Source organism: Rana temporaria, chromosome 9 (assembly GCF_905171775.1).
Source record: "Rana temporaria chromosome 9, aRanTem1.1, whole genome shotgun sequence".
In the NCBI taxonomy this organism is placed as follows: domain Eukaryota; kingdom Metazoa; phylum Chordata; class Amphibia; order Anura; family Ranidae; genus Rana; species Rana temporaria.
Window position 1 is genome coordinate 82,100,886 of NC_053497.1, and position 108,027 is coordinate 82,208,912.

Sequence of the window (108,027 nt, forward strand, 5' to 3'; positions counted from 1 at the left end):
TGAAGACCCCTGATGTAGGGTGTGAGGACCCCAGATGTAGGTGCGAGGACCCCTGATGTAGGGTGCGAGGAGCCCGGATGTGGGGTGCGAAGACTCCGGATGTAGGTGTGAGGACCTCTGATGTAGGTGTGAGGATCCCTGATGTGGGGTGCGAGGACCCGGATGTAGGTGCGAGGACCCCTGATGTGGGGTGCGAGGACCCCGGATGTGGGGTGTGAGGACCCCTGATGTAGGGTGCAAGGACCCCAGATGTAGGTGCGAGGACCCCTGATGTAGGGTGCGAGGAGCCCGGATGTGGGGTGCGAAGACTCCGGATGTAGGTGTGAGGACCTCTGATGTAGGTGTGAGGATCCCTGATGTGGGGTGCGAGGACCGCGGATGTGGGGTGTGAGGACCCCTGATGTAGGGTGCGAGGATCCCGGATGTAGGTGCGAGGACCCCGGATGTAGGTGCGAGAACCCCTGATGTAGGGTGTGAGGACCCCGGATGTGGGGTGCGAGGACCCCTGATGTATGGTGCAAGGTCCCCGGATGTAGGTGCGAGGACCCCTGATGTATGGTGCGAGGACCCCGGATGTAGGGTGCGAGGACCCCTGATGTAGGGTGCGAGGACCCCTGATGTAGGGTGCAAGGACCCCGGATGTAGGTGCGAGGACCTCTGATGTAGGGTGTGAGAACCCCGGATATGGGGTGCGACTCGGGACCCCTGAGTCAGGCTAGGACAGGTCTTATTGAAGCCAGTGTCACAGTGAAGTTGTCTCTCTTTGGGGACACACTTTGTGGGATTATGGTAGGTATTTATCCTGTATGAGAAGACATCGGAGGCTGGCCAGGGGAAGAACGCAGCTACACGGTCAGCGATCACTGAAAACCCTCCGAGTCTAAAAATAACTCTGCCATCGCCTCGGAAAACCTCTCCCTCTCCGTATCCCCTGACATCCGGGGGAACTACAATTCCCACAATGCAATGCCCGGCGAGCCCGCTCTCAGCCAATCCAAAGTGCGGCCTGACCGAAGCCTCGCCCTTGTTGCCGTCACGTGAGGCGGCCCGGGTCCTCCCTCCCTTGGATAGAGGTGAGCTGTGGATTCAGAACTTCCTGTCAGGCTCATCGGCCCCGGAGGCGGATCTGACCCGCACAGGTAGGCAGCACAGAGCGGGGATGACGGGGTGTGTCCAGGCCTGGGACAGGTCGGGGTGGTGTGGTGATGGTGGTGTGAGGTGGCACGTTGCCCACTGATAACCGTCCGGTCTGTGGGGAGTGCCCGGCTGTCAGTGCTGGGGGTGGGGGGCAGGTCATATTTCTGGTGTCCTCCTGCACCTGTCCTTATGTGGCAGTGAGGGGAGGCTGGGTGGGCGCTGGGTCCATGGAAGTGCCTCATCTCTGTGTACTCCTCACATGTCGCTCCTCGTTCCCTCCTATTATTATTATTTCTGGGAGGTGTAGTGATTGGTCTCTGTCCTCCATATGATGAGACATGGAGGCTACTCTCCTGGAACATCTTATAGAAGATTGGCTGAGGACCTGTCACTCCAATGTTACCCAAATCTCCAATCACATAAGATCAATATGTCCTGCAATATCCAATCCCCAGTGATCCCCGACATCTCCCGGCTTCACAGTCTGGATTGGCCGAAACAACATAACATGTACACAGGTGTTCATTCATCCTGGTACCAAGACATGCGCACACTACACTGTGTTTCCTTATTTCCCTATTATAGCAGTGATTTCTGGCAGTCTCGCCATGTGGCGTCCCGTGCCAGCAGCCTCCGCCCATGTGGCGCCCCGTGCCTGCTGCCCCGTGCCCATGTGGTGCCCGCCACCCCGTGCCCATGTGGCGCCCGGTGCCCACCGCCCCATGCCGTGCCCCGTGCCCATGTGGCGCCCCGTGCCCATGTGGCGCCCCTAGCCCGCAGCCTCCGCCCATGTGGCATCCCGTGCCCGCAGCCTCCACCCATGTGCCGCCCCGTGCCCATGTGGCGTCCCGTGCCCATGTGGCGTCCCGTGCCCGCAGCCTCCGCCCATGTGGCGTCCCGTGCCCGCAGCCTCCGCCCATGTGGCGTCCCGTGCCCGCAGCCTCCGCCCATGTGGCGTCCCGTGCCCGCAGCCTCCGCCCATGTGGCGTCCCGTGCCCGCAGCCTCCGCCCATGTGGCGCACCGTGCCCGCTGCCCCGCGCCCGTCGCCCCGTGCCCATGTGGCGCCCCGTGCCCGCAGCCCCGTGCCCATGTGGCGCCCCGTGCCTGCAGCCTCTGCCCATGTGGCGCCCCGTGCCTGCAGCCTCTGCCCATGTGGCGCCCCGTGCCTGCAGCCTCTGCCCATGTGGCGTCCCGTGCCTGCAGCCTCTGCCCATGTGGCGTCCCGTGCCCGCAACATCCGCCCATGTGGCGTCCCGTGCCCGCCGCCTCGTGCCCGCAGCCTCCGCCCATGTGGAGTCCCATGCCCGCAGCCTCCGCCCGTGTGGCGTCCTGTGCCCATGTGCCGCCCTGTGCCCACAGCCTCCGCCCATGTGCCGCCCCATGCCCATGTGCCATCCCAAGCCCATGTGTCATCCCGTGCCCGCAGCCTCCGCCCATCTGCCACCCCGTGCCCGCATCCCTTATTATAGGCTTACCTGTAGGTAAAAATCACAAAGCAGACTTTACTATCGCTCTAAGCTTTGACAATAAACCTGAAAGCTGTGTCTGTTTATCAATAAACATTCTTCTTGCTCGTAAGTTGGAGTGCAAAGTTCTGTTTTAAGGGCTCGTTTATATCGGTGGTTGGAGGGCGGTAAAATCTCTTTAGTTCAGACACATTTTTATGGCCCCCTCAATCACTGGTGCTTTAGCTGCAGAGGCAGCAGCCAGGAGTGTAAATGTGCCACAGCCACGGCAGGAATTCTACCCACTGTTGTATTTAGCGGAAACTACTAGCTGCCAAACATGTCCCATTCAAATAAATGCAGCGTGGTAGTCTGGCATTCAGGGGATTAAAGCAGGTGGTGAGGAGGCAATACAACATCTCACCGCCTGTCAAATGCTCTCTGAAGAGTAATCCCAATGCAGGTCACTCTTTAGAGAGTAATGCAGGTGTAAATGTGGCCACAAAGTGATGTTTCAGTGCATGCTTTGTTTTTCTCCCTGCTTTCTGAGCCTGCTGGTTCCGTACATAGGTATGAACTTCTTGTGATGGAGTGACAACGCTAACCCACCTTCTGGAATCAGAGCAGCGTTGTCACTCTCACGTCTCCAGTGCCTGCAAGGACTACAGTGTGACATGCTGGTGTGATTAATGGAGTTCTAAGGTCTCAGTTTACACTTTATTATATGTCGTTAGCAGTGATAACAATAGTTCTATCTGACAATCCAATATGATGAAAAATCTCCTTTCATGTTCTGCATTCTTCCTGTCTGCTGGCCATCAACTTTCTACAACCTCCTATATTCTTTGCTTGCTTTTCTTCTGCTGTCCCAGAGTACATTGCTGCCTGCAAGCTTGAGGTGGTCAGCAAGCAGTAATGTACCTCTGTTGCAGAAAAGAAAAAGCTTTCTTTGTCTTGTAGGACATGTCTTGCCTCCAACTTGGTTAGAAAACCCCTTGGGCCCCTTTCACGCGGGCTCTTCCATTGATGGAATACGCTTGCTCAGAGGGAGATCGCTCTGCTGATCCCCGTTGAGCAGGCGGATGACAGGTATGCCTTCGCTCCATTGTGCAGAGTGGAGACGTGTCAAATCGGCTGCGTTTTCCGGCAATGGCACCGTCCTAATCGGTGCGACAAAGCATCTGCGGCTCTGCACTGATTTCAAAAAGTCATTTCTGTACTACTTTTTGCGATTTCAGCCCGCGATTTACATTGACATCTGTGTAGAAACCGCACAGATATCTCTGTAATTGCAGCCAAAATCGAGACTGACAATCGGTAGTAAAATCGTGTGAGTTCAGCTGAACTCGCACAGCTTCATTCCCGCAGTCCAGTGTGAACCTGAGCTAAGGCTTATTTGGAGCATCCCCTTCAACAACAGTGTCATTTTAAGTGAGATACTCCTAAAAGGACATCACATCTAAGGGCCGGTTCAGCCAGTGCAAATCACATGCGATGTCCATGCGGTGCGATTTCAGCCATACAGATAGTATGGCTGAAATTGCATTCGGACTAGACTCGCACAGGACCCCTTTTTTTTTTTTTTTTTTTTTTTTTTTTTTTGGATCGCATGGATGTTCACACATATGCGATCGGATTCATGTCTGAACTGACAGTTCGCAGTGCGACATGCAAGCTGAAATGGGGGTGTAACTAACAATGTATTGACACTCCCCAGCAGTTTGCATATGGCAGTGTGAACTGCCGTGCGAGTCTGGTGTGATGTGGGATTTTCAGGGTTCCCGCATCGCACTAGTGTGAACCCAGCCTAAAAGAATGCAGACTTTGACACTTCCCTGATTGGAGCCCTGCAAGTGCAGCAGCTGATTGATAGTTCTGGAACCACTCCCATACAGATTCACTTAGCACATGGACACAAACAAACCGTTATTCCTTCAGAATAATAAAAGGTAGGAATTTGTATCAAAGTTTGTTTAACCACTTGCCGACCGCGCTATAGCAAAAATACTGCTACAGCGCAGTCGAGTTGTTTTGACACGACGTCCCTGGGACGTCCTCGTGCACTTCCTCGTTTGCGCGTCCCCTGAAACGCGCTCGCGGAAGTGTCCGTGCTCGCCGGGTCCAGGGGACCCGACGCAACATGGATCACAGTGAAGAGCCAATGATAGCGGCTCTTCACCACCTGATCGCTCCCTCCAATGAGGGAGCAGAGAAAAGTAAACAAAAAAAAAAAGGTCATCCTGAGGTCTTCTCTTCTCTCCTCACACCGATACAGCGTGTGAGGAGAGAAGTGATTTTTAAAGTGAGTGCCATCTACATTGTGCCCAGCAGTGCCACTACACTACCCAACAGTGCCCCTACAGTCCCCATCTGTGCCACCAGTGCCTCTACAGTCCCCACCAGTGCCACTACAATCCCCACCAGTGCCACTTCAGTGCCCATTGGTGCTGCTAGTGTCTGTCAGTGCCGCACCAGTGCCACTACAGTACTCATCAGTGCCGCCAGTGCTCCATCAGTGCCACTACCGTGCCCAGTGCCACTACAGTGCTAATATCCCAATTTTTTTTTTTTTTACCAAAAATATGTAGCAGTATACATTTTAGGCCAAATTTATGAGAAAAAATTGCTTTTTTGCAAAATGTTATGATAGAAATGAAGAAAAATTATTTTTTTTTACAAAATTTTCGTTCTTTTTTCATTTATAGCGAAAAAAATTAAAACCGCAGAGGTGATCAGATACCACCAAAAGAAATCTCTATTTGTGGGAAAAAAAAGACAAAAATTTAATTTGGTTACAGTGTTGTATGACTGAGTTATTGTCATTCAAAATGTGAAAGCACCGAAAGCTGAAAATTGGTCTGGTCAGGAAGGGTGTTTAAGTGCCCAGTGGTCAAGTGTTTAAAATCCCTTTAATGTAGAACAATGGATATAAAAAGTCTACACACCCTTGTTAAAAAGTCAGGTTTCTGTTTTTTCTACCTTTTTTTGAATTTGACCTATAAACACTGCAACTCAATTGAAAAACAAACGAATCTTATGAAAAAATTAAATTAACCACTTCTATACAGGGCACTTATACACCTTCCCACCCAGACCAATTCTTAGCTTTCAGCGCTGCTGCACTTTGAATGACAATTGCACGGTCATGCTACACTGTACCCAAACTAAATGTTTATAATTTTGTTCCCACAAATAGAGCTTTCTTTTGGTGGTATTTGATCACCTCTGGGATTTTTATTTTCTGCAAAAAAAATAGGGCTGTTACTGATTAAAATTTTCGTGTTCGATTAATCGTTTAAAAAAAAAAAAAATAATCGACCAATTTCGATTGATTTATAATGCACATACAGATCAAACTACATTTTGCTGATCTCCTTGCATTGCAACTCTGCATTAGTCCGTGGTAAATGTGGTATACACTATATCCAATCACCCGACACTAGTTAGTTTCCACAATCTATGACTTAACTTCACAGTTCACACAAATACGTTTTAAATTCAAACTGTAGCACCGACATAAGTAATTTTTTCTTATTAACCACTTAAGCCCCGGACCAAAATGCTGCCTAAAGACCCAAGGGGTTTTTACAGTTCGGGACTGCGTCGCTTTAACAGACAATTGCTCGGTCGTGCGACGTGGCTCCCAAACAAAATTGGCGTCTTTTTTTTCCCCACAAATAGAGCTTTCTTTTGGTGGTATTTGATCACCTCTGCGGTTTTTATTTTTTGCGCTATAAACAAAAATAGAGCGACAATTTTGAAAAAAAATGCTATATTTTTTACTTTTTGCTATAATAAATATCCCCCAAAAACATATATAACATATTTTTTTTCCTCAGTTTAGGCCGATACGTATTCTTCTACCTATTTTTGTTAAAAAAAATCGCAATAATCGTTTATCGGTTGGTTTGCGCAAAATTTATAGTGTTTACAAAATAGGGGATAGTTTTTTTTTTTTTTTTTTTTTTTTTTTTTTTTTTACTACTAATGGCGGCGATCAGCGTTTTTTTTTTTTTTTTCGTGACTGCGACATTATGGCGGACACTTCGGACAATTTTGACACATTTTTGGGACAATTGTCATTTTCACAGCAAAAAATGCATTTAAATTGCATTGTTTATTGTGAAAATGACAGTTTGCAGTTTGGGAGTTAACCACAGGGGGCGCTGTAGGAGTTAGGGTTTACTTTGTGTGTGTTTCTAGTGTAGGGGGGTGTGGCTGTAGGAATGACGTCATCGATCGTGTCTCCCCTATAAAGGGAATGACGCGATCGATGCGCCGACACAGTGAAGCACGGGGAAGCCGTGTTTACACACGGCTCTCCCCGTTCTTCAGCTCCGGGGAGCGATCGCGACAGCGCGGCTAAAAACAAATAGCCGCGCCGTCGTCCCGGATCGCTCCTGAAGCCACGGGGACCGCCGCATGTGCGGGGGGGGGGGGGTCCCGATCGGACCCCCGACCCACGTCAAGCAGGGCACATATATATACGTGCATGTGCCTGCCTGTGCCATTCTGCTGACGTATATATGTACATGCGGCGGTCCTTAAGTGGTTAAACTTTAAGAAAAATGTAGAAAGTTAGTTTAACTTTAATTATAAAATGTATCTAGTATATTGACTGTCAGTCACTTTTTATAGTAGGCATCACTTTAGCCAGTCACGCAGACATACCAGATTGTTTACATTTTCTGGAAGCAGACATGATCGCATTTTATTGACATTATACCCTGAAGAACTGAACAGTCTTTCGCACGGAACAGATGTTGCCGATACACAAAACTGCTTAGGACAGGAAAACAATGGTTATTTTTGCCCCCTTCCCCTGATGCATCCTCCTGCTCCACAGATGGACCTCAATCCAATGGGTGCAGTTTGCTCGCATCCAGCAGGGTAAGTCTCACTGTCCAGGCTGTCCGGTGACGTCAAGAATTTTGATCGATCAAAAAAATTAAAGATTAATCAAGGAATTAATCCTTAATTTCCCCAGCCCTAAAAATAAAAAAATGACTGAAAATGTAGAAAAAAATTAAGTTTTTTTGTTTTGTTTTTGTTTCAGTTATAAAACATTGTAAATAAGTATGTTTTTTCCTTCACTGACGGGCACTGATAAGGCGGCACTGATGGGCACCGATGTGGTGGCATTGATGGGCACTAATATGCGGCACAGATAGGCGGTATGGATGGGCACGGATAGGTGGCACTTATGTATGTGTTGTACTAATGGATGCCAATCAGTGCCCACAATGGGCATTACTGATTGGCAGGCATTATTGTTTGGCACTGATTGGCATCCATTAGTACAACAATAATGCCTGCCAATTAGTAATGCCCATTGTGGGCACTGATTGGCATCCATTATTTGTGATTGTCATCCCTGGTGGTCTAGGGTGGCATACCTGTGGTGGGCATCCCTGGTGGTCTAGTGGCATTCCTGGTGGTTCAGTCTGACACCCTGCAACAACGATCGCGCAGCGGCTCAATATCCTGAGGATGTCATATGACGTCCACTTAGGCCTCGTACAGACGAGGGGATCTCCGCTGGAAACGGTCCGCCGGACCGTTTCCAGCGGAGATTCCTCCTCCGGATTTTGATCCGATGGCTTGTACACACCATCGGATCAAAATCCGCGCGGAATACATCCGCGGTGACGTGTCGCGCCGCGACAATGACGTGCGCGACGCTGGAAGGTAAGTACTTCCACGCATGCGTCGAATCATTACGACGCATGCGAGGGAGGGGAGCGGACGGATTGATCCGGTGAGTCTGTACAGACGACCGGATCAATCCGCTGGACTGGATTCAAGCGGATAGATTTCTTAGCATGCTAAGAAATTTTTATCCGCTTGAAATCCGTCGGCTGGATTTTTATCCGCCGATAAATGTCCGCTAGGCCGTACACACGACCAGATCTATCTGCTGGAACTGATCAGCTGATCAATCCCAGCGGATAGATCCGGTCGTGTGTACGAGGCCCTAGGATATTGAAACCACTTTGCTGGCGTCTTTTTGCATATGGCGGGCGGCAAGTGGTTAATAATGTGGTTGCATAAGTGTACACACCCTTTTATAACTGGGGATGTAGCGGTGTTGAGAATTTAAGCAATTGCATTCAAACTCATGCGGATTTTTCACGTCGTTGAAGCCCACACACGACCATTTTTTTTACAACCCGAAAAACGAAAACGTTAACGTCGTGAAAAAATAGAGCATGTTCGAAAAAAAATTTGCTCGTTTTTCAGAACTCAGAAAAAAAAAAATGCTCTGAAGCCCACACACAATAGTTTTTAATGACATTAAATTGGTCAAATGGTTTCACTGCGAATATCGTGTGTATTTTTCCCACAATAGAATGAACATTGTGCCTATTTAATAGTACATCATAGAACTGCTCAGTTGAACGGGATTAAAGTAAAACCCAAAGGTTAATATTTCTTGCTGTTTTCAAACAGAGCATAAAGCAACGATAGGAAAGCTATGCAGACCGCGCTACATGTGTGGCTTTTATTGAACTCGTAAGCGGCTGTATTAATATGCAGAATCTTTCCTGTGAAGGTGTAGCCTGATATTTTTCTAATGCTCTGAGAAGAAAACATGAAATGATCTGCTTTTTCCACTTCCTTGCATCTTTGTACTAGATTCATTGGTTCATGAAAATGACTGTTGTTTGTTAGTGTTGCCAGGCAACCGCACTATATATTTCTATTTCAACAATCTGTGACTGTTTTTCACCTGAGTGAATCGGCTCTCTGTTTTTAAACTCTTCAAGTACCGGCACATTTTTGTACTGGGATGATATTGGAACACTGAGCAGCGATGAATGTCTTTGCCAAGTATTTCCCAGACAGAATCCAAATATATTATAATTATTTTATGATGTTATGTACACAGTTGTTGGTTTGGGTGCTCGCCTTGTGGGCCCATTGGGGCTGGACAACTGAAATACATTTTTACCTATATTTATGTGTTCAGCATTTCCATGATTATACAGGTGATACTCCAAAAATTTGAATCATTTATTTCACTAATGTAACTTAAAAGGTGAAACTAATTTATGAGAGACTCATTACATGCAAAGCAAGATAGTTCAAGCCGTGATTTGTCATAATTGTGATGATTATGGCTTACAGATCATGAAAACCCCAAATCCACAACCTCAGAAAATTAGAATATTACATGCGATCAATAAAACAATGATTGTACATAGAACAATATCAGACCTCTGAAAAGTATAAGCATGCATATACCTCAGTACTTGGTTTGGGCCCCTTTTGCAGCAATTACTGCCTCAATGTGGCGTGGCATGGAAGCGATCAGCCTGTGGCACTGCTGAGGTGTTATGGAAGACCAGAATGCTTCAATAGCGGCCTTCAGCTCTTCTGCATTGTTCGGCCTCATGTCTCTCATCTTTCTCTTGGCAATGTCCCATAGATTCTCTATGGGGTTCAGGTCAGACTAGTTTGCTGGCCAATCAAGCACAGTAATCCCACGGTCATTGAACCAGGTTTTGGTGCTTTTGGCAGTGTGGGCAGGTGCCAAGTCCTGCTGGAAAGTGAAGTCAGCATCCCCATAGAGCTCGTCTGCGGAAGGAAGCATGAAGTGCTCCAAAATCTCCTGGTAGATGGCTGCGGTGACCCCGGACTTAATGAAGCACAGTGGACCAACACCAGCAGATGACATGGCTCCCCAAATCATCACAGACTGCTGAAACTTCACACTGGACTTCAAGCATCCTCCAGTGTGTGCCCCTCCATTCTTCCTCCATACTCTGGGTCCTTGGTTTCCAACTGAGGTCAGAAAAGAGGACTTTGGACCACTGAGCACTAGGGTTGTCCCGATACCACTTTTTTAGGACTGAATACAAGTACCGATACTTTTTTTTTATGTACTCGCCGATACCGAATACCAATACTTTTTTTTTTTTTTTTAAATGTCCCCCCAAACATATTGCAGCCATGTCCCCCCACATGCAGCCCTGTCCCCTGTACCTAAATGATGCCGCCGCGTTAAATCACCGCGCAGGTAACATTACAGTCAGCTTTCGTTTGAATAGCTGTTTTCCCCGCCACGCATAGACACTCCCCCTTGCTCGGGATTGGATGGATCTGTCCAATTGCGAGCAAGGGGGAGTGTCTCTATACACAGCGCGGCAGGGAAAACAGCTTATTCAGAGACACTCCCCCTTGCTCGCAATTGGACAGATCCGTTCAATCCCGAGCAAGGGGGAGTGTCTATGCGTGGCGGGGAAAACAGCTATTCAAACGAAAGCTGACTCCAATGTTCCCCGCGCGGTGATTAATGCGGCGGCGGCTTTGCGATATACGACGGCGGGGGGGGGGCAAGTATTCTATTTAGGCATCGGGGGTATTTGCGGGAGTACAAGTACTCCCGAAAATACTCGGTATCAGTACCGATGCCGATACTGGTATCGGTATCGGGACAACCCTACTGAGCACCAGACCAGGTCTGCTTTTCTTTAGCCCAGGTAAGACGCTTCTGATTTTTGTTGTTCCGGAGTGGCTTGACAAGAGGAATACGACATTTGAAGCCCATGTCCAGGATCCGTCTGTGTGTGGTGGCTCTTGATGCACCGACTCCAGCCTCAGTCCACTCCTTGTGAAAGTCCCCAACACTTTTGAAGGCCTTTTGCTGACAATCCTCTCCAAGCTGCGGTCATCCCTGCTGCTTGTGCACCTTTTTCTTCCACAGTTTTCCCTTCCACATAACTTTTTATCAATGTGCTTTGATACAGCACTTTGGGAACATCCAACTTCTTTTGCAATTACCTTTTTTGAGGCTTTTCCTCCTTATGGAGGGTGTCGGTGATGGTTTTCTGCACAACTGTCAGGTCAGCAGTCTTTCCCATGATTGTGATTCCTACTGAACCAGACTAAGAGACCATTTAAAGCAGGGTTTGACAAATTTGCTTGGAATCTAGGAGCCAGCTAAAAAAGTTAGGAGCCAGAAAACGTGCCCCGTCCCGCCAAGCTCGCGCACAGAAGCGAACACATACGTGAGTAGCGCCCGCATATGTAAACGGTATTTAAACCACACATGTGATATATCGCCGCAATAATTCTAGCTCTAGACCTCCTCTGTAACTCAAAACATGCATCTTGTAGAATTTTTTAAACGTTGCCTATGGAGATTTTAAAGGGTAAAAGTTTGTCGGCATTCCACGAGCATGACATGTTGGGTATCAATTTACTCGGCGTAACATTATCTTTCACAATATAAAAAAAATTGGGATAACTTTACTGTTGTCTTATTTTTTTTATTTTTCCCCAAGAAAGTGCGCTTGTAAGACCGCTGCGCAAATATGGTGTGACAAAGTATTGCAATGACCGCCATATTATTCTCTAGGGTGTTAGAATAAAAAAATATACATAATGTTTGGGGGTTCTAATTGGAGGGAAGGAGATGGCATTGAAAACAGTAAAAAAAACACACATTAGAACTGCTGTTTTACTTGTAATGCCAACGGCCACCACCAGATGGCGCCAGGTCACAGAAGCAAGCTTGGGCCTTCACAAGGCTGCAAAGCTGCGGCCTAAATTACCGGCCGTCGCGGGCCAGCGACGGTGGGGGCGCACGGAGACGCAGGATCCTGTGCCTCCGTGCACCAGGTCACAATTTCTTGACGCAATTGCGACCCGGCGCCCGGAATTTTGTCGAGCCCTGATTTAAAGGCTCATGAACCCTTTGCAGGTGTTATGGCTTAATTAGCTGATTAGAGTGGGACACTTTGAGCCTAGACTATTGCACCTTTTCTGAGATTGTGGATTTGGGGTTTTCATGAGCTGTAAGCTATAATCATCACAATTATGACAAATCACGGCTTAAACTATCTCATATATTAGTTTCACCTTTTTAATAAGTCGCATTAGTGAAATAAATGTATCACCCGTATCTCAAATTGAGATATATATATATATATATATATATATCAAATACAACATAAGAGACTTTCTTTTCACGCATAATGGTTGCCTTAAGCTCCTGAAGAAGCGTTTGGCACGTAACACGTAGAGCGAGCTACACTTCAAGCACTCTGGAGTAAATCCAACCGTATACATCAAATATTTTTCCTATGTAGTGCACCAAGTTGATGTTAGATTGGTGATTATGCACTTTACAGACCGTTAATTCAGCATGAATGTTAAGCTCAACTGTTTGTGTAAATGTTTAGTATGTATTAAAGACAGGGCTTTTTTTCTGGGGGAACTCAGTTCCACCACCTTTGGCTCAGACCCTTTGGTGCCTGCTCACCACAATCACTTGTTAACACAGAAGTCTGGTTTCTGTGTTTGCAAGTGACAGCTCTGCAGTCTGTGTGTAACCCCCTGAACTCTGCACTCTGTATGTAATGTAATTCTGGTATTTAATGCCCCTTTAAGACCCTTCTACTGTTTTTGAAATCTGAACGGGTCGTGGTTGAGTTCCTGCACCTATTTTCTGAGAAAAAAAGCTCTGATTAAAGATATATATATTTTTTTACTTTCAATAGTGTACTGGTGTGCCTAAAAAGTCCAAGTTCAATGTTCTATCTATTTCCAAATAAATAGGACGCAGCACATGCACTATTTGTTTGTATCCACAGTACCGCAGTTTCAGTAAACCTTTCTGAATAATGTTCCTCACCGTAAAATTGCAAAAGACTTTAGATAAAATTTGAAGGGATTCCCTCACTTCCTGTTTTGGCTTTGGTAGAGGAAATAAAGGGAAATGTCCCAAATGTGATGCAGATGGCAAAAAAAGGACAGGGGTATAACCCTCCCCCAACAAAATGGCTATAGTGCTCTGCATTAAAGGGGAGTTCGATTTTATTATATATTTTTTTATTTTATTCATACTTGCCTAGGTTAATGCATCATCGGTCCCCTGCCAGCTAGAAGACTGAGAACCAAGTGGTCAGTCACCGATATCTGATCTGTGTTCGACCCCCCCTCTCCCCCCTCTCCCGTGCACACTGGAGCGCTGGGCTGTGGAGGGAGCGGCTTGCGCAGAGGCTGAGCCAGCTGCCATCCAGAGTTGTTGGCGGATCCTGACTGTGTCACGTTCTTTCCACAGCCTGGACTGGCTCTGTGATGTCAGCAGGCAGTGGGCTTCAGCCCACTGTCTGAAAACTGGTCACAGGAGTGCAGAAAAAAATTACACTCCTGTGATCCACAGGAGAAGTACAGACAAACAAGCTTTAACTGTACTTCTCCTTTTTAAGTAAAAAAAAAACAAAACGTTTTTTTGCATCTGCTCCCCCTCAGCCACTCCCCAAATACTTACCTGGCTCCTCTTTTGATCAAGCGCTGTCAGAGCAGCATCGCTATGGGGCAGACACAGAAGTGGAGCCAAGAGTGCCAGTGGGGTGGCCCCCAGAAGTGGAAGTTATGGCTGCTCTGTGCAATACCATTGCACAGAGCAGGCAAGTATACCATGTTTATTAATTTAATGGAGAAATAAAAAAAAGAAGCTGAACCTTTTTAATGGGGTACCCAGAATGCCTGAAAGTGCTGCTCAATGCTGACATCTTGGGTCAAAAATCCAAAGAACAGTTAGCAAAAGTGATTGGAAAGAATTGGCTAGATTACTTCTGGTTCTATTTTGCAGCATGGGTTAAGTTTATAAACTCCGTTCTGGTGACAGGGTCTCTATGCTAAAACTCGCTGCCATAAAAGACATCCCAGATTATTTTTCTTTCATGATACTGAAGTGTCAGTTGAACTAATCGTTTTTTTAGTGTGCGATGGTATATACCGTATATACTCAAGTATAAGCTGAGTTTTTCAGCACTTTTTTTTTTTTTGTGCTGAAAATGCCCCCCTCGGCTTATACTCGAGTCGCCCTTTTGCGCCTCATCTCCTGGAATTCAGGGACCCGGCCGGCCGTAGGTCCTCTGGACCCCAAACTTGGCACACATGTAGCCCCACCCTTCCTCTATGTGTGCAAAGCTTGTTGTCCGGGGGACCTACGGCCTGTGAGCACCAATTTTTCAAAGCCAGGCACCCCTTCCATAGACTCCCATGTTAAATGGTAATTTCTCCGGGGACTTTGGGGATCCGGTACCGGCCGGTCGTAGGTCCCCTGGACCCAGAACTTGGCACACACGTAGCCCCATTTCTCCTCTATAAGTGTGCAAAGTTTGTTGTCTGGGGGACCTATGGCTGGGGAGCACCAATTTTTCAAAGCCGGGCACCCCTTCTATAGAATCCCATGTTAAACGACAGTCTAGTCATGGGCACAGTGAGGCATGCACATGAACACACAGTGAGGCATGCACATGGACACCCTAGGCTTATACTCGATCCAATACGTTTTACCTTTTTTATTTTATTTTTTGTGGTAAAATTAGGTGCCTCGGCTTATACTCGAGTATATTTGGTATGTTGTTTAATGAGAAGATGCAGGAACAGGAAACTAGTGTTAATAGAGTTATGTGGGAGCTGCTGTTGTAAAGCTCTCCGGTGGTTATGTCTTATTCCATGTCATATATTTATTTTAATTTTTTTTTCTAAAGTTTACAAGCAAACATTACCAAGCTTTATGCCCAAACCCATCTCCCTTCCAGAGCGCATCTCGGAAATTTTTTCTCTTGTTTTAGTACTGTGTGACATCATCAGGCTTGTAAAATATTCCTAGAAGCAGATACTGTAAGCTTAGTTTGTTTTGACGCAGGCACACCCCAGAACTGCATCTCCCAAGAGCCTTTTCCTTACAGAATGTGTGTGTGTGTGTGTGTGAGAGATGGGTAGGGCTGGGAAAAAAATTGATTTGATTTAAAAATCGAGTTGGTAGGTCAAATCGATTCATATTTAAAAAAAAATAGATTTATTTATTTTTTTCTCCAGGACCAGCGCTGACACCCTGCGGACTAGGCCGAAGCCGCGGCCTCGCCTAAAAACTCCTGCCCGCAGCTCCACAGGACCGGCGCTGACAGTCCTGAGGAGCTGCGGGCATGAGTTTTTAGGCGAGGCTGCGGCTTCGGCCTAGTCCGATTTGCCCGGACGCTGTGGACTAGACCGAAGCACTGGCCTTGCCTAAAAACTCATGCCCGCAGCTCCTCAGGACTGGTGCAGTGTCCATGAAAAAAAAAAACTTGATTTAAATCGTAAATCTTTTATGAAAAAAACTTTTTTTTAGGGGGAAAAAAACACCCAGCTCTAGTGACTGGCTCTTGGGATTGAAGCAGCAGCATGCTATATAGATAATTTTCTGTACTTGCAGTTTTCAGAGGAACTAAACCTAGGAGAATTGTATATGCACTGCAGAGATACAGAATGTGTATTACAATGCTAATCCTATTCTAAAACCAAATATTTTACTGCAGAAGTTCTGTTAAGGTAGTGAAACTTTTTTTGTACTTCCGTTTACCTTAGTTTCACTAATGTACTTGTGTGTTTGTTTGTCTATTAAGTATAGGCTTAAAGCGTATGTTAACCCCAACAAAAAAAAAAAAACGTAAACCTTTAACCACTGGCTGTCATCTGACGTCCTGGGTTTTCAGTGGCGATATCTGTGGCTATAGGCATCATTCATTTGATTTCCTTCACCGTAAGAACAATCATGGTGGCTGTACAGCTGCTTGATCATTCTTGCAGGCAGCGGGAGGGGGAACACGTGTCTCCCGGGTCGCCCGTGCAATCGCCGAACCAGAGAAGGAATCCACCGCCATAGAGATTTCCGAGCGACAGATGGTCCCTGGCAATCTCTGTCTCTGAGGCCCAGCGCGACGTTGTGACGTCTCGCCCGTGCCGGCAAAAGTACACAAAGTCGTGGACTCGGCAGGAAAGGCTGGGATTGTGTTTGTTTTTTAACCCTCCACCTTTCCTGCCTAGAGGAGAGATGTGGGGTCTAATAGACTCCACATCTCTTCATAAAGAGGACCTGTCACGCACCATTCTTATTACAAGGGATGTTTACATTCCTTGTAATAGGAACAAAAGTGATCAAAATTTTTATTTTTAAAGAGACAGTGTAAAAATGTAAATAATAAAAAATGCACACTCCTCCCCACAAACTCGCTTGCAGAAGAGACCGCATAAGTAAGGCGCGCCCGCATATGTAAACAACTTTCAAACCACACATGTGAGGTATCGCCACGAATGTTGGCGTGCAATAGGAGACAGCGCTGATAGTGTATACATGTTAGAGTGGCTTAACCACTTGCCGACCGCCTGCTGTCATTATACGTTGGCTGTTTGAAGAGGAATATCGTTGTTATGGCTGCAGCTAGCTGCCATAAACCCTGGTATCCTCTTCTTCAGCAGGCGATCGGCTTTCAGATAAAAGTTGTATCTGTGGTGGATTCGCCACAATATCGCTTTTATCGGTGGCGGGAGAGGGGGCCTCCCTCCCGCCGCGCGCAGATGTCCTCTGCTGCTTACCGGTGCTGCCGGGGCGATTTGCATCCTTCTCCGTCTGTGGAGCTGAGTGAGGGGAAGATGGCTCCATACCATTGCAGGGCAGAAGCAACTTTTTTTGTAATTTTGAGATCTAAGCTCTTTTTTGACCCCCGGATCTCATATTTAGGAGGTCCTGTCATGCTTCTTTTCTATTACAAGGGATGTGATGGGAATAAGTGACCCAATTTTTTTTTTTTTTTTAAAGACCGTGTCAAAATAAAAAATTCTAAGTAAAAGTTTGCGCGCGGGAGCAAACACGTGTGAGTAACGCCCGCTTATATGAAAACGGTGTTAAAACCACACATGTGAGGTATCTCTGCAATCATTCGCGCGAGAGCAATAATTCTAGCCCTCCTCTAACTCAAAACATGCAACCTGTATAATTTATTTAAACGTCACCTATGGGAGGGTAAAGGTTTGTCTCCATTCCACAAGCCTGCGCAATTTTGAAGCATGACATGTTGAGTATCAATTTACTCGGCGTAACATCTTTCACAATATAAAAAACTTTAAGTGTGTTTGTAAGACCGCTGTGCAAATACGATGTGACAAAGTATTGCACCAACCGCCATTTTATTTTCTAGGGTATTGGAACCCCCAAATATTATTATTATTATTATTATTATTATTATTATTATAAAAAAAAAAAAATATATATATATATATATATATATATATATATAGTATTTTCCGGCGTATAAGACGACTTTCTAACCCCTTAAAATCTTCTTAAAAGTCGGGGGTCGTCTTATACGCCGGTAACCTAACAACTTTTCAAAAGCCGCGCCTCCGACGTCTTCTGTTCCGTCATAGGCGGAAACAATCGGCTTCCCAGGAGGCACTGTGTTCAGTGTCCGCCTATCACGGAGGGCCTCTCGTCCTGTGTTTAGTGTCCACTGAACACAGTGCCTCCTGGGAAGCTGAATGTTCCGCCTATGACGGAACAGAAGACGTCGGAGGCGCGGCTTTTGAAAAATCGTACGGCCGCGATTCTGGTAAGGTAAGATGTTAGGTTACACGGCCGCGATTCGCATGGGATAAGGTAAGGGCACGGTCTGGTCATGTAATGGGGCACGGTCTGGTCATGTAATGGGGCACGGTCTGGTCATGGACTACATGTCCCATGAGGCATTGCTCCTAACACTTTCACATTCACAAATTCTCAGGCACTTACTGACATGGATGGATGGTGTACTGAGCTGTATGTGTGCTGCACTGTATTTCCTGATATGTAAACAAATAATGCATTCTATATGCAGGCCAACTAATCAACTGGCCGATTAATCGATTATGAAAATAGTTGACAACTATTTTCATAATCGATTAGTTGTTTCAGCCCTAGTTGTTCGATTTATTTATTTTTTCCTTTTTACAGGTCAAAAAGGGCTTTGGTAGGTTGGCTAAGCTGACTCTGATATAAAAAATCTGATTTTATTTACTAGTCCGCTGCGTCCGGCCTCGCGGCGTTTTAACAGGATCGTGGCAGATAGCCTCTCCGGGGTGTGCAGGGAAGAAGTCAATCTGCCACGATCCTGGGAAAAGGCCGCGAGGCCGGACGCAGCGCAATAGGTCAGAGCCGCGGCCTCGCCTAAAAAACTCCTGCCGGCAGCTCCTCAGGACCGGAGCTAGAGTCCTCCTGCTACAGGGTGCGGACCCTCACAACTGACCCTCCTGTGTCCCTCCCATCCTGATAGCCTCTCCGGGGTGTGCAGGGAAGAAGTTAATCAGGATGGGAGGGACACAGGAGGGTCAGTTGTGAGGGTCCGCACCCTGTAGCAGGAGGACTCTAGCTCCGGTCCTGAGGAGCTGCGGGCAGGAATTTTTTAGGCGAGGCCGTGGCTTTGGCCTAGTCCGCGATGGCCAGCCTCGTGCCCCTTTACCGGGATTGCGGCTGACTGACTTCTCCCCTGCACACCCCGGAGAGGCTATCAGGATGGGAGGCACACAGGAGGGTCGTTTGTGAGGGGCTGCAGCCGGTAATAGGATTCTTGGCGCCGATACTGGTGGGAAAAAAAAATCGATTTATTGAAAATATTAATTGATTTGACCTACCAACTCAATTTTTTTAAATTAAATCGATTTTTTTTTTCCTGCTGTACTCTGATATATGCCCTTTTATGTGATATATTTTTCAAAAGCAGACCATGCACATGTGGCTAACCTACAGTGTTTCTACCCACCGCTCATGTACCGCATGCTGTCGCTATGTGCATTGTACCGAATGTCTAGGGATCAATTATTATTTTTTTGTATAGTTTACCACCCTTTTTTAAAAAGAATTGGCTTCCCAAATCAACATGCTTGAATGCATGAAAATGGCAAAAAAGTTTTGTCTCGAGTTGGGCTTTTTCTTCTGGAGAGTACTCTGGTGCTTGCCTGAGGCTTCATTTCCACTGGCGTTTTTACAGCCACTTGTGTTGGCCTTTTTTACAGCTTAAAAACGCCTGTCCATGTTTATTTTGTAAAAAAAAAAAAAAAAAAAGAAAAGAAATGTTTGAGCTGGAGCTCAAAAACGCAGCGGTAACGTTTTTGAGCGTTTTTGTGCGTTTTTAAGCGCTTTTGAGCGTTTTTTAACGTCTGGCGTTTTTACAGCTCTACTCTGGAGCTTCAGAACGCCCTGGTCCTGCGTTTTTTTTTTTACAGCTCAAAAACGCCTATGTGGGCATGATGCCATAGAATAACATGGACAGGCGTTTTTAAGCTGTAAAAAACGCTCAGAAAAGTGGCTGTAAAAACGTCAGTGGAAATGAAGCCTTAATGTGGCAAAGATCTCTTCTGGTTTGGCAATTCATAACTTGGAAGCAGTCCCAGGCAGGGCCTGTGTTGTCAGATTTTGTTTGCATCAAACGGATTTTAAAATCCTACACCGATTTGAGAATGCAAAAGCCGCTTGACGCAAGTCAGGAGGCCAACTGCAAGTCTAATGCACCTGTCGTTGACTTCTGAAGAAGATCTCAGATGTGTTTTATATTGATGCCATTGATGAAACCCATGGTCCATGATTACCGCAGGCCCCCTACTATGGCTTTTCTTTGATCATGCGATATTCTAAAATGATAATTTTTGTATCTTGCTGCAGTCTCATGTAATTTTTTAAGCAGAGTTCCACCCAAAAGCGGAACTTCCACTTTAAGTACTTCTTACTCCCTTACAGAACACATGCAATTTTTGGGGGGGGGGGGGGAGCGAGTACCTGGTTTTGACAGGTACCCAGCTCCCACTTCTGCTCTGGTCTGCCTAGTCGACTCCTCCTCTCCTGCTAGGCCCCTCCCTCCCTGCAATCTTCTGAGACAGATCACAGGTCCCACAAGATTGCACAGCCATTCACGACACGCAGGGTGCACCCAGCTGTGAAGCTGAAAGCTGTCAGTCAGGTGCCCGCATCCCTGGACTGTGGTACAGGTGAGTGTGTTTTATTAAAGGGTTACTATAGCAAAAAATGTTTTTGCTTTAAAATTACAAACCTGTTATAATTGCCTCCACTGCGCAGTTCATTTTGCACAGAGTGGCCCCGATCCACGTCTTCTGGGTCCCTCGGCGGCTGTCTCTGGTCCTCCCCGCAAGAACTCACCACAGTCATGCGAGGGCGCTCGCATGGTGGTGAGTACTTGCGGACGCGCTCCCGCAATACAGTGAGCGCCCATAGCCACTCACTGTATCACTTGGCCCCGCCCCTCAGCGCGCTGCGTCACTGGATGTGATTGACAGCAGCGCCAGCCAATGGCTGCGCTGCTCTCAATCCATTCGCTCTAGCCAAGGCGGCCAGGCTGAGCGGCGAAGAGGATTTTGGGACCGAGCGCGGGACTTTCGTGGGGTCAAGTAAGTAAAACTGGTGCTCGGGGGGGGGGGGGGGGGGGGGCGACGCCATCAGATGTTTTTTCACCTTAATGCATAGTTTGAATTAACCACTTCACCACTGGGCACTTAAACCCACTTAAAGCGGAGTTCCGGCCACAATTTCACTTTTTAAATATAAATACCCCTGTAATACACAAGCTTAATGTATTCTAGTAAAGTTAGTCTGTAAACTAAGGTCCGTTTTGTCAGGTTGTTACAGCATTTAGACACTTTATAAAATAAAGCACCCCCCCCCCCCCATGATTAGGGCATGCCGCCTCTTATGGCTCAGGAGGGGGGGGCGCTCGCCCGTCCCCACCCCCCTTTCCTGACCAGCCTCGGATAAGCCCCGTTTTTTCAGCGTAGGGGGGTTCCCCTTGAAATCCATACTGGACCTAAGGACCCTGATATGCTCCTAGAGGGGGAACCCATGCCGTTTTTTTTATTTAAAATTTGGCATGGAGTTTCCCCTCCTGGAGGCGACTTCAAGTCGTGTTGTGGGTCGCGTTGTGATTTATACTCAAGTCGTGTTCAAGTTGCCTCCCAAAGTCGCGCTGAAAGTCATGTTGCCCCTGTGTGAACCGGCTCTTATTTGTCTATAAATCTTTCTAAGTTGTCCAACATTTCTGCATTTCACAATATAGAACATAGCAAACACCTGTGTAACCTGTTTTTACGCAACTGAGCTGGCTGCGTTTTCTCTTTAGCAACAACAATGCGTCACCATGTCCAGTTGTAGTTTTCTTCTTCATTGCTAGTCTGAAATGGGGCAATTCATTTTGATTGTATTAAATACCGGTATACAGAATTTCTCCTACTTCCAACTAGATGAGCAAGTAAACCCGTTTTAAAAATAAACTTTCTAATTTTGATATGTTTTTCTGCAATGTTCCCCAAGAAGCGTTGACTGAAGTCTCCTTAGTGCTCTGGTTTGACTTGGTGACATTTAACTTTAGTACATTGTAATCCAGTAAAAGATCCATTCTTCACTCTCCTCACTACTGTACTGTAGTATTTGAAATAAAATCCTCTGCAGACGGGGTTGTTAAGTAGTTCTGTTTATTGGAAGATTTCCTTCTCATTCCCAAGTGATACCTGACTGTCAGCAACATTTCTCTAGAATACTCATCAGTAAGGAATTGTCTGGTGTACAGTGTCTTCCCATCAAGTCTAAATCCTTTTTCTTTTCTTTTCTCTCACCTAAAGATTCCTGATCATGGCCTCCTCCTCGGTTCCAAGGTTCACTTCAAACTCCTTGGAAACTGCCTCGATCCGAAGGGTAAGTCTTAACTCGCAGTTAATGTTTACATCCGAATGTCTTAGAGCACTCTCTCTTGCAGAATGTGAGCTATGCAGAGGTTAGTAGAAGGATTACACAAAGCTTTGAAATATTCAACACCAAGACTACATATTGTATGTAGCAATGAGCTATCGCACTCACTAATAGTGGCATGGATTGTTTGGTTGGCCCAAGATGTGTTAATCGGAAACTATTTTACAGTATAATTGGGGGCATTGGTGTGTTTTTTTTTTTTTTTTTTATTTATTCGGATTTTGGGTTGTGAGGGAGTAAATCCATGGTCATGTTTTTATTGCTGCCTGTGTGCCTATTAGATCGCTCCCTCTAATCGATCAGACCAGAAATGACAGGGAAAATGGTGGTCCGACCAAAATTTCAAGCTGCCACCAGAACAGCAATAGAGGGAACATTTTGCAATGACACGTGTTCGCATGATAACTGTTTAAGAGGGACTTTGCCTCAAATTGAAAAAAACATCCTCTGGTATCCTGGTAAAGTGCATTAAAGTGGAGGTTCACCCGGAAATTTTAATTTTTAACATTAGATTGATGCTCATTTTGTCAAAGGGAATCGGGTAGTTTTTTTTAAAATCGAAGCTGTACTTACCGTTTTAGAGAGCGATCTTCTCCGACACTTCCAGGTATGGGCTGCGGGACTGGGCGTTCCTATTTGATTGACAGTCTTCCGACAGGCTTCCGACGGTCGCATCTATCGCGTTACGATTTTCCGAAAGTAGCCGAACGTCGGTGCGCAGGCGCCGTATAGAGCCGCACCGACGTTCGGCTTCTTTCGGCTACTCGTGACGCGGTAGATGCGCATGTCGGAAGCCTGTCGGAACAATGTCAATCAAATAGGAACGCCCAGTCCCGAAGACCATACCCGGAAGCGGCGGAGAAGATCGCTCTCTAAAACGGTAAGTACTGCTTAGATTTAAAAAAAACTACCCAATTCCCCTTGACAAAATGAGCCTCAATCTAAGGTAAAAAAATAATTCCGGGTGAACTCCCGCTTTAAGTGTAGGTTCACACTGACTGCAGGTAAGAAATCTGAACTCGCACGATTCCAAACTGGCAATGCAGTCTGACTTTGGGGGGTGCGAGTTGCTGCACAGACAGATGTCTATTCAAGTCGCCCCTGAAGTACAGGGACTACTTTTTGGCAATCAGCGCAGTGCAGCGCCGCAAAGTCGGCGTCGCACAGATTCGGGCGGTGCTATTGCTGGCAATAGCCACCGACTTGGCACGATGTGAACGTGGGCTAAACCCTATACATGACATATCTAAAGATGTAAAAGTAAAACATCTGCTTATGATTGCAAACACAATTTGACCCCATTCATATCTCAACTCAAAGCTCCAAAATGCTGGAGGAGAAAACAATTATTCTCTACAGAGAAGGTTCAAGTCTCCTGAAGCCAAACCCCTAAAGCTTAGAGTTCTGGAGCTTTTTTATTTTTTTGTAGCTTGAATCGGGCTGATTGGTGCGTTTTTGTTCCCTAGAAATGCATGGAAACGCTTAATTGAGTGTTTTAGCATGTTTTGTTGTAATTAAATAAAAAAAAAAATAATATAAATAATAAAATTACCCTAACACCAACCCCAACTTAAATATTATCGCCTAATCTTAACCCCTTATCCTAAGAGCCCATTCACACAGGTCCGACTTTGGATCCGATTCCAAGTAGCCCCAAGTCGCTTCAAGTCTCGCTGCATGAAGAAATCAATGTAAGTGAATGGAGTCGTCTTAATGCACACTACTGCAGTCGCTCCGACTTCAAAAAAGGTTCCTGTACTACTTCAATCCGACTTTTAGGCGATTTGTACCCTATTGATTTCAATGGAAGTCGCCTCCAAGTCGGATCCCTGTTTATAGTGAGGCAACTTTACAGGAAGTCGCCCCAGTGTTAACCGGCTCTAAGACAAACCCTTCCCTCCCACAGAGCTGGTATTTGGTATGAATCATGAGGGGGAACTCCACGGCAAATTTTAAATAAACCGGCATGGGTTCCCCCTCCAAGAGCATACCAGGCCCTTATTAAAGGGGGGCCCTGGATTCTGATAAGCCCCCGCTCGCAGACCCCGACAACCAACGGCCAGGGATGTCGGGAAGAGGCCCTTGTCCCCATCAACATGGGGACAAGGTGCTTTGGGGTGGGGGGGCCTCCCTGCCCCAAAGCACCTACCTCTCATGTTGAGGGCATGCGGCCTGGTACGATTTAGGAGGGGGCGCTCGCTCGTCCCCACCCCCTTTCCTGACCGGCCGAGCTGCGTGCTCAGATAAGGGTCTGGTATGGATTTTGGGGGGGAACCCATGCCGGTTTTTTATTTAAAATTTGGCATGAAGTTCCCCCTCCTGAAGGCGACTTCAAGTCGCGCTGTAAATCATGCTCAAGTTGTGTCAAAGTCGCGCTAAAAGTCGTGTTGCCCCTTTGTGAACCGGCTCTTAACCTAACACCTAATCCAGGGGTCTCCAAACTTTACAAAGGGCCACTTTATTGCCCTTCAGACTTTGGGAGGGCCGGATTGGGGCCAGTAAGATGGCCTCAGGGTTGGTGGTCAATAGGAAGAGTAGTATTCCCCCTATTAGGAGGAATAGTATCCCATCATTGGTATCGGAGGATAAAATAGTGCCTTATGTCAGTGGGAGGAATTGTGCCCCAAGGGCCGGATAAAGGCTAGCAAAGGGCCACATCTGGCCCTCAGGCCGCATTTTGGAGACCTCTGCCCTAATCTAACAAAATAAATGCATAATAATAGTAAAAAATAAATAGATTAACCCCTAACCATAACGTTAAACCCCTTACAAAAAATGTATGAATAATAAATAAAAGTGAAAGTCTCCAGTATTGTGTTAGTAATGTTCCATTGTGTTGTGTGTTTTTTTTTTTTTTGTTATTTGTTTTTAACTTTGGCTTCATAATACAGACTGTGTTATCATACAAACGTGTATCTAAATCCTATGACATGCTAGTGATAGTGCTGCTGATGGTAACTTGCCAGTGTCTGGCCAAAAACAAACCACTTGCATTTTTCTTTTGATGCTGTCCCTGGCAAGTAGAGCCCAGCAATAGGGTTGCTAGTGTGTCGTAGGCCTTTACACACATCTGCCATTCCATCTACCTGTTTAAAATACGTTTTTTTTTTTTTTTTTTTTTTTTACATTTATGCACCAGCCAAAAGATGGTTTAAACCAAGAGCCCAATGACGAAATCCCCCTTCTGCCTGGAGAAGCACTTGTGACAGGTGAGTTTGTACAAAAAGGCCATGTATGCATTGAGTTTAGTCTCCTCCTAGAAATATGAAAACTTAGCTGTTTGTTATATAATAAGTTGCTGTGCTTTTCTTGTAATTCAGTCCAGCCTAGGCTACTTGTCTGTATTTTTGTCCAGCCAAGAAAGCATCCTAACAAGATTGTAGGGCAATAATCTATTTTACCGGAGTAGTTGGCATCCTTGGTTAGCATTCAGTTTCACATGACATTTGTAATTGTTTAGTAGCTTTAAACTAACCTAAGTTGGTATACATATTTTTTTTTTTGTAGATAAGGCAATGTAATTGCATACTGCTTACTAATTACAAATGTCACTTTTAGCGGAGTATGCAATTGTACTGTAGTTTTTGTCTTGCAATCTTCTTCTGCAGTCAGTTCATTTTATTGAGGCTACATTGGCCAGGCACTGATGGAAATGTGGCAGGTTCAGCGGGGACCACATGAATTTCGATCAGTGTGTTTACATCCCTGCTCGACAGAAGCAGTGCTTATTTGGTCGGCGAAAATATTTTCTTCTACTAAATTAACACTATTTCAGTTGATTTTGAAATGCAACTAAAATGGCATTTTAATCAAGGCTATGACTAAATCAACATTTTACATCAAAATTATTACTGCGCTACCCTAAAAAATAAGTAGGAAGCATCTATTAAGTGGCTGAAAGAAATTAACAATAACGAATAGTTTAGAGTGTGGTGTTTTTTTTTTTTTTTTTATATATATATATTTTAAAGTTGCACTTTTGTTTTGTCAAAAAGCATTATGTTTATGAAACTTTGGTTTTATTTATGACCTTGTATATCTCGCAGGCTAAATCTGTGTCTAGTGCATGTTCAAACCCTATACCATAAATGACATGTTATTCGATTTTTTACGCCAGGAAATTATTATGGGTTTGGCAATTCTAGAGAAATTCTTAAATAATGCATTACAATTTAACTAAACCCATTCGATTTTAGTAGACTAAAATGTACTAGAGATTTTAGTAGACTAAAATACAATAAAACGGCATTTTAGTCAAAAGACTATGACTAAAACTTAATAGAACTAAACACTGAACTGAAGTTACATGGTTACATATTGCATATAGTAGGTGAGGTTGAAAAAAGACGCAAGTCCATCAAGTTCACCTACTATATGTAACCACTTGCCGACCAGCCGCCGTCGTTATACGGCAGAAGCTCGGCATGATCCCATGAACCTTCGTAGCTGTACATCGGTCTATGCGCGTGCCCGCTGCATGGGGGGTGCCAATGCTCGTGACCGACGGTCGCAATGACCGTCGGCCATGAGAGGCAGAATGTGTGTGTGTGTGTGTGTGTGTGTGTGTGTGTTTGTATAAAATATATATATATATATATATATACACACATCCCTGTTCTGTTCTGTTCAGTGAGGAAAGACAGATTGTGAGTTCCTATTAGCTAGGAACTACGATCTGTCATTTCCTCTAGGTCAGTCCCACCCCCCCCCTACAGGTAGAAACACATGAGGGAACACGGTTAACCCGTAATAAGATACGAAAAAAGAGATAACCGCTCAGGGAAACCAGAGAGCCGAACCATGGGTGCAGGCAATGCAATGATAATGCAAGCTTGAGGAAAGAAAGGCTAGGACAGCCGCACTCCAAAAAAATCCTGGTTTATTAAAAATTGGTCACAAAACAACATGCCACGGCCAAAAAACAGAAAAAGCTGACGTTTCGCACTATAACTCAGTGCTTATTCATAGCTAAAGACAGGGGATTGTTGTATAAAGTTTAATTTACATATGGTGTTACTTTGATGTTCTGTCACTGGAAGAAGCATGTTCGCGATGTACCTTCTGCATCATTGGTTTAAACCAAATCCATAATTGCCTCTGATGTACTGTGTTTTTCTTTTTTTAACAGATAAAGAAGTCATTTACATGTGTCCCTTTAATGGTCCAGTAAAAGGGAGGCTATTTGTCACAAACTATAAACTGTACTTCAAAGGTGAGGAGCCGGTAAGTTAAAACCACCATTGCCAACCACCATACAACCATGCTGCAACATCTTGCATTTGTTGTGTTATTTTTTTCTTCTTCTTCCTTCCCTTTTTTTTTGTGTTGATTTGGCAGGCAACCATTCCCTTCAAAGCCATAATACAAGAACTACACTATTCTTCATTTGGGACAAATGTGTTGTGTAATCACTTTTGTGGCTTTCTAGGCACATCCAAGTATTGAAGGTCACAAAATGCTTACCTTTGGCTACATAGTTAGTCAGGTTGAAAAAAGACACATGTCCATCCAGTTCAACCATAAAAAAAAAAGAAAAAAAAATATCGTACAATCCAATATACCCAATTCTATACTCAGTTGATCCAGAGGAAGGCAAGAAACCCCAGCAGAGCATGATCCAATTTGCTACAGCAAACTCTATAAATGTTAGTACTCAGTTATATTATGTACATTTAGGAACAAATCCAGACCTTTCTTAAAGCAATCTACTAAGCTGTTCAGAACCACCTCTGGAGGGAGTCATTTTCACAGCTCTTACTGTGAAGAAACCTTTCCGTATTTGGTTAAATTGATGGGTACACAATTGCTGTGTATAGCATAAGGAAATGTGGTGGGAAACTGTTTACCCAGCTTACTTTTGTTATGCCCTGTACACACGATCGGTTCATCCGATGAAAACGGACCGATGGATTTTTTCATCAGATATCCGATGAAGCTGACTTTCATCAGTCATGCCTACACACCATAAGTTAAAAAAACGTTTGTGTCAGAACGCGGTGATGTAAAACACGACGTGCTGAGAAAAATGAAGTTCAATGCTTCCGAGCATGCGTCGACTTGATTCTGAGCATGCGTTGATTTTTAACCAATGGAATTCCCCACAGACGATCGTTTTTTCTATCGTTTACATTTACCATCAGATAATTTTAAAACAGGTTCTACGTTTTTTCACCGATTGGGGGGGGCAACGATGGGGCCCACACACGATTGGTTCGTCTGATGAAAACAGTCCATCGGACTGTTTTCATCAGATGAACCGTTCGTGTGTACGCAGCATACGAGATTTACCTTTCTGTAATTTATTTTAATTGAAGCTATGCAAATAATTCTAAAATTACAGCAAAGTGCTCTCTGACATTCTTCTTGTCCATAATATTGGTTACAAAAAATATATATATATTTTTTCCACAAAAAATATACTAATACTGTCTTGGTGTAAACTGGGTATCTAGGTTTTTTTATTTTTTTATTATTTATTTTTTGGCATCCATGCCTTAGTGCAAACCGCCTTTTTAAGCAATATTATTTTGTTTTTCTGTTGCTCACCTGGGTATTCTACCAATAAGGGCACTTCAAGTTGCAGGCTGACAATGCAGGGCCGTTGCTTCACAATTGGCTGCAGCTTTATCAACCTGGCCTGTGTTTTCCTTCAGCTGACTATCTGATAGACCTGACACACATGGCAGGTTGACATTGCTGCACTGATTAAAGGGGTTGTAAAGGTTCGTCTTTTATTTTCTAAATTGGTTCCTTTAAGCTAGTGTTTCTCAATTCCAGGCCTCAGGCTCCCCCAACAGGTCAGGTTTTCAGGATTTCCATTATTTTGCACAGGTGATTTGATCAGTTTCACTGCCTTAGTAATCACCACAGCCTTTTTATCTGAGGGAAATCCTGAAAACCTGACCTGTTGGGGGGGCCCGAGGACTGGAATTGAGAAACACTGCTTTAAGCTAATGCATTGTTGGTTCACTTACCTTTTCCTTCGATTTCCCTTCTAAATGTTTTTTTTTCTTTGTTTGAATTTCTCACTTCCTGTTTCTCCTCAGTAAGCTTTCCACCATCCAAGCGGTGGAAAGTCATTTAGAACAGCTTACTGACCGCATTACTGAGGAAGAACAGGAAGTGAGAAATTCAGACGAAGAAAACAAATATTTAGAAGGGAAATTGAAGGAAAAGGTAAGTGAACCAACAATGCACTAGCCTAAAGGAACCTGTTTAGAAAATAAAAAATGAACCTTTACAACCCCTTTAAGCACAGGGGCTTGGCATCACCAATCTGCAACAGGAGGTGCCATTCCTGGCCAGATCTTCAGGTAAAAAGTTTGCAACAGGTCAGTTATTTGTTTAAAAAACTCCAGTGAAACGTAGCACCAAACAAACCAAGTAGATACATTTTTAAAGTATACGTACACCCTAAATTTAAGTCAGTTGACTGAAAAATATGTATCTGAGACCTTATAAGTAGTAACTAGTTGGAACTTCCAATATTTGCAACAACGACAACCAAATACCTATTGTAGTTGCTGATCAGACCTGCATAATGGTAAGCAGGTCAATAAATGGCGTTTCTTACAATGATCCTTCAAACATTGCAAGGTGTCCAGGCCCTGAGGTGGCAATTGGCCCTTCTCCACTATATTGCCCGGATGGGATAAGGTGTTTGTTTTGTTATGTGCAAACATAGCATATTGTACTTTTTACTATGCAACCAACACGCCCCATCTGTCCATTTAATGCATTACTAAACCTTCCTATCCTTTTTAGCCAAGGAAGCTGCCATCTTGGCCTCTGTTTGTTTCTTTTGCAATTGTCATGGTGGTGCACATGTAATCATTTGACACCAGCCATTTGATGGTTCGACCGTTTGAGAGCCCAAGCAAATGTGACAGTTGGCATTCCTGCCATTCCAGAAATATACCAGTTGTTTTTAAACCATAAAGTTGATGGGTTTAGTTTTGGCTTTAACAAGTTTCCGATACTCATGTGAAACTTTTGAAAAGTATTGAGCAAGCCGAAGACTGGTAGATAGAACATTAGACCCCTTTCACACTGGGGCGTTTTTCTGGCGCTTTTGGGCTAAAAATAGCGCTTGCAAAGTGCCTCAAAAAGTGAAGATGCGCAATGTTATATGGAGTATTTATGAAACTAGTATAGCTGTCTTTACTGTGAGGGTGACCTTTTATGGAGAATAAAATTATTTTGCAATATACAGTGCATGATATACAACTATGTGTTCTGACTAGTTTCTTATCACTGTAAAGAAAATCTCTCAATTGTGATGTTTCAGATATTGGTGATATGTGACCCAGGTTGATGCTTTCCAAATTATTAAGAGTTAAATGGGTTGTAAAGGTTTGTTTTTTATTTTCTTAATAGGTTCCTTTAAGCCAATGCATTGTTGGTTCACTTACCTTTTCCTTCGCTTTCCCTTCTAAATGTTTTTTTCTTTGTTTTCTTTGTCCGAATTTCTCACTTCCTGTTCCTCCTCAGTAAGCTGTTCTGGCTGACTAAACCCCAGCCAGAACAGCTCGGATGATGGTGGCAAGTTTACTGAGGAGAAACGGGAAGTAAGAAATTCAGACAAAGGGAAAAAAAAACATTTAGAAGGGAAATCAAAGGAAAAGGTAAGTGAACCAACAATGCACTAGCTTAACCTCTTGACCACCGCCCCATGTCAAAGACATCCTCTTTTTAAAGATGGATATCTCGGTAACGGCAGCAGCTGCTGCCACAACCGAGATATCCATCTCTTCAGTGGGCGGTCCTGTACACCATAACGGCGGTCTCCATGGCGGATTCGCCGTTATCGGTGGCGGGAGAGGGCCCTCCCGCCGCTCACCCGTGCCCTCCGCCGCTTACCGGAGCCGCCGGTAGCGGCGGAGGCGATCGGGTCCGTTCGGCAGCTGACTGGGGTTGCGAGTGAGGGAAAAATGTCCTTCAGCCGTCCCCATAGCTCCGCTCTGCTGGGCGGAAGTGACGTCAAAACGTCAGTCCCACCCAGCGTCTTAAAGAAACATTTTTTTTTTTTTTTGTCATTTGAAAAAATGACAGTTTCAATTTTTTTTTCTTTTTTTTTTCTTTTTTTTTGCATTTAAGTCTAAATATAATATCTGGTGTCTTTTTGACCCCAGATCTCATATTTAAGAGTCACAAAATATTCCAACTGCACACCTTCCAGGAAAATGGCCAATAAGTAGAAGGGTGCTGAAACGATCACCAGCTGGGAACCGGAAAGCAAATCATGTACACATAGTCGCCAGCACACCAAGGATCATTTAAAAAACGTCCAAAAATTTTATGCATAATAGCGATCCAAAAAGCAACGTTTCGAGGTCACGCAGGACCTCTTCGTCAGGCAAAGACGAAGAGGTCCTGCGTGACCTCGAAACGTTGCTTTTTGGATCGCTATTATGCATTAAATTTTTGGACGTTTTTTAAATGATCCTTGGTGTGCTGGCTCATATTTAAGAGGACCTGTCATGCTTTTTTCTATTACAAGGGATGTTTACATTCCCTGTAATAGGAATAAAAGTGATAAATTTTTTTTTTTTCAGTGTAAAAAATTATTAACTAAATAAAAATAAATAAGAAAACAAAAAAAAAAAATGTTTAAAGCGCCCCGTCCCGACGAGCTCGCGCACAGAAGCGAACACATACGCGAGTAGCGCCCGCATATGAAAACTGTGTTCAAACCACACAAGTGAGGTATCGCCACGATCGTTAGAGCGAGAGCAATAATTCTAGCCTTATACCTCCTCTGTAACTCAAAAAATGCAACCTGTAGAATTTTTTAAACGTCGCCTATCGAGATTTTTAAGGGTAAAAGTTTGACGTCATGCCACGAGCGGGCGCAATTTTTAAGCGTGACATGTTGGGTATCATTTTACTCGGCGTAACATTATCTTTCACAATATATAAAAAAATTGGGCAACATTTATTGTTTTGTTTTTTAATTAAAAAAAGTGTTTTTTTTTTCCCCAAAAAAATTGCGCTTGTAAGACCGCTGCACAAATACGGTGTGACAAAAAGTATTGCAATGATTGCCATTTTATTCTCTAGGGTGTTAGAAAAAAATATATATAATGTTTGGGGGTTTTAAGTAATTTTCTAGCAAAAAAAAAACAGTTTTAGTCTCGTAAACACCGAATCTGAAAAACAAGCCCGGTGGGAAAGAGGTTAAAGGAACCTATTTAGAAAATAAAAAACAAACCTTTACAACCCCTTTAATCGTCTGATAGAGATGGTAGATTTTATTCATGTTGTCTCTCTTTTCATATAGGAGCCATTAATAGCATTTGAAGTACCCCTTGGTGTCATAGCAAGGATTGAGAAGATGGGCGGTGCCACAAGCAGAGGAGAAAATGCCTATGGTCTAGATATAACCTGCAAAGTAAGTACATTATGCTGTGTAAATTCTGTGTTTGAAGCCCAACTCCAGGTTTCTGTCCCCAATTAAAAATAGTTTGTATGGGCCAAGTGGATCCAAACAACAATTGCTTTCTCTTGCCGATGTGCCTGCTGTTGGCACTGTTTAAACTGTGTAGAGCTGTGTTCTGGCAGCTGGACACGGACTTCTGTCTCGTTCTGGAACAAAATTAAGTCGGCTTGAGCACAGCCATCCACAGAAAGCTTTGTATTTTCTGAATGAATATAAGGATTCCTTATTGACGGAGGTAGACAGATGGCTGGATGACAGAGGAAAGCTTCCTGTGAATGGCTGAAGGCAGGTACACGCGGACTGGTTCAAGAGAAACCGGCCGACATTCCTATCCTGTTTCTTATCCTAATTACATAAGGGATTTTTACCTTGATGCAAAGAATGCTTTTAGAACCACTTTAAAGTGGAGTTCCACCCATAAATATAACATTACATCAGTAGTTTTAAAAAAAAATCATTAGTCCTTTACGAATTTTTTTATTTTTTTTTAGATGCCTTCAAAGTGTTGTTGCTAGGCAGAATAGTTCATCTTCCCACTTCCTGCACCTAGGTGCGTAATGCTTCCCAACCTACACCGTACAGACTCCTGGGAATGTAGTGGGTGTAACTTTCCAGGAGTCTGTGCACTCCCCAGTCTCAAAGAATCATGTGACTTGGACAGCACAGGTGCTGAAACCTGATCTGACACTGCTTGTGCAGCACTGAGCATGTGCAAGATTTGCAAGGCTGAAATCCAGGAAGTCATACAGTCTGGCTTCATGATGCCCACACTTAAGATGGCCCCAGTCAATTTCTATTTTATAAAGTGTCTAAATGCTGTAACAACCTAACAAAACGGACCTTAGTTTACAGACTAACTTTACTAGAATACATTAAGCTTGTGTATTACAGGGGTATTTATATTTAAAAAGTGAAATTGTGGCTGGAACTCCGCTTTAACTGTGTTAATAAAAATAGATTGTGTAGCACCAGAGGCGATTCAGTTCGCATGTGCTGCGCTATATAAGTTTTTCACTCACTCACTCACTCACTCATAATGATTTTCAGTTCATGCTAAAATAAACGTGGTGTGGCAGCTTAAAAAGTGCTGTATTCTGAAGCCTTACCTTTTTAATGTTATCCGTATAAATATACCAGGGTATTTCCATGTGTTTTTGTTTCTGTGCTATTTTAAGGCTTCTGCATCTTTTCCCCCCAAATCTAGGACATGAGGAACCTGCGTTTTGCTCTGAAACAGGAAACGCATAGCAGAAAACAGATATTTGAGGATCTAACGAGACATGCCTTTCCCCTGTCACACAGCTTGGTATGTACATTAATTCTTAAACCACAATTACGTTTCCGATGAATTTTCTGCCCGTTTCTGTGAATGCCATTTTTTTCAGTTACTTTGAAAGTACTTTGCATATATGTGTTTTGATTAAGAATTTCATTACCTTTTTCAGCTTGACAAAATATGCTATTTTATTATTCTGACAAGCCGTGTACATTAAAAATAAAATAACCTTTCATTGTTATCATTTTAACAATTTATATATGAATGTTGTCAATTATAAAAAACAAAAACAAAAAAAAAAAAAAATTTGGTTGAATTTTAGCGTTTTCAATACAAAAATATAAAACTCAATTGAATGAAGAAAGAAAGGGGTAGTATAAACAAACATCTCCGTTAAGGGCATAAATGGTCTCAGTACAACAATTTAACCACTTAAGACCCGGACCAAAATGCAGCTAAAGGACCTTGCCCCTTTTTGCGATTCGGCACTGCGTCGCTTTAACTGACAATTGTGCGGTGGTGCGACGTGGCTCCCAAACAAAATTGGCGTCCTTTTTTTCCCACAAATAGAGCTTTCTTTTGGTGGTATTTGATCACCTCTGCGGTTTTTATTTTTTGCGCTATAAACAAAAATAGAGCGACAATTTTGAAAAAAATGCAATATTGCTATAATAAAATATCCCCCAAAAATATATATAAAAAAATTGTTATCCTCAGTTTAGGCCTATATGTATTCTCCTACCTATTTTTAGTAAAACAAAATCACAATAAGCGTTTATTGGTTGGTTTGTGCAAAATTTATAGCGTTTACAAAATAGGGAATAGTTTTATTGCATTTTTATTAATAATTTTTTTTTTTTTTTACTACTAATGGCGGTGATCAGCGATTTTTTTTTTTTTTTTTTTTTTTCGTGACTGCGACATTATGGCGGACACTTCGGACAATTTTGACACATTTTTGGGACCATTGTCATTTTCACAGCAAAAAATGCATTTAAAATGCATTGTTTATTGTGAAAATGACAATTGCAATTTGGGAGTTAACCACAGGGGGCGCTGAAGGGGTTATGTGTGACCTGAAGTGTGTTTACAACTGTAGGGGGGTGTGGCTGTTGGTGTGATGTCATCGATTGTGTCCCCCTATAAAAGGGATGACACGATCGATGCTGCCGCCACTGTGAAGAACGGGGAAGCCGTGTTTACACACGGCTCTCCCCGTTCTTCAGCTCCGTGGACCGATCGCGGGACTCCATCGGCGATCCGGTCCGCGAGTCTCCCGGTCACAGAGCTTCGGACCGGGTCGGGGGAGCGCGCCCGTGACCCACGGCTGGGTACTAGTACAGGACGTACCTGTACGTACATGTGCCCAGCCGTGCCATTCTGCCGACGTATATGTGCAGGAGGCGGTCCTTAAGTGGTTAAACACCATATCTGGTGGGATAGTATTAACTAGATCACAACACTGCACAGCCCAGGAACGCAATATCGGAAGTGCAGTAGTAATAGATTTTTTTTTGTCAGACATGCCATATGCATGTGCAGTCATAGATGGACTGCGTAGCCTGCTGTTCCGGAGAGAAAGGGGAAAAAAAATGGGGAGGAAGAAAGGAAAAGTGAGAGAATAAAATGAGGGGGGAGAGAGATGTAGAGCAAAGTTCCCAATGGGCTTTTCTCTCCTGGGCTCCAAGTGCACATGGTATACAGAGTGGGGGAAGGGTCTCATAGAATCAGGGTGGGTCCATTCATCGATGCCAAGGATCCCATGTCGCCGATTTGTATATCTAGTCAATCCCTCAATCTAGCCGACATGGACTCCATGACCTCCACATCCTTGATCCTGGCATAAGTTTTTTTTTATTCTACCATTACATTCGGCATCGTAGCGCGAGCTACAGTATGCCGGTCTTACATTTTTTATCCCCGTACTCACTGTGCTATGGATCATTGAAGATTCCGGGGAATGGGCGTTCCTATGGTGAGAGAAGGTGATTGACGGCCGGCCCTGGCACGTCACGCTCCTCCGGAAATAGCCGAAATAGGCTTGGCTCTTCACGGCGCCTGCGCATAGCCTGTGCGCAGGCGCCGTGAAGAGCCGAGACCTACTCCGGCTGTCTTCGGGGAGCGTGACGTGCCAGAGCCGGCCGTCAATCATCCTCCCTCTCCATAGGCACGCCCATTCCCCGCGGGAGTCGGAAACTTCAATGATCGATAGCACAGTGAGTACGGGGATTAAAAATTTAAGACCGGCATACCGTAGCTCGCGCTACGATGCCGAATGTAATGGTATAATGATGTTAAGGAGGGTGAACCACCGCTTTAAATATACCCTCTGCAGCCATGGAAGGAGATTTCTGGGAGGTTGTTTACCGGATGTTTTAGAAGTGCCATCTATTTGTCTGCAAAGTTGTCACAGAATTTAAAGTAGAATTTTAAGCATCGCCTGAATTAAGTTTTCTGTAACAAGCATTTTCTATCTGGTGATGTTGGGGTTGCTGGGGATGCAATGGTTTTCCTTTTGCATTAGAGGGAATTGTGAATTTTGTGATTGGTGTTAGTAGCCACATAATATTTAAAAGGAAGTTTTCACAATAAACGTAAAGCAGAAATCGAGCCAAAAATAATAATAAAAAAATAAAATGAATAGCCCCTTTAAAAGATGAAATGGAAAAACTGGCTTTTGCTGCAAAATTTCATCTTCCAGAGATCTCTCCCACAATCTTCTTCTTCTTTTTTTTTTTTTTATCTCTTTTTTTGAATATAAAGTACATACAGTATTTCAATCACAGTCGAAATAGCCTGTACCGGCCCAATTTATACAAAAATACTTAATTTTCCGGTTTTAAGAAAACCCATCCCTAAACCTACCCCCCCTCTACTCTCCGACCAACCATCTTGTGTCGTGTCTCCTTTTACCTATCGTCCTTCAAACAATCTTCTTTTTTTCTGTCCAGAAGATGTCCTCAATCTGATCCAACCTACTTCCTCTGAGCCCAGATCATCATGGACCTGCCCCAGCCTGTGAGAGGTGGAGCAGCATGGTGATGAGCTTATCTCTGTCACCTTGTTTTCTCTTCCTATCGGCATGGTTTTTGTCAGCACGTTAAAGAGGAAGTAAACCCTGATGGGTTTACTTCCTCTGTTTCCCTGCAAAGGTAAAGCATAATGGGCTGCTATGCATCACATTATGTGTCACTTACCTGCAGGAGAAGGCTGCAATGTCCTGTCTTCCTTGCTAGTAGCGAGCAGCCATTCTTCACCCCTCTTTTTCCGGCGTCCACGAACTCCAGCTCTGTGACTGGCCAGAGTAGCGTGACATCCCTCCTGCCCCTACACTTACGGTATGACCCCATTCATAAAACGGCACGCTCAGTGTGCCTGTGTCGTGCGCCGTAGTCATTGGTGCAGAGTTTTTTGCAAATATCTCCTAAACTGTGTAGGTTAAGGAGATATTACAAGTACCTACAGGTAAGCCTTAATCTAGGCTTACCTGTAGGTGAAAGTTCTACCCGAGAGTTTACAACCACTTTAACTTATTACCTCTTTTTTTTTTACTGCTGCTTCCGCTCTCTATAGCCCTGAAAGACTGAAAGAGACTGATACCAGGTCAAACTTGGGTACTTGCACCACTGCTTTAAAGTGGAGGTTCACCCGATTTTAACAACTTTAGCCTAACTAATAGTCCCCTGGATGTCTACTACTAGTCCGCAGTTAAAAAAAAATCTTATATTCCTCTCCTGAAGCAGGCACTTCCTGGTTATAGGTGTGCGGGACTGGGCGTGTCGCAATTGCTGCAACGAATTGTGGGATTGACCACGAGGGATCAATAGGGAAGAACTATTGTGCTGGTCACAGCGGGGCGTGTCCTTTTCAGGACACCGCCGGCCATTGTTATAGCAACTGTACAGTGTTGACGGCGCAGCTCGCCGTCACACTGCGCATCGCGGGATAGAGCGGTGAATGCTGGGACATCAGCATTCACCACATCCCGGAAGGAAATAGAGGAGGGCTTCAGAGTGCCCACAATTAAGATGGCAATGTCCATCTTAGAATTTAAATTATCCTTTTCTGGCAAACGAAAATCCTGGCGGCTGCAACTATGGGACTAGTGAGTACAAGATGACCTATGTTAACAGCGTTTGAATTGTATTGAAAAAAAAAAAAAAAAAGTTTTTCCTTGGAACCCCCGCTTTAACTTGTAACTTTTAGATCTGCTTAGAGTTCAGCTTTAAATCCAGGCAATCATAATTGTACAATTATGGAAGCAAGCCTGTCTCTCAGCAACAGCTTCTTTCTGAAAGACTGATTGTGTTTGTGTCATTCCACATGGCTCTTCCAAGGGTGCACAGGCTCCTCATTTTACCATCTCCAGGTAACTCAGAGACCATCATCCAAGCTTATGTTCTCAAGGATCAAGTTCCATAGTTTCCTGTCAATGGACACCCTTTTAGACCTGGGAGTGCTTCTTCAGCTTTTCAAAAAAGAGCAACTGTTTCCCAAATTTGCAAGGCTGCTTGATCATCTATTTGCATGTTCTGTTAGGACCACTTTAGGCGCAAGGTCCTTCAGGTGGCTTTTTAAATTTTGCAGGCAGTCCCTTGTCTTCTGTTGGCATTTGTTTGCCCCCACCCCTCAGTGGCACTGCTTCTGGATGTCCTGAAGGTAAAAGATTTGGTTTCTCCTCCATGGAGGATAGAAAGAGAAAAAGATGTGTTTACTTGCAGTAGAATCTGTTTTCTTTGAGTCTTTTTAGGAACATTGGTCCCAGTCCTTTTTGTTTATCATCCTGCTCTTAATACTTATTTGTTAAACAACAAAGGCATGCTAAATGCTTGCTGTCTAAAAAAGAAAATGTATATCTATCCTATCCAATCATAAACTTTCCAGGAAGCTATTGTGCTTTCAGTCCATGTGAAATGAGAGCAGTTCAGGTGTAGAGTACCTTTGTTTGACCTGCACTGCTATTTATAGTTCCAACAATAATGACACATCCATCTAATACATACGACTGTCTCCAATATCCCAATTCATTATTTAGAAGTAGTATATATAAACAAAACATGTTGAAAACTGGATATAAGGATATTGAATTTCTTGGTCTTCTGATCACAGGTTATTTTTATTTATTTTTTGTGTGCCACTCCTTACATTCACAGACCTATCTGGAGGTCATTGATGTTGATTTTATTAATCTTTTGTAAAGCATACTTTTATATGCAGTTAAGTGTTACTAAACCCAGGACCCTTCATTCACTATATCTGGTCTCCCACAATACACAGAACACGGAAATGCAAATATTTTAGTCAATATAAACTGCTAAATACCTGTAACGGTCACCACTGTTTACGACCTTCCATCCCATCCAAGACAGCTTATCGACACTCCAACCAACAGGCAGACCCGATCCATTCCATAAGAATTCCCTCAATAACGAGACTGACAAGCTCTGTTACTGCGTCAAAATATGAACTGAACTTTTAATGGTTTCTTCTCAGCTTTTTATGCCGTACAAGGCATGAAAGGAACAATCAACTCCCCACCCACACATCACACAGTGGGGGGCTTCAATCACATTCTTTAAACTAATTACTAAACATTCTAGACATCTCGGCGCCGGGCTATAATTATCATGATCTAATCACTGCACATTCCTTCATTAACAGAACTCAAACAAAACACCATCACACAATGATCTCTTCAATCCACATCCCTAGGCAGACGTTCCGTCTCCGCATACAGCTTGACACCTATTCACACCTCTGAGCATCAATAGGCATTAGACAGTGTTATCACACAATTAAAGGCCTTTCAAGAGCCAGCCTTATTTAACATGTTAACAGTCTTCACAGAGAGATGAGTCATATAATATTCTTTGCAGGCATTAAGGAATATACTGTAGATCACTGTCCACGCCAAAACAATCCAACATGTGTCCCCCATCTCCTGGCTCAATCTGTGCCCAAAAGTCACTCCTGTTACAATACCTTTTTCTCATCAGCAGTATATAGCAGTCTTGTGACTTCTATCAGTCTCCAGCCAAGCACTCGTAGCTTGTAGGAGGAAGATTTCTGACTGACCTATGAGACTGCAAGACCCCTGACCCTCTGTCTGAACAGTGCTGTTAGGAGAGTGCATGTGATCAGCACAGGGCCAAAGTAAAAACCTCTCTAGCAATACACACCAAACTGAGCATGTGCAGCCTGACTCCTTAGACTCTGTTAACATTATTAGAAGTCAGTGGAAGAAGGGGAGGATCAGAGAAGATGGGATCAAACAGCCTTTTTACGCAATGCAGATTAACCACTTGGGTTCCACAGTGAGTATAACAAGCATGCTTTACTGCATACAGACTGATTTTACTGTTGTGGGTTTAGTAACACTTTAACTGCAGCAGCAGCGGCACCTCATCAGTCGGCTTCCATCAGACTAATGATTTTGGGTATGAATGACCATATCTGATTACTAGTGTTGTTTACTACACTTTACAGCATTGTTTTTTGTCTTTTGATACTAGGCTATTATGGTCTTGTGCCTTTTTTTTATTTATTTATTTTTATTATTTCTAGATTTGTTTTATTTATTGTTTTAATTGATGTGTATTTGTAGTATTTACTATATGTAAAACCTTTTGTTTAACCATTAAATAAAGGGTTCAATCCATCACAGAGAACATGTCAGGTAGAAGCTGTTTGCATGTGTTTTTATTATTTTAAGAAAAAAAAATGTAAGCTTTACATTCATTTTAAGCTTGGGTAGAACTCCTATATGGTTTTAGAATGCAGAATTGTTTGAGTGCAAAACTCTAAGGTCAAAGAAAAATAATAGATGAACTTCTTTTGGCATTAGTAATAACAACAGTCATGGCACAATAGCATTTTATTTGTCTGAGCCAGCCTGTAACATAGTTTAATGTGAAACCATAGTTTCATGCATTAAAAAATAAAACGATAAAGGTAGCCCAATTTCTTTTGTTACATAGTAGGCGAGGTTAAAAAAAAAAGACCAGTCCAACCTAGGTGTGTGATTTTTATGTCAGTATTGCATTGTATATCCCTGTATGTTGTGGTCGTTTAGATGCTTATCTAATAGTTTTTTTAAACTATTGATGCTCCCCGCTGAAACCAGTCTGTGGAAGAGAATTCCACATCCTTACTGCTCTTGCAGTAAAGAACCCTCTGCGCAGTTTAAGGTTAAACCGATTATTCTTAGAATTTTGCTGAATGCCCACGTGTCTTAATTTTTTTGGGGCGGAAACGTTTGATCCCTATTGTGGGAGCCCCAGTATAACATTTGTAAATTGAAATCATATACCCCTCTCAAGTGTCTTATCTCCAGAAAGAACAATTTCAGTGCTTGTAACCTTTCCTCATAACCAAGGTCCTCCAGTCTCTTTTGTTTCTTGCCCTTCTCTGGACTCTCTCCAGTTCCAGCACATCCTTCCTTCCTGAGGACTGGTGCCCAGAACTGGACAGCACACTCCAGGTGTGGCCGGACCAGAATCTTGAAGAGTAGGAGAACTATTGTTTTATCTCTGGCGTTAATCCCCTTTTAAATTAATGCCAATATTCTGTTTGCTTTGCTTGCAGCAGCTTAGCCTGTCATATACTAGGACCCCAGGTCCTTTTCCATCCTAGATTCTCCCAGAGGTCCCCCCCCCCCCCCCCCCCAGTAATCTGACCACCAGATCCGTGATGTGCCAAACCCGAGCACCTGTTAAATATACAGTTCGGCGCTTTAGGTCTTTGTGACAGATTACCCTCTATGTCCTAAGAATTGAGTCCCCTACCACCAGAATCTGTCTTTCCTTTCTCTTTGGCTTTACTCCCACCCTCACTGAAGGAGTTATTCTCCTGGCAGTTAGGGGAGTCACTTAGCTCCAGCAGTGCTGGTCCCTCACTGGTTTCACCAATGTCACTTAACAGGGCATACTTATTGGGATGTTTCAGCCCAGGACCGGCCTCCCTGACTCTTTTCCATCTATCCTTCCTTTCCATCTACTCTGATGCCTGCCCCTTTTTATCACCACCTGCCTTTGTGCTGGCACGATCCCAACTCTCTTTTTAGTATGGAGGGACTTCTCAATCCTGACAGTTGCTTCCCTAGATTCAGAACCTGGGCTTCCAGGGAAACAATGTGCTTACATTTCGCATAGCAGTATTCGTCCTTGATCGGATGATCGAGGAACGCATACATGCCGCAAGATGTACACCGAGTCACATCTCCACACCCACTGGGCATTGTACCTACTAATTTAATAGGGATTGGTGGTTATACCCTGTCTAAATTAACTAACTAGCTTCCTGACACTAATACTCAACAATACACAGGTACAGGCATACCCCACTTTTAAGTACACAATGGGACCAGAGCATGTATGTAAAACGAAAATGTACTTAAAGTGAAACAATACCTTTTTTCACTTCTAGGGTGTAGTAGGGGGTCAGGGGCTGTATTTGGGGTGTCAGGAGCTGTAGTTGAGGTCTCAGGGGCTGTAGTGGGGGTGTCAGGGGCACACTGGAACAGGGCGGGCTATGCTCTTGAAGCTTCAGCTCCTTCTACTGCGGCTGCAAAATGTCTGTACAGTACTTGTAAGGCACTTTACATACACTCAGGGGTATGTCCTTACTCGCGAGTGTATATAAAGTGAGTGTACTTAAAGCGGGGTATGCCTGTACTCGCAGCACAGAATTGCCTTTACAGCCCCCTCAATACAAACAACACTAACGGGTACAAACAATACACACGCACTACTCGGACGCTTGCAATACATAGGTACTCTCAATACTTAGGTACTCAAAATACACTTGTCAGGTTTTGTAATTTGTGTGTCTGTCACCCTGCACAGCCCCCATTGTAATCTGACACTAGCTGTCAGTAACCTTCAGTCCCACTTCTCCAATCGGCCTCTTACACTGTCTCATTGTGAGACATCTATTACATTGTGTAATGTGAAAGATGATGTTGCGCCGAGTAAATGGATGTCCAACATGTTACGCTTTAAAATTGCACACGCTTGTGGAATGGCGCCAAACTTTGGTACTTAAAAATCTCCAAAGGCGACACTTTATAACAGGCGGTCTAGCGCTAGAATTGTTGCTTTAGCGCACGCGGCAATGCCTCACATGTGTGATTTGAATGGCTTTTACATATGTGGGTGGGACTTGCGTGTGCATACACTTGGGGGCTGGGGTGCTTTACATCCTTCTTTTTTTTTTTTTTTTTTTTTTTATCACTTTTATTCCTATTACAAGGAAAGGTCCTCTTTTTGGAGAGATGTGTGGTCTATAAGACTTACTACTTAAAACTTAATACTACTTAAAACTAAACGCCACCCAAAAAGGGAAGCTCTGCTGGTCTGTCTTCCACCCTCCCCCCACGCGCGCTTCCGCTGACACATTTGGCACCTTTTGGGCAAGCCTGAGCCTTAAGTTCGGCCCCCTTCAATGATGTTCTTGTATTCAAAATCTATAATGGTGAAGAACTGGCGATCCACTTCCCAGAATACCTTATTGGTTCTTTGGCTTAATGAGCAGCCTTAGTTCAGGGTGGTTGGAAGGAGCAGGACAGCCCTTGACTTTTGCAGAAAGTCAAGCTTTATCAGAGTGCTCTGAGCCTGTAGGGCCCAGTTTATTAAAACGCATAAAAGATGCATGCAAAGAAATTGATGTGCTGAGCAGTTTACATTCTTTTTACGTTTTACACATGCCTTTGAAATTGAAACACAGTAAACTACACAAATGTGTATTTTATTTTCAATCAATTTATTTTTAGGAATTTTTAACTACTTTTAATAAATAGGCTGGTTTTCATCAGACCGCAAATGGCGCCTTTCCCAACCTCACTGTTTTACCTACTGTTTGGTCTCTTGATGCTGTTTTTGACATGCCAGCCATAATGGATTTCTCTGCTTTTGTTCTTGCACTCCTGATTTTTATTTTTTTTGGTCCCAGTTGTACTATGAACCTCATATAAAAATCAAGTTGCATAACAACATTCCAGTAGACTATTTATAACATTGGTGTCTTTACTGCTTTGTGCCAAGAAGCTGCAGTCACTATACATCAGTAATGTGTCCAGCTAAATAAACATTTCTTCCTCTTCCAGCAGGTTTGCTCTGATGAACTGTGCTGCATTTTGATGCGTATAACCTTGTCCTGCATCTTCTCAGTTGACCAAGACAAATGGCTTTTCTGTTTCAGTTCAGCCCGCTATTCCATTATATCCTGACTGCTGTTTTTACAGTTCACTTTCTGGAAATGTTCTTGCGTGTATTTTTTTTTTTTTTTTTTTTTTTCCCCTTGCCTGATTTTTTTTTTTCTGTTATTAATATTTGCAAACGGTTAATTTTTTTTTCTCCCTCACTAATGGGCACTGATGGGCACTGCTGCACTGATAATTGGGACACTGTTAGTGCAGATTTTTATTTTTTACACTAACCAGTTACTTTACTAGCTCTTTCCCAATGCTATGACATGGTTGTAGATGGTTTGGATTTTTTTTTTGGTCTGTAATCAAATTTTCTGAGATGCATGAATTCGGGGTTTTCACTAGCTGTAAGCATTAATCAACATTAAAAGAATCTATCGCTCCGTATGTAATGAATCTATATAATATGAGAATTAAAGATAAATGTGATCTGACGCAAACGACAATGACATGTCTCCATCCCTAGGTATATGTATAAAAATGGAGAAACTAGATAATGGGACTTTACATGAGGTGTGTCATTGTGAATGATAATGCATTAACTGAGAATAATGAAAATAATAAAAGGTAATGATTATTATGATGATAATATTAATGAATATAGTTTATTATCGAACACACATGGAGAATTCCGTAACCTTCACAACCATGCTGTCTCAATAAACCATGATACAGTGGAACCTCGGATTGCAAGTAACGAGGTTAATGAGCGTTTCGCTATACAAGCAATTATTTTAAAAAAATCCTGACTTTTTGCAAGTGTTTCGCAAAATGAGCAGGATTTAAGCCTCTGCAGTGTGCTTACTGCATTTGGCCTGAGGTGCGGGGGCGCCAGAGCCGTTCAGAAATACTTTGTTTCCGAATGCAGCTGAACGGTCTACAAGTATTTTCCGAGTCTTTCCGGTGCCCCCCCACCTCTGGCCAGATGTAGTATTGCATGCCATAGAGGTCAGTGTGGAACAAATTATTTTCGTTTCCATTGACTTCTATGGGGAAACTCGCTTTGATATGCGAGTGCTTTGGATTACAAGCATTCTCCTGGAACGGATAATGCCCGTAATCCAAGGTTCCACTGTATTATGTAATCAGAAAAACTAACATATGAAAGATAATAGTAATAATAATAAAGTATATAAGACGGGTGATCAATAAACATAATATAATGAAAGAAAAAATATATAGAATAAATACATGTATTATAATATAAACATGATTAGCAAAATAAATTTATAGGTTACTCGTACATCAAAATGTCAAACTATATAAGCAAGTACATAATAAAAATGCATTATTTAAAATCGAGCTCGTCTCGGCACCCTAGGTTGGAAACTATACGAGTTTCGTGGCAATTGCAGCCACTCATCAGTAATATGGTGCAAGATCTGGCTGTAAGAATGGGTAAATACATTGTCTGTTAAAGGGGTAAATCCTAAGGAAATGCAACTGATCTATTACTTACAAGTGGGCTCGCAGGTAGTGCTCAACTTGTAACTGGGAAATTACCAGGGTCTGAGATAATATGTTGAGGTGGGCATACCCTTACCACAGGGAACGGCCATGGGGCATGCCAAGTCACCACTACACAGTCCATGATGATCACGTTCATTGTTATGTAGAAAAGAGTATGTGAATGGATGAAGACTTCAAAAATGAATCAGAAATAGTGCATCTTCAGAGAGCTTCAGCTATGTGTTCCCACAAGAGGGTTAATATAAATATAAGAGTTAGTAAAACAAGAAGTTGATGAGTGAGTAAAACAAGAAGTGCAAAAACTTGGGTAAAGGTATTAAATTGCAATCAAGTAGGAATGCTCAAATTACCATTAAAACGTTTCCATTATATGTGAACAGAGCCATTGTTTGACCCCCAATTACCTAAGGGTGTGTGAGCGTGAAAATTGGCGTAAATTAAGTCCCTTCCTGGTGATGGGGACATGGAAAGTGGTCTATTGGCTAGCCCAGGCTGATATATTCTCGGTTCTGGGTGGGTCCCCGCCAATGTCATGCCTATACTTCCATGCAGCAAAGGGGGAGGCATGGAAGGTGGATCCACACCCACCCCAACTGCGGTGTAAGATGGAGGAAGACCGTGCTTGCACCCCGGCATCAATTGAGTGCGGTGTGTCTACATGTCGCCAATGTGCAAAGGTGAAACCCCGCCCCCACTGCCATGGCTGAGATGAGGTGGGGAACTGCTGCACATCGCAACCCTGGAAGTCAAACATGCAAACCCACTCCCCAGAAGCTGGGCAAGTTAGGAAAGTGATCAGGGAGGAAGGGGGCACCTTAATCAGACCAAGTGGATCTCTACTGGTGAGAGTGGATAAAAGCAATAAGCTAGAGATGTATGCGCTGTGAATTAAAGATGTGACCTGACACAACCAACAATGACATATCTCCATCCCTAAGTATATGTATAAAGATTAGAGAAACTAGATAATGGGACTTAAGCTCATAAGTTTACATACCCTGGCAGAATTTGTTTTTTTTGGCCATTTTTCAGAGAATATGAATGAAAACGCAAAAACATTTTTCACTCATGGTTAGGGTTTGGCTGAAGCCATTTATTATCAATCAACTGTGTTTTTACTCTTTTTAAATGATATTGACAACAGACATTATGCCGATCAAAAGTTTACATACCCCAGTTCTTAATACCATGTATTGCCCCCTTTAACATTAATGACAGCTTGAAGTCTTGTGTGGTATTTGTGGATGGTAAAACTGCCCATTCCTCTTGGCAAAAAGCTTGTGGCTCAATATTATTAAGGTCAGGAGACTGAAATGGCCACTCCAGAACCTTCATTTTATTCTGCTGAAGCCAATGACAGGTTGACTTGGCCTTGTGTTTTTGGATTATTATCATGTTGGAATGTCAACGTACGTCCCATGGGCAGCTTCCTGGCTGATAAATGCAAATGTTCCTCCAGTATTTTTTAAAACATACTGCATTCATTTTGCCATCCATTTTGACCAAATTTCCTGTGCCTTTGTAGCTCGCACATCCCCAAAGCATCAGTAATCCACTTCTGTGTTTCACAGGAGGAATGGTGTACCTTTCATCATAGACCTTGTTGACTCAAATGACCCAAATGTAGCTTTTTATAGTTGTGCTCAATAAGCTCAATTTTGGTCTATTCACTCCAAATGACTTTGTGCCAGAAGGTTATATATATATATATATATATATATATATATATATATATATATATATATATATATATATATATATATATATATATATATATATATATATATATATATATATATATATATATATATATATAATTTTGCACACACTTGGGGGCACACCTCTGCACAGGTCATTTCAACTTCATGGAAACTTTAATTGGCCACCACACAACACTTGGTAAGGTGATGGTGGGTCCTGTGACTGTGTATATATATGGGGGGGGGGGGTCAGAGGAGAGCAGAACACATGCCGTGAGTGCTGTCAGCCGATTCCAGGGTGCGGAAAGAGGCTGCAGGGGGCGATGTTTAGACACCTGAGATATTACGCACGAGGGGACAATGAACGTTATGAGTTTCACAATGTGTCACCCTGCCCCCCTGTCCGGGAACAGCTGCATACAAGGACAACTCTTCCACAGCCTTAATTGGGCACCATGACGTCCCTTTGCCTACCCCTGTCCCACCTCCTTTGCAATTGGATGAGGACGCTCTCCTCCCGCCCCCTTCCCCATCCAATGAGAGGATGACAGACACCTGACGTGACCCTGCACGGCTCCGGCTATCCCCTGTTCTCGCTCTCCTTTCCCAGTGATAGACTGAGCGGTACCACTCTCCCGGACCATGGGGGTCTTCTTCCAGTAGTTAATGTTTAGTACCCCCCTCCTTCTGCTCTCAGAATGGCACGGACAGGCACATCCACGTACCTGTACGTCCTCTGCTAGACGTGGGTGGGGGGTCCGATCGGGACCCCCCCCGGTACATGCGGAGGTCGGGTCCGCTCGGGGAGCGATCCGGGACGACGGCGCGGCTATTTGTTTTTAGCCGCGCCGTCGCGATCGCTCCCCGGAGCTGAAGAACGGGGAGAGCCGTGTGTAAACACGGCTTCCCCGTGCTTCACTGTGTCGGCGCATCGATCACGTCATTCCCTTTATAGGGAAGACACGATCGATGACGTCATTCCTACAGCCACACCCCCCTACACTAGTAAACACACACAAAGTAAACCCTAACTCCTACAGCGCCCCCTGTGGTTAACTCCCAAACTGCAACTGTCATTTTCACAATAAACAATGCAATTTAAATGCATTTTTTGCTGTGAAAATGACAATTGTCCCAAAAATGTGTCAAAATTGTCCGAAGTGTCCACCATAATGTCGCAGTCACGAAAAAAATCGCTGATCGCCGCCATTAGTAGTAAAAAAAATAAAAATGCAAAAAAACTATCCCCTATTTTGTAAACGCTATAAATTTTGAGCAAACCAACCGATAAACGATTATTGCGATTTTTTTTTTTTTACCAAAAATAGGTAGAAGAATACGTATCGGCCTAAACTGAGGAAAAAAATATTTTTTAGATATGTTTTTGGGGGATATTTATTACAGCAAAAAGTAAAAAATATTGCATTTTTTTCAAAATTGTCGCTCTATTTTTGTTTATAGCGCAAAAAATAAAAACCGCAGAGGTGATCAAATACCACCAAAAGAAAGCTCTATTTGTGGGGAAAAAAGGACGCCAATTTTGTTTGGGAGCCACGTCGCACGACCGCGCAATTGTCTGTTAAAGCGACGCAGTCCCGAACTGTAACAACCCCTTGGGTCTTTAGGCAGCAATATGGTCCGGGGCTTAAGTGGTTAAGGTATGCATCTTCAAATTATAACTAAAAGCCTTAAATTATCATCTTAAAAAATTGAATGGTTCCCCTAAGGGGTTTTTAGCAGCTGAATATTTTTCAATCAATATGTTGTAGAGTTTGATAAATTCTTTTATAAACACAATCATATTAAAAAAATGGAAATGGAGTTAAAATATGAGCTCTGGCTACAGATATATACAAACATGTTTCATTGCATCTGTCAAATTTCACACAATACACATGTCAGAAATGATTGCATTACAAAAGTAGTGTCCACATGAACACACTGACGCATTTCGACTTGAAGTCGTAGTCTTCAGGGGATTTTGTTCTGTAGAGAGACATCAAAGAATACCTATATGTTTAATGCCTCATGGTTTGCAAGCATCTATAAGTATATTGTATCATAATGAGGTTAGAATTACCACTCCGGAAATGGACTGTATCCTATAGCCAGGCTTTGCTTAAAAAAAAGTCTGGCTATAGAATACAGTTTTATTTCCTAAATGGTATTTCTAACCTCATTATGATGCAATATATTCATAGATGCTTGCAAACTATAATGCATTAAACATATGGGTATTCTTTGATATGTCTCTCTAGAGATCAAATACCCTGAAGAAGACTATTAGCTGGATTCAGGTAGGGGCGCGCATCTTTGTGGCGGCGTAGCGTATCGTATTTACACTACGCCGCCGTAAGTTAGATAGGCAAGTACTGTATTCACAAAGTACTTGCCTCCTAACTTACGGCGGCGTAGCGTAAATGTGGCCGGCGTAAGCGCGCCTAATTCAAATGAGGATGGGGGGGCGTGTTTTATCTTAATTACTCGTGACCCGACCTGATTGACGTTTTTTTACGAACGGAGCATGCGCCGTCCGTGTACATATCCCAGTGTGCATTGCGCCAAAGTACGCCGCAAGGACGTATTGGTTTCGACATGGACGTAAATTACGTCCAGCCCTACTCACGGACGTCTTACACAAACGACGTAATCATTTTCAAATTTCGATGCGGGAACGACGGCCATACTTAACATTGACTAGTCCAGCTATTTGATGGAATAACTTTACGCCTGAAAATGCCTTACGTAAACGGCGTATCTTTACTGCGACGGGCGCAAGTGAATAGGCATATCTAGTGATTTACATATTCTACGCCGAACTCAATGGCAGCGCCACCTAGCGGCCAGCCTAAGTATTGCACCCTAAGATACGACGGCGCAGGCTGTCGTATCTTAGCTAGGTTTAAGTGTATCTCATTTTGAGAATACACTTAATCTTAGGACGGCGCAGATTCTGAGTTAGGTCGGCATATCTACTGATACGCCGGCCTAACTTATTCTGAATCTAGCTATATGACTGTTTAAGTCGAAACGCGTCGAGTTCATGTGGACACTACTTTTGTAATGCAATAATTTCTGACAATTGTATCGTGTGAAATTTGACAGATGCAATGAAACATGTTTGTAAATATCTGTAGCCAGAACTCCTATTTTAACTCCATTTCCATTTTTTTTTAATTCAATTTGTTTAATAAAGATTTTATCAAAAACTACAACATCTTGATTGAAATATTCAGCTGCTTGAAAAACCCTGTGGGGAAACCATTCCATCTTGCAATTTTCTGGGGTGTGCAGCCTTTTAAACTTTCTGTCCAATGCGTTTTTCTATTCATAAATTATCATCATAACATTTAACACATAATTGGCACCCACCTCCGCCTTTTAGTCTAGTTAGTGCGACATAGGAGCTTTTGTATTACAACTAACCAAAGTCACGTTTTCCATTGATATGAAACCAGTATGTTTCACACTGCTAGGCATTAAGGCAACATAAAGTGGCTATAGCATTAATGTTATAACATACATTAAAATAGAAATTATGTCTAAAAATTGAAAATGGGTCTTGACAAAGCACAAGTCAGGTTACCAGTGTGTTTAAAGGAAAGCTTTACTTTTTCAAAATTTAAATTAAATTTCAAATCTTCTTTCTAAGTATATGCATTTACTTCGATAACATTTATTAATGTGACTGGTTCACTGCTTTCCCCTGAAATGTACAGTTCGCAGAAGTCCATTTTTTTTTTTTGGATTCATTAGCAATGGTCTTTTGTGTTACATGGGGATAGTGGTGAAATTGTATCAAAACATGAAAAAAGTGAGCGCTGTGAATTATTTTAGCGGCTGACACAAAAAAGGTGAACATGCAACCATTAATCATAACATGACAAAAAATGTTCAGCGCTTCCGGTGTTAAATCAGTACATAACAGTCTTTATATAGACAAAGTCCCAATACAGTATCTCATATTTTTTTGTAAATATTTTATTATCTTTTCATGCGACAACACTGAAGAAAATATAGTTTGCTACAATGTAAAGTAGTGAGTGTACAGTTTGTATAACAGTGTACATTTTCTGTCCCCTCTAAATAACTTGGCACACCATTAATGTCTAAACAGTTGGCAACAAGTGATTACGCCCCTAAGTGAAAATGTCCAAATTGGGCCCATATAGCCATTTTTTCCTCCTTGGGTGTCATGTGACTTGTTCGTGTTTACAAGGTCACAGGTGTTAAATCTCTCTCTCTCTCTCTCTCTCTCTCTCTCTCTCTCTCTCTCTCTCTCTCTCTCTCTCTCTCTCTCTCTCTCTCTCTCTCTCTCTCTCTCTCTCTCTCTCTCTCTCTCTCTCTCTCTCTCTCAGGCTATAAAAAGATTGCCAAGACCCTGAAACTGAGCTGCAGCCTGGTTTGACAGGACAGGTTCCTCTCAGGCCTCACCATGGTCAACCTAAGAAGTTGTGCACATGCTCTGCGTCATATGCTCTGCATCATATCTAGAGGTTCTCTTTGATAATTAAACTTATGAGTGCTGCAGAGGTTGAAGGGGTGGGAGGCAGCCCGTCAGTGCTCAGACCATATGCTACACACTGCATCAAATTGGTCTGCATGGCTGTCATCCCAGAAGGAAGCCTCTTCTAATGATGATGCACAAGAAAAACCCACAAACAGTTTGCTGCAGACGAAGGACATGGATTACTGGAACCATGTCCTGTGGTCTGATGAGAAGAAGATTAATTTATTTGGTTCAGATGGTGTCAAGCGTGGGTGGCTGCAACCAGCTGAGGAGTACAAAGACAAGTGTGACTTCCCTACAGTCAAGCATGGTGATTGGAGTGTCATGGTCTGGTGTTGCATGAGTGCTGCCAGCACTGGGGAGCTACAGTGCATTGAGGGAATCATGAATGCCAACATGTACTGTGACATACTGGAGCAGAGCACGATCCCCCTTCCTTTTGGAGACTGGGCTGCAGTGCAGTATTCCAACATAATGACCCCAAACACACCTCCAAGAGGACTGGCCAAGTATGTCTCCAGACCTAAACCTTATTGAGCATCTGTGGTGCATCCTCAAATGGAAGGTGGAGGAACGCAATGTCTCTAACATCCACCAGCTCCGTGATGTCATCCTATCAACACACCAGGGCGAGATGTCTTTTTCGTCACTCTCGTGCATTCATGCAGAAGCTACCGATCACGGCATAAACCAGCGGCCCGTTTCTTCAGTGCGCATGCATCGATGACGTCAGCAGCAGAGCATATACTGAATATCTCCTAAACCAGTGATGGCGAACCTTGGCACCCAAGATGTTTTGGAACTATATTTCCCATGATGCTCATGCACTCTGCAGTGTAGTTGAGCATCATGGGAAATGTAGTTCCAAAACATCTGGGGTGCCAAGGTGCCAATATCAGAAGATATTGAAGGTACCTACAGGTGAGCTGTAGGTTCGTTATGTAACAGGGTTTACAAACACTTTAAGATAAAAAAAATAAAACTTCTGCCTTTACAACCCCTTTTTAAATGTCGCATTCTGGTGGTATTGGTAGCACGTGTAGTATTAAAGCTTGCCTGACTCCTCCCACATATATTTCTATTGGCATTTGATGCAGCCATCATAGTGATGAGCCAATAAAGTGTAAACACAGGGGAGAAGGTGTCGGTTTTGCCCTTTTTGTAATGGCATGGAATTTAGTATAGAGGGAGGAATTAAAGCAGAACTCCAAGCAAAATTTTTTTTTTTTTTTTCTTTTTTTGTCACCGCCTAAAAAAAATCTTTTGAGCGGTTGTGCCCCTTTACCAATCATTATTTATTTTAATATCAACACTTACATTTTGGATGGATGGTACAGCCTTTGCTATACTTTCAGCCTGCTGGGGCTCCAATACACAGAAGCTGCAGTATGCCGAGAGTGCAATGTTCTGTTTTTTTGTGTTTACTTTCCGCATGAACTTGCCAAACACATAAATACAACCTGTCATGGTGCTCTTCCACTTTTGATAGAAACAGTTGGAGGTAGATTGCATTGATACATTCGATCATTTTGCTGCACCAATCCTGCCTTTTTTTTCCATTTGTGTGGCCAGCAGAAAGGATTGTATTGCTCTTTACGCCTCTTGTTTCGTTGCTTTTATATCCCCGATAAGAGATTGTAAATAACTTTGCTGCACCAATATACTGTAGTTCATATATGCCACAGCATTACAATGTAAAAGCCAGGAAGCCAGATAAATAGATGAGATGAGATAAAGCACTTAAATTACAAAAGATTTGTCTGCTAAGGGCAATCCTCACCTGTACCTACCAACACCTTTTTACCACCCTTGTACCTCTCTCAACATACCAGTGGTGCAATGCTGGTTGTGAATTGTAGTGTACGTGAATCACTAATGAGGTGACTACAATCCACTCAATTATTCACTAGGGCATTTTTTTCTAAACCAGGTTAAAAAAACGATGGGTACCAATTTTGTTACAAAAACAGGTATTTTTAATTATTAAATTTTAGCATTAGGATTTAGGCAAGGTTTTTGTAACATGCCTACCTTGCAAATGTAAATCCAGTATGGAATTTAATTTGCCAAAGCAATATCAAACAATTGACTTATTTTTATGAAATACTTATTTTTACCTTTTTTTTTTTTTTTTAAATCCTTTGTTGCATCTCAATGTGGATGGCCTCCTGCAGCCACTTGTGTCTATATGTATACATTCTAGTACTGTAATGGCATTTCTCTAGACAGGTTTCCTGTTGGTGACACCAGTAATGCATTTCTGTGCAATGTGTGCAGAAAATAACCACCTGTAGTCTTCATCAGAAGAATGTGTGACATGGTGACAGGGACAGAGCAGTCACCATGCAATAGAAAGCGTTTGAACCTGGTTTTGGAATATTATTTCAAATTCATAATTCAGCACTTATAGGTGTTCTATTATATTCATGGCAAACTTGCAAAACATATTTGGTTTTATGATTAGTCATAGAAAATATAGTGTGTATGAATGACCTTGATCAATTGATTTGACTTGATTCTTCAAGCTGAGCATTGCTGGATGTTTCTGGTGTAGCCAATTTATGACTAAGGTAGCATTCACACCTGAAGGCGGCGTATTGTACCGCGATTTGCCACGACAAATTGCGTCGTTTTGTCCCGCGATTTGCTGCGACAAAACGCGTAGTTTTTAAGCCTATTACATACGCCGGAGGGGTGATTAACATTGTCGGCTATGCCGAACGCCAAAAGCCGCCTGAAAAAAAGGGTCCGAGACTTGTTTTGAGCTTCAGGCGTACAGCGTTTCGGCGCTCGGCGTGGAGATGTGAACCATCTCCATAGCCGACAATGTTAAATCACCTCTCCAGCGTATTGCAGGCTGCAATAGCGTCGGGCTTCAGGCGTTAAAACGCCTAGGTGTGAATGGAGCCTTATAGGGTATCTTGGTATAGAATGTAATGAGAAGACAAGAATAGACCTCTAGAATAGACCAGTATTTCATCTAGTGAGAGAAATAATAAATTTGTTTATATCTTAAGTTGGTTTGGTGACGTTTTAGTCCTATTAATACGTATTGGTATATAGTTACTTTATTGTAGTTAAAGTTGGTAATATGTGTGACATTGCATGATCAGCACATTACTTTAAAGCGGAGGTTCACCCTAAAATTCAAGTTTGTCTTATCCATACCATAACCCATCCTTAATGTATAATCCGTCCTTATTTTTTTTTTCTCTGTTTGCTTACCTGGATTTGGCAGCATTTTGTCTTCCTTCCTGGATCCTTTCACCGCAGGAGTGGGCGTTCCTTTACTTTTCCCCGATCAGCGCGATGTCTCCTGGGAGTGATGTGTCGAGACTCCCAGGAGACGCGCTGTAGCGTAATCTCGCTGTGACTCGGCGAGCGTTGTGAAGAATACGTCTTCACAACGGTGCATGACAACAGTGTAGTGTTGACGGCGACGCTCGCCTTCAACACTGCACAATGCTCGGGATAGAGCGGTGAATGCTGGGTAGTCAGCATTCACCGTATCCCGGAAACACATCCTGCTGGGCTTCAGAGTGCCCACACTAAAGATGGAAACGTCCATCGAGGAATTTTATAAAGTATCGTTTACGGGCCAAACACAATGCGGGCGGCTATAATAGTGGGACACACGAGTGGCTGTTTTACAAAGGTAAGAGCGCCCGAGGGATTTAAAAAAAAAAAAAACGAAAACCCGCGGAACCCCTGCTTTAAGTATAGAGTGTTATGCCGCACGATCGGATTTTTCGTTGGAAAAACCTTGGATGGTTTTTCCGACTTAATTCTGCTCATCTTTCGTCCGCCAGGAACGCAGTGATGTACAACACTACGACGAGCCGAGAAAATTAAGTTCAATGCTTCCGAACATGCGTCAAATTGTTTCCGAGCACGCGTCGTAATTTTGTGCGTCGGAATTGCTACAGACTGTCGAATTTTCCGATGGGAATTCTTTCCGTTGGAAAATTTTGAGAACCAGCTCTCAATCTTTTGTTGACGGAATTTCCGACAGAAAAAAGTCCGATGGAGCATACACAGGGTCGGGATTTTCGTTTAAAAGCTCACATCGAACTTTTGCTGTCGGAATTTCCAATCATGTGTGCTTGTCAATCAAACTCCATATGACCTTCTGAGATAATATTTTTTGGATAACATATTGCTGAACTTAACAGAAATTAATATGTGCCGTAAGGTTCTAAGTTTCTGCGAGGCGATGACGTTCCTATGTAACATATGTAAACCTATACTTTCAGATGGAGGGGGCACGACACAGACACATTCGCACCCACTATGAGAGATGACACTCGCACATTTACACAAAGACTTTGACAAATGGGAACAGCTAAACTCTGCCAGAAGTCCAAGAACGTAATTTCCTGCTTCTCTTTTATGATACAAGACAGCATGGAAGACTGAAGCTGCTAGTATGAAGGACACACGCTTTCATAAGCTTACTATAGCTTTGACCACCTTAGTCTATATATATTTTTACCTACACTGAACTGTTATACTTTTTTTTTTTTTTTTGTATATATGATGCCAACTGTGTGACAATAAACTCACTTTCTTTTCAAGTCAGTTGACTATCAATGCTATTCATTCAGAAATGCCCTTGAGGTACAAGAATATTGGATATTAATCTCCATTCTTCACAAGGACCTTCATTATAGGATTGGTAGATCTTTTATTTAAAGCTGCAATTAAGAAAAAGCTGAAAATAACTTTTGAAATTACAATAACATTACAGCTTATATAAGATTTTGAGTTTATACAACTCAAGACTTTACATACTTTAAAGTTGAGATCTGATTGATTGGCTATACTTTCCTACACAAATTGCACTGTACAGTGCTTTTAAATAAACACCCGTTCGTATTTGTAAGACCCCTTTCACACTAGGGCGTTTTTCAGGCGCTTTAGCATTTAAAAAAAAAAGCGCCTGAAAGAAGCCGCACCTGCAATCCCAATGTGAAAGCCCGAGTGCCTTCACACTGAGGCGCTGCGCTGGCAGGGCGTCAAAAAGTCCTGCAAACAGCTTCTTTGCAGCGCTTTAGGAGCGTTGAAGACACTGCTCCTAAAGTGCCCCTTCCCCCTATTTTTTTTTAACGCCAAAGCGCCTGAAAAACACCCCAGTGTGAAACAGGTCTTAGCAGAGCTTTACCAGCGTTTTTCGGGTGCTGGCAGTGTGAAAAGGCTCTGAAAGCACTCAGGCTTTCACGTTGGGATTGCAGATGAGGCTTCTTCCAGGCACTTTTTTTTTTTTAACGCCAAAGCGTCTATATAAAAATAAAAAAAACTCCAGTGTGAAAGGGGTCTAACTGGGTAGCATTTTTGCATATCTCCAGTTTGCCAAAGACCAATAAGATGTCGTACATCTGGGACAAATCTATGTGCACTTGATACAAAATATGAATGCTGGGGCAGCAATGTGTAATGCCAAGCCCTAAAGAAAAAAATAAATAGAACACCCCAACTTCCAGCCAACTTATCTAGGTACTCATGGGGTCCCTGAAAAGCTGGGGATCATGAATCCCACAAGAATATGCTATTGAACTGTACAGGAGTGCTTCTCATGAGATTTCCCAACCTGTATGGGAGTTGGATTCCCAGGACTCCTTGCTACAGAAAGAACAGTGTGTATGTTCTGAATTCATATTGTTTGGGGTGCTGATCTATTCTAGCTACACAGGGCTGCCCCCCTAGAATCCACCGTAGTAAAGCTTTTCTAAAACTGACATTCAAGTTGTTATATATAAAAAATACAAAAAAAATTTCTTTTGCAGAGGAAAAATTAGTTGTCAGAGTAGCTTTATGCTTTCACCAAAAAAAGAAGAAATTAGTGCTTCATCAGCATTTTGCTAAAGCTACAAATCGTTACGATGAGCTGTCAGTTTATAAACGTATTGCTGTGTGAGACAGGAAACTGCAGCATTTCCTCCACCCTTACTAAGTGCTGTAGCCATTCTAAGCTGCACTATCACTCAATTAAAAGCTACTTTTACTTGTCATGGTGATGATTTTCTGTTGAAGTATATAATGGCACAATAACATTTTGGCTTTGCATTGCGTGTGGGTAATCAGTCGTCAACGCATTACTACTGAATTGTGTAATATTTATATAAAAAAATATCTTGAACTGTTACACAAGGTAAATTAGTCTAATCTTACAAAGTATCATTTTAATAGAATTTTTCCGCTAGCCGGAAGCCACCTTTACAGTAAGACGGCGCTGACACGCCGCGTCCTGCTGCTAATTTTGCATTTTACCTTCTTTGTTATGTACAAGGCCATTTTTTTATCTCCAATAAACGCCCTTCTACTTTTTAGCAATACTTCACTATCGGAGTATCCTTTCTTTTTCTCCCCCATGTCTACTGAGCATTGAGCTTTAGATCAGTCACATCCTGGGATCAGCATTAGCCGTAGCGGCACGAGCTCCGCATAGAGGACATCCTTGGGAGCATCCTGGCATCTATTCCCGGACATGCTTGCATCCATGCGACATGCCTGCATTTCATGTCATTAAGGTGAGAGTTTTGGGAGGCTAGTGTCGGATATCTCTTTATCTTTTGGGATTCTTTATAGTCATCGCCTGCCAGCACCCATTGATGCCCATTATTGATTCCCCTGATTGAAGGACTGTTCTCCTATTTAGGACTTTGCACATTTATTATTTATTATTATATTTCATTTCATCCATGCATTTTTGTTATATTTATTTATATATTTTTTTGTGTTTTTATGGAGCATTAGTGCTAGTTCATTGATCTGCAACTCACTTTTGCACTTGTGATTGCATTTTGATTGGCTGCATCAGCTATACATTCAGTTATGCAATTTTTTTTTCCCCCATCTGCCAGTGATCTCATTGGTAGACAGTTGTGGTGGTATCAATATCATTATTATTATCACAGTGTTTAGCGCTTATCACTCTTTTACCTTATCATTTATTTTATCACTCTGTGTGTAACGCATCTATATATTTCAAGCATTTCTTTCTTGCAGCTAGTGAAAACTCAAAATTCAGTATCTCCAGAATTATTTTTTTTTTATGTCACAATGTACAGTATAAGATTTCCTATCATCTGTGCCCAGTCTTGCCACACAGAGTTAATCCAGCTCTGATCAATCCTCTTTTATTGTTCAATGAAATAAAAGGGACTTGCAGAGAAAAAACTTGCTCCGTTCCGCCCCCTTGCTGTGAGTGACAGGTTATTTTCATATCTCATGCACTAGCCTGGAGATGGGCATTATTTTTTTAATTCCCACCCCCACTCCTTTTCTGAAGTCATGTGGTTACTTTTCTGGATTTTGACTGGATGTTGGAGATCATAGCATAATTTAGCGTAAGGAATACACAGGAAAAAATGCATGTTGACAAGGGGAATTAAATAAATTAAATAAATAAAACCCAAGTTAGGAAGTTCTGTGATAAATAATTTTTTAGTCCTAGTGTTTCCTGAGTGAACATTCTGGAAATGTGTGTCTCCCGGCTGTCATACCAATTCTCCATCTTCAATACTTGGAGTTATTTTCATAAAGCGGTCAGCAATGGCAGCACTTTATCGTTCTTGGAGCAGATGAACTAGAACTGCAGAGAGTTTAGTGAGCTTTCTTGTATCTTGGTACAATTGCCCTATTCTCTTATTTTAATTGGTGATTTAATTGGAGTTTTGGGACACAGTGCACCACTCATGTAGGCTACTTTTTCTTTTAGTACTGCTGCAATTGCTGGCATCAACAGATAAAGTAGTTTTCTCTGAACCTTCTGCAAACTATCGAGAAAAAACAAAAACCTCCCTTAGGGTCAACAAATTCCAATAACCTCAAAGTAACAAAATTGGTCATTGTCCTAACAAATGGTATATTATTCCTCTATACGCTGTTTGAGCTTATCTATACAAAAATCCACAGCGTGTTTTGTGGGGACAGAGCCATAAGTGCGCCCTTTTTGCCGACGTAGAGCTACGGGCTCTCGCGCAGAGTTAACCAAGTAGTTAACTTGTAAACACCAAATCTCATAAAGAGGCTCGGTCCTTAAGTGGTTAACAAGCACCTTGCTAGCATAATTTAATGACCCTGTTAAACGATTTAAGAAGATGTGGGAGCCATGGGCCAGCTATGTTCAATTAGAGCTTTAGGAAGGTGCATGATAACAAGGGGGTTCCCTTTTCCATTTAGTTGCCCCTTTGGGCTCCCTCTGGGTTTTCTTTTCCTGTCCTGATGCTCTTGCTCTTTCTTCACTTCCTTCCTTCTTTTTTTTTTTTCTTCCATTTCTATTTTTGAGGGTTTTATTTTCTTTCCCATTTGGGGGGCCAGAGCGCATATTTTTTTTCCCAGTTTGAATCTTTTCATATTTGGTCCCACCTGCCTCCCTTGATCTGGGACTGTTTGGGTACTCTCCTGTTTTATTACCAATTTTGTAAGCACTGTACTGAGTACTATATTATTGGCAGCACAGTGGTGCAGTGAGTAGCACTTTCGCCTAGCAGCAAAAGGTTCGCTGGTTCGAATCCCAACCACGACACCATCTGCCTGGAGTTTGCATGTTCTCCCTGTGTCTGCGTGGGTTTCCTCCGGGTACTCCGGTTTCCTCCCACACTCCAAAGACATGCTGGTAGGTAAATTGGATCTCGTCCAAATTGGCCCAGTATATATGTATATATGTGTGTATGACTGTGTGTCCCTAGCGTGTCATGATCCTCCGGGGTAAAAATGACCACACCAGCCTAGCAGATACTGGCTGGAAAAAGCGCCCAGAGGCGATTCAGTTCGCATGCGTTGCGCTATACAAGTCATTCATTCATTCATTCACTATATGGCACAAACTTTACCAGTGAGGCTATGTGTGTAGCCTTAGTTCTTATCTTTTTGTACAATTTTTTTATATTATGCTTATGTTCTTATGCTTTGGCTGGGGCTTTCTTCTTCTAATACTCTGTATTCTGTACTATTTTCATAGAATTTTTTTAATTTTTCTTTTTGAAAAATTGAAAATTGACACGTGGTCGTTAAACTGTTATCCACTACAAAACTTGGAAATAAAATATGCCTTTAAAAACATTGTAACTATTGCCTTGCTACTTGTATCAGTGAACTATTCTTGTTTCCTTGTTCTGTTTAATAATTAACCTTAATTTAAACTTGTTAAGTGAGCGACCAGTGAGTAATTATTAGGTGAAAATGTAGGGAAAAGAGTTTTGTGTAGAAACTGCTGTGTTGTGAAAAGATACTGATCACAGCAAATGTGTCATTCAAGGCACAGCAATAGACGCATTGTTCAGATTGGTTTCTATACACCATCCTCTCTATTCCTCACACTTTAATTACAAGGCTCGGCTTATTCTGTTTACAGGAGCTCAGCCAGTGTTTCTCAATCATAATGGAAATATATGGAAATAACTCTTGTGTGTAGAGTGAACCTTGCAGCTCATATCTGTAGGACAACCTGCAGTTCTTCCTAAAGATGGTTGATTTTTATTTATTTTCCAGTTCTTTATTTAACAAAACCAGGGTACAAAGACCATATGCAACATTGTCCGAAGCATGTGCATACAGAAAACTTGACAGTACACCGACAGTCATGATGACCACAATTCACAGATCAAACTTAAACATGACAGGCAAAGTTACGAATTTTGTCTTGGCACCTGGCTTGAGAGAGCCATAAAGACTAAAAGAAAAGAAGGCCTTCAACATGTACACTAGCCACTATTACATGGATCTCGGTACTCATCGAAATGTTTTCTTTCTTTTTTAGCATTGGGGGGAGGTATATCACGCCTAACAAAAAATAGAGAGAGGGAGCGAGGAAGGGACAGGTGAATTGGGCATCCCCCGCCCCCCATATACCAGGAAGTCTTCTTCTTTTCTTTTTTTTTTTATAATCATTCTGCAATTGACTGTGCTTGAACTTGTTTCCAGAAAATGGGTATACTCCTTCTTCTTTTTTTTTTTTTTTTTTCTTCTTCTTTGCACTCACCAGGAGTAGAACAATAGAGCCTATAAGTCTCAGCTGGAATATCTTTGATGTAACAAGACAGAGGTAGGGTTCTGAGGGATCTCATAATTCATAAATTGTTTGGTTATGTGCACCCTTTCCTGAAGTCTTGATGTTTATCACATGTCCAAAAGATATGGAGCATGTCTCTGAACCTTTTCCCACATCTCCAACAATTATCTGTACCATGTGGAAACATCTTGTGTATTCACAAAAGTTTTGAGTATAGCCTCACATAGACTAATGTACCATAAAAAAAGTACCATCATCCAAACTGATATAGAGAAACAGAGGGTTGGGAGTATAGGGGCAGTTGCTGAGGCTGACCGTACACTTATACCCACCCCAAAGGGTTATAATGGACTATCTCGGTACTGATATACAAATATATATCAGTACCGACATAGTCCATTATAACCCTTTGGGGTGGGTATACGTGTACGGTCAGCCTCAGCATCCTGTGGATTCAATTGGGCGTATAGTACCATCTTGTTAGGATCTTAAATCCAGATTCTGATATTTACAGTCTGTGAAGGTTTTGTATGAGAAGAGAAGTATTCTCTCAATCTGCTTACTGGTGAAGGTAACGCCAATGTCTCTTTGCCATTTGGAGATGTGAGACAGTTTAAACCCTTCCAGAGGGGAGAGAAGCAGTCGGTAGGTCAATAAAACCATGTGACGTAGAGAAGTTTAATCACCCCAGATCTGTTGAAGAGAGTGAGACCGCAAGTAAAAGAGGTCTTGGGTAAGGTTGCCAGAAAATTTGATAATTGGAGTCTATTCCAGAAGGTAACATTAGAAATGGCTAGGTTCGACCATAGCTTTGACCTCGAGTTGCCAGTAACCAGCATTTACATAATGTTTCACATGGAATAGTCCTACACGCTTTAGCTTGGAAACAGGAGTTGGACTCAGACTGAAAGAATTCCCTATAATGGAAATGAGCAGCGAAGAAGAAGTACAGATTGAAAGCCTTTGCGTATATACTCCAAGTTTCCTATATTGGAGCATGGGACTTGAGGCTGGCTGGATGGCAACTCATATCGGCACCGGAGGAGAGTCGACTGTGGGTTGTTTGAGACCGCTTGCTCAATGGAAACTCATTTAAGAGAGGCATGCCCGCATTAATCAAGTACCCTGCACAAATGACAGACTGCTTGGTAAAGGGTTATATCTGGGAGTGCCATGCCCCACGCAAGAGTGACTGAGGAAGGCGTTTTGGCTTGCGAACCCACAAAGTTTGAGGAAGTCATATTCATAGCTTATAAAAAGGGGCTTGGAATCCGCATAGGGAGGGCCTGTAGACGATGCAAAAGATGTTTAAGTCTTCTGATTTCTGGAAGTTAATGCAAACATTGGACAAGGGATTCGTATTTGTTCAGTTCCTAATGAAGGCTCGGTAACAAGATTATTTTGGTTCATGGTAAAAAAAAAAAAGGTTATTGGCATAGGCTGCACTTTCACAGCTGATGATGTCCCTATTGCGGGGCCAGTAACATCTGGATGATTTCACATTTTACGGAGAAAAGGTTCCAGTGTTAGTATGAGATCAGTGAGGAGAGGGGGCACCCCTGTCTACTTCCATTCGTAATAGTTGTCCATTTGCTTTCACTTGTGCAGTGGGGTTTGAGTATATAGTATTGATCCAGTCAGTGACACATTATTTGTCCTATGCCCAGGTGGCGTAAAGTCTGTCACCACCTATTACTGTGACAAAGGATGTTTACATTACTTGTGACAGCAATAAAAGTGATCACATTTTTTTTCTCTCCTTGGTTGAATTCACATCTGTGCGACTTTCTCCCTAAAAATTTAAAAAAAAAAAAAAAACGCCCAAAAAGAAGCTCATGTAATTTCGAGCTTCAGGCCATTTAAATGAATGGGATTTTGCTTGTTGGGTGTTTTTTTTCAGGAGTTTTACGAGCTGAAAATGCTCAGGTGTGAATGCATCCTAACCCGTTATCAAATGCGAAGTAGCCCTGACCAGGCGTAAAAAAAGTGCTACAAAAGGATAGGGAAAAAAAACGGCTGGGTTGTTCCTGGAGCCCACGGCCGCCCACTCAGCCTCTTTGCAGGTGCCCATTCAGTTCACAGCATGGCTGGGGCAGAGACTTGAGGCCAGCTGACTGGTGAGGCATGTGAAGTGGGATGGGCTAGAGAAGACCCCATCTCCTGATTTCGGCATAGGTGTAACTTCCGCCTTCAACTGGAATTACCCTTGTCGGCGGAATTGGCCCTATTGGGTGTACAGGATGACGGGATGCGGCCTAGATTTACCAAGACCTTGATTTCATTGTTGTTCTTCTATGCTAAGAAAGAGATTCTGTTGAAATGGGTCTCCCCCTTGCCCCCCACTGTGGATTCTTGGGAAAATGCGGTTAACGCAGTACTTCCATTGTATAAGTTGACGTACATAAGTAGAGGGTGTCCTACGAAGTATGAGAAGGTGTGGCGGCCTTGGACTGATCCCTCATATGTTGCTAACCCCTGAGTTGTACACGGATGAGCTATCACTGGCACCTTGGGCGGACCTCCCCCCCCTCCCTCTTCCCCCCCCCCTCCCTCTTCTCCCCTTCCCGTTTCTAGGCTTTCGCTCCAGTGCCCTTTGGTGATGTTTATTGAGAAGTTGCCTCCTGCCTTGTTTGCTTGGTATGACCTCCTTTTCTCAAAAAGTGTGCCTTATTATTTATTATCCTTCTTTTTTTTTTTTTTTTTTTTAAGCTGTATTGTGTCTTGTCAACCCGTGTGTTTTATTGCCTTTTCCTCGGTATGTAATCAATGTATTGTCTGCTCTTACCCAGAATGATTTGTCATGTACCATTCTTGTGTTTTTCCCAATAAAGACCAACCTCGTTGTTAAAAAAAAAAGTGAGAGTGATTATAGTTGCCATTAAAAGGACTCAGGGAGAGCTAAATGTCTGTGGTTTAGGCGCAAATTACTTGTCATGCCTTGGGTGCTGACAGCCCATGCTACAAAAATAATTTTACGGTTAGGGGTCCCCACAACTTGGGAAGTTTTATCAAGGGGTCACGGCACTAGAAGGTATGCCATGTGTGTTTTTTTTTTTTTTTTTTCCATAGTGTACTTATTGTATTGCCATATCGTCTAGCAACATAAAGATAATATTGAGGAAGCATAATCCTGAAACCAAAAAGTAATTATTCTTTGAATAGCCTCCAGTTATCCGATGTGCTGGCTTGATCCAGTAATGTGGAGAAGTGGCGGCTGCGGGGAATAGGATAACGGTTTTGTTTAAGTGTTTGTGCAGTGAAAGTGGCAGGCATTTCACTGAATGGAAAGTTAGTGATTTATAGCGCTCTAAGCAGATGAACCCATTTGGTTAGGAACAGACAATCCTTTGTATGCAAGGATCAGAGCTCTTTGCAGGTGTTCGCTCAATGCATCCTTTTGTTTTTCATCCTCTTCCTTCTTGTGTTTCTGCACGCCCATGCTATGACAGGGCTAGAGAAACGTTTGTGTTATGCTTCAAGTCTGTACTGGACAAGTTAAAAAATCACAAAAAGCCCCCTTTTTTTCCTTAATATAAGAAAACCTAAAGTAGATCCCATATTATGGGGAAGATTGCGATTGAGTATTGAACGCCTGCTGGGCAGTGGGTGCTGTAGAAGTTTAAATGGATAAGGCTAGACATATTGCATCAGGAAATTGTAGAGTTGGTTCACACTGGGAATCGCACAGGAATGTGCTGTGCGTTCCTGTGCAATTAACATGCTGTTCTGTGTGGTGCATTTTCAGCCCATTCAAAAATTCGCACCACACCGAAAGTAATGCATGCAGTACTTTTGGAAACTCCCTGCAACTGCACCACTTCCGGAAAATGCTACATTTGTACTTGTATAAATATATATTTTTTAAAGTTTTTATAATGGTTTCTCCCTAAACATAAGATAACATTACCTTTTGACATATACTTAACCCATTAGCGCCAACCGTAGGCACATATGCAGCCTCTGCTTTAAGGAGTTATACCTGGGTGTTATGCAGCTGCAGGCATCATCCCGGTACCGTTTTTTAGGGCGGATGGTCGGCTCTTCAGGGATAACAACTGATGCTGCTAAAAGCCGATTGGCTGTTATGCAGAAGGAGCGAGAGGGGACATCTCCCCCTTATGCCACCTCGGCCGCTCTTCCAAGGCCTCTCGTCCCACCTGGGGACCCAAGCCACGATCTTTCGCCAGCTAGAGTGACACTGGAAGGAAGCCGGAAACTGCTTCCTTCCAGTCTCCTTTGTCTAAACACGGAAGCAACATCACTTCCAGTTTAAAAAAAAAATTACAGTTTTTAGAATCGCCGGTTTTGGAGATCTGAATACTTTTAAGTGCAAAGGAGGGATTTGGGGTCTTTTAGACCCCCGAACCCTCCATAAAGAGTACCTGTCGCCACCTATTACTGTCACAAGGGATGTTTACATATCTTGTGACCGCAATAAAAGTGATCACATTTTTATTTTATTTTTTAAAAGTGACAATGTAAAAAAATAAATGTTTAAAGCGACCCCGCCCCCGCGAGCTCATGCAGCAAAGAAAACACACACGCAAGTCACGCCCACATATGTAAACAGTGTTCAAATCACCCATGTGAGATATCGTCGTGATTGTCAGAGCGAGAGCAATAATTCTAGCACCTCCTCTGTGACTCTTACCTGGTAACCAAATCTTTTTTTTTTTTAAAGCGCCGCCTATGGATATTTTTAGGTACCGTAGTTTGTTGCCATTCCACCAGTGTGCACAATTTAGAAGCATGACAATTTGGGTATCCATTTACTATTAAAAAAATTGGGCTAACTTAACTGTTTTGTTGTTTATTTTATTTATAAAAGCGTATTTTTTCTTAAATATATATATATATATATATATATATATATATATTTTTTTTTTTTTTGAAAGACTGCTGCGCAAATAGTGTGGCATAAAATATTGCAACAATCGCCATTTTATATATAATATGAATTATAATATATGATGATTGGGGGTTCTACGTAATTTTCGAGCAAAAAATACGGACTTTAACGTGTAAGTAACAAATGTCAGAAATGGGCTTAGGCATGAAAGGCATGACAAATTTACATCTATAAGAATTGCGCAGTGCAAAGAAATGTAAACCTTTTTTAAAACTATTAAAACTATTATGCAAGTCTTCATTCACTGACCTTTGGGCCTCATGAGATTCTGGTGTATTTGTGTGGAAGGCCCTATCCAGCCTTGTTGCCAGCAGCCTTTAACCGCTTCCCGACCGCCGCACGAACTTATACGTTGACAGAATGGCACGACTGGGCAAATGGGGTGTATGTGTGTGTGTGTGTGTGTGTGTGTGTGTGTATATATGTGTGTGTGTGTGTATATACACACACGTCCCCTTTAATTTGCTGCCGCGTGGTCACGCACACCGCCGTGACCGTGCCCGCGGGACCCGTGGACTGGGCTCCATTTACATCTACACATTTCTGAATGCCTGGCAAACCACACAGAAAACACACACTTTGCTGTACAATGCAGAAATGCACATCAAACCACATCTTGCTTATGTTGATATTTAAGTGATTTTAAAGGCAAGTTTAAAAGGGGGGGGGGGCAGTCTATATACTGCAGTCTGTATATATCATTCAGGTTTCAAAGTTTAGCTACAATCCCTGCCCATTGCTCTGCCCCCTGATAGGATTTACATGGCTTGGGCTACGATTAATCCCAACCTGAATAAAACGCATCAGCAGGCGTGGCCAATAGGCAGAGACTAGCTAAAGGCAATGCTTTCAAATTGAGATGTGATTTATATACACAGTGTGCCTGGGACTTTGTTACTATGAATGGATGGAACGGGACATGCTCCTTAACCCACACCTGGAGTGGAGAGAGCGCTTGTGGGATAAAATGCAGGAGGCTTTGAGCGATGCTTTATCTGTCATGCATTGTTACAAATATCTATCTATTTATTTATTTTTTTATTATTATTTAATTTGACATTTACCTAAACTTGTTTTTTTTTGTTTTGTTTTTTCACAGCCTATTTTTAGCTTTGTTAATGAAGAAAGATTTCCAACCAATGGCTGGAATGTGTATGATCCTATGGCTGAGTTTCAGAGACAGGTATGTGACTCTTACTATTAATTAAAAACAGATTGTCCAATGCATTGAGATTTATATTGTAAAGCCTTTTTATAGGAATTTGTTAATTTTTCGCAAACACTAATGGCTGGTTCACACCAGAACGCGTTGCAGGAAAGGCACGTTCTGTGCTCTTTTCCAGCATTGCTCTCAAAGTGAACTTACCTTGGCAATCTGCTGCGAGTGCCAATACATTGTTAACGGACCCCGAAATGTAGATCGCAAATGCAGTGCGAGTTAAACGTCTCACAAGGTTGCATACAACCGGATCTCGGCCTGTGTCGCAGGGTTCATCATGGCCGACAGCCCCTCCCACTTCGGTGGCGAGGAGGATCTGTCTAGGAGTGTTGCCCACGCACTTCGCTGGGGTAGGGGGCGCAGACACTCCCTGGGGTGGTCGGTCCCTCCGGGGTTTCCCTCCATCCCACCCCCCCCCTTCCTTCCTGGGTAAGGTCCAGGCTTCTGGCCTAGGGGCTTTGTGGGCATGCTGTTTCTCCCCCCACCTCCACCTTTTTATTTGCTACTGGGGGGTATCCCATGGGTCCACCTTCTGCATTTTGGGGCCCATGACAGGAGGTGAGTGACCGGACGTCCACGTTTTGGTGACTGGGCACTACAGGTGCTGGGGGTGGCCCCAGGGTGGCCGCCATTGTCTGTTTTGGGGTCCGGGGGCCACACTTTTGCGCCAGACAGCTTAAAAATTTAGGCCGCACCTTTGCGGCCTTCCTGCCGCTCGCAGCAGGCGGCTGAAGATTTATGCTTCCTTTTTTACTTCCAAGGGCGTTTGTTGCCAGACTGTGGCGCACAGCACAGGAGGTGAAGGGAAATCTCTGCAATCTGACACAGATGGTGAAAAAAATCTCACAGAGAATAACCATCTCTTGCTCTATCCTAAATAAAAATAAAGTTTTGCCTATAGTTCTACTTTAATATTACACACTGACCTTTGAGGTTTTCAAAATGCATCTACACATTAAATGTAGACACTATTGTATCTTATTTGTTATAGAGTTTTGTAATGTTTAGTCCTCCTTAAAACTAGATAGACGGCACTGAAACTCTGAAACATACAAATGATGTTTATAGGCCAGTAAAAACAGTAGCTTAGCAGCAAAGCTGAGATATGCCCGTCTTCGCTACCATTGACAGGTCCTTCCATGCTCGTCTTCAGTCCAACAGTAAGTACTGTTGGGGGATTTCGCAGTGTCCTCACTTCTCGGTTTTAGTTAGCGCTGCTCTTTAGACATCGGATTGCCTCTAATTTTATGCTGTTTATCAGGAAAGCTCTTCTATAAACCAACATTAATACATTGCAATCTTTATACTGAGCTTTGCAGTGGTTTGAAGATCAGCCAAATACCAGCTTTTGTTGAATCAACAGAAAAATCAGCGCATGCTTGCCCAGTGTGACAGCTGTCATTTGTCAGACAGCCCGAGGCATTTTTGTATTGAATGGTCGAAAGCTACAGGTTACATGTAGGGTCGGGGAGCTACATGGTTAATTTGTTGCAAAGAACAAATTGTTGGACAGTGACTAAGGAGTACATTCAGCGCAAGGTAATTCTAGTGCCGTCATCGCAGCCTGTAAAAATGAATACTTTCATTTCTTTACGAAGCTCTTGTTTTTTATTTCATCAGTGTCAGCCTGATGTGCAAAGCATTAAGTAGTTTGTATTATTTTATGAAAACTTCCATGTGGTATGAGCAGACCTTCTGGGCTTCCTGCCCAGGTTGAGTCAGCCTGTTAGCACGACAGCTGCCAGCTGAATGCCCACTCCGCCCTCTTTACAGTTCCAATCGTTATATCATTAAATAGATTACAGCCATTTTGTGTCTGTGTCTGTACAATTCCACTTAGGACTATGGTAGACCCCCGAATTTGCATCACATGGTGGACTTGTGTTGCTCATCGATGCTAGCTCGATCATCATGTTGAAAATAGAGTCTGCTATTTACATCCTTTGTTTCATTTTGCCATATAGTGTTTTGAGTGTCCTTCATACAAACGTCCTTGCAATAGTTGGATTTGATCACCACCCTGTGGTTGCTTGATCAAAGTACAAGGAAAGATAAAAACACTATGCAGGAAGTAAGCTAAATATGCGTTTTTTCTTTTTTACCAAGGGCTTGCCAAATAATAACTGGAGATTAACCTTCATTAATAAGGATTTTGAATTATGTGATACCTATCCCCGACATTTGATGGTCCCATTTAATGCCACAGAGGATGACCTCAAAAAGGTTGCCACCTTCAGATCCAGGAACAGAATTCCGGTATGTAGTTTTCTGATGGGTCATTATTTTTGAATACGCAATTCTTATTTCATTAGGCATTTGTTGGATCTACTAAATCTATAGATTGTCCTCCATTCCTGTACCCTCCACTTCTTTCTCCCTCTCTCCCCTTCTCTCCCCCTTTTTAGGGACTCTGGGACTGGAATGGTTCTAATGTCAACACACTGTTCTCATGGGACTTTGCCAGTGCATAGCACTGAGGAAGAAACCATATTACACCCCTAATGTCCCAAGCCAAGCTCCTTCATCGAACTGTTATATAATATGTCTCTTTTGATTAGTCTACTTTTTGTCCTGCTTTGTTATGAATAGCAACCTTCTCTACCTGAGGCTTGCCTCTTATGGTATATGTCATATTGATATGCAATTGCTCTGAAGGTTGTAATATGCTAGTTGTTTTACTCATTATGCGGTTTCTAGACTGTTTTTGTATCTATCTCTTTTTTTGCAATTGATATTGAAATTGAGCTTGAGCTGTAATTTGCATATTTCAATAAAAAGCATTTTAACACAATCAATCTATAGATTGTCGTCAAAATAGATGAAATAATGTCTGTCAATATAAAAATCCATCCAACCACATTAAAGATAATCTTTTTGAAATAATTTGTCAATTACTCTACTTGCAAACATTTTGGGACATGTTGTATAGCCGAAGCTTTTTGCTGAGTAGGTTTAGGACATACAGCTCAGTCGGCATGTTTATTACAGGTACTTGTATAGCGCCGACAATTTACGCAGCGCTTTACATATGTAATGCACATTCACATCGGTCCCTGTCCTCAAGGAGCTTGCAATATAAGGTCCCTAATTCGTATTCATACATACATACATATACTAAAGCCAATTTGTACAGGAGCAAATTATCCTACCTACGTGTCTTTGGCGTGTGGGAGGAAACCCACACAGGCAGAGGGCGAAAATGCAAACTCCAAGCAGCTGGTGCCATGCTTGGGATTCTAACTGACAACCCTAGTGCTTCTAGGCAGAAGTGCTAATCACTTGGTCCCTGTGCTGCCCCATTTAGGACAATATTTGTCACCTCCCCCTTATTCCATAGGGGTTCCCTAAGGCTCTGTCCCCAACCCTTTCTGTTCCCTATCTACATCTCCTGCCTTGGTCCATTGATAATTTTGATTTTTTGATTTTGAATTACATAGGTTGAAAAAATGCACAAGTCCATCTTGTTCAACCAGTAAGAAAAAATCCTTCAATCCCATATGCACAATCCTATACCCACAGTTGATCCAGAGGAAGGCAAACAACTCCAGCAAAGCACACACCAATTTGCTCCGGCAGGGGAAAACAATCATTCCTGATTCCCCAGAGTGGCAATCAGATTTTCCCTGGATCAAGTAATTAGGGGGTTAATTGTAGGTATTAAAGGTGCACTTTAGCCAAAAGAAGTCTTCTCTCTAACCGTAATGACATAACTTAGTAGGTAATTCCCACATTGTGCAGGCAGCTGGATCCTGTAGAAAACTTGCTGCTAAACTTCTGGCACTGTGTGAGGGAGTTAAAGTGGTTGTAAAACATAAACATTTTTATACCTTAGTGCATTCCTTGAACCCCCCCCCCCCCCCCCTAATGTTTACCTAAGCCCTCTATTTAATTCAGCCCTGTGCACGTCTGAAGCTCTTCTCTCCTCTTCCTGGTCAGTTGGGCTTTGCTGAGGTTGTCAATCAAATGCGTTGCTGAGGAATTAGGGGGCAGGGGCAAGTCCCACTGTCTGTGTCAATAGATGCAGAGAGGCTCAGAAGCAAGCCTACACAAGTGCCCCCAAAGAAAGCAGAGGAGCTAGGAGTGCCAGTAGAGGACCCCAGCAGAGGAGGTTCAGGGTGGATCTGTGCCTTGAGAAAATGGTGATGCAAGGTTCTTTTAACAAACAGAATTTCCACTTTCCCTGGAATCCGCTTTAGGAAAAGATATGTGACTGAATGAAAAACATTTTATATCCTGTTGATTTTTTTAATGTGTGTGTACTCGCATGTTAACCTAGATTTTGTTCAAACATCCTGATTCTTGTACAGGTTTTGTCCTGGGTCCATCCAGAAAACCAGTCTGTCATTATGAGATGCAGCCAGCCGCTAGTGGGCATGAGTGGAAAACGGAACAAAGATGATGAGCGGTACCTGGAGATTATTAAAGAAACCAATGGCCAGCCTTCCAAATTGACAATCTATGATGCCAGGCCAAATGTTAATGCAGTGGCCAACAAGGTAAGAGCTTCTTGAGCAGTTTGCTTGGGATCTTCTCACAATCCCGGGGGTTAATCCAATGTTGTATAAATTTAGTTTTGTCATTGCCATACTCTTACTATACAGTTATTACATTTTTTTGAAGGTATATACTGCAGTCCAAATATGTTTTATTGGAAAAATGTAATTCAGTGTCAGGTTGCTCAAAAGCTTCTTTTGAATTCTGCACAGGTTATGTATATATATATATATATATATATATATATATATATATATATATATATATATATATATATATATATATATATATATATATATTTCTTTCTGGACTGTTTTTTTATTTATGTGCCATATAAGAAATTATCTGCTTAATAAGTACCTTTTTATACATGGCAGCCATCACAAATTTTGGGGCCCCTTACACAGCTTTAGTCAGTGCCCCCATGGAGCAGAGAATGGGGGGGGGGGGAGGCTCCTCTTTCCTGCAGTGAGATAAGGGGGGGGGATTGGAGTTGTGGTAAAAAAAAACGGGGGGTGGGAGGTGGGGGGACACTAGGCCCCTGGGGACCATCGGGCCCCTTGCAGGTGTAATGCCTCTACACCCCTGATGGTGGCCCTGCTTTTATATGCAGCAGACGCCTAGTGCAATGTGCTTGCATTTACAGTGAATGTGTTACTTTTTCTATACACGGTCAACAATAGTTTTCTTTATAGCCAGCCTCCTCTATTCTTTCCTTCATTCCCTCAATGCACCATATGCACCCCTTGTTGGAGAACTTTACTGATGCCCTCACATGCTCAGGCCTGACTCTTGGCCACTCATGCATGGCATTACAGCACAGTGGCAGGAAGGGGAGAAAATCAAATGTTCCTCTATACTTAAAGCTATCGGTTATTTCCAAAAGTTCTGGTTGGAGAACCAGGTGGTAGGGCAATGTGTGGTAGAGGACTATAAAGAGAACTTGTTACTTCGCCCTGAGTGGGCACCATTAATGCATCTTATTCATTGTACATCATTTTAAATTCTCTGTAGGCCACAGGAGGAGGTTATGAGAGTGAAGATGCTTACCCCTTTGCAGAGCTTGTGTTCTTGGACATACACAACATTCATGTGATGAGGGAATCTTTGAAGAAACTAAAAGATATTGTATTTCCACAAGTAGAAGAGTCTCACTGGCTGTCAAGCTTGGAGTCCACACACTGGCTAGAACATATTAAGGTGAAATTGTGGATATGTTTTTTTTTTTTTTTTTGCATTGTTGCCTCTTTAATGTTTAAAATGTAATTTATTTAAAAGTGGCATTTTAATGTGTAATAGGGATCAACCAGTAAATATTAGAGTAATGCACAAAGGGGGGGAAAAAAGCTTTTTGCAACTGAAAATGTTGTATGAATGTTTGCTATTGTTCTTATTGTGACATGCTGTGAACCTTGTTCTGGGTACAGGTAGGTTTGAGTTGCACAGGATCTATGTTTCTTTCTATAATATCTTGCATTTGTAGCTAAACCATACCCTGAAAATCCACCCATTACCTTGAATTTGTAATGGGAAGTAGTAGTGCACTACTTGACATGTGACTTTTCTTGCTCATGTCTGTTTCTCCAGCCACATAGCTGCATATTATTTATTACATTTACTTATATAGCGTTATCAATTTACGCATTGCTTTACATATCTAATATACATTCACATCAGTCCCTGTCCTCAAGGAGCCTACACTCTAAGGACCCCTACTCATGTTCACATGTGCTAGGGCCAATTTAGATGGGAGCCAGTTAACCTACCAGCATTTCTTTGGAGTGTGGGAGGAAACCAGAGTACCTGGAGGAAACGCACACAGGCCCAGGAAGACATGCAAACTCCAGGCAGGTAGCGCTGTGGTTGGGATTTAAACCAATAACCCTAGTGCTTCTAGGTGGAAGTGCTAACCACTTAGCCACTGTGCTGCCCTTTGCAGAGTATTGACCACTTGCTGACCGCCTTACGCATATATACTGTGGCAAGGTGGCTTGGCTGCCCAAACTGTCATACCCATACGTCGGTCTGTACAAGTACTGCGGGCGCTCGCGGGTCCGGCGGGGACTCTGTGTTTGTCGGCCACCTGCGATCGTGGTAAAGAGCCAGAACGGGGATCTGTCAGTGTAAACAAACAGATCCCCGTTCTGATGGGTGGAGAGAGGGATCAGCTGTTCCTGGCTGATTAGAAAGATTTTGGAAGAAAAGAACAATGACACAGCAAAGATCTCTGAATTTGTTTTCTGTGAGCAAACTCCTCTACTTCCAGGCTTGGTATTTGTAGTAATAGGGCCAATAATGTAATCCTGGAATTTTCAATATATGAACAGCTTAACTTTTTTTTTTCCCCTCACTAAAACAAATACATAATTTGTTCCTTCAAGATTTGTTTTTGATTAGTATCTTACAATGTACAGTACCCACTTTTGTTTGTGTGCTGCTATATAAAGAGATGATGACATTCTAGACACCTTTTTACTCTGCTCAGTGTAAACCCACCAGCACAATTATGTGACTATTTATAGTATTGACTTTTTCAAGTTGCCACTTGAACATTAGCTTATACATTTTATGTTTCATTTTAGCTCTTGTGACATTTTTTTTTTTTTTTTTTATTTAGTTGGTTTTAACAGGAGCCATTCAGGTTGCAGATAAAGTGGCTTCTGGAAAGAGCTCTGTGGTTGTGCATTGCAGTGATGGCTGGGACAGGACAGCCCAGCTCACTTCTCTGGCCATGCTGATGCTGGACAGCTATTACAGGACCATAGTTGGCTTTGAAGTGTTGATACAAAAGGAATGGATTAGCTTTGGACACAAGTTCTCGTCTGTGAGTATCTTGAAAGATGGTGTTTGCTTGGTTTACAAGCTGCCTCTCTGCCATGACTGTATTCAGAGGTTGCTAGCTTTTTGATATCTGGTTAAAGAATTTTAAATATTTAGGAATGGAGACAACAAAAAGATAACCACTCAGTGGACTTTAAAGGCACTGGAATAATAGATTACTTGAAAAAGTATAATTTATTGGACATGATACACAAAGTAAAGGTAAAATACATTGGAATGATTGCAGTTGCTGTATACAATGAGATTCTCTTGGTTCACACAACACATTTAAGAGTATCAATGTCTTTCTTTAGGGGTTTTATGAGAAGGTCAATCCTGTATCTACAATATAGTGGTTACAGAGGGTCACAAAAAAAGTATTACAATCAATAGTACAATATACATATAGATCTAAAGTGGATGTATTTAAACAAACTTGCGTATATTGTAGTAGTGTCACAAACACTTCCTGCTTAAGGTGGCTGGTCTTGTTGACATGCATTGCATAGAAATAGTAGGATTGGGGTGGTGCTGGATTCCCCAAAGGGACAAATGGACAGCTAAAGACACTTGGGTGGATGTTAAAAGGAGGATATGTTCCAGTTCACGTCAAGGATTGTGCAGGGCGAGGGAGTAGGGTGGGTGGGGTTTAGGAGAAAAAATAAAACGGGGGGGAGCGGTTCGATGGAATTGGAGAACCAGACTGAGAGGCGGGTTCAGGAAACATGGTTTCTTTATCGTGCACCACGGGACACAGAGACTAAGTCTTTACATAATGGGTTATATGCATACCAGAGGTGATTGGACACTGGCACAACCAATCTGTCAGTTCCCCTCCATATAGCCCCTCCCATCCGGGAAGTACCTCCGTTTTTTTCGCCAGTGTCTAAGGTGTAGGAGAAGTGCTAAGGAAGCTCTGCTAGATAGACCCTTCAGAGTTAAGGAGCTATGCCTTTTTTTGGATCTATCCAAGAGGCTATGAAGCTATGCTAAAACAAATGGATCTGGGCCTCCTGCAAAGAGACGTCGCCTGGGGGCAGTCAAGTACATGGATAACGATGGAGGTTGATTGGCGTTGTCGCTGCGCTCCAGTCACGCAAATGCCGATTCGGGTCCTCAAAGAAGTGCACATGATGGTCGCCCGCCACCTCTAATGTTACAGGGTACAGCATAGCGTATTTCAGGTTTTTGACCCGTAGCTGGCGTTTGACCTCGGTAAATTGGATGCGGCGACGCTGGACCTCAGCAGAGAAATCCAGATAGACTACCACCTTTCCATTACGGAATGGTATATTTCCTTTTCGCCAGGATAGCCCAAAAATGGTGTTGCAGTCCCTGAAATTCCTAAATTTAGCGATACAAATGGGTGGAGGGGCGCCACTAGGAGGGGGTCTGGCGGCTAAATGGTGAGCGTGTTCCAAAATGAAGGAGGTTGAGAAGGTGTCCCTGCCATAGGTGGGGATGAGCATGTTTTCTAGAAAGGCCTGTGGATCTGTGCCCTCCGCGCCCTCATGCAGACCTACAAAGCGAAGGTTGCATCATCCCAACCTGTTCCCCATGTCACCCTGTTTCTGCATGACAGAGTGGAGCGGAGCTGGTGTTGTAGTTGCTGAGTGGAGACCTGCAGGGGAGGAGGATGTCATCCTCCACTTGGCTGATCCATCTCTCAGTCTCTGACACTTGGTCACGGAGCTTCTGAAAGTCGTATCTGAGCAGGGAGAGGTCCACCTTCACCTCTTCGGTTTTAGACGTCGGGGTGGTCTGGCACTGTGAAATGGCCTCAAATACCTTAGCGCTGTCTCCAGCGGCTTGTTCAGGCTCTGCAGGAAGCTCAGTGGCATCTTCCCTCATGATCTCCCTCTCCTCATGGCGGAATTTATCAAGCTTGTTGATGGCTTCAGACACCCTTTTGGGGGGTGACATCGCAGTGTTATGGGTGTGCTGTGCCTCAGAGGTAGATCTGGCAGCAGGAACGTCAGGATAGACCAAAGATTGCTGAATATATAGGGGTAATGGCCAGCAGAGCTCTCGGCTAAAGTGTCTTACACCGCTTCAGGCCACACCCCCCCCCTCATTATTGATAATTTATAATTAATAAATTGCCACTCGAAGGGAGAAATTTTAGCCATTTATATTCATTTTCTTTTTTTACTTCAATCCTGGGTGACCCAGTGTGCAGTTGGGTCTGTTTTTAATTTTTTTTTATTTTGGTGGATTAAGATGCAGTACATTCAGATGCATTTTTCTAGCATAATGAAGATTATTTTTTTATTATCGTTATTATTAGAATTTTATTTTTATTTTTTTTCCTCCATGATTTTGGTTTTTAGCTTACTTGGTGTCAATATGCCCCTTTCTTTATCGTACATCACGGGACACAGAGCGGCATATTCATTACTATATGGAGTACCTTCAGGTGTTGACACTGGCAATCTCAAACAGGAAATGCCCCTCCCTATATAACCCCCTCCCATAGGAGGAGTACCTCAGTTTTTACGCCAGTGTCTTAGGTGTTGGTCATGGTTTAGCTTGCCTCCGCATCCTTGGGATTAGGTGAGCTACCGGTTCTGTCCAAAGGCCTCAGCGCTAAAGTGGTCAGTAACCGGACCCCAAACCCTTGGGGTATAGCCCATAATGCTTTTCTTTTTAGAGAGCTGGACCCTGGGCCCAGAACTTAGAAACCTTTGGGTGCCTAATGTTTCTGTTGCCAGAGTGCTATATGGGCCCAGGACAGTGGATCCTTCATAGGAACCCAGGGCCTGAAGGTCTAGACATCCCCACGGAGATGGGGGAAGATTGGGCCTCTTGCTTGGCAAAGTCCTGCGGCATGGAGCAGGTAAGTGAGGGGAAAACTTGCGGAACTTGGTTCTTAGCAGGTTTTTTCTGGGGGGTCACAGGGGACATGCCTAAAGTTATGCGCTGCATCTGGCAAACTAGTCACATATCTTAATGATAGGATGGCTCTATGTGTATTATTCCCCATAAGAAGTGACCTCCCTTGTAGTGTTGGAAAAGCATTGAGTGGGGCCTGTGTGATATAAAGTGTATGTGTGTGTCAGAGAGCTGTGCTTACCTGCAAGCCTCCAGGCGATGCTCCATCAGTCTTCCTCCTCAGAGCCTGCAAGCAGGCAAAACGCTGACCTCCTCGTGGTTCCAGGCTGGAGCAGAGAGGCTCCCTTCCCCCCAACCCCCCCCCCTATCGGAGGGCGCGCGCGCGCGCGTTCACGTGTTATAGGCGCAATTCGCGCCGTTTAGCTGAGGGGGGAAGGGCGGGTCAGTGGTTTAAGGAAGGGGCGGCCCTTCCTTTTTCGTTCCAAACAGCTCATTCTATATATTGGAACTGGGGAGGAAAGACCAGAGCGGCAGCACGGGGCGCCGAGGACACACAGTGGCCAGAAAGGATATTGCAGTCTTCAGAAGACTGTTTTCAAGCCTAGAAATAGGCTGTTTCTTTTCCATCTCATAGTTTTTCTTTGCAATACTACTCAGGGGGACAGAATGCTTTTTCTTTCCTGGATTTGAAACAAAAACGAAAAAAAAAAAAAAAAAAAGATTGAAAAAAAAAAAAAAAAAGTCATCTAGGGGAGAGGAAGCATTTTTTATCCCCCAAACAGGTGTTTGGGCAATTAACTTTTATAGTTCCAAATACCAATAGGTAGCAGGTGTACCTCGGTATTGTACCATGGCATCCGGATCAGAGGGTACAAGAGGTGGGGATTCCCCCAGAGAGTCTGAGGTCTCGGACAAAGCTATGCCGCTGCTTTCCCCACAGGGAGCCTTGGGGCCATCGGGATCTGGGGCTGGAGCTGGCGCGGGTCAGTCCAATCCTAAGATGGTCACGGACGAGGTATTACTCACCTCTTTAAGAGAGATGGAGAAAAGAATGGGAAAAATGATAGCCACAGCTATGCGGGGCAGTAAACGGATTAGATCTCCGTCGCCCGAGCGCGGACCCTCAGAAGAGGAGGTCCTTTCCTCAGGGGAATTGGACGACCTCTTGGACAAGGACCAAGTAGGTTCAGGGATCGAAGATCCGGATACAGAGGAGTCTGGAGCAGTCTCCCAAGGGGAGAGCTGGTGGATTCAAGCCTTAACGGACTTGGTCCATAATGCATTCAACTTGCCAGTACCAGATCTCCAGGTATCTACAGTTTCAGCTTTGGGCTCACTGAGGGCGCCTCAAAGCAATGCAGTATTTCCGATCCACCCTCTACTAGAGGGAGTTTTGTTCCAAGATTGGAACAAGCCAGATAAAATCTTCTTACCACCTAAAAGATTCTCTGCCCTATATCCTATGGAAGATAAATTTTCCAAGAAATGGGCTACTCCTGCAGTGGACGCAGCCATCTCATGTATTAACAAATCATTAACATGCCCTGTAGAAAACATACAGGTATTCAAGGATCCAGTTGATAAACGCTTGGAAGCACTACTTAAGAACTCCTTCACTACTGCAGGGGCAGTAGTACAGCCGGCTGTGGCTGCGATTGGGGTTGCTCAAGCATTATCGGATCAAGTTAAGCAGATGCTTAAAGTTATTCCTGCCCAGCAGGCAGAAGAATTTTCGGATGTCCCTAGGGCCATATGTTTTACAGTAGACGCAATTAAGGATTCTATCCAGCAAGCGTCACGTTTATCGTTATCCCTTATCCATATGAGAAGACTCTTATGGTTAAAAAGCTGGGAGGCCGAGCCCCCATGCAAGAAGCTCCTGGTAGGGTTCCCCTTCCATGGAGGACGACTCTTCGGAGAAGACCTAGATAAATACATTCAAACCATTTCAAATGGCAAAAGTACTCTCTTGCCAACTAAGAGGAAGTTTCAGGGGCCTGCGTTTAAACGACAGTACTCCCCTGGGCAGGGGCCCTCTAATGCCAAACAGTATCGACGGCCTCCTGCGAAAGCAAACTTCGGCTTCAACAGCAAATCACAAGGACAGGCTAGAGGCAGAAAGCAGTGGGTTCGCAAACCAGCAAAACCAGCCCCCAAGCCGACCTTATGAAGGGGCGCCCCCACCCACGAAGGTGGGGGGAAGGCTGCGACTCTTTTCAGAGGTTTGGGAAGCCAGCATTCCCGACGAGTGGGTACGGTCTTCCGTGGCCACGGGCTACAAATTAGATTTCCTAAGGTTTCCTCCTCTTCATTTCCAGGAGTCGAGGATTCCAAACGATCCGGAGAAAGGAGCCGCATTAATGTCGGCATTAAATCATCTACTTTCCCAGGAAGTAATAGTAGAGGTACCAGTCCTGGAACAGGGGCTAGGTTTCTACTCCAACCTATTCATCATCCCGAAGTCCAATGGAGATGTCAGGCCAATTTTGGACCTAAAGATGGTAAATACATACCTAAAGATCTGCTCATTTCGGATGGAATCCGTGCGGTCAGCAGCTACCACACTCCAAAAGGACGACTTCATGACGTCCATAGACATAAAGGATGCCTACCTTCATCTTCCAATTTATCAGCCACATCAAAAATATCTACGCTTCATGGTGGCTTCGCGTCACTTCCAATTCGTGGCGCTTCCCTTCGGGTTGGCTACGGCCCCCCGGGTGTTCACGAAGGTCCTAGCTCCAATCCTAGCCAAACTAAGGATCCAAGGGGTCACGATCCTAGCATACCTGGACGACCTCCTAGTCATAGATCACTCGTCTCCCGGCTTGGAGCGAGCAGTGGCCCTCACGGTCCAATACCTCGAGAAGTTCGGCTGGGTCCTAAATCGAGAAAAGTCAGCTTTCCTGCCCACAAGGCAGTTGGAATATCTCGGCATGAGATTAGACACAGAACAACAAAGAGTGTTTCTACCTCTGAGGAAGGTCAAAGCCATCAAGGAATTAATCCTACTGGTTCTAAGCAAGAAGGAACCGACTATTCGCCTATGTATGAGGTTACTAGGCAGGATGGTGGCCACATTCGAGGCGGTACCATACGCCCAGAGCCACACTCGCATCCTGCAGGCAGCCATCCTGTCAGCATGGAGCAGAAGGCCACAGGCCTTGGATATCCCGTTGCCGCTCTCATCAAGAGTCCGACAAAGTCTGTGTTGGTGGTTAGACCCTCAGAATCTACTGAAGGGGAAGTCTTTCAGCCCAGTGGCTTGGAAGATAGTGACCACAGACGCCAGCCTGACGGGCTGGGGAGCAATTTTGGATGGTTGCACTCGCCAAGGTACTTGGGCAACGCCAGAGAAGCAGTTGCCCATCAACATCTTGGAGCTCAGAGCTGCTCGACTAGCCCTCAGGGCTTGGACGTCAAAATTGCAGGGGTTCCCGGTGAGAATTCAATCAGACAATGCCACGGCCGTGGCATACATAAATCACCAAGGGGGAACCAGGAGTCAAGCCGCTCAGAGAGAGGTGAGCTTGATTCTCCTATGGGCAGAGGCTCATGTGCCCTGCATATCGACAATATTCATTCCAGGAGTGGACAACTTTCAGGCGGACTTCTTAAGCCGCCAGACTCTATTGCCGGGGGAATGGTCTCTGCATCCACAAATCTTTCAAGCACTCTGCCAAAGATGGGGAGTGCCGGACGTGGATATCATGGCATCGAGACTCAACAAGAAGCTAGACAGGTTCATGTCCCGCTCAAGGGATCCGATGGCCTGCGGAACCGATGCGTTGGTTTGCCCTTGGCATCAGTTCAAACTTCTTTATGCGTTTCCCCCGCTCCAGTTACTACCCCGCCTGCTGCGCAGGATCCGGGTGGAGCACATACCAGTCATCCTGGTAGCTCCAGCATGGCCCAGAAGGGCATGGTACTCACTAATCTTAAGGATGGTAGTGGGAGACCCTTGGACTCTTCCTCTACGGCCAGACCTGCTATCGCAAGGTCCGATCCTCCACCCTGCCTTACGGCATCTAAATTTGACGGCCTGGAAGCTGAATCCCTGATTCTCAGGGGTAGAGGTCTGTCTCAGAAAGTAATCTCTACCCTAATCGGAGCCAGGAAACCGGTCTCTAGGGTGATTTATTACAGGGTCTGGAAGGCCTATGTAGGCTGGTGTGAGTCCAAGCGATGGCTTTCTCGCAAATTTACCATCGATAGAGTATTAAGTTTTCTCCAGCTAGGAGTGGATAAAGGATTGGCATTAAGCACAATCAAAGGACAGATTTCTGCTCTGTCAGTGTGGTTTCAGCGGCCGCTGGCCACCCACTCGCTGGTTAAGACCTTCCTTCAAGGGGTCTTACGTATTAAACCTCCAGTTAAATCCCCGCTTTGCCCGTGGGATTTAAACCTTGTTCTGTCAAGTTTACAGAAACAACCGTTTGAGCCGTTGGCTGAAATTCCTTTGGTTTTACTGACAAGGAAGTTAGTATTTTTGGTCGCCATAGTTTCCGCAAGAAGAGTATCGGAACTGGCGGCCTTATCCTGTAAGGAACCATATGTTATTTTTCATAAGGACAGGGTCGTTCTCCGCCCTCATCCTTCCATCCTTCCTTCCTTCCTACCGAAGGTTGTATCCAGTTTTCATTTGAACCAGGATTTGGTATTACCATCCTTCTTCCCTAAACCTACTTCCAGAAAGGAAGGGTTGCTGCATACCTTGGATATCGTCAGGGCCATGAAGGCCTATCTTAAAGCTACAAAGAAGATCCGGAAAACAGATGTGCTGTTCATATTACCGGATGGGCCCAAGAAGGGGCAGGCAGCTGCAAAGTCCACCATTTCTAGGTGGATTAAGCAATTAATCACTCAGGCCTACGGCTTGAAAGGGTTGCCTCCTCCAGTATCATTAAAGGCTCATTCTACTAGGGCCATGGGCGCCTCCTGGGCAGCACACCACCAGATCTCTATGGCTCAAGTTTGCAAGGCGGCAACCTGGTCTTCTGTCCACACGTTTACAAAATTCTACCAGTTGGACGTAAGAAGGAAATCTGATACAGCCTTTGGGCAGGCAGTGCTGCAGGCTGCAGTTTGAGACCCTCGGATTCCGGGGGCTCCTCTTTTTTGAGTTAAATTTAAAATTTAAGATTATTTTTCTCAACTAAGTTGGATTTATTATGATTTGAGTATTTCTCTAAATTAAATCCTTTTGTCTTGGAGATGTTCTCCCTCCCCTCATTGTGAGCATTGCTTTGGGACATCTCATATAGTAATGAATATGCCGCTCTGTGTCCCGTGATGTACGATAAAGAAAAAGGGATTTTTAATACAGCTTACCTGTAAAATCCTTTTCTTGGAGTACATCACGGGACACAGAGCTTCCACCCCTCTTTTTGGGGACCATTTTGGGAGGCATACTGCTTGCTACAAAACTGAGGTACTCCTCCTATGGGAGGGGGTTATATAGGGAGGGGCATTTCCTGTTTGAGATTGCCAGTGTCAACACCTGAAGGTACTCCATATAACCCATATAGTAATGAATATGCCGCTCTGTGTCCCGTGATGTACTCCAAGAAAAGGATTTTACAGGTAAGCTGTATTAAAAATCCCTTTTTTCTTCACATAACTACTTTTTAAAGGTGAGACTGCATAGTAACAGATTATTATTTGTAATTATATGCAGTGTTTTGGGTAGACAAAGAACATTTTGTAGTTCCTTTACAAAATACAAAAAAAATGTAGCGAGTCTTCATTTTTACACAGCATAGCACATGCCACCACAGTACTTTGCAATGCGCTAAAGTACAGAAACCTTTAAAAAAGTGTTAAGTATGATGCAGGGTAACACAACGCACCACCCCTCGCTGCCTTTTCACAGCATACAATAGTGCTGATGTATTTTAGCATGTGGGTTGATGTGAATGAGCCCCAAGTTATGTATTTTGGTGCTGCCATTTATTACCCCACTTTAAGCACAAAACGGATTTGTTTATATTCCTATTGGCGCATTATTTGGTAAAGACTGGTTCAGAAAAGACCTTACAGACTCGCAAATAATTAGTTCACTCGTCACTTGAAAGATCTATATAATACTCTTTAGAGGAGAGAGGAGATCTGACCAATCGTCTTTAGTAAAATTTGAGATGTTCAGGGAACCTCAGCTTTCTGTATGTGGAAATTATGCATATGGTTTTCTAAGGTAACTTTACTCTGGTTTGAGCCGCCAGGTTTGTGGCAGATTTAGCATATCACTCTACCAAATAGTCTAAAAAAATAAAATAAAAAAAAATCTTCTGCGGAAAATGGTAAATTATGTGTAATTTTAAGACGGCTCCTTATTTCTTTCTTTGGCTTTTTCATAAAATATTCAAAACATGTTATCCATCTGTTAAACCAATTTTGATGGTTACACATCTGATGTCCTCTTGTTCTATTGCAGAGAATTGGACATGGTGATAAGAACCATGCTGATGCTGACAGATCTCCAATCTTCCTCCAGTTCATTGACTGTGTGTGGCAGATGTCAAAGCAGGTAAACTGTGCGTAATACAGCAAATGCTTAGCAGTTCTCTACATAAGTCATCACTGAGAGTCTTTGTGCAGGTAGTTGCATACTGCCTCCTACAGGAGGATGGGACACTGGCAGACACGTTTTATAAGGTTGCTCCCAAATAACACCTTTTCAATCCAACATGATTTAGTTTTTTTGCTAGTGTCCTTAGTTTGGACCTTTTCTCCTGCTCTGCTGAAAAGTCTTAACCAATATTTTTGCTAGCCTTTTCTGTTTTTGTGGAGGTCTTTAACTTTTTGCACTATGTTACATGCTACACCTGTATTTGGGATGATGTTAAATTTTTCCTGTGTACAGGACTTCATCCGCACAGCCACATTATTAATTTATAGGGATCTGTGCATGAATGAACTATGAGTCCCATCTGCCACCATGGCAAACACCATGAAACTACACAATCGATGAACATCTTATGTAGGTGAAAAACAATGCATTTTAAGTCATTTTCCATGGCTTGTCTGCATTCCCTTGAAGTTTTTTCCTGATCCTTTCCTCAGTTCTGACCCTTCTGTGGATGCTTCCCTGGAGGCAGGTCGGATGTCTCCTAGAACTATACTGTTTCACATTAGGCCGGCAGGTAATGGTATATTTCCTCCCTGAATCCAAGGGGTGGGAGTATAAGGCATTGGGCCTTTTGTTTGTAAACCAGCTGGTCTGCTCTTGACCTATTGGGGTTGACTTACTAAAATTGGGCAGTGCAAAATCTTGAACATGTTGAAGGTAGAAGCTGATTGGCTGTCGTGCATATTTGCACCAGATTTCACATTCTCCAGTTTTAGTAAATCGAACCCTTTTTGTCCATGGTCACCACAGGGGCCTGTCCTCCTGGGGAGTTTCAAACCAAACACAGCAAATAGTATTGCTTTGATTCTGCTCCTGTTCCATTTGTTTTATTGCCTTGTTCACACAGACTTCAGCTTGTATAACACCAGTGTGTACAGCAGACATTTGTAAAGTATTTGTAGGCAGTCTTCAAGCTGCTTTGTTGTAGCACAATTTTCCTCCAGTTTGGGCATGATAAATTCAAAGCATAATGGGAGTGCTGTCACTTGAAACAAGTTGGAAAGCTTCAGAACTACATGAGGCTTGTTTAACCACTTCAATACTGGGCACCTTTACCCCCTTCCTACCCAGGCCAATTTTCAGCTTTCAGTGCTGTCACACATTGCATGACAGCATTACCCAAATAACATTTTTATAATTTTGTTCACACAAATCGAGCTTTCTTTTGGTGGTATTTAATTACTACTGGGTTATTTTTTTGCCAAAAAAATTTAAAACGACTGAAAATTTAAAAAATAAAATAAAAAATTCTTTGGGTTATAACATTTTTTAAATCTTTCTTCATGAATTTTTAGGCAAAATTGTATTCTGCTACATTTTCTTTGGTGAAATAACCCAAATCTGTTTATATTTCTTAGTCTGTAGGAAAGTGAGTCCAAAAACGATGGTATATTTCTGAAAATGTATCAAATCTGATGTACTGACTGCCCATTTCATTTCTTGAGGCCCAAAAATGTCAAAGTACAGATATTCCCCAAATGACCCTTTTTTTTTAATGTAGACACCCCATGGTATTTAGTAAGGGGCATGGCAAGTTTTTTGGAGTTGTAGGGACACAGCTGGTGACAGATCGTGCCACTGCATTGCACGATCCGGGAGGACATCCTATGACATCCACCCGGATTGACAGGCCTTCAATTTTATAAAGGCCGGGGGTTAAAGCATGCTAGCAGCTGCTTCAAAGTGACTGTCAGCACACCCATATTGGACATATGGCCCACCCATATTGGAACTGAGTTTTTTATTTTAAAGGTATCCACAAAAATGCTAAAAGCTAGCCAAAAGCTTAATAAGTACTCTGCTCTTTTACAAGTGGAAGCTCATAAGGATTAAGGAAGTTTTGGAAGAGAAATACATAGGATGACAGCCAGGCAACTATCATTTCCAGACAGATGACAAAGTTTTTCTTGAAAGACCGTTTTCCCATAAAGGAACCATATCACTGTACCTTAAAAGACAGTATAACTTCTTAACATTGCTCACACAACCAAAAAACACTTCAATCCTGAGAAGTCCTCATGCCAGTACACTAGGAAACACTTTGAGAGTGTCAGTCTCCTGGGCCTTCTGAACATTTTCTGAACTCCACCCATAGGGTACATGGAGTTCAGTAGAAGTGAGAGATTAGGATGACCCAGGAGATCGACACTTGGATGTCTGTTTTACACCGGTCTTCACGTGAAGGAAATGGGAATTTTATGGCTTTTTATATAAAAAAAAAGATTGTATTTCCTTAGGGTGGCATTAAGCCCAGAGGTAAAACCTTTTTTTCTTCCTTCAGTTTCCAACAGCCTTTGAGTTTAATGAACACTTTTTGATCACAATCCTGGATCATCTATACAGTTGCAGATTCGGCTCATTCTTGTATAACTGTGAGTCTGTTCGGGAAAAAGAGGTAAACTGACTTATTTGTATACATTAATCAGCTGTAATAAATTGCTTATCTTTGTTGCCTGATTTTTAAAATCATGTTTTCTTTCAGAAATTACGAGAAAATACGCAATCTCTGTGGTCTTGGGTAAACAGTGAGAAATCAAAGTATATCAACCCATTCTACACAAAGGAGTTGAATCGAGTGCTGTATCCTGTGGCCAGTATGCGCCACCTGGAGCTGTGGGTCAATTACTACATCAGGTGGAACACAAGGATAAGACAACAGGTACAATGGAAATAATGTGGATTTAAAAATATAGGATTATGTTTATGGTTAGATACAGTACAGTATGGGACACAGGCTCTTTAATCATTATAACTGGGTTATATGCAGATACCTTCTGTTGATTGGGAACTAGCAAATAAAAAAGGCTGCAACAAAAATTTCAGAAAAAAAATAAACCGCAAATCTTTCTTCTTAAATGTAGATAAAAATGTATTCTACTAAATTTCATTGGTAAAAATGACCCAAATCAGTGTTTATTTAGTCTGTAGAAAAGTTAGTCTACAAACTGGTATATAAAAAAAAAAAAATGGTATATATCTGAAAATTGATAAATCCTGATGTACTGACTGCCTATCTCATTTCTTGAGGCCCGAAGCCAGGACAGTACAAATATCCCCCAAATTACTCCTTTTTGGAAAGTAGACCGTCCAAGGTATTTAGCAAGAGGCATGGTGAGTTTTTTGAAGTTGCAATTTTTGGTCACAATTTTTTGGAAAATTAAGAAATGTAAAAAAAAAAAAACTTTTTTTAATCACTTTTTTTTTTACATACAGTGCAGTTCAGCAACATATAACTGGTATGGTGGTGATCAGGGACACTGGTGACAGTATGTAAAAAACATTTTTAAACACACTGTGACCAGAGCAATACAGTGTTACTGTACAGAGTAAAGGAGGAGTTGAAGGGATAATAGCGGTGCCTAAACAAGTCTCATACATTTTTTTGAAACTAAATTAAATGAAAACAAAGTTTTAATCAATTGGGCAAAAATAAAGACAAGAAGTTATGGAATATACACTGAATTGGAATGAATGTAACACAATGTCCAAACATGTTTCACCAAATCGTTGGCTTCTTCAGGGGTGTGGAATTCATTCAGTGTAATATAAAACATTATTGACAAATTACATACAATCATTTTGAAAATACAGCTGAAAGTCAAAAGATGTCCGAACAGAAGAGGGGTCCAAATATGAACACCTGAGAGACAGACTCGGTGCACAGAAAAGGCCTGTACCTACCCCCAGGTCAAGGATCAGATGAGTAGCGGCGTCCAAGAGCGACAAACAAACACCAGTCCAAGTGTAGCTGCAGGGGACTAATGGTTCAAACTAGAAAACACAAGTGTTATAAAGAGCTAATTAGGGGTTAATTGCCATGAACAGTGGTGTCATGGCTAACAATCATCCCTCAATTGGGGCTAACATAGCCTCCCATACATACCCGAGCCAGTAAAAAATTAAAAACAAAAACTGTAATTACTGTAGTAACACTTGGTACCTTTTGTACATATTGATTTCTTATACCAGTAAATTTCACTAAGCCACCAGTTTTACTGAATGGAATTGATTGTGATTGGCCACAGCTAGTTAAATGGTACAGATGGGCTGTGATTGGCCTTCCTTTATACCATGTGATCACTGTGACCAATCACAGAGATCAACACAATTGTACACAATGAATGGCATTGTTAGGACCTGGGCTTAAACCTGGGACCTCTTGTGTGTCTGGCAGTGACTCTGCTTGCTGGGACAGCTTCTTAGGACAGCTCCTTGAATGATCTTGTCTTGAATCTCGTTTGCCTTGAACATTGAACCCTTTGCTCCTCCCATGAACTTCCTGATTTAAGTCATGTCTCTGCCTTTCCTGGTTGCCAGAATATTGTGCTTTCACCAGCCAATATCTTGCTCCTGTCTCTCCTGCTGCCAACCGTATCTTCGCTACTATTCATTACCGACTTTTGGCTTGTTTCTCGACTACGCTTCTAATTGATCCCTACCTGCTATATCTGCTACCGGACCCCAGCTTGCTCACCTCCTGTGAGGCTATCCTGAGGACTGCGACCTGGCACTAACACGCAGCAAAGCCCATCTCCACCATCAGGAGCTCTGGTGAATAACTGTTAGTGCTTAGACCCCGCACCTCAGGTGAACCCATGTCATCAGCCAGGGTGAACTGTTTGAATACCTGCTCTGCTGCTATAGCTACTGGCCTCCAGAGCCTGACTTCAGCCCATGACAGGCATGGATCAAAGCCATTAATTTGTATATAATTGTCATTTAATCTGCTGTGATTGGTCACAGAGATCACATAGTACCGGCAGTGGCCGGTACAATAATCAGTCATCCGCTGTGTCCATGGGTGACAGAGCACGCTGCAACCAGCCTGTTCAGGGAGGACATCGTATGACTTCCACCTGGAACGACAACTGTCCCAATCAAGCCTCATTTTGATTGTAGGCCGGGCGAGAACTGGTTAAATTGGGTGTAAACATTCACATATACCCAGTGAAGTGAACAGCCTCAGATGGTACACAGGGATGAAACAAATCTCCCTACACAAGTTTTACATGTATATCTGCTGCCTTTCCCTTTCTATAGTCTTTAGAATTGTTACATCGGGTTAGAATTTTCACTTCCTCATTCAGCTGTAGGAGTGTATTCTTGGCTTACACTGGGAGACGGCTGATTGGAGGAAAGGCACACATCCCCTCTCCACATTGGCAGAATGACGAAGATCCTTTCAGAGCTGTGCTGTGACAAGGCGAGCTCTCTGCTAATCTATTTTAAAAACAACCTTTCTTTACACACATTTTAAGCTCCTTTTTGTTTCCTGTCTCTGAGAACTTGTCAGAAGTTATCATGCTGATAAAGAAATAAACACAGGGGACTCAGGGCTTTGGAGAGAGCTAAAAAAACACTGCAAATATATGTGCCCATGTCAAAATTCATAAATGGGGTTTACATCCACTTTAAGACTGTTGGCGAAAAGTACAGTCCTCATTTACATGCATGTTTCGTGTTTTTTAATCAAAAGTATTTTAAAGGGGTTGTAAAGGTTCGTTCATTAGTTCTTTTTTTTTTTTTTCTTCCCTCAAGAGCTAACCCCCATTCTAGGAAGTGCTCTCCCAAGGTGGTTAGCTTGCGGTCGCGCTCCCGTGTCATACAGTGGCAGCTATAGCTGGCAAGTGTATCACTCACCCCGCCCCCCGACACATAGCGTCATTGATTAGATTGAGAGCAGAGAGAGCCAATAGCTGAGCTGCTATTAATCTCCAATGAAGAGCCGAGAAGACAGGGACGAATAGCCAGTGCATTCACGACGCTGGACTTTCGAGGGATATATATATATATATATATATATATATATATATATATATATATATATATATATATATATATATATATATATATATATATATATATATATATATATATATATATATATATATATATATATATATATATATATATAAATATAATGCATTAAGGTGAAAAAACGTGAAGCTTTACAACACCTTTTTAAGTCAGGTCAGCATGACCAGCACTTTCAAAAAGGAAAGTCAGCAATGACCACCACTATTATTCTCATGACAAGTGTATTTTAAGTGTAAACATCTGGGATGGCCTCAAAGAAGAGGGAAACAAACAGGAACATGGTTGTTGCATTATTTAAGAAAGTGAATCATTAAAAATAATCACGTGTCCTCTTTCCCTCAGCGCTCTTGGAAAGTTGTCATAGAAGGTAAAAACCTAAAAGCTGCTGCTATCAAATAAGCAGTATTATAAAAAATGCTAGAACCTCCGAAGAAAATGCCTGCATTAGCTAAAATAACACAAAGTTCAACATAAAAAGTCTGTGCGACTAGAGTCTTGGTATTAAAATAAATAGTGCTGCGCTGTGTGATAGGGTAGATCAGGGGTGGGCAATTTATTTTTTCGATGGGGCCACATGAGAAACTAAAAATATTTTGGAGGGCCGGGCCAAAAGGCTAAACTCAATACTGCATAAAATCAATTGTATTTCTTTATAAAAAGCAGTAAATACCATTGTTGGACAACTGGTACGAGTACTTGTTATAGTTAAACAATGAAAAAGTGAGGTTGCCTTACAAGAAAAAAATTTTAATTTATTAAACAAAATTTCCCAAAACAATGAACATTTTTCACTATTTGTGACTCATATTAGTGAAAATTTCCAGAGAGGATCAGAGACTGCGCACATGATACCAGAGAGGATCAGAGACTGCGCAATGATACCAGAGAGGATCAGAGACTGCAGACATGATACTAGAGAGGATCAGAGACTGCAGACATTGTCCCCATAAAGTCCTGCCAAACGACAATGTATGCAGTGTCATAAATTATGGTTTATGTATGTCTTATTGTCTTAGTGATTGATTCACATCACAACTTCATTGATAGCTTTTTTTTTTGTATGATTTTTAGTTTTGCTCATTACTGCCACACACGTGCAATGCATGGCTGCATGTGTGTGGCAGTGATGAGCAAAAGCAAAAATCATACAAAAAATAAGGGTATCAATTTCAAATCAATGAAGTTGTGATGTTAATCAATCACTAAGACATACATAAACCAGTGTGCCATCAATTGCTGCCAGTGTGCCATCAATTGCTGCCAGTGTGCCATCAATTGCTGCCAGTGTGCCATCAATTGGTGCCAGTGTGCCACCAGTGTGCCATCAATTGGTGCCAGTGTGCCATCCAGTGGTGGGACAAGGTATTTCAGTGCCCAGGGCGGGGATGCCAAAATGCGCCCCCCCCCCCCCCCGCAGAGCAGGGGGTGGAGCTAGAAGCAGCATAAAAAAACATATGTAATGGTTGCGGAGTGCACCATTATTTCTATTTAAATTTGTGATTGGTCATCACAATGATCACAAAGTACACCGCTTTGCTTTGATGGGGTTCGCAGCCAATAATGAGTAACTTGGCTGCCCGAGGGTGATTTCTGAAGATTATAAAATGATGCGCTAGAACGAACTAAACCTGATCTTGGTCTTGCTCAAAAACCTCTTTCGATGTATGGGCAGCTCTGATCATTGTATTCTGACAGTGGAGGAGTCCTGCTGTCAGAGTACTAAAGAAAAGAAGGGGGATTCCTCCATCCATCTTGTTTGAGTGAAGGCAGGAATCTGTTCAGCCTGCTGGAAAAAAATAGCATGTACTAGGGTTGTACTGATACCGCTATCGCTGCTGACACTAAACATTTGCACAAGTACTTGTACTCATGTAAATTCTTCGATACCTAAAAACAATATTTTGCAGTGTGATTTGAGCTCATACATAATGAATGGACTCATATTCCACTGCAAAGAATTGCATGTGATATGAACAGGAATACGGTGCGATTCCTGTCCGAATCCCATGCCTTGTCATAGTGACTTCAGCCTGGGTTCACACAGGAGTGGTGCAGGAAATCGCACTGCATTCCTGTTCAAATCACATGCGATTCTTTGCAGTATGATATGAACCCATTAATTTTGTATAGGCTCATATCTCGCCACAAAAGGTATCAGTTACTGGTATCAGTGAGTACTTGAGCAAGTATTGGTACTCCTAATTGCCAGTGGAAAACAGGTATTGGCGCAACCCCAGTGTGTACCCATCTTTAGACAATGTGTCCGGGTGTTTAATGGACTCAAAGACAAAGCTCCTAGGAAAACAAATCTGCAAAGATGAGAATAAAGATAACAGGGAAAACATGAAAACATTTGTCATTGTTATTACTCATGCACAAGAACACTATTCTGTAGGTGAGCATACACTATACAATCTGATTGTACAATCTCTACGCAATCTCTGTTAGATTTACCAAAATATTGTAATATATGGACAAACCTAAACAATTAATTTAACTAGTATCCAATCAGTCAGGCCTTTGTACTACATAGTTGGTGGTAGATCCAAAGGGTATTGTACAATCAGATTGTATAGTGTATTGTAAGCTGGAGGCTGCCCATAAATGAATCCGTATATATTTTTTTTTAATCGGCCTATGTCCGATCACAGAAAACTGAGCAGATCCCCCCCATCCACACAACTAAGGTGGTGCAGACATGTGTGTCCTGTGCAGAGCTCTCTTTTATCAGCAAGGGGATGTACAGACATTGTGTGCATCCCTGTGCCAGCGTATCATTCACTTCTATTGGGACCTGCACCTGTATGTCATGTTAGGATACGGTGGCTGTGTCCATGCAGCCTCATGTCCCAGTAGATAAGAATGGGGTACTGGCATGGGGATACACACAACACCTATGCAGTTAGTTTTGCACAGAGTGACCCTGATCGCCGTCAACGCCGCTCGCGGCTCCTTCTCGCATCGGAAAATCCCCTAGGAGAAGCACTCTCCCTGGGGGTTTACCAAGCGTGCGCGCTCCTGAGTCCAGCATTTGCGTGCATAGACACAGAGAGCCAGACTCAGCCCCACCCCCGGCGTCCGCATCATTGGATTTGATTGACAGCAGCAGGAGCCAATGGCTGCGCTGCTATCAATCTATCCAATGAAGAGCCGAGACCCCCGGCTAGAGAGCGTTTGCGTGTCTCCGGCACGGGAACAAACGGGCTCAGGTCAGTAAAACACGTGGCTGGGGGCTGGTCATTGACAAAAGTTTTTTCACCTTAATGCATAGGATGCATTAAGGTGAAAAAAACATGAAGGTTTACAGCCCCTTTAACAGTGATATGAAGCATGAAAGTATGTTAGTTACCTGTTTGCTGAATAGTGAGTGGCAGCCCAGCAGCACAGAGACATCAGTCAGCTTGGCTGATCAGCTAGAGAGGAGGGGGTCCAAGGAAAAGGACACAGGAGGAGGGGGCACTACAAAGAGGAGGAATGGGCTCCAAGAGAGAGATAACATTTAGGAGATTAGGGGGGCAGAGCTGGTGATGTCCCTCGGACACCGGGACATTGTGAAAGTGAAAGTAGGAGCGATAGAGATGAGTGGAGAGGGGGGAGAGAAGACGCTGTTTAGGAGAGGGAAAGCACTGATAGCCGATGCTCCACTCTATCACTCACATGTACTGGTATAGTGCACAGTGCAGACAGGGGGCGGGCGCTACGATCGAGCTTACATGCAGGGACAAAGCCGCTCTCTGTCTGCTGTGTTACATTCTGCAGCCTGTTCTGTGGTGGACATTGTACCAGGCAAACTGCGCCCTCCTCCTGCACTAAATCATTGCGCTCAGGGCAGCTGCCCGCCCCGCCCCTGCCTAGTACCGGCCCTGGTGCCATCAATTGCTGCCAGTGTGCCATCAATTGCTGTCAGTGTGCCACCAGTGTGCCATCAATTGCTGCCAGTGTGCCATCAATTGCTGCCAGCATCCCCACAAGCAAGTACCTGATGATGATGATGAAATCTCTGTCCTGTCAGTGTTTTGCTGCCTGCAGTCCTCGGCCGTCTCGGGTCTCCTACAGCAGCCTGTGCAGTGTGCACAGTGTGAGGTGAGGAGTCGGGACCGGGTCATTACTTGGCGGGAATTGGGGGACTTTTTTGAATTCGGGGACACTCACTCCACGTGGTGACGGGCGGCTGGGAATGCCGTCAGCGGGAAAGGAAGCGTGGCCAGCTCCAATGGCTTCTTCGGCTGAATCAGCGGGCGGCGGGAAAGGAGGCGCGGCTAACACCCACGGGTTTCTTCCGCTGCACCAGCGGGGGGGGCGGGAAAGAGGTGCGGCTAACACCCGCAATTCTTTCGGCTGCAAATTCAGACTTCAAATTCAGATTTCTAGCGATCCGCCCGGGGGCCGGATTAAAAGGTCCGCCGGGCCGTATACGGCCCGCGGGCCGTAGTTTGCCCACCTCTGGGGTAGATGAATGAAAGAAAAGACAGTAGCTATAACTGATATGTGAACATCAAAAAATATTAATCGCTGATATTGGTGATACAAATGACATCCAATCAAAAATACAGAGTGCTCAGTGATATTGAAGCATGCACTGATATATAGTAGCAAGCCTAAAGCAACACACATGAGTGATAATAAGAAGTCGCATCCGTGTCCATGCAGGAAAACAGCAAAAAACAATGCTGTTTAAAAGATCAAAATATCAAAGAAACAATCGACAATAAAGTGCTGGTGCTTATGCCGAAATATTCAGCGTGAAGGTGGTGCAGAGAAGGAATTCCAATATCCTTTTGAAGTTTTAGTGAGGGTTTCCCCTTACCTTACTGCTGTAAGGTAACCGCATGTATATTATAGCCAATGGTGTTCCAGCCGTTGCAGAATGTAGTGTGTCCCAGTAAACTGTAATCTTTCTCTGTGGATAAAGTCCCCTCAGGAGTCACGTCCAATGGACAACAATGACCCTCACCCAGGGAGGTAAAAAGCGCCAATAATGCAGTAGCGTTTTAAAGTTTTTAATAATAAAAAAGCATACATTATGGTACTCGCATGGATGCAATAAAAACAGTCATAAAAACAAGTGGCGAGTTTGCAAGCGTCGCCTCCGGTACCTCTTAGTGACGCGTATTCGTCACGGCACGTGACTTCTTCAGGAAAAGATATTGGAATTCCTTCTCTGCACCACCTTCACGCTGAATATTTCGGCATAAGCACCAGCACTTTATTGTTGATTGTTTTTTTGATATTTTGATCTTTTAAACAGCATTAATTTTTGCTGTTTTCCTGCATGGACACTCATGCGATTTCTTATTATCACTCATGTGTGTTGCTTTAGGCTTGCTACTATATAGCAGTGCATGCTTCAATATCACTGAGCACTCTGTATTTTTGTATTTTTGATTGGATGTCATTTGTATCACCAATATCGGCGTATAATATTTGTTTGATGTTCACATATTAGTTATAGCAACTGTCTTTTCTTTCATTCATCTACCCCATCACACAGCGCAGCACTGTTTATTTATTTTAACAATTTTGGGTTTGATACACCTTTAGTGTTGCAACAGTATTCCCTTTCTATATTTCTCTTCCCCCTCCCCCCTTTTCTTTTCCTCCCCCCCCCCCCTCCTAACCCCATCCCCCCCCTTCCTAACCCCATCCCCCCCTTCCCTCCTCTTTTGTAGCGCGGTAATATCCTATCCACTATTTAGAGCATGGGTCTTCAAACTACAGTCCTCCAGTTGTTCAGGAACTACAATTCCCATCATGCCTAGTCATGTCTGAATGTCAGAGTTTTACAATGCCTCATGGGATGTGTAGTTCCGCAACAGCTGGAGGGCCGTATTTGAGGATCCCTGATTTAGAGTCTTGGTATTACACACAAAGTCCTTGGAAACAAAACCCAGATAGGGTGACTGGTGAAATAGAATATAATTAGGAAACATCCTTGTAAAGTGATCCTCCCGTCGCCACACCTTGTGCTGCACCACTCCCTTAGGATGTTAAACTCGCCATAAATTAAATGATGAGTTGTGGAATTCGCACCAGTGTTGTCAATTGGAGCCTTGGCGGTAGTGGATACCATGATCTGCTGATGGGAGAATGAGATGTTACAACTACGTTTGATATAAGGCGTTTATACCATTAATTTCTGGTTAGTTTAACATCCTAAGGGATCGGTGCAGCACGAGGTGTGACGGGAGGATCACTTTACAAGGATGTTTCCTAATTATATGGTATTCTAATTCACCAGTCACCCTATCTGGATTTTGTTTCCAAGGACTTTGTGTGTGTGATACTAAAGCGTCGTACACACGATCCGATTGTTGGCCAACTGAGCGTCTGATTTTTGTCTTAAAGGCGTGTGCCAGGATCTTGTCTTGCATACTAACGGTACACAATTGTCGTGCTACAAGCACGAATGAACAAAGGAATTTCAGCTCTTGAGCACCACCCTTTGGGCCCCTTATGCTAATTTCGTGTTTGGTGAGCATTGATTCCAAGCATGCGTTTTTGTACTTTTGACTTTTGTGTGATGGATTTGTGAACTGACCATCAGAAAATCTGACAACAAACCGTTGTCCGACAAAAATTTCCTTGCATGTCATCCAACATTTGGTGGCCGAAAGTTGGACAACAGTTGTCAAAAGGAGCATACTAACGGTCAGATTTTAGGACAACAGTCTGTTAACAGACAAGCCCCTGACAACAATTGGATTTAGACTCTCTAGTCATAAGGACTTTTTACATTGAAGTTTGTTATTTTAGCCTGCATTTTCTTCGGTTCTAGCATTTTTTATTATGGTTGTTGAGTTGCCAATGACTTAGAGAAAGCTGAAATGGTAGGTTCAGGCACTGGGGAGCTTAATAGATGTTAAATGCATAGTATGTGAAGAATTAAAATATGAGTCATCTTATTTTTCTTCTAGCTTGATTTGATTGATTTTTTTTTTTTTGTGTCTCTAAATCAACAGCAGCCAAACCCTGTAGAACAGCGCTACATGGAGCTGCTGGCAATACGTGACGATTATGTCAAGAAACTTGAAGAATTGCAAATCTCCAATTCACCAAAAATGAACAATTCCTCCACCTCGCCACCTTCACCGTCACGAATAATGCAAACACCATTTTGAACAAAACTAACTCTTTGTATGAAGTATAGATACCGGCTGTGCTATTTTTCAGAAGGCCATTTTAAATGATGCCTTATTTGAAGGAAGTTGGAGTCTTCGCGGTTGAACAAAAATGTGCCTTTTTTAAGATCTTGAAATAGTCCTCTTTTTATATGTTGCACTGGTATACAGAGCTTGTTATACAATATGTAAGAGTACTTGGGATAGCTGTTAACCAGATCAGTTTGGTCACCGAAATATATTTTAGTAACTGGAGATAAAAATGCAGGTTGTTTTCATAAGATTTCGTGTTCATCCCAAAATACTTTTTTTTTTTTTTTCTTTTTTTTCTTTTTGCATTCATGTTTTTTTCCTCCTCTTTGTCTTTAACAGCCCTTGTCTTCCTTTTGTAGTGTGTACCAGTGTCACATATTCCTTGTGCAGGCCACACAGGGCAAGCCAACATCTGTTGTAAAGCTTTGCTGTACCTCTCAGTATTAATGCTCTCTACTGTAAGCTAAGATAAAAATAAAAAATAAAAAAAATTGTACGGTAAGAGTGCAAAAAGTAAAAATATAGGAGATATCGTTTTCAAATGTAGCTCTGGTAGGTTTAGCACTTGGCCCTTATGGAAGTCGTCTTGCATTTTAAATGCTGGAGATTAAGAAAAGTTTGCAGTTTAAGGTCTACTGCATACTGCTACCAAAGATGAACTTCAGAACGCTGGTAAAATGAATTTCAGAGTTTTCAAATGATTGTGCTTAATTTACCTATGTTAAAGAGCACCCTTAGGCCCATAGCTTTGATTCCAACATGTGGAAATGACACATTGTGTATGCATTCCATGTATGGATGCAGTACTTGGGGGTGTTTCAGGTTTTTTGGACTTGTAACAGGAATCTGTTGCATACAGTATCTTGCATAGGTTCAGGATAACAAAGTGCCAGTGCATTTTCCATGTTGGAGGTACTGCTGTAAGTCAAACTGACAATAGGAAACAGTAAGTGCACCTTAGCTTGATATTGGGAGTTTTTTAATTAGCTTGTTAACATGATAATAGGCAAAAATTGCGCTACTTCTATATCTTGGTTGTAATGTTCCATTAAATATTTTTATTCATGCCAATGACATCTATCTGTACACTATTGTTACTGCAACTTTTTCTCTGAAGCTTGCACAGAAAAATCAGTGTGTAATTTACTTATTTCTGTGGATGTTGACCCCCGAGAGGCTCTTTCAGAAGACCACCTATAGCTCTTCAGGCCACTTCTACAGAAGTAAGCCTCTCCTATTGATTCTCTTGGACCTGCTCTGAAAACGGAACATTTGTGATCATTTCCTTGTATGTTCCTTTGGGCATAAGTAGACATTTTTTATGGTTTGCATGAAATCCGAGTGTAGATAAAATTACGCTGCTTTGTCTTCTGGTTTACTCAAGCTCTCAAGCTGCTCCATGCTTGATACCTTTTTATAAATGTATGTTCTCTACAAATAACCACAATAGTTTATTTTAAACTAAGCCAGTCTTCCTCCCTGTTAGGACAGCCTATATTCTGCCTTCAATCTAGTTTTGTTCATTCACACTTACTGTATCTTTATGACCAGACTTTTATACTAACCCTACCTCATTGTGGCTTTCAAATGTTTCCTTGTCCCAATGAAAGCGATAAGTTTGGTAGTTGTACAATTATTTGCATTGGAAATTAATATCCTTCTCAAGGAGACAAACCGAAAACGGGACTGTTGAGGTACTTTAAGGTTGCGTTCATACTGTACCGCTGCTATGCCCTATAACAAATGCACACATAGTCCTAATATCATAAATATGTAGTATTCACATCCTTGCACTGTTTCGCAGTGTGATTTTTAAAATATGACCTGTCCGATGTTTTTTCCATAATAAAGCATTGGGAGGTGTGTGGAGTGATGGCACGTCTTAATGGGTTACAGCATGCATTGATATCACAAAGAAAATACACCTGAATTAAAGACTTGTTAGAATCCAAAACCCAGTAGTCCCATCTAGCTAAGTTTTTTCTGTTTAAAATAGTGCCATTAGAGAAAATTCACAATTTGGGATTATGGTTAACAGTTTTGTAGATAGTTTGTTATATTTACCACACAATGGTAATCTTTCAAAAGCCATTTAATAGGCAGACAAGAGGCTAGTAAAGGCTTTTTCTTCATTGTCCCATAAAACAATTTGTGTTTATACTAAAAGATACCCAGTTGTAAAGCAATTAATCTGGAAAGGAAATGATACATGTCTAAAAAGAATACATACTGGAGCCAGGTAAAAATGGTGCACACTCAGGTATCTACATGTTAGGAACCAACCTTTCTGGCATTCAATATTCTCCTTCAGACCCTGGTGCATGCTAGTCAACCTTCCCATTACTGCCTGTAAATACCAGGGTTCTCTGTTCACCAGTCTTAGAGATGAATGGAAAATTGTATGAGACAACAATTGTGACTGGTCGGGAAAATCCAACCCAGCTGCTGTGCTGCTCGCATCAGTATGTAGGTTTCTGCTCGCATCTGAAGATGCCCATAGATCTTGCAATAGACCCCTGGCAGATTTGCTCTACAGCAGTTTAAATCCTTTGAAATTGAATGATGCCTGGTTCACCTCCTATATTCAAGGCTGGTGGAGGCAAGTCATTCAATGCACCCAGAAGTGTGTGCTGGATGCAGAAGATTCTTCAGGGGCTGTAACTCTTACAGAGAAGATCAGAGAAGTATGTAGTAGGGCTTGCTTTGATGGGCATAAACAATGCAGCATGTTTAGAGTTGCACTTCACTTGCACTTGTCATCAGACTCTGAGATCATGCAGAATTTGTTGATCGGTGCATTTGACTTCTATGCTGAATAAAGCTGCCTTAAGCTGCATTCCTATTGACTTGTATACAGAGAGAAGCCATTGTAATGCAAACAAAAGCCTTTCGACGCTGGCCAGTAATCTTTTTCTTTGTGAAATAGTCAATTTTACTGCCACCAACAGGAGGTTGGGAAACTGGCAAACCAAAAAATATTAAAGCCTGAATTTAGTTGAAGAAAAATCAACACAATGAGCATTCCTGTACTTGTCCCTGCTCATCAAGAGTGCCGACTATGCCCATGCTGTCCATCTCCCCTCCTTCATTCAAAGAAGCTGTACTCCACCTTGTACGAATGAAAAATAATCTATAAATGGGGGTGATCGTGGGCAGATGAATAAAAGGTCCACCTCCTCCAGTCATCGTCTTTTACTTATAGAATGGGGGGGCAGGGGATTGGAGCAGGAAGATGTCAACTAAAGCAGAAGCCAGAGGCAAATGGAACGCATCATAATGATGGGGAGGAGTTGTTCTTTGTGGGTGTTTTTTTTTTTTTTTTAATAAACTTGGCCAGCCCCTGTAAAAGGCATGGCTTTTTGCTAGTGTCCTAGGAGGGTTGGGTGCCTTTTTATTCAGCTTTGCTGAGGTCGATATTTTTGCTAGCCTTTTTGTTTTCTAATATTTCTTTATTGAGCATATTTTTCTGCCATGATCTCTGCATCTGTTGGACTCTCAGTGGCTGTTATCCACCCCTCAGTTGCTTTTGGACATCCAAACTGTTTAATAATTCATGAATTTGTGTGCCCCTCAATAGACAATAAAGAAAATAATGGACACAGGTCATGCCCCTCTGTGGCTCTATGTACTACTTGCTCATACAATGATTAGTCGCACAAGGACTGGCTTTATGACTTATTTTTTTTCTTGCCAGTGTCCCAGCCTGCTCTAAGTGTCAGAACGATCTGATTATTTTGCCCCTTTTCCCTTTGAGGAGTTTGACCAGGAAAGCCATACTGTTTACAACTATCCCTGAGTTAGCCAATTGGCATGATGCATATTGTATTAACAGTGTTTCTGGGCACTAAATATCATGCTATTCACGTTTTTAGATGTTTGCTACATTTTTATTCGTTTTTCAGGTATGTCTCCCTTGTAAACTCTTCATTTTATTACAGTATTTGAAGGGATGTTTCAGGAATTTTATGTTTTAGATTGTAAATTATTGTAAAGGTTTAGAGAGTTATATAATACTTATAAAAAATGGGTAGTATAAAAGATAATCATAATACAATGTTGTACATACAATACTAGATATAAATGCAGTAAGAAAATTGGATATCATTCATTGCTTAATGTATTTTTAAACCTGAAAACAAATGTATGTATTTAGATGACATTTGCACATGTTAATATATGTATTCATTATCTTGTTTCCCTTTCTGTTTGGATGATATTATGTCCACCCTGATTAAAATAGGCAAATCTGCTAATTAAACTTATTCTGCATAAATCCTCTTCATGTACTGCTGTATAGTGTATTCTTTGCATTTTAGAAATGACTGTCTTCATTTTGAAGATATAAGAATGCAGGTTATGATGTCACTGGGAATTTGTTAAAGGGTTAGTTCACCTTTTCCAGGAATAAAATGAAAAGGTAAACGAACTCCCTGTTTATAAAAATGTATAGTAAGTTATAATTAGCAAATAAATTCTTATCAATTACTACAGCAGCGCTAGTTGTCACTATAGACTGTGACCCCTCTTTCCTATGACCATGCATTAAAGAAAATGTTCTCAAGATATAGGTGTAAGCAAGAGTCCAGTGAAACAATGGCTCTTAAAGGAATGGTGAGCTCTCTGCTGCAGGTGACATCAAACGTGCACACTCCATCCTTCAGACTTCTCTCGTGTCAATCTCACCTCAAGGGTATCTACTCACCAGATGGTAGAGTTCAACAAGCTCTAAACCTCTGCTCCATTTAAATTCCTCCAACTCCAAAACCAGCAGTTGATCAGCGCGCTATGCTCCTAATATCCACCAAATGTAAGGGCACAAAAAGACTAGATATGGTATAATACCGCTTTAAGTCTTTATTCCACAAGCTGTATCAATCAGCGTATTGATATAGTTAACAGCATATATTACACCAGGCTGATTCCTGGCTCACAGTGGGATATCTTTGCATGTGTCAGTCCCGTCCACCGTGGATAAACACCGCTCTGTTACCACACACTGGAGCGCAGGGCGTGACCTCACGACACACAGGAAGCATTACACTGTGCGCTGCGTTCCAGCTGCGCTCCAGTGTGTGGTAACAGAGCGGTGTCTATCCACGGTGGACGGGACTGACACATGCAAAGATATCCCACTGTGAGCCAGGAATCAGCCTGGTGTTTGCTGGTTGTTTTAAATGACCTTTTAATATATGCTGTTAACTGTATCAATACGCTGATTGATACAGCTTGTGGAATAAATACTTAAAGCGGTATTACACCATGTCTAGTCTTTTTGTGCCCTTACATTTGGTGGATATTAGGAGCATAGTGTGCTAATCAACTGCTGGTTTTGAAGTTGGAGGAATTTGGACGGAGCAGAGGTTTAGAGCTTGTTGAACTCTACCATCTGGTGAGTAGATACCCTTGAGGGGAGATTGACACGAGAGAAGTCTGAAGGGTGGAGTGTGCACGTTTTGTCACCTGCAGCAGAGAGCTCACCATTCCTTTAAGAGCACTTTTTTCATTGGACTCTTGCTTACACTCCTATATCTTGAGAACATTTCCTTTTATGCATGTGTAACGGCTACCCATGTAGTGAGAGGGTCTCAGCCGTTGGAGACGTCCTTTTCCCTGGCAAGCTGCGATATGCAGGTACCGCCGGTATATCCCATCGAACGCCCTTTCAAGAAACGAGATGGGCTACGTTTGCAGAGTCAAGCAGGACTGACTTTTAATGCCACATTTTTCCTCCTTATATCTGGTTACAAACTGTACAGAAACAAATGACACCCCCCCCCACCCAGGGGGGGCTTCAATACACATACTTTGAAATAATGACATTCCCTTGAGCCAATCAGTCGCTAGCCGTTTTGGGTCCTAAACTTAGCTTGATCAGACAATAGAATTAAATTAACCTTTTAAAACAATTATCACTCGCACATAATCCCCATCAGCATACACCTCACAGGGGGCTGTTACCTACACAAAAGAGTTCATTAGCTATGCAAAGGGTACATTAGCATTCAGCAGTGAAAGAGACCCTTGTCCAATTAACCCTTTGAGCTCAGAATACAATGTGGTATATCCAATTGTGACAAGTCATGCAGTTCCTTGTAGTCCTCCCTGCATGAAGATTATCGATGTCCCGGAAGCATGCATAGGTCCGTTACACTACTCCCCTTTTGTGGAACACTCCGGCAGACCCGGATTGATCCTTTTCGGATCAACTTGGGGATGTCCGGTCTGCTGTTAGGGTAAAAGTTCTGTTTGCCTGGACAGTCCGTCGGCCTTCCCATTGGCTTACCAGGTCGGTAGCTGATGGTGACGGTGAATAATAGAATTCAATTCTGGAACAGTCACTTGCTTTTCTCTCTCAATGGCTCCCAAAACCTGTTGCTGATGCTCTTGGGACAGATACGGCACCACCTGGATGCAAATCCCATTTAATCTTTTGACAATTTCCGCCTGTTTGTGCATTTCAATGTTCAAGCCACGGGACATCTCATAATACATGACATAGTGTCGTTGCATCTCTGATTTCTCACTGGCCAACTTGTCACATTCCCATTTTAGACTGTGATATTGTGCCGGATCTACAGTACATGTCGGGGAAGGTAGTCTTACCCGGTTCTCAGCAGCAAGCGGGTTGATTCCAGCAAAACGCGGGTGGTCACGGGACAAGCAGCAGCAGGTGTAGGTAAATAAGCCGAAGTCAGAGGGCCAATGTCGTTGCCCAGCACCACCTCGGCAGGTAGGTTGTCCATGATACCAACTGTGGTCTTTCCTGACCTGGCTCCCCAGTCTAAGTGCACCCGGGCGGTGGGTACGCGAAATACAGCACCCCCTGCGACCCGGACGGCAACTGTGCGAGTGGACACGTTCTCTGGCTTTACCAGATGTTTTTGAATCAGAGTGATAGTAGTCCCGGAATCTCTTAGGCCTTGTGCTACTTGTCCATTCACTCGTACCTCCTGACGGTGATGCTGACGGTTATCCGGAGAGGCCGCTTGTATTGGGTCTGCCTCATACCAAATTCCCAGACATTCCTCAGGGACCCCCTCGGTCTCCAGGCAGTGGGCCGCAGAGGGACGTGATAGAGTGACCTCTGTGTTGGGTGTTGTGCGTCTCCAATTGTTATTTGTAGCTCTCAAAGGGCAATAACGAGCAATATGTCCCGTGTCGCTGCAGTGATGGCACGTCACCCTAGGCGAATCCCGGGGGTAGTTGCTAGGCCCCTGAGGACGTGGTGGGACTGGAGCCCAAAATTCTGGGCGTGGGGTGACGGTTGGAGTACGCGGTTCTACCTTCTGCGCCAGCCGCATAGTACCCTGGCTTACTTTCCTTGTCTCCGCGTACTCATCTGCTAGCCGAGCCGCCTCGTTTAAGTTAGCGGGACGGCGATCTCGTACCCAGTCTTGTATGTCTGCGGCCAGGTCTTGGAAGAAATGTTCCATTAGGAACAGCTGCAATACTTCCTCCCCGGTGTTGGCCTTGCACCCTTGGACCCAAAGGGATGCCACCCTTTGTAACTGGTTGGCCCATTCCATGTGGGAGTCCACAGCCATCTTCTTGGACTCCCGGAAGCGCCGGCGGTAGGCTTCTGGAGTTACGGCGTATCGGGTTAGCAGCGCCTTTTTAACTTGCTGGTATTGTAAAATATCCTCTGGAGCGAGAGCCCGAAAGGCTTCATTGGCTTTGCCCGACAATTTCCCCGACAAAATAGTGACCCATTGGTCTGGTGGTACCTGGTGTAGTGAGCACTGCCTCTCAAAGTCTGCCAAATATCCATCTATTTCCTCCTCACTTTCTACAAAAGCTTTAAATGCAGTGAACGGTATTTTCTTTCCTGTAGCAGCAGGTGGGGGGGTAGGAACTGCAGGTGTAATGGGCTGTCTCGCTCTTACCAGTTCCAGTTCTTGTCCCCTCTTCGTTTGTATCTCCTCCCTTGCTTCCCGGAACAGCTGGTTTATTAGTTCCACGGACGTTTCTGGATACAAGGATAATCTCCGCTGTACAATCCCAGTAATTACATGTTCTTTGCTGACAGGTGCAAGGGGCTCAGTTCCTTCCATGGATCCATCCATTTCGTCCAGCCCCAGCAGTTCAGCTATCAGCTCCCTCCGTGGTCTGTTGCTGGCGCTCCTACCACGACTCTCCAATAGATCTTTTAGTGTGGATCTTTTCAGCCTGGCGTACTGCGACTCCATTCAGCACTTGCTCTTTGGATAAAAGGACCATCCCACTGCTGCCAACCAATGTAACGGCTACCCATGTAGTGAGAGGGTCTCAGCCGTTGGAGACGTCCTTTTCCCTGGCAAGCTGCGATATGCAGGTACCGCCGGTATATCCCATCGAACGCCCTTTCAAGAAACGAGACGGGCTACGTTTGCAGAGTCAAGCAGGACTGACTTTTAATGCCACATTTTTCCTCCTTATATCGGGTTACAAACTGTACAGAAACAAATGACACCCCCCCCCCCCATCCAGGGGGGGCTTCAATACACATACTTTGAAATAATGACATTCCCTTGAGCCAATCGGTCGCTAGCCGTTTTGGCTCCTAAACTTAGCTTGTTCAGACAATAGAATTCAATTAACCTTTAAAACTTTTATCACTCACACATAATCCCCATCAGCATACACCTCACAGGGGGCTGTTACCTACACAAAAGAGAGTTCATTAGCTATGCAAAGGGTACATTAGCATTCAGCAGTGAAAGAGACCCTTGTCCAATTAACCCTTTGAGCTCAGAATACAATGTGGTACATCCAATTGTGACAAGTCATGCAGTTCCTTGTAGTCCTCCCTGCATGAAGATTATCGATGTCCCGGCAGCATGCATAGGTCCATTACAGCATGGTCATAGGAAAGAGGGGTCACAGTCTATAGTGACAACTAGCGCTGCTGTAGTAATTGATAAAAATGTATTTGCTTATTATAACTTACTATAAATTTTTATGTTTTTGTGTTTTAAGCGGCTGCTGACAAATTTCATTGAATGATAAATGGTAACATTTAATCATTATTGCTGTGTTTTAAATATCTTTTAGCCCATAGCGCCGAGATAGTGGAATTAGGCCTTGATCTTCACTATTTGTTTTAACTCCTTGTACTTGCCTCCGTGGGTGATGTAGGCGTCTGGGGATTTGAAATACCTGCTCTTCCCATTTATTCCTGTAGGACTGATCAGAGCAATTCTCTATGCAAACGCTAACCAATCAGAAGTGCTCTGACCTGTCCCTGAAGCCCTGCAGAAAGGAGAGGAGAAAAGTGGGAATCCCTAAACCAATATACTGGTTGCATGGAACCTGACGGCTCATCACCCACAGAGGTAAATTCAGCAGGGACTGAGGGAAGGGGACAGTGTAGGGTGGTAACCTTTTAATTTTTTTTTCTGAAATAGTGAACTTTAATTCATGGACACAAAGGTCTTATGGTCTCCTGACTGTACCACAGTGCTGTCCCTGCAAATTTGATGAGCCGTATAATGGCTTTGCGTAGGAAACGTATGCTTTTGCACACTGACTAGCCTCATTTTGTAAACGGACAATAATTTTGAAAGTGTATGTAAATCCTAACAATGAACTTGTGGTCTGTGAAATATTTCATTAATAATCCCCTTTCACACGGGAGGGGTTTTTCAAGTGCTAAAAATAGCGCCTGTAAAGCGCCTTAAAAAAGCCCCATCTGCAATCCCAGTGTTAAAGTGATACTAGTGGTACCGGAGGTGACGCTTGCGAACTCGCCACTTGTTTTTATGCCTTTTTTTTATTGCATCCATGTGAGTACCATAATGTATGCCTTTTTTATTATTAAAAACTTTTAAACGATACTGCACTATTGGCGCTTTTTACCTCCCTGGGTGAGGGTCATTGTTGTCCATTGGACGTGACTCCTGAGGGGGACTTTATCCACAGAGAGAGATTACAGTTCACTGGGACACACAACATTCTGAAACGACTGGAACATCGTTGGCTATAATATACATGCTGTTACCTTGCAGCAGTAAGGTAAGGGGACACCCTCACTAAAACTTTAAAAGGATATTGGAATTCCTTCTCTGCATCACCTTCACGCTGAATATTTAGGCATAAGCACCAGCACTTTATTGTTGATTGTTTCTTTGATATTTTGATCTTCTAAACAGCATTCGTTATTATCACCAATGTGTGTTGTTTTAGTTGTGCTACTATATAGCAGTGCATGCTTCAATTTAATATCACTGAGCACTCTGTATTTTTGATTGGATGTCATTTGTATCACCAATATCAGCGAATATAATTTTTTTCTTTGATGTTCACATATCAGTTCTAGCCTACCTCTGGGGGCCCACAGTGGCTCCTCCCCGCATTAGATAACCCCCTCTGGGAAGCTCTCTCCTGAGGGGGTTTACCTTGCGGTGCACTCCCCTGTCATACAC

General features: G+C 43.0%; 1 protein-coding gene across 2 annotated transcripts; it reads left to right on the forward strand.

Annotated features, from left to right (window-relative positions):
* The first annotated feature begins 1,038 nt into the window (after positions 1 to 1,038).
* Positions 1,039 to 101,909, forward strand: MTM1 (myotubularin 1). Of its 2 annotated transcripts, XM_040323799.1 has the most exons (15): positions 1,039 to 1,139; positions 22,021 to 22,093; positions 25,287 to 25,356; positions 27,276 to 27,370; positions 32,427 to 32,537; positions 33,790 to 33,891; positions 67,766 to 67,849; positions 69,992 to 70,141; positions 72,193 to 72,381; positions 73,394 to 73,579; positions 74,997 to 75,203; positions 84,465 to 84,557; positions 86,941 to 87,054; positions 87,142 to 87,318; positions 97,436 to 101,909. In XM_040323799.1, exons 2-15 carry the CDS (start codon positions 22,031 to 22,033, stop codon positions 97,592 to 97,594), a joined length of 1,800 nt encoding a protein of 599 aa, XP_040179733.1. In that variant the 5' UTR covers positions 1,039 to 1,139; positions 22,021 to 22,030; the 3' UTR covers positions 97,595 to 101,909. The 2 variants fall into 2 exon arrangements, with proteins under 2 accessions (XP_040179733.1, XP_040179734.1); XM_040323800.1 differs by lacking the exons at positions 1,039 to 1,139; positions 22,021 to 22,093; positions 25,287 to 25,356 and having other exon boundaries at positions 27,272 to 27,359.
* Positions 101,910 to 108,027: the final 6,118 nt, after the last annotated feature.

What these genes read in the sequence shown, in the direction of transcription:
- MTM1 (XM_040323799.1), top strand. Translation starts at nt 22,031, where the DNA reads ATGGCCTCCTCCTCGGTTCCAAGGTTCACTTCAAACTCCTTGGAAACT. An exon ending in TGGAGAAGCACTTGTGACAG is followed by an intron (nt 25,357 to 27,275) that starts GTGAGTTTGTAC and finishes TTTTTTTAACAG; the next exon opens with ATAAAGAAGTCATTTACATG. An exon ending in TTCCCCTGTCACACAGCTTG is followed by an intron (nt 33,892 to 67,765) that starts GTATGTACATTA and finishes GTTTTTTCACAG; the next exon opens with CCTATTTTTAGCTTTGTTAA.